This window comes from Cherax quadricarinatus, unplaced genomic scaffold (assembly GCF_038502225.1).
Source record: "Cherax quadricarinatus isolate ZL_2023a unplaced genomic scaffold, ASM3850222v1 Contig222, whole genome shotgun sequence".
Lineage (NCBI taxonomy): Eukaryota > Metazoa > Arthropoda > Malacostraca > Decapoda > Parastacidae > Cherax > Cherax quadricarinatus.
Window position 1 is genome coordinate 101,343 of NW_027195248.1, and position 144,179 is coordinate 245,521.

General features: G+C 42.0%; 1 protein-coding gene across 2 annotated transcripts; it reads right to left on the reverse strand.

Moving 5' to 3' along the window:
- Positions 1-41,814: 41,814 nt before the first annotated feature.
- On the reverse strand, positions 41,815-110,761 carry CarT (Carcinine transporter). 2 transcript variants are annotated; one of them, XM_070080202.1, is made up of 12 exons: positions 109,462-110,761; positions 84,004-84,225; positions 83,569-83,718; positions 82,170-82,273; positions 81,813-81,967; positions 81,456-81,624; positions 78,228-78,354; positions 77,777-77,901; positions 62,494-62,708; positions 48,347-48,528; positions 47,274-47,452; positions 41,815-46,818 (listed from the first exon to the last, which is right to left on the reverse strand). In XM_070080202.1, exons 1-12 carry the CDS (start codon positions 109,666-109,668, stop codon positions 46,542-46,544), a joined length of 2,112 nt encoding a protein of 703 aa, XP_069936303.1. In that variant the 5' UTR covers positions 109,669-110,761; the 3' UTR covers positions 41,815-46,541. The 2 variants fall into 2 exon arrangements, with proteins under 2 accessions (XP_069936303.1, XP_069936304.1); XM_070080203.1 differs by lacking the exons at positions 77,777-77,901; positions 78,228-78,354.
- Positions 110,762-144,179: the final 33,418 nt, after the last annotated feature.

Consider the following 144,179-nt stretch of genomic DNA (forward strand, 5'->3'; position numbering starts at 1 on the left):
CACGAGAGATACAATCAGATCAGGGATCTAACTTCACTTCTAAGATCTTTCGAGAAGCATTATCCCACCTAGGAATAAAGTCTGTACTTTCAACCCGTTATCATCCATAGTCACAAGGTGCTCTAGAGAGATTTCATCAGACACTGAAGTCCATGATGAGAGCTTATTGTGAACATTTTTCTAGAGACTGAGATGAGGGTATACCTTTTCTTCTCTTCGCTATGAGAGAAAGTGAGCAAGAAAGTCTCGGATTTAGTCCATTTGAATTAATATTCGGACACCAAGTGCATGGTCCTCTCGCAGTGTTAAAAGACGCGTGGACAGGAAAATCAAATCCATCATTGAGCACATCACCTTCATTAATGCAGCAACATTTGACAGCCGCTAGAGAGCTAGCTTCGAAAAACCTAGTTTCAGCCCAAGCCAGAATGAAGCAACATTATGACAAGCGTGCTGTCTCTCGCTCTTTTAAAGCAGGGGATAAGGTGATGGCTCGGAAATTAGTACCAGGTCATGCTCTACAAGCCAGGTATGATGGTCCCCTGGAAGTAGTGAAAAGGCTTAGCGACGTAAATTATTTGGTACGTACGCCTGGGAAAAAGAAATCTAATCATGTGTACCATGTTAACTAGCTTAAGACATACTACGCTAGTCCTCTACCTACTACATCTATTCTTCCTAGGACAGAGGAAGAAAACGTCAGTCTACCTGACATCTCTAGAGGTATAGAGGTGCGTTTAGAAAATTCAGTGACTACAATCACTAGACGATTTTCTTAGTAATCTTGGGATTAATAAAGCTGGTGATATTAAAAACATGATTTTACTTTTCCCTGAATTGTTCAGTGATGTTCCTAAACGTTGTACTCTGGGTGTACATGACGTTGATGTACAGGGAGCGTCACCCATTAATCAATCACCATATAGGATGAGTCCAACGAAACATAAAGCATTGAGAGAAGAGGTTGATTTTCTGTTATCTCACGTACTTATTGAGCGCAGTAAAAGTCCATGGGCATCTCCATGTATTTTAGTGCCTAAACCTGACGGTAGTTTCAGGATGTGCACTGATTACAGGAAAGTGAACTCTGTCACCTTGCCTGATGGTTATCCTCTACCTCGCATTGACGACCTTATTGACCGTGTGTCAGGAGCCCATTTTGTCAGCCGTTTAGATCTCCTACGAGGCTATTATCAAGTCCTGCTTACTGAACGTGCTCAAGAAATATCTGCTTTTACTGTTCAAGATGGATTGTTTAACTACCTCGTCACCCCCTTCGGCCTGTGCAACGCGGCTTCTTCATTCCAATGTATAATGAACGAATTGACCCACAACTTAGGAGTAGAAACCTACCTTGACGACTTAGTGGTGTACAGTGACGAGTGGGAACAGCACTTGACGCATCTCAGAGCATTGTTTGAGAGACTGGCGCACTACAGCTTCACTGTTAACTTAGCTAAATGTAGTTGTGGTCAAGCCAAGATTGCCTATCTAGGCTTTTGTATCGGCCAAGGCGAGATTGCTCCTATTGAGGCTAAGGTTCGTGCAATTTCTGAATTTCCAGTGCCACAGGATAGGAAGGGAGTACAGAGATTCCTGGGTATGGCAGGATATTATCGCAGGTTCTGTCCAAACTTTTCTCAGATTGCAGCTCCTCTTACTGAGCTTACTAGTAGCAAAGTTTAGTGCATCTGGACTAGAGATTGTTCAGACTCGTTCAAAAGGTTGAAGCACTTGCTATCCTCTGCTCCTGTGTTGAAAAGTCCTAATTTCAATCTTCCCTTCTTTTTTACATATAGATGCGAGTGGCTATGCAGTGGGTGCTGTGCTGCTCCAACAGTCAACATCCACTGACATTCTCCTTCCTGTATGTTACTATTCATCTAAGCTTAAATGACACCAGAAAAATTATGCCACTATTGAGAAAGAGGCTCTAGCTCTTGTGGTGTCCTTTGAACATTTTGACGTGTATTTGGGCACTTCCCCATTTAAAATTAACGTAATTTCATGCCCAAATACCTTTTGTTACTTGCTATGTCAAATTCAGCAGAGTAACTTAATCCCTCCAGCCCATATTAACTATATATACTCATGTCTAATTAATCTATTTATATATTCACAGTAGTGATATGTGTGTGGGAGGAGACAGAAGCTGAGTGATGAGTTTGTAGTGTGGTGTGGGCGATGTACTGCGTGACGGAACACTGTCCTGCCGCAGACCCCCCCCCCCCTCACTACACACCTTAAGCTGTTTCATACTCAGATGTCCATACTGCATAGCATTCCACAACCACTACTTAAGAGTGAAATGCTGTCTCCTGTCTATCTCACAAGACTATTTTTCATATGCAGTCTTCACTACTATGATCGAGCCTCAACGTGCCATGCTTGTCTACGTTATCCTGTCTCTACACTGATGTACATAACCACGAGTATGCAGAGATACGATACTGTGTACTGCCCTAGTACTAGGGGCATATCTTAGTGATATAGACACTGAAATTATAGAAGTGCTTGGCACAAGAGTGACTCTCATTATTTTTTATATTAAATTGTGTTAGTAAAGTAACCTGAGTAATCAGTAATAATGTGAAAGACATTAATGCAACTCCTAGTGCGACCGTTTGTCGTGTTGGGGGGAGGGGTTGCAACCCCTGAATGGGTTGCAATGTATATTATGTATATATGTTACATGTATATTACCTTTTCATATAATTTTATATTGCTTATATTTGCGATAATAGCTAAATCGTGAATATATTGCTATATATTATTATTTGACTTAGTTAAATTTTGTTAGGTAGGATGTAACATATGTGCTCAGTTCAAGTCTTGATTGTCTAACTGCTGTAATTATCGCTTGTGGCTCGTTACTCTGCCGGCTTCTCGTTGTTGCTGAGTAGCAACTGTCCATGGAGCTATCACGTGATCGAGGGGGGGGGTGTTCTCGCCTCACCTGAAGTATTCAGTCTGGTCTAGACTCGCTTGGTGGTTGGACGTATTCCTGACAAGTGCCTAAATCTCCCTCATTGGCCCTTGTTGGAAGATCGTCTCTGTCTCATTCTTGTAGGTTCTGTAGAACTCTGTACACAGAACACTGTCTAGACTTAGTGATTTTCGACGTTGTACTGAGGTTGTGTGTCGCTTAGACACTCTGAGCAACTCAGGTCCTGAGCTGTAGCTTCTGACCTAATTTGTATTGATATCTGTGTATTGTCACAATCGGGGATTTTCTTATGCTGAACTTAGATTCAGTAGTATGGGAGTTTTGTGACTTATGTGGAGGATCTGCTGATGGTCCCTACTTAGTGTCGTTATATTATCTCCTTGTTCCTGATTCTGTGTCGCCTACACCTAGACAACTTAATAAATTTATTAAATTTTAATTTCTCTAGTTAGTAGCCTACCAGTTGTAATCCTGAAGCACTAATAATTCATACTGAATTCTAATGGATAATTGGACAAGGATACTGACTAATTGTTACGAAAACCCAGTAACAGGCTGGTTGCTAGAAGGGCAGTCCTTTCTAGTATTCACTGGAGATCTCTAAGCTTTTAGAATCGCGTTTTTTGTAACAGAAATGTTCACCTAAAATTTCACCGAGGTCTCTGCAGACACCCCATGGAGTATAAAAATCATACCTAATGACGTAGCTAACAAGGAATCTGGCAGAATGATGGCCAGATTCCCTGTCAACATGTGTACATGAGTGAGGTGGATGTGACATCACCAGTCTATAAAAAAACTGGTTAAGTGACCATTCCTATGAAATTAAGAAGACCAATTATCCACGTCTTGAGAAAACTTGTACAACTTGCTGCTCAGCTGTACATGCTATTCGAATAGCCACTTGATGTAGTCAACATTTAATACAGCAACCTTTCATTTTGCATCTGCCTGGTAATTTTCCATGATCTCGACATGCCTAGGGTACCAAAGGAATTCCCTGCCCTTGTACCTGAAGAGTAGACTGGCCAACAGTGGTAGTAGTAATAATACAGTACAAAACAATTGTTCTATCATATTGTACTACTACTACTACTACTACAACTTATATTACTACCACCACTAGTATTGCACCTCACTCTAAGCCTATATATACCCTCTGTGTCCATGTACTGTTTGTAACGGCTTGACAAAGCTCCTGAAGAGCGAAACGTTGCCACAATAAAAGTCACATTAGTTGCACTTGTGTGATGATCTACTGTGCTAGAGCTAGAAGTGTGCTTAGAGTCACTGTAAACAGTGAACAGTCCCACAGCAGCCAAGTGTTCAGAACGAGAGAAAAAAGAAGAACAGCAGTGAGCGCTGAGAACTGTTGTTAACTGAGCACTATACGAGTCCCTGACGAGTAGCATCACAAGACCTACACTTCTCTCGCTCTCTAGCCCTCCTGATCTCGGCCCATACACTGAATCTGGCTAAGAGAAAGAAGTTAAGGTTATTCTCTGGGCCATGCTTTTAGGTCTTCCAGTCTTCTGCAGGCAAAGATTAATCTCAGGAAGGCGTTCGTAGAGGGGTGGTGAGACTACCCCAACTCTTCGCCAACGGTAACATCCAGACCAGAGAGTAGGTCTCATTCATACGCAGAAGGGTACAGGGAGGCTGTGAATGTCCAGCTGGTACCTCTCATCAAACCCAACAACAAAGATAGTAGTGTAATTCATGTTGCCATGTTTCTGCTGTAGTCTAAAATAACTCAAGCCCAGCATAGGTCCTGAGCCATCGTAGAGATCTCCGCCTGGAAGTTTCAAATGTACTAATGTACAGTAGAACATATAACTAATGAACCGAGGAGGAAGGGGTGGTATGGAAGAAAAAGAAGAGGAGAGAGAGAGAGAGAGAGAGAGAGAGAGAGAGAGAGAGAGAGAGAGAGAGAGACAGATAGACAGACAGACAGACAGACAGACAGACAAAGAGAGAGACAGATTCAGAGAGAGAGAAAGGGGAAGGGAGAAAAAGGAAGAAAGGAGAAAATAAAAAAGAGAGAAGAAAAGGGGAAAGGATAAAGAGGAGGGAAGTGGAAGAGAGACAAACAAGGAGAGATGAAAGGATGCTTATTATTAAACAAATAATATTAGATTAATCAGCAGTTTGAAGGAAAAGATAAAAGGAGGGAAAGAATAAGAGGAGAGAGGGAGGAGAGAAAGAGATAAAGGCAAAAAGGAAGGGGATACAAAGGGAAGAGGAAAAGGGAGAGAGAAGACGACAGGGACAGAGGGAGGTGTAGGAGGGAGAGTGGAAGGCAGAGTCGAGAGGGACCTGGAGAAGCAGAGAGAGACGAGGAAGGAGAAAGGAAAATACGTGTAAGATTCAGCAAAAGAAATGAAAGGAAATATAGAAATTTACAGAGCACTGTTCGGATTGTAATTACACACAAAAATTGGTAACATCAGCAGGGTGCTGCTACCTTGCTCCATGTAATAATGATATAGTGGGAACAAAAGCTAGTTGTTTATCTGTCGTATTCCATTGTTGCCTGGAATTTTTTGTGCTGCATAATTATTCTCCCTGAATTGTAGCCTTACGGTGTCTAAGACTGATAATTTAGTGGGTACCACTGTCTCACCCTTGATGAACTTATGGATGAAAAATTAGACATATGTGCAACATGTGACTATCTTTATTTTTTGACGTTTCGCCATCCAGTGGCATTATGAATACAAATTCAAAGACATAATTGGAGGACAGAACTACATACAAAAGCTGGGGTAATCAGTCCCTCAGCCTTGGAAATGGTGAAGAGCATCGTAGTCTTGAAAAGTCTGAAACACAGGCATGAAGACTGGTGCTTATATACTGGCATCAGGTGAGGAACGTGTAACAGACTAAGACATTGTCTCTGGTAGGAGGGACTTCCCAGTGTAAGTAGGTTATACCCGAGGGACGGGGTAGTTGCGAAGGTTGTGGAAATGTCTTCTATACCAAGACTTCATGATGCTGCAGTGTTTGACAAGTTGTACATGTATGATATACAATACCGACAAGATAATGACATTAGACACATGTGCAGACATATGTTGCACATGTTTCTAATTCTTCATGTTGTCGGTACTGTATACTTTACATGTACAGAAACTTACGGAAATGACAATGGTTGCCAAGGATGCCACCGATCACTGTTAAATTCGTAAATGCAATAATAAGCTCGCATATTTAGCATTGTAATTAAATAAGTTTATTATTTCATGTTATTCAGGTGAAAGACATCAAGCTTTATGATCCAGTTATGATTTGATTAGCTAATATACGAGAATGCAAAGATGGCTACCAGTTTAATTCCTCTTATTGTGTTTGAATTTAATCAGACGAAGTTATTAAAGTGCTTCTGTATTTTAATTTGTTTTGAAGACAGTAACACAAGTTTTTCTTGATTTCAGAGTTTTTTTCAAGTGCAGTATTTCATAAGAAAATGTGATTACATCTGGAGCGTTTCCCATCAGAACTGTCATTGTTGTCAGTCAGCACCCAGGAGACATTATTGTTGTCAGTCAACACCCAGGAGACAACAGTATTGTCAGTCAACACCCAGGAGACAACACTGTTGTCAGTCATCACCCAGGAGACAACATTGTTGTCAGTCAACACCCAGGAGACAACATTATTGTTGTCAGTCAACATCCAGAAGACAACAGTGTTGTCAGGTAACACCCAGGAGACAACATCGTTGTCAGTCATCACTCAGGAGACAACATTGTTGTCAGTCAACACCCAGGAGACAACAATATTGTCAGGCAACACCCAGGAGACAACATCGTTGTCAGTCAACACACAGGAGACAACAATATTGTCAGGCAACACCCAGGAGACAATGATACCCAAGAGTTGCACATGTGTCTAATTTATCAACGTGTCGGTTCTGTGAACCATTCATCTACAACCCAGGAGACAACATCGTTGTCAGTCATCACTCAGGAGACAACATTGTTGTCAGTCAACACCGAAGCAACAACATTCATGAGGAACTACAAAAGCGATTGGATAAAAATGAAACCATTGCCGTTACCTGGAGGTTACCTGGAGGTTATTCCGGGGATCAACGCCCCCGCGGCCCGGTCCATGACCAGGCCTCCCGATGGATCAGGGCCTGATCAACAAGACTATTACTGCTGGCCGCACGCAGTCCAACGTACAAGCCACAGCCCGGCTGATCCGGCACTGACTTTAGGTATCTGTCCAGCTCTCTCTTGAAGGCAGCCAGGGGTTTATTGGCAATTCCCCTAACGTTTGATGGGAGGGTGTTGAACAGTCTTGGTCCCCGGTCACTTATGGTGTTTTCCCTTAGTGTACCAATGGCGCTCCTACTTTTTATTGGGGGCATTTTGCATCGCCTGCCCAGTCTTTTACTTTCGTAGGGAGTGATTTCTGTGTGCAGATTTGGGACCATTCCTTCCAAGATTTTCCAAGTGTAGATTATGATATATCTCTCCCTCCTGCGTTCCAACGAGTACAAGTCAAGTGCTTCCAAACGTTCCCAGTAGTTAAGGTGCTTGACAGAACTTATACGTGCAGTAAAGGATCTCTGTACACTCTCTAGATCTGCGATTTCACCTGCTTTGAATGGAGATGTTAATGTACAGCAGTATTCCAGTCTTGAGAGAACAAGTGATTTGAAAAGGATCATCACTGGTTTGGCATCTCTCGCTTTGAACGTTCTCATTATCCATCCTATCATTTTCTTTGCACGTGCGATCGTGGCACTGTTGTGATCCTTGAAAGTGAGATCCTCAGACATTACTACTCCCAGGTCCCTTACATTATTTTTCCGCTCTATTGTATGGCCAGAGTCTGTAGTATACTCTGTTCTAGTTATTATCTCCTCCAGTTTTCCATAACGGAGTAGTTGGAATTTGTCCTCATTGAACATCATATTGTTTACCGTTGCCCAATGGAAAACTTTGTTTATATCTTCTTGGAGGTTAACCGCGTCCTCAGCAGATGACAGCCTCATGCAGATCCTAGTATCATCTGCACAGGATGATACGGTGCTGTGATGTATATCTCTGTCTATGTCTGATATGAGGATAAGGAATAAGATGGGGGCGAGTACTGTGCCTTGTGCAACAGAGCTCTTCACTATGGCAGCCTCCGATTTAACTCTGTTGACCACTACTCTTTGTGTTCGATTTGTTAGGAAGTTGAAGATCCATCTCCCCACTTTCCCAGTTATTCCTTTAGCACGTATTTTATGGGTTATTATGCCATGATCGCTTTTGTCAAATGCTTTTGCAAAGTTTGTGTGTATTACATCTGCATTCTGATTTCCTTCCAGTGCATCCAAGGCCAAATCATAGTGATCCAGTAGTTGTCAGAGGCAGGAGCGACCTGCCCTGAACCCATGTTGCCCTGGATTGTGCAGATTTTGGGAATCCAGGTGATTTTGAATCCTGCTTCTTAGCACTCTTTCAAAGATTTTTATGATGTGGGACGTCAGAGCTATTGGTCTATAGTTCTTAGCTAATGCTTTGCTGCCACCTTTATGGAGTGGGGATATAAAAATATGTGTTTTCTTACGCACATCACAACATACATACAAAGCCAGACCAGGGGGGGGGGTAATCAAAAAGTGAAGTTTCACCGCTAAAAACTGAGCAAGGGTTAAAGGTTGCATCTCTGAGAATGTAACTATTCACATGAAGAGAGGCATCATAGATCCACTATGACACAGAGTATAGGCTAGGTGGACAAAGACTACAGACCTCACTCAGGGAGAAAGATCTTGGGGTGATCATAACACCGAGCACGTCACCGGAGGCACACATCAACCAAGTAACTGTTGCAGCATACGGGCGCCTGGCAAACCTGAGAATAGCGTTCCGATACCTTAATAAGGAATCGTTCAAGACACTGTACACTGTGTATGTTAGGCCCATACTGGAGTATGCAGCACTAGTCTGGTACCCACAACTGGTCAAGCACGTCAAGAAGTTAGAGAAAGTACAAAGGTTTGCAACAAGGCTAGTCCCAGAGCTCAGGGGAATGTCGTACGAGGAAAGGTTGAGGGAAATCGGACTGACGACACTGGAGGACAGAAAGGTCAGGGGAGACATGATAACGACATACAAGATATTGCGGGGAATAGACAAGGTGGACAGAGATAGGATGTTCCAGAGAGGGGACGCAGAAACAAGGGGTCCCAACTGGAAGCTGAAGACTCAAACGAGTCACAGGGACGTTAGGAAGTATTTCTTCAGTCATAGAGTCGTCAGGAAGTGGAATAGCCTAGCAAGTGAAGTAGTGGAGGCAGGAACCATACATAGTTTTAAGAAGAGGTATGACAAAGCTCAGGAAGCAGAGAGGGAGAGGACCTAGTAGCGATCAGTGAAGAGGCGGGGCCAGGAGCTGAGTATCAACCCCTGCAACCACAATTAGGTGAGTACACAACTGACGGGCAGGCCATCAGTGTATGCCGTAGACCACCCAACTCTTTATGTAAACAATGTTTCCGGACGTAAATGCCCAGGAAAGGGGTAAACTAAGATGATACTCTAGATGTGAGTAAAGGGCATAATACGCATAACTGTAAAGCAAATTGGTCAGAGAGATTCCATCAACCTCCGTCTGAGAAGGGCCGTTCTTACCATGCACGAGGGAGAAAAGAAAGTAAATGCAGATCCTGATGAACAGTTTGAGCCAAGACTAATATCCAGAACTCTCTTGATGCTAATATGAAGAATATAATGCGCTATGAACTTCCACTAGTTCCGAACTACTAAGTCGAAATCATTATTGAAGAAAATTTCAAGTAGAGGAAGTCAACCTGAACAAGCTGGGCAACCTGATGCTATTGTCTTAAACGGATGTTTCATTCTTTGCACAGTTCAGTGAGTAATTAAAGGCAGTGTAAAATAGCCAATAGCATTCTTTTTATATATGTTTTCAGGGAAATGTAACAGCACTAGAGTTTACGTAATCTTTGACTGTACCAAGAGTACAGAATTAAAAGTGGTAGCAGACGTGATCGTGTGGCTCCTAAATAGCATCATCAGTAGGTTATGCTAACTGTTAGGAAAAACAGGAGATAGTTAATTTATATGGTACGTGATGAATTTCTGACTAGAGTGTAATAGCCAAACAAACCTAGTAGTCTAGTGCTTGATGAATAAACACGTGTGCCACACCTGAGTATCTTTACCGGAAACTCGTCAGTTCAAATAGTTGCTACACTTGCTAAACAAACAGATAACATCACAACTGCTATGATACAGTGGTATGTTACTGTGACATAGGTAAAACTGAGCTGTGAAGGCTTTTGAAGAAGCAAACAAGCTGAAACGGTCTAAGAGACTTCTCAGCAAACATGAGAAATGTTCGTGAATCAACAGCTTCACTGTAGCTTTCTATGGTCAGAAGCGTAACGCTGCAAAAATAACGTCGGATATCCACCATGGTATTTAATTCTCAAAGACAGGTCCAAAAATGTGCATTTTCTGCCAACACATGAAACTATGTCTCCGACTGAAGATATTCATTGAGAACGCAAAGGGGGCACCATTTATCAGGCTTTCGTATGTAGGGATGCTATAGATGAGGAACATCCAAACATAGATTCACTGTAAATTGGGTGAGAGAAGAACGAGATTACCAAGCCTCTCTGTGATGTCACTATGTCTCAAGATCCTCCGGTTGCACCACTAAAGGTCCTGAAATTGATCCACTGGAGCTGCAGCGGTCATCAGCGCTGCTTATTTGTTAATTGTGGATGTGCAGCTGCTCATCTCTCTTGCTCTTTATTTTGCAGATGCGGAGTGTATATACATAGTAAGAAGTTTGGCTAATGTCCTCTGAATCTGATCTAAAATAAAGGCATGTTTTACGAAACTAGATAGGTTAATTAGTTTATCTTGCTTTCATGACGTAATGCAAAGGACACATGGAAGGTGAATGTGTTTTAAATGAATGGAACCACAATTTTAAATACAGTAATTATCATGCATGTTTAAAGGTGATCATCATGGATATCAGATTGATATGGACGGACTCCTCCTACCAGCATGACAATATAAATACGATGTAAATGGTTTAGAAAACCGACGAGTTGAAGAATGAGACATTTGAGCAACATTTAGAAATCTTTATTCTGGAAGCGTTTCGCCGGCCAGTGGACTGATTACCTCTAACTCCTCATCTTCTACCGTTCTTCTCTGTATTGGACTGAAGAAGCCACTGGCTGGTAAAACGTTTTCACAATAAAAATTCCCAGATGTTACACAACTGCTCCATTCTTTATCATAAAAGTACAGCAGGTGACTTCCTTTACCTAAGAACATGTTAGCATAATTTTTTTTGAAAAATACACTGTATTCACGATGATCTATAGTACATTTTTTTAAGGATTCATGGACGATTGGCGACCACCTTGGCAACCATCTTCTATTTCTCAAATTCCTCAAGAGTAAGAGAGTGGCACCAGCTGGATTATCATTCTTGATACCTTAAAGGTCCACCATCATTAGCTAAGAACAATTATGCACCACAGGTAGACAATGGTAAGAGCCGACAAGTGAGAATAAAGATGTTGGTAGCAGAGAATTCTCTTAAAACAATGTTTTTCCCGAGTACCAAACTACTTGATAAGTTTAGACACATGTGCAACATCTGGATATCTTTATTGTAGACGTTTCGCCATCCAGTGGCTTTATCAATACAGATTCTAGGACATAATTAGAAGACAGTAGAACTATATACAAAAGATGAGGTAATCAGTCCCTCAGCCTTGGAGTTAGTGTTCACAGCATCGTGGTGGTGGAGAATCTGGAGCAAAGGCAAGAAGACTGGCGGTTATATAGGCGTCAGTGGATAAGTACGTGTAGCAGACGAGGGCATAGTCACTGGTAGGCGGGATTCCCCAGTGGAAGTTGGTCCTTCCCAAAGGCATGGGTTAGTTGTAGAAGCCGTGAAGAAGGTCTTGTAGATGTCCTCTGAACCAAGATTCCATGATGTTGCAGTGTCTGACAAGTTGTACAAGAAAGGTATAAAATACCGACAATATAAAAGTTTAGACACATGTGCAACATCTGGATGGCGAAACGTCTACAATAAAGATATCCAGATGTTGCACATGTGTCTTAACTTTCACATTGTCGGTATTTTATACCTTTCTTGCACTACTTGATAAGGTCCAGTCTTAGGCAAAACGTTTATTGAAAGGATCCTCTGCTACTAGTGTCTTTATTCTCGCTTATGCTCCATATAATTCAAGGTTCATCTATCTTTTCACTGGAGTATTACACAGAATGGGTGGAAGAAGCATAAAGGGAAAGAGTGTGGAGAAATTTTCTCCAGGAGGGGGGTATCAGCCCCCTTCAGCCCCTTTCAGCCCTTTCAGCCCTGAGGGGCCCAGCCCTCTCAGAAGGAGCAAGCATCTTGTTTACTGCTACAGCAAGTAATTGATAGCAGATGCAGTATGAGTATGGGACGTGGTCAAGCGACCGCTGCTCCTTGCAGTCCAGTGTTGCAGAGTGTATTTTAATAAGAGACAGTACATCTCTTACTTTAGCAGGACAATTAAGGAAAATCCTGCTCTCACTTTATTACCATAGTAAAGATAGTGGACATTGTTGTCTATGCTTAAGACAGCAAGATTTAAACATTCTGCTTTGCTTCATCGAGGAAGTGGCAAGGAAGCAAAAAGTACTAGGTCAGCTTTTTTTTGTGCTGGGGGCAGTGACGGCGTGGGGCGTTGTGGCGTCTTCGGATTACTTTTGACTCTACTGAGAGTGACACTGACGCCAGGATAACCAACAAAGAACGATCTGTGCGTTAGTGTGAACAAAGTATCTCATAAAACACAATAAACACTTAAGAGAAGTGTGATCAGCTTCTTTAGTGATAAGATTGTGAACAATAAAGACAAATCTTGTGGAACATAGTGTACCAGTGTGCGTATTCCTAGACTATGGAAGACGTGGACATCCAAGGACACTTCAGCTTCTATCAAGTCACCGATATCTGTCGAAGGTGTGAAGAACACCATAGCTCACGCTACAAGAGAAAGGTAGGTTACGAATTTCTTGTAGTACGGGGGACTGCGCAGTTCTTGAGTCGCAAGGAGTTTGTAATCAACCTATAGTCGGCAGTAAGGTGCGGACTTTTGAGTCCAAACAAGTATGTAATTTGTCAGCCATCAGTGAATGAAATATGCTGACATAACACCCCTAGGGGTAATTTATAATCTTACAAATTATAACTCTTTACAGCCCGTTGAGAGATGACTTCGACAGCTTCTCAAGACCTCGTCTGCAGGGGCGGCTGTGCAGGCGATGAGCTGTCTTTCTAAGTTATGTACAAACTCTTTAAACTTAGCTGGTAATGCCATTTCTCAACAAAGAGGAAGGAATGAGGAAAGGGAGATATGCAAGGAGAGATGGAAAGCAGGAGGGCGGGAGAGAGGCACAGAAGGAGGAAAGAGGGAAGAGAGGGAAGGAGAACAAGAGGTTTATGGGTGTCACATATGAGTCTGCCTATCTCCCCACCTTCCTCTTCCTCCCTGCTTCCCTCTCTTTTCCTCTCCCTATAACCTAGAAAAGAAAGTTAAGAACCAATATTAAGATGAACTTACTCTCGGTCTCTAATGTTGACCTTTAATGACCTTGTTTACTGGCCTCCGTGGCCCACGGTAGTAGTTGAATCTCGTTAGGCTCTCGCTAACTCACTGGACTAGCCCACTTGGTGAGCATAGTGACCATTCCCGTGATCTAGTCTAGGGATTTTCAACAACACCGCGTACTTGTCGGGAGGGTTACTGTTATTGCTTCTGCTATTGTTAGTATTATTGGTAGTTTTGTTAATATTATTATTACTATTATTATTGCTATTGTTATTATTATTATTATTATTATTATTATTATTATTATTATTATTATTATTATTATTATTATTATTATTATTGTTGTTGTCGGTGTTGTTATTTTCATTATTGTTGTTGCCCTCCTTTCTTCCCTCGGCCTATTTTTCATTTTCTCTTTTTTTTATGTATCCTATTATTTTCTTCTTCCTCCTCCTTATCATTCTTTTCCATCTCTCTTATCTTCTCCTGTCAACGCCAGAGTAGTAATTAAACCAACTTCAAACAACCATAGCCTATTATATAAATAACAAAAAGGCACTTTCACGTATCAAGATAAATTTTCAAATTTGAAAGCCTCTTTATTTTCGAATGAGACGTATGACAGCCTTTTATTATATAATTTTCTTGTTTGTTATTACATATACTTTAACCTAGCTTTATGTAACTTAACCTAATCTAGTGCAACTAACCTAACCTAATCTAATGCAACCTAACCTAACCTGACCTAATATAAGCTAAATTAACTTCACGTAACTTGAAAAAAAAGAGATAGTATCAGAAGAAAAAGGGAAATGTTTAGGAACTTTCGTTGGATGTCATGTGAAAATGAGGAGAGGTTGCACATGCTGTCTTACTGTGTTCACTTTGTAATTATCTGTATGTAGATACAGGAAGAGATCTTTGCTCATAACATCCCCGTCTTCAGTGATTAATCTGTCAGATCTTTTAATTTTTTTAAATTTTCCAGTGGTTGTAGAATTTACTTGAGAAATATAGAGATAGATAGTACAATAACCTATGTGACATGTCAGGATATCTTATTAATAAAAATAAGATACCAGATATACGAAGCAAATTTCCTAAATTTCCTAAATTTGCTTGTAACAGATAAGTGAACTGTAAAAATAAATCCAAATGTGCACCTGTTAACCCTTTTAGGTCCTAGTTCCTGGGCCTTTTGTGTATCCATATGTTCTTGTGCTACTGTCCACAGGATGGATATTGGGTGCACAATAAACTAGCCACTTCGGTGGCAAAATCTAAATATAGAATTTACTGGCTTCATTTTTTATCCCACTGGAGCAGTGTAAAACTGATAAATTAGCAAGAACTCATTTAAAATTAAGTCGTTTCTGAAATTTTCTCTTATACGTTTAAAGATACATTTTTTTCATTAATGTTAAAGTAAAAATTTTTAATTTTGCACCAAAAGAATCTTAGAAAACTTACCTAACCTTATTATTACAAAAGCAATTTATTTTACCCTAACCCAACTAAATATATTTTAAATTTGTTTACAATAATTTAATACTAAACAAACACAGTGAAAAATATTTTTTTCGTTAGGTTCGGAATGATTTTGGCGAAATTATTGCATACACAAATTTTCGCTTGTCCTATATGGCAAGATGAGCGTTGCTATTTAAGCCAAGATCGCAAGTTCTGTCTATTCGGCACGACATATATATATATATATATATATATATATATATATATATATATATATATATATATATATATATATATATATATATATATATATATATATATATATATATATATATATATATATATATATATATATATATATATATATATATATATATATATATATATATATATATATATATATATATATATATATATATATATATATATATATATATATATATATATATATATATATATATATATATATATATATATATATATATGCAAAACAACCACTGTGAATGAATAGAGAATTTCCAAGCGCTTTCGTGACTACTCACATTATCAAGGAATAATGAAAGTAAAGCATAAAAGGAAGGTATTTAAAGAGTCTAGCCCACACCTCACTATCAGATCCCACAATAAAGAAACACCTGACGTGCGACTCATATGAAAGGGAACACTGCAGCAGGCCCGCCGGCCCAACTGCACAGGTCCTTCACACAACCCACCAACAAACTATTCTACCCAAGAAATAAGAATTTTAAAAATTATTATTTGTCCAATGTATTATTAAATTCTTCCCAAATTCTATTAATTATAAATGGATCTAATTTATATAAACCAAAGGAAATATTCATATTATTGTCAAAACTACTTTTTATGAAACAAGATTCAATTATATTCCTGTCGACCATGGACTTGCTTGATACTACTTTCTCAACTTTTTGAAAATCAATTGGATGGTTATAATCTCTTACATGAATAAATAGAGCATTGGAATTTTGTCCAGTTCTAATGCTATATTTATGTTGTTTTAATTTTAGTTCGAGATTTTTACCAGTTTGACCGTAATAAACTTTATCGCAAATTTTACAAGGAATCTTATAGACACATCCATCAGCATTTTGGGGGTGAATTCTTTATCAAAAGTTTTTTTTTACTGTATCAAGATTTTTGAATACAACTTTAATATTAAAAGTCTTAAGAAGAGAAGGCATATCAACCAAGTTTTCATGGTAAGGGAGAACCAACATAATTTTAGTTGAATAAGGCTGGTTGTCCTTTTTTGGATTGTAAAAAGTATTTCTAGCAACTTTAAAAGATTTATCAATTACATTTCTTGGGTAGTTCAAATCATTAGCTATTTCATAAATTTTGGATATTTCCTCATCTATGAACTCAGGACTACAAATTCGTAAAACTCTCAAAAACATTGATTCGAAGAATAATAGTGGACATAGGAACAGTTATTTGTAGGTTTTCTGTAAATTTTAAATTTGAATTCATTATTACCCTTAATAATTAAAACATCTAGAAAAGGCAATGAGTTATTTTCTTCAAATTCAACAGTAAAGTTTATAGAATGGGCTAGGCTATTTAATTTGCCAAGGAAATGGTGTATATCTACATTTTTGGGCATAAGACACAAAATATCATCAACATATCTGAACCATTTAGCTCTATTAGGGAGGATTGTGTTAAGCAGCCTTGTTTCAAAAAAATCCATGTATAGGTTACTAAGAACAGGTGAAAGAGGATTTCCCATTGCCATACCAAACTTCTGAGTGTAAAACTTATCATTAAATACAAATTTTGCATCAACAATGCAAAGTTTAATAAGTTTAATGATTGTAGGAACTGGCAATGGTAAATCATAGTTAACGAGTTCTTCAGATAAGAAACTTAATAAATCATCAACAGGAACTTTCGTAAACAAGGAAGTAACATCAAAACTAACCATGTTAAAATCATTTAAGTCAGTCAAGGAGCTTAATTTATCAACTAAATCTATGTTGTTTTTAACATTAAAGTTAGAAATTTTTGCCAACAATAGGGCTCAAAATATCAACAAGCCATTTGGTTAATTTATATGAAACTGATCCTATGGAGCTAATAATTGGTCTGACTGGATTCCCTGGTTTGTGTGTTTTTATTAGTCCATACATGTAAGGTAAAGATGGATTAGTGCAAGTAAATTGTTTGACTAATTCATCTTTGCCTTTCAGTAGAAGTTTTATTGTTTTATTGAAATTGCTGTTAACGGTTTTTAGGGGATTTTTTCTAAGTTTAGAATAGGTTTCAGTATCATCTAAGAGATTATTCATTTTTTCTTGGTAATCATTTTCTTTCATAATTACTATTGCATTTATTTTGTCTGCTTTGGTTGTTTTGCATATTCTGAAATCACCTGTTTACTGTGATCTTATTGCATATATATATATATATATATATATATATATATATATATATATATATATATATATATATATATATATATATATATATATATATATATATATATATATATATATATATATATATATATATATATATATATATATATATATGTGTGTGTGTGTGTGTGTGTGTGTGTCGTGCCGAATATGTAAAACTGGCCAATTAGCAAGAACTCATTTAAAATTAAGTCCTTTCTAAAATTTTCTCTTATATGTTTAAAGATATATTTTTTTCATTAATGTTAATGTAAAAAAATTTAATTTTGCTTCAGTAGAATCTTAGAAAACTTACCTAACCTTATTATAACAAGAACAATTTATTTCAGTCTAACCCAACTAAATATATTTTAGATTTGTTTACAATAATTTAATACTAAACAAACACAGTGAAATATATTTTTTTCGTTAGGTTTAGAATGATTTTGGCGACATTATTGCATACACAAATTTTCAATTGTCGTATATGGTAAGATGAGCGTTGCTATTTAAGCCAAGATCGCAAGTTCTGCCTATTCGGCACGACATATATATATATATATATATATATATATATATATATATATATATATATATATATATATATATATATATATATATATATATATATATATATATATATATATATATATATATATATATATATATATATATATATATATATATATATATATATATATATATATATATATATATATATATATATATGTGTGTGTGTGTGTGTGTGTGTGTGTCGTGCCGAATATGTAAAACTGGCCAATTAGCAAGAACTCATTTAAAATTAAGTCCTTTCTAAAATTTTCTCTTATATGTTTAAAGATATATTTTTTTCATTAATGTTAATGTAAAAAAATTTAATTTTGCTTCAGTAGAATCTTAGAAAACTTACCTAACCTTATTATAACAAGAACAATTTATTTCAGTCTAACCCAACTAAATATATTTTAGATTTGTTTACAATAATTTAATACTAAACAAACACAGTGAAATATATTTTTTTCGTTAGGTTTAGAATGATTTTGGCGACATTATTGCATACACAAATTTTCAATTGTCGTATATGGTAAGATGAGCGTTGCTATTTAAGCCAAGATCGCAAGTTCTGCCTATTCGGCACGACATATATATATATATATATATATATATATATATATATATATATATATATCTATATAATAAATAAATATATATATATATATATATATATATTATACATATAATATATATATATATATATATATATAAATAGGATGGGGTCCACCTCTGGTGTAAATTGTGGGACCCATAGCCTCGGAGAAGTGGATAAAAAGGCTTCAAGGAAAAATATTTGGATTTCTTCCTGAAGCCGTTTGAATATTCCACTTCCCCTACCACCCCATCTTTTGATATATATTTTTTTTTTACTAATAGGAATATTTTATTACATAATATGGTACAGAAGATTTAAGAGATACATTGTTGATATAAAGGTGGCATATACGGTACATGTTGTTACGTGTGTATCACTGATTATAAGGCGAAAATCTCATCCAGCTCCTCAGAGCTGGGGCGTGTGCCCAAAATACAGCAGGCATTACCCCTTTGAACAGCCGCACTGAGCCGCTGGAACAGAAAACTAGCTGCCCTGGGATCCCTAGTTACCCTGATGAGTCTTTTTCCCAGCTCCTTAAGGAATTTAGATGCACTCTTTCCCCATGAGCCAAGGGTCTCTGAGCCTATGGGAACAAACATATAATGATGGGCAAGTTCTCCATATTTTCTAGACTTTTGGGACTCCCTGAAGCTGGCAGCTGCCCCTCCTTCCTCCCTGGTGTATTGGAGATTGGTATCAGCCAAGGTAGATGCACATGTATAGTCCCACACCACCTGCTTCCCATCTGTCCAGGCTTGAAGGGTGATACCATCTGGACGCTTCTGGCTGCCATCAGATCTGCATAGTTGGGGTGGCTCCCTTACTGCTGGGCATCCAGCTGTTGTGAGGCTCCTCTTGATAATGTTATTAACCTCCTCATGTCTTGCAATCTTTCCTTCGGATTTACGGCACACAAGACCATGGTACCCGAATCGGTCTGCTGCTTCACTGCCACAAATACACCTATGTTCGGCGAGAATAGGGGCGGTAAGTCGAAGGGCAACACCGATGCGGATGGTCTGTGGGTCGAGACGTGTGCTAAGGCTGGAGTTGGGAACAGCCAACAGAAAGTCCCCAGCATAAGGGGCTGTCACTGCCAGGAGGCGGGCTCTATCCTTCCCTGACACACTCTGAAGCATTGTTGAGGCAATATTTTCCACTATTGGACCATCCCAGTGCGATTGTTTGTAGTTGTTGGGGGGAGCAGGTCTGGCTCCAGAGCCCGTTAGATTATCCCAGATCATTGCTCCGTCAATGAATTTTTGGTCCTGGACTCCTATCTTGTCCCTAAGATGTTCAGGGAGAATCGCTGCTACAAGCTCTCTGGATGCAATACACGAGGACAGAAAAGCAGGTAACGCAATCTGTGATGACTTGCGGACACCAATGCCTCCTAGTCTGACTGGAAGTTTAGCTTGGTTCCACTGCCCGTCTTCTAGAGTAAGGTTAAGTACTTTCGTAAAAATCTGCCTCAGAATACTGTCATATTCGTGCAGTATAGGGTTATCATATGAAGGTGCACATCTTAGGAAATATGTCAACCTGGGCAGACTCAAGCACTTTGTGAGAAGGTACAAGGCATCGTGGGTGTCCAGATTGCCTATTCGTTGTTCCATTCTCCTTAACTCTTCCAATTTCTTCCTGAGAATTGTGTCAATGGCATTGGTTCCCAGAGGTGCTCCTAGCAAGACACTATTTGTGGGGGCAATGACTGCTGCTCCTGGTAGTTTTGATTTCACTGCATTTATCACTTGTTGACTGACTGAGATGATTTCACATTTGGATGGATTCAGGATGAGACCCATTTCCTGTCCCCGTGTCATTACCTGTGTAAGGTCATGTAGGAGGGACTCTTTTGTACCTGCTAGTGAGCCATCATCTAGGAACCAGATGTTTAGCTCGCTGGTCAGTCTGACTGTGATTTCCCTAACTGCTATACAGAAGAGAAATGGTGCAAGAGGATCTCCTTGTTGGACACCCTCCACGCTAGATAACAGGGATATCTTGCTACTCCAACTTACACTTTGGTCACACTTCACAGACATGCACATGCATATATATATACATACATCTAGGTTTTTCTCCTTTTTCTACATAGCTCTTGTTCTTCTTTATTTCTTCTATTGTCCATGGGGTAGTGGAAAAAAATCTTTCCTCCGTAAGCCATGCGTGTCGTATGAGGCGACTAAAATGCCGGGAGCAATGGGCTAGTAACCCCTTCTCCTGTAGACATTTACTAAAGAAGAGAAGAAGAAAAACTTTACAAAACTGGGATGCTTAAATGTGCGTGGATGTAGTGCAGATGACAAGAAACAGATGATTGCTGATGTTATGAATGAAAAGAAGTTGGATGTCCTGGCCCTAAGCGAAACAAAGCTGAAGGGGGTAGGGGAGTTTCGGTGGGGGGAAATAAATGGGATTAAATCTGGAGTATCTGAGAGAGTTAGAGCAAAGGAAGGGGTAGCAGTAATGTTGAATGATCAGTTATGGAAGGAGAAAAGAGAATATGAATGAGTAAATGCAAGAATTATGTGGATTAAAGTAAAGGTTGGATGCGAGAAGTGGGTCATAATAAGCGTGTATGCACCTGGAGAAGAGAGGAATGCAGAGGAGAGAGAGAGATTTTGGGAGATGTTAAGTGAATGTATAGGAGCCTTTGAACCAAGTGAGAGAGTAATTGTGGTAGGGGACCTGAATGCTAAAGTAGGAGAAACTTTTAGAGAGGGTGTGGTAGGTAAGTTTGGGGTGCCAGGTGTAAATGGTAATGGGAGCCCTTTGATTGAACTTTGTATAGAAAGGGGTTTAGTTATAGGTAATACATATTTTAAGAAAAAGAGGATAAATAAGTATACAAGATATGATGTAGGTCGAAATAACAGTAGTTTGTTGGATTATGTATTGGTAGATAAAAGACTGCTGAGTAGACTTCAGGATGTACATGTTTATAGAGGGGCTACAGATATATCAGATCACTTTCTAGTTGTAGCTACACTGAGAGTAAAAGGTAGATGGGATACAAGGAGAATAGAAGCATCAGGGAAGAGAGAGGTGAAGGTTTATAAACTAAAAGAGGAGGCAGTTAGGGAAAGATATAAACAGCTATTGGAGGATAGATGGGCTAATGAGAGCATAGGCAATGGGGTCGAAGAGGTATGGGGTAGGTTTAGAAATGTAGTGTTAGAGTGTTCAGCAGAAGTTTGTGGTTACAGGAAAGTGGGTGCGGGAGGGAAGAGGAGCGATTGGTGGAATGATGATGTAAAGAGAGTAGTAAGGGAGAAAAAGTTAGCACATGAGAAGTTTTTACAAAGTAGAAGTGATGCAAGGAGGGAAGAGTATATGGAGAAAAAGAGAGAGGTTAAGAGAGTGGTGAAGCAATGTAAAAAGAGAGCAAATGAGAGAGTGGGTGAGATGTTATCAACAAATTTTGTTGAAAATAAGAAAAAGTTTTGGAGTGAGATTAACAAGTTAAGGAAGCCTAGAGAACAAATGGATTTGTCAGTTAAAAATAGGAGAGGAGAGTTATTAAATGGAGAGTTAGAGGTATTGGGAAGATGGAGGGAATATTTTGAGGAATTGTTAAATGTTGATGAAGATAGGGAAGCTGTGATTTCGTGTATAGGGCAAGGAGGAATAACATCTTGTAGGAGTGAGGAAGAGCCAGTTGTGAGTGTGGGGGAAGTTCGTGAGGCAGTAGGTAAAATGAAAGGGGGTAAGGCAGCCGGGATTGATGGGATAAAGATAGAAATGTTAAAAGCAGGTGGGGATATAGTTTTGGAGTGGTTGGTGCAATTATTTAATAAATGTATGGAAGAGGGTAAGGTACCTAGGGATTGGCAGAGAGCATGCATAGTTCCTTTGTATAAAGGCAAAGGGGACAAAAGAGAGTGCAAAAATTATAGGGGGATAAGTCTGTTGAGTATACCTGGTAAAGTGTATGGTAGAGTTATTATTGAAAGAATTAAAAGTAAGACTGAGAATAGGATAGCAGATGAACAAGGAGGCTTTAGGAAAGGTAGGGGGTGTGTGGACCAGGTGTTTACAGTGAAACATATAAGTGAACAGTATTTAGATAAGGCTAAAGAGGTCTTTGTGGCATTTATGGATTTGGAAAAGGCGTATGACAGGGTGGATAGGGGGGCAATGTGGCAGATGTTGCAGGTGTATGGTGTAGGAGGTAGGTTACTGAAAGCAGTGAAGAGTTTTTACGAGGATAGTGAGGCTCAAGTTAGAGTACATAGGAAAGAGGGAAATTATTTCCCAGTAAAAGTAGGCCTTAGACAAGGATGTGTGATGTCACCGTGGTTGTTTAATATATTTATAGATGGGGTTGTAAGAGAAGTAAATGCGAGGGTCTTGACAAGAGGCGTGGAGTTAAAAGATAAAGAATCACACATAAAGTGGGAGTTGTCACAGTTGCTCTTTGCTGATGACACTGTGCTCTTGGGAGATTCTGAAGAGAAGTTGCAGAGATTGGTGGATGAATTTGATAGGGTGTGCAAAAGAAGAAAATTAAAAGTGAATACAGGAAAGAGTAAGGTTATGAGGATAACAAAAATATTAGGTGATGAAAGATTGGATATCAGATTGGAGGGAGAGAGTATGGAGGAAGTGAATGTATTCAGATATTTGGGAGTGGACGTGTCAGCGGATGGGTGTATGAAGGATGAGGTGAATCATAGAATTGATGAGGAGAAAAGGGTGAGTGGTGCACTTAGGAGTCTGTGGAGACAAAGAACTTTGTCCTTGGAGGCAAAGAGGGGAATGTATGAGAGTATAGTTTTACCAACACTCTTATATGGGTGTGAAGCATGGGTGATGAATGTTGCAGCGAGGAGAAGGCTGGAGGCAGTGGAGATGTCATGTCTGAGGGCAATGTGTGGTGTGAATATAATGCAGAGAATTCGTAGTTTGGAAGTTAGGAGGAGGTGCGGGATTACCAAAACTGTTGTCCAGAGGGCTGAGGAAGGGTTGTTGAGGTGGTTCGGACATGTAGAGAGAATGGAGCGAAACAGAATGACTTCAAGAGTGTATCAGTCTGTAGTGGAAGGAAGGCGGGGTAGGGGTCGGCCTAGGAAAGGTTGGAGGGAGGGGGTAAAGGAGGTTTTGTGTGCGAGGGGCTTGGACTTCCAGCAGGCGTGCGTGAGCGTGTTTGATAGGAGTGAATGGAGACAAATGGTTTTTAATACTTGACGTGCTGTTGGAGTGTGAGCAAAGTAACATTTATGAAGGGGTTCAGGGAAACCGGCAGGCCGGACTTGAGTCCTGGAGATGGGAAGTACAGTGCCTGCACTCTGAAGGAGGGGTGTTAATGTTGCAGTTTAAAAACTGTAGTGTAAAGCACCCTTCTGGCAAGACAGTGATGGAGTGAATGATGGTGAAAGTTTTTCTTTTTCGGGCCACCCTGCCTTGGTGGGAATCGGCCAGTGTGATAATATATATATATATATATATATATATATATATATATATATATATATATATATATATATATATATATATATATATATATATATATATATATATATATATATATATATATATATATATATATATATAACTACAGTTAGGTAATCATAAGATCGGCTCTCCCTGTCGGTGCCTCCCGAGCCAGTGCACCTAAATACAACCCTATCTCTCTCATCGCTCTCTCTCTCTCTCTCTCTCTCTCTCTCTCTCTCTCTCTCACTCTCTCTCTCTCTCTCTCTCTCTCTCTCTCTCTCTCTCTCTCTCTCTCTCTCTGTCTCTCTGTCTCTCTCTCAACACCGTAAGGACATATTTAATGCATAATTTTTCTCCTCTCACATTATAGCGCCTCCGCCGCCTGCTCCACAGACTCCATGACTCATCCTCCAACCCTTCCGACTTTCATCTGGATCCTCCACCACTTTCTTCCCTAGTTTTGCCCACTCTCCTCCCCTCAGTTGATCATAGAATAACATCCCGACTCTCCTCTTTCATCAGCTCTTACGAAGAATCTTAGAGTATCCATAAGTTCCCTCCAAGGGCCTTAAATTCTCTCTCCAAGGTCCCCAGACCCTCCTTCCATCACCCTCCTCAAAGGTCCACAGACACTCCCTCTCCACCGGTCACCTCATGATCCTAAAACCCTCCATCTATCGCCAGCCAAGGACTTCTCTCTCCTCCCCTCATTCCTAACACCTTCCATGCCCCCATCGTCTCCCCACCTCTTTTTCTTCGTCTTGGGTGGCTCTACTGATATTTTTCTGAGTGTCTTAACGCTTAGAGAAAGCTGGCGGTAAATAGCGACAGGAGAAGTATAAGGTAAGGGAATGGGAGCAAGCTTGATTAGTTACGAGGCAATAGGGAGCAGTCATGTCTTCTAAACTAGGACATGCTAACGGATTCTTAGAGAAACGCTAGTGTGAAGGAAATGATATATTGTCGACTGGTATGAAAATAAACACAAAAGTTGCAGAACAAACGACTCTGACAACGTTTCTCTCTGGATAAAACTTCAGTATGTCTTGACTTGATAAAACTCAGCACAGAAAAAAATGTTGACCTAATAAAATCATGGCCTGTAGTCTGTTCATATACAGGTGTAAGGATTGTTGAGTTTTAATACCAGCTGCCTTGCGTAGGCCAACACGCCTTCCACAGTATAATTACGACTCTTCGACTGAATAGGTCGGATAGACGTATTGCTTAAACTAAAGTCAACCAAACTACCTTATTTAGGTAATGGGCAGGTTTGACTTTACTAGGTCAAGGGGTCGTCTACACAACTGAACCTTCTTCTTCTTATTATGACCAGAGCTTTGGTAAGATGGGTAAGGAAGAAGGATGGGTAAGGATAGAAATATTGGAAAAGGGTGGGAGGGGGGAGAGAGGTAGGATATAAAAGGTAAGTGGCCCAACCACTTTGGTGTAATTTAAAAAGTGTATGTGAGATAATAAGATATTCTTGAAGGGGTATAATACTAACCCATCAGAGTCACATAGATATAACAGATATATAAGTACATGACTCTGAATTGGTAGTAAATATACAAGTTGCAATTGCCTTTTTTTTTTTTGCGATTGCACAACGGATATTTAAGCGACAATGAAGGCAATAATTTCCTGGCCAGTTTATAAAGAATTACTTGACAATGGCTTCTTACAGGTGGTGTCCCGCCATAGTAAATATAGCATAATTTTTACAGTAGATTGTTATATAAGATGTCTCCCTAATTGGGGGCGATGATTTTCTCAGTAAACATAGAAGGGTTCTGGTGTTACCCAATCTTCTTCATCAGGGAGGTTGCTCAATATCATGGGTCGAGGGTAATCATCTTTATAGATAAAACGACAGACCCTCTGTGGGAGAGTCATTCTTTGAGTCCTGGGAGGAGGAGTATTGATATTGATTGGTGTGAACCACAATGGTGTGAACCACCCTGGTGTGAACCACCTTGGTATGAACCACCCTGGTGTGAGCCACCCTGGTATGAACCAACCTGGTGTGAACCACCCTGGTGCGAACCACTCTGGTATGAACCACCCTGGAAAAGTTTTCTGCAATAATTGAAATATGTAAGAAACATACCCACTCTGCTAACAGGGAAGTGCTTATAATATTGTGTAATTCAATTGCAATTAAGGCTTCTTGAAACACTGTGGAGATCCTGTGCAAGTGCCAGGGGATGCACTTCGTGTAGAATGTAGAAAACAAATGAATAAAAAAATGATCTCAGTTGTTTTTTCAGTGAATAGCGAATTGATTTGACGATATTATTTGTATATAAATGCATTTTCATGCTGAAGTATGCCCAGTTCTCATATTAAATTTATGTTTCTATGTTATTAAACTGCAAATGTTTAGAGAATATTTGCTTTTCCGTTTTTGAGTTAGGTATACGAAGCCCGTGAGTTGCGTATTCTGTTGTAATAAATTCAGTTTTGGTAGAGAGTAGAGAGTCTGGTAGAATTCCTACAATTTATGATACAGATGACATTGAGAACCAGAACTTACCAGAAATCAGGCGGTTAATATAGCCTATTTTGCTTAGTTGCATCAAAGGCTTAGGCCTTCCTACTCGGGTTATTCTATTATTATTTTTCAACAGACAGGTGGTGGCAGCAAAAATTTTATTAGTAATTGAGGTAATATACCTGGAGTTTACCTGGAGAGAGTTCCGGGGGTCAACGCCCCCGCGGCCCGGTCTGTGACCAGGCCTCCTGGTGGATCAGAGCCTGATCAACCAGGCTGTTGCTGCTGGCTGCACGCAAACCAACGTACGAGCCACAGCCCGGCTGGTCAGGAACCGACTTTAGGTGCTTGTCCAGTGCCAGCTTGAAGACTGCCAGGGGTCTGTTGGTAATCCCCCTTATGTATGCTGGGAGGCAGTTGAACAGTCTCGGGCCCCTGACACTTATTGTATGGTCTCTTAACGTGCTAGTGACACCCCTGTTTTTCATTGGGGGGATGTTGCATCGTCTGCCAAGTCTTTTGCTTTCGTAGTGAGTGATTTTCTTGTGCAAGTTCGGTACTAGTCCCTCTAGGATTTTCCAGGTGTATATAATCATGTATCTGTCCCGCCTGCGTTCCAGGGAATACAGGTTCAGGAACCTCAAGCGCTCCCAGTAATTGAGATGTCTTATCTCCGTTATGCGCGCCGTGAAGGTTCTCTGTACATTTTCTAGGTCAGCAATTTCACCTGCCTTGAAAGGTGCTGTTAGTGTGCAGCAATATTCCAGCCTAGATAGAACAAGTGACCTGAAGAGTGTCATCATGGGCTTGGCCTCCCTAGTTTTGAAGGTTCTCATTATCCATCCTGTCATTTTTCTAGCAGATGCGATTGATACAATGTTATGGTCCTTGAAGATGAGATCCTCCGACATGATCACTCCCAGGTCTTTGATGTTGGTGTTTCGCTCTATTTTGTGGCCAGAATTTGTTTTGTACTCTGATGAAGATTTAATTTCCTCGTGTTTACCATATCTGAGTAATTGAAATTTCTCATCGTTGAACTTCATATTGTTTTCTGCAGCCCACTGAAAGATTCGGTTGATGTCCGCCTGGAGCCTTGCAGTGTCTGCAATGGAAGACACTGTCATGCAGATTCGGGTGTCATCTGCAAAGGAAGACACGGTGCTGTGGCTTACATCCTTGTCTATGTCGGATATGAGGATGAGGAACAAGCTGGGAGCGAGTACTGTGCCTTGTGGAACAGAGCTTTTCACCGTAGCTGCCTCGGACTTTACTCTGTTGACGACTACTCTCTGTGTTCTGTTAGTGAGGAAATTATAGATCCATCGACCGACTTTTCCTGTTATTCCTTTAGCACGCATTTTGTGCGCTATTACGCCATGGTCACACTTGTCGAAGGCTTTTGCAAAGTCTGTATATATTACATCTGCATTCTTTTTATCTTCTAGTGCATTTAGGACCTTGTCGTAGTGATCCAATAGTTGAGACAGACAGGAGCGACCTGTTCTAAACCCATGTTGCCCTGGGTTGTGTAACTAATGGGTTTCTAGATGGGTGGTGATCTTGCTTCTTAGGACCCTTTCAAAGATTTTTATGATATGGGATGTTAGTGCTATCGGTCTGTAGTTCTTTGCTGTTGCTTTACTGCCCCCTTTGTGGAGTGGGGCTATGTCTGTTGTTTTTAGTAACTGAGGGACGACCCCCGTGTCCATGCTCCCTCTTCATAGGATGGAAAAGGCTCGTGATAGGGGCTTCTTGGAGTTCTTGATGAACTGCAAGATAAGATTTCGTCCGGATTTTTAGCCCCGCAGGGTTAGCCACCCAGGATAACCCAAAAAAAATCAGTGCGTCATCGAGGACTGTCTGTCTTATTTCCATTGTGGTCCTCAATCTTGTCCCCCAGGATGCGACCCACACCCGTCGACTAACACTCAGGTACCTACTTGCTGCTAGGTGAACAGGACGACAGGTGTAAGGAAACGCTTCGAAATATTTCTATCCTGCCGGGAATCGAATCCGGGCCCTCGTGTGAAGCGAGAGCTTCACACAAGGAGGCCACGGAGTCACCCAGGTAATTACCTCCTTGGCTCTCTAGTTCACCCCTGTGGGAATCTAGTCACTATGGCTTCAAATGATGGCCTCTCAGCCTCAGGCGTCAACTTCATTTCACAACAAAGCCAACAACCACTGCATCAACGCCAGCAACCAACACAGAAAACCTAACTACCAACGCAGCAATGCCAACAATGGGCTAAACAACGGTAACAACAAACGCAGCAACGCTAGCAACCAACGCAGACACGCCAACAGCCAATGAATCAACGCCAGCAACCAGTGCAGCAACGGCCATCTACCAACAAGGATGTAAGCCACAGCACCGTGTCTTCCTTTGCAGATGACACCCGAATTTGCATGACTGTCCTCCACTGAAGACACTGCAAGACTCCAGGAGGATATCAACCAAATCTTGAGAAATGATGAGAAATTTCAATTACTCCGATATGGAAAACATGAGGAAATTAAAACTATACCGGAGTATAAAACAAATTCCAACCACATAATAGAGCGAAAAACTAATGTAAAAGACCTGGGAGTGATAATGTCAGATGATCTCATTTTCAACGACCACAACATTGTATCAACCGCATCTACTAGAAAAATGACAGGATGGATAATGAGAACCTTTAAAACTAGGGATGCCAAGCCCATGATGACACTCTTCAGGTCTCTTGTTCTATCTAGGCTGGAATATTGCTGCACACAAAAAGCACCTTTCAAGCCAGGTGAAATTGTGACCTAGAAAGTGTGCGGAGAACCTCCACGGCACACATAACTGCGATAAAGCACATCAATTACTGGGTACGCCTAAAGTTCCTCAACCTGTACCCCCTGTCATGTAGGCGGGAGAGATACATGATTATATACACTTGGAAAATCCTAGAAGGATTAGTACCAAACTTGCACACGAAAATCACTCCATGTGAAAGCAAAAGACTCAGCAGACGATGCAACATCCCCCAATGAAAAGCAGGGGTGTCACTAGCACGATAAGAGACAACACAATAAGTGTGAGGGACCCAAGACTCTTCAACTGCCTCCCGGCATACGTAAGGGGGATTACCAATAGACCCCTGGCTGTCTTCAAAAAGGCGCTGGACAGGCACCTAAAGTCAGTACCTGACCAGCCGGGCTGTGGTTCGTACATCAGCCTGCGTGCGGACAGCAGTAACAGCCTGGTTGATCAGACCCTGATTCACCACGAGGCCTGGTCACACACCAGGCCGCGAGAGCGTTGACCCCTGAAACCCTCTCCAGGTATACTCCAGGTAACGCAGCAACGCCAGCAACCCCTGCATCAGGCTAATTGACATCCTCCCCCTTCCAGGGAGGTCCTGATACTAGCGAGAGGTTCTTGATCCTAGGAATTGGAGCTACCCTCCCCTCACTTTCCTTGAATCATACTTCATTACCTTCCATTCAGATTTTCCCCAGGCTTTGACTGACACCTACGGATTTAGTGCTTACTCATGACCATACTATCACCAGCGATATTTTATTAATATTAGTTTAATACTTGTGACGGTAATGTTAATGTCCTGCTAATATCTGTGACGGTAATACTTATATCAGGCTAATATTAATATCCAGGTAACATTCTTAACGGGCAATATTAATATCCGGCTAATGTTTGTGACGATAATATTCATATCCGGCTAAGATTAATATCCAACTAATGTTTGTGACTACAATGTTAATAACCAGCGCACGCAAAAATAAAAAAAGACTTTCGTAATTTAATTAGTGGCCATCTGGCAAGGACAGCTGGCGAGGACAGCTGGCGAGGACAGCTGGCGAGGACAGCTGGCGAAGACAGCTGGCGAAGACAGTTGGCGAAGGACAGTTGGCGAGCCTTGGTAGTGCTACACTCGTTACATTTTTCAGAAATAAAAATAAGTCTGTATCACTAAACCTCGTCGAGGAAGGAGCGCTGCTATGATAATAGCATGATAATAGTATGATAATAATAATAATTGTAATAATTTTAATAATAATAATAATGGTTGGTCCTGATGTGATGATTGTGTTCACACTTTAATTAGTATACAGACCTGACTTTGTGAGGCTGTTGTTTGGGTATAGAGAAGAAGGGAGTAGACCACAGCATCCTACTCCACAAACTTGACCACTATGGTATAAGAGGCCATGCGCTTGCATATTTTAAATCCTACCTTTCTAATAGGTATCAGTATATCACCATTAAAGACACAGCCTCATCAATACGGCCACTTGATACTGGAGTTCTGCAGGGAAGTGTCCTTGGACCCCTGCACTTCCTCATTTACATCAATGATCTTCCAAACATATCCCAACGCCTGAAACCCATTCTCTTTGCTGACGACACGACTTATGTCATCTCCCACCCTAATCTTGCCACCCTCAACACCATTGTTAACGAGGAGCTGCTCAAAATATCGACTTGGATGACAGCCAATAAGCTTACACTTAACACTGGCAAAACCTACTATATTATGTTTGGTAGCAGAGCAGGTGTTGTGCAACTTAACACTAAGATCGACAACACTGTAATTGCCAGACATAATGAGGGCAAATTCCTTGGCCTATACCTTGACAACAACCTAAATTTCAGCACCCATATCCAACACATAAAAAATGTATCCAAAACGGTGGGGATCCTCTCTAAGATACAATACTACGTACCGCAAACTGCCCTTCTCACACTATACCATTCACTTATATATCCATACCTCACCTATGCTATCTGTGCTTGGGGTTCAGCTGCAGCAACACACCTAAAGCCAATAATAACCCAACAAAAAGCCGCAGTAAGAATAATCACTAAATCCCATCCCTGGCAACACCCCCTCCCCCACCCTTCATAGATCTAAACTTACTCCCTGTTCAGAACATGCACACTTACTACTGTGCAATCTATATCTACAGGACCTTAAATTCCAATATTAACCTTGACCTAAAACGCTTTCTTGATAGTTGTGACAGGATCCACAGGCATAACACCAGACACAAACATCTCTATGACATTCCCCGTGTTCGACTAAACCTTTATAAAAATTCAATGTATTTCAAAGGACCTAAAATCTGGAACACCCTACCTGAAAACTCTAGAACTGCAGACACATTCATCACTTTCAAAACTACAGATAGAAAACATCTTATCTCCCTGATCCATCCCGACAACTAACTACATGATAACCACCTGGTGGTTCAAAATTACACTCACTCACCCACTGACTATAAACCCAGAAATACTAATCTTAATCTTAAAATAATAAATCCTAACTAGTCATAAGTTTGCCTATGATACTCAAATATAGACACTTTGTATTGTGCCAAAACAAAAGCATTCACATTGCTAAACTCACAAATTATGATGTAGTCACTTAGCCTTAATACTATAATCTGTAAGGATTTAATGTTAAGAATTAATCTAAGTCTGCTCGAAATGCCTAGCCATGCTAGGTGTCCTAGTGGCCCCCTCTGTAATTAGTGTTTTATAACATGTAAACCACAAAATACCCAAAACCTGTAAACCCCACATTGTAACCCTTATAGAGAATAAACTTGAACTGAACTGAATTGAATTGAGAGATGGGAGAGAGGAGAGAAAGAGAGAGAGAGAGAGAGAGAGAGAGAGAGAGAGAGAGAGAGAGAGAGAGAGAGAGAGAGAGAGAGAGAGAAACAGACAGACAGACAGACAGACAGACAGACAGACAGACAGACAGAGACAGAGACAGAGACAGAGAGAAAATACCCAGGATGACTCGAGTATGAAACACATTCGTACAGCATAATGATGTCAACGAGATAAAGTCAGTTGATCAAATGAAAATGCTGGCCCACAGATGGCTCCAACTTCATCCTGTTCCCTACTTGTATGTCTCATAACAATAAAAATGCTTTCAAATGAGCTGATGTAGGTAACAGCTCTTAGCTTGCCAATAAAGTTAGGAATCCTTAACCTGTAAATAACTTGTCAATAAAGCTAGGGATCCTTAACCTTGTCAAAGCTTGTGTAAAAAAAAAAATAGAAAAACTGGGAAAATTGATAAACTGTAGAATACCACACTGGACCAATACCTTGGCATCCAGCTCACGCTAGACGTTTTGATCCAAGGCAGCCAGCTTATAAGCAGGTGGCTTACAGCTTTTCATCTCATCCCCTGCATGCATCGACTGACTAGAGATTTTTACAATGCTTAGAATTCGCAAGAACAGGCGAAATATTCACAACACTGATCTCTGGCCGAAGGAGACTCGAACCTACGAACCTTGGAACAAGGTACGCAATGCTTTACCGACCGTACCACACTGGACCAATACCTTGGCGTCCAGCTTACGCTAGACGTTTTGATCCAAGGTAGCATCTGCCACATTGCTCTCCTATCCATCCTCTCATACGCCTTTTCCAAATCCATAACTGCCACAAAAACCTTTTTATCCTTATCTAAATAGTGTTCGCCTATATGTTTCACTGTAAACACTTGGTCTACGCCTCCTTGTTCATCTGATATCCTACTCTCCATGGTTTAGAAAAACATGTAAGCAAACACTAGGACATATTTATTAGAAAACGTTTCGGCCCTGAGACCTTGTTCTCTTGTTCACAGTGGTATACAGAAGAGCATCACTGAATGTACATCACTTGGACCATGTGGTGGATGGGTTACAACAGCAGACCTCACCGGGTTCCGCTCCTATCAGCTGAGAGCAGGAAACTGAGGCTATAGCGGATACAGAATCATCAAAATTCAGTCGTTGTAGATTGGAAAAGCTTCGCCTGTTTTGACGAGTCGCGATTTCTGCTGCGATATGCAGAATTTAACGTAAACTTTTGGATGTAGTGGAACGAGAGATTAGCAGAAAGAATGTACAGTCTACAAATTTGCATTAACTTGGTGATGCTATCATGTCAACATGGACCAGAATCTCTAAGGAATGCTTCCAGCTCCTCGTTGAATCTATGTAACGAAGAACTCAGGCTGTTCTGAGGGCAGAAGGGACCCTACCCAGTACTGGAAAGGTGTATCTTATGTAGTGGCCACCGACTGCATGTATTAATGTTATGTTGTAATATAAGTATGTACGTACGTATGTAAGTATGTAAGTACGTATTAAGGTATGTATGCATGCATATATGTAAGTACGTATGTATGTATGCATGCACGTATATATAGATGTGTGAATGTATGTATATATGTACTTTTGTATGTATGTATAAATAAAGCTTGCAATAATATTTTTGTGTATTGAAATATCATAGGTATTAGTATAGCTGTGGATACCAGCCTCATTACGTCTCATGCAATCAGTTGGGTTAATTGGGCTTAAAGGCTATCGCCTACACGAGGGCCATTAAGGCTGCATATCACCTGTGCACCTCCAGTTAAGAATACTTTAATGCAATCCCTACCCCTCAAAAAAAAATGGAATTGAAGTAAGCTCTCAGAGTATATACACAGAGACAAATACATCCCAGACCTACATATATCCTGTCGATTTGCAATCGAGTGATCATAAACCTAGCTAACTAAACAGGCTTCACCTAGTGGAAACTCCTTAACGAGTAAACCAGGGGAGGAAGTCAACAGGGACTCCGGCATTACTAGGAATTCCCAGCCAGACACTGACGACGAGAACTGCTGAGGTTAGCGAGACGAGGAAAAGAAAGGAAAAGGGTTTCGAACCTGCATAATATTATAACTACATCCCACTTTCAAGCTTATGGAAAATTTTGTTATATGTATATATGTGTGAATGTATGCATGTATGTATGTATGTATGTATGTATGTATGTATGTATGGGCGCCTAGCCGAAGCTAGACTATGTTTCCCCATACCCCGGGGCACCTTGCTTCGTGGTAAAGTACTGTGGACTCTGATACAGAGTTTACAGGCTCGAGTCCTGCTGTGGTCGTAGAGACAATGTATATACATATACATTATATATATATATATACATATGTATATATATATATATATATATATATATATATATATATATATATATATATATATATATATATATATATATATATATATATATATATATATACAAGTGCAAAAATTATAGGGGGATAAGTCTGTTGAGTATACCTGGTAAAGTGTATGGTAGAGTTATTATTGAAAGAATTAAGAGTAAGACTGAGAATAGGATAGCAGATGAACAAGGAGGCTTTAGGAAAGGTACGGGATGTATGGACCAGGTGTTTACAGTGAAACATATAAGTGAACAGTATTTAGATAAGGCTAAAGAGGTCTTTGTGGCAGTGTGATAAAAAAAATATATATATATATACACTGAGAGTAAAAGGTAGATGGGATACAAGGAGAATAGAAGCATCAGGGAAGAGAGAGGTGAAGGTTTATAAACTAAAAGAGGAGGCAGTTAGGGAAAGATATAAACAGCTATTGGAGGATAGATGGGCTAATGAGAGCATAGGCAATGGGGTCGAAGAGGTATGGGGTAGGTTTAAAAATGTAGTGTTAGTGTTTTCAGCAGAAGTTTGTGGTTACAGGAAAGCGGGTGCGGGAGGAAAGAGGAGCGATTGGTGGAATGATGATGTAAAGAGAGTAGTAAGGGAGAAAAAGTTAGCATATGAGAAGTTTTTACAAAGTAGAAGTGATGCAAGGAGGGAAGAGTATATGGAGAAAAAGAGAGAGGTTAAGAGAGTGGTGAAGCAATGTAAAAAGAGAGCAAATGAGAGAGTGGGTGAGATGTTATCAACAAATTTTGTTGAAAATAAGAAAAAGTTTTGGAGTGAGATTAACAAGTTAAAGAAGCCTAGAGAACAAATGGATTTATCAGTTAAAAATAGGAGAGGAGAGTTATTAAATGGAGAGTTAGAGGTATTGGGAAGATGGAGGGAATATTTTGAGGAATTGTTAAATGTTGATGAAGATAGGGAAGCTGTGATTTCGTGTATAGGGCAAGGATGAATAACATCTTGTAGGAGTGAAGAAGAGCCAGTTGTGAGTGTGGGGGAAGTTCGTGAGGCAGTAGGTAAAATGAAAGGGGGTAAGGCAGCCGGGATTGATGGGATAAAGATAGAAATGTTAAAAGCAGGTGAGGATATAGTTTTGGAGTGGTTAGTGCAATTATTTAATAAATGTATAGAAGAGGGTAAGGTACCTAGATATTGGCAGAGAGCATGCATAGTTCCTTTGTATAAAGGCAAAGGGGACAAAAGAGAGTGCAAAATTTATAGGGGGATAAGTCTGTTGAGTATACCTGGTAAAGTGTATGGTAGAGTTATTATTGAAAGAATTAAAAGTAAGACTGAGAATAGGATAGCAGATGAACAAGGAGGCTTTAGGAAAGGTAGGGGGTGTGTGGACCAGGTGTTTACAGTGAAACATATAAGTGAACAGTATTTAGATAAGGCTAAAGAGGTCTTTGTGGCAGTGTGATAAAAAAAATATATATATATATACACTGAGAGTAAAAGGTAAATGGGATACAAGGAGAATAGAAGCATCAGGGAAGAGAGAGGTGAAGGTTTATAAACTAAAAGAGGAGGCAGTTAGGGAAAGATATAAACAGCTATTGGAGGATAGATGGGCTAATGAGAGCATAGGCAATGGGGTCGAAGAGGTATGGGGTAGGTTTAAAAATGTAGTGTTAGTGTTTTCAGCAGAAGTTTGTGGTTACAGGAAAGTGGGTGCGGGAGGGAAGAGGAGCGATTGGTGGAATGATGATGTAAAGAGAGTAGTAAGGGAGAAAAAGTTAGCATATGAGAAGTTTTTACAAAGTAGAAGTGATGCAAGGAGGGAAGAGTATATGGAGAAAAAGAGAGAGGTTAAGAGAGTGGTGAAGCAATGTAAAAAGAGAGCAAATGAGAGAGTGGGTGAGATGTTATCAACAAATTTTGTTGAAAATAAGAAAAAGTTTTGGAGTGAGATTAACAAGTTAAGGAAGCCTAGAGAACAAATGGATTTATCAGTTAAAAATAGGAGAGGAGAGTTATTAAATGGAGAGTTAGAGGTATTGGGAAGATGGAGGGAATATTTTGAGGAATTGTTAAATGTTGATGAAGATAGGGAAGCTGTGATTTCGTGTATAGGGCAAGGATGAATAACATCTTGTAGGAGTGAGGAAGAGCCAGTTGTGAGTGTGGGGGAAGTTCGTGAGGCAGTAGGTAAAATGAAAGGGGGTAAGGCAGCCGGGATTGATGGGATAAAGATAGAAATGTTAAAAGCAGGTGGGGATATAGTTTTGGAGTGGTTAGTGCAATTATTTAATAAATGTATGGAAGAGGGTAAGGTACCTAGGGATTGGCAGAGAGCATGCATAGTTCCTTTGTATAAAGGCAAAGGGTACAAAAGAGAGTGCAAAAATTATAGGGGGATAAGTCTGTTGAGTATACCTGGTAAAGTGTATGGTAGAGTTATTATTGAAAGAATTAAAAGTAAGACTGAGAATAGGATAGCAGATGAACAAGGAGGCTTTAGGAAAGGTAGGGGGTGTGTGGACCAGGTGTTTACAGTGAAACATATAAGTGAACGGTATTTAGATAAGGCTAAAGAGGTCTTTGTGGCATTTATGGATTTGGAAAAGGCGTATGACAGGGTGGATAGGGGGGCAATGTGGCAGATGTTGCAGGTGTATGGTGTAGGAGGTAGGTTACTGAAAGCAGTGAAGAGTTTTTACGAGGATAGTGAGGCTCAAGTTAGAGTACATAGGAAAGAGGGAAATTATTTCCCAGTAAAAGTAGGCCTTAGACAGGGATGTGTGATGTCACCGTGGTTGTTTAATATATTTATAGATGGGGTTGTAAGAGAAGTAAATGCGAGGGTCTTGACAAGAGGGGTGGAGTTAAAAGATAAGGAATCACACATAAAGTGGGAGTTGTCACAGTTGCTCTTTGCTGATGACACTGTGCTCTTGGAAGATTCTGAAGAGAAGTTGCAGAGATTGGTGGATGAATTTGGTATGGTGTGCAAAAGAAGAAAACTAAAAGTGAATACAGGAAAGAGTAAGGTTATGAGGATAACAAAAATATTAGGTGATGAAAGATTGGATATCAGATTGGAGGGAGAGAGTATAGAGGAAGTGAATGTATTCAGATATTTGGGAGTGGACGTGTCAGCGGATGGGTCTATGAAGGATGAGGTGAATCATAGAATTGATGAGGGGAAAAGGGTGAGTGGTGCACTTAGGAGTCTGTGGAGACAAAGAACTTTATCCTTGGAGGCAAAGAGGGGAATGTATGAGAGTATAGTTTTACCAACACTCTTATAATGGTGTGAAGCATGGGTGATGAATGTTGCAGCGAGGAGAAGGCTGGAGGCAGTGGAGATGTCATGTCTGAGGGCAATGTGTGGTGTGAATATAATGCAGAGAATTCGTAGTTCGGAAGTTAGGAGGAGGTGCGGGATTAAAAAAACTGTTGTCCAGAGGGCTGAGGAAGGGTTGTTGAGGTGGTTCGGACATGTAGAGAGAATGGAGCGAAACAGAATGACTTCAAGAGTGTATCAGTCTGTAGTGGAAGGAAGGCGGGGTAGGGGTCGGCCTAGAAAAGGTTGGAGGGAGGGGGTAAAGGAGGTTTTGTGTGCGAGGGGCTTGGACTTCCAGCAGGCGTGCGTGAGCGTGTTTGATAGGAGTGAATGGAGACGAATGGTTTTTAATACTTGACGTGCTGTTGGAGTGTGAGCAAAGTAACATTTATGAAGGGGTTCAGGGAAACCGGCAGGCCGGACTTGAGCCCTGGAGATGGGAAGTACAGTGCCTGCACTCTGAAGGAGGGGTGTTAATGTTGCAGTTTAAAAACTGTAGTGTAAAGCACCCTTCTGGCAAGACAGTGATGGAGTGAATGATGGTGAAAGTTTTTCTTTTTCGGGCCACCCTGCCTTGGTGGGCCACCCTGCCCTGGTGGGCCACCCTGCCCTGGTGGGCCACCCTGCCCTGGTGGGCCACCCTGCCCTGGTGGGCCACCCTGCCCTGGTGGGCCACCCTGCCCTGGTGGGCCACCCTGCCCTGGTGGGAATCGGCCAGTGTGTTAATAATAATATATATATATATATATATATATATATATATATATATATATATATATATATATATATATATATATATATATATATATATATAGTGGGTGGTAGTCAAGGCTTCATTGGCAGCACTGCAGAGTGGTGATAAAATTTGCACTGCAGTGGTAATTAAAGTTTCCCTGTCAGCACTGCAGAGTGGTAATTAAAGTTTCCCTGTCAGCACTGCAGTGGTAATTAAAGTTTCCCTGTCAGTAATGCAGAGTGGTAATTAAAGTTTCCCTGTCAGCACTGCAGTGGTAATTAAAGTTTCCCTGTCAGCACTGCAGTGGTAATTAAAGTTTCCCTGTCAGCACTGCAGTGGTAATTAAAGTTTCCCTGTCAGTAATGCAGAGTGGTAATTAAAGTTTCCCTGTCAGCACTGCAGAGTGGTAATTAAAGTTTCCCTGTCAGCACTGCAGTGGTAATTAAAGTTTCCCTGTCAGCACTCCAGAGTGGTAATTAAAGTTTCCCTGTCAGCACTGCAGTGGTAATTAAAGTTTCCCTGTCAGTAATGCAGAGTGGTAATTAAAGTTTCCCTGTCAGCACTGCAGTGGTAATTAAAGTTTCCCTGTCAGCACTGCAGTGGTAATTAAAGTTTCCCTGTCAGCACTCCAGAGTGGTAATTAAAGTTTCCCTGTCAGCACTGCAGTGGTAATTAAAGTTTCCCTGTCAGCACTCCAGAGTGGTAATTAAAGTTTCCCTGTCAGCACTCCAGAGTGGTAATTAAAGTTTCCCTGTCAGCACTGCAGAGTGGTAATTAAAGTTTCCCTGTCAGCACTGCAGTGGTAATTAAAGTTTCCCTGTCAGCACTCCAGAGTGGTAATTAAAGTTTCCCTGTCAGCACTCCAGAGTGGTAATTAAAGTTTCCCTGTCAGCACTGCAGTGGTAATTAAAGTTTCCCTGTCAGCACTGCAGAGTGGTAATTAAAGTTTCCCTGTCAGCACTGCAGAGTGGTAATTAAAGTTTCCCTGTCAGCAATGCAGGGTGGTAATTAAAGTTTCCCTGTCAGCAATGCAGGGTGGTAATTAAAGTTTCCCTGTCAGCAATGCAGAGTGGTAATTAAAGTTTCCCTGTCAGCACTCCAGAGTGGTAATTAAAGTTTCCCTGTCAGCACTGCAGTGGTAATTAAAGTTTCCCTGTCAGCACTGCAGAGTGGTAATTAAAGTTTCCCTGTCAGCACTGCAGTGGTAATTAAAGTTTCCCTGTCAGCACTGCAGTGGTAATTAAAGTTTCCCTGTCAGCAATGCAGGGTGGTAATTAAAGTTTCCCTGTCAGCAATGCAGGGTGGTAATTAAAGTTTCCCTGTCAGCAATGCAGAGTGGTAATTAAAGTTTCCCTGTCAGCACTCCAGAGTGGTAATTAAAGTTTCCCTGTCAGCACTGCAGTGGTAATTAAAGTTTCCCTGTCAGCACTGCAGAGTGGTAATTAAAGTTTCCCTGTCAGCACTGCAGTGGTAATTAAAGTTTCCCTGTCAGCACTGCAGAGTGGTAATTAAAGTTTCCCTGTCAGCACTGCAGTGGTAATTAAAGTTTCCCTGTCAGCACTGCAGTGGTAATTAAAGTTTCCCTGTCAGCAATGCAGGGTGGTAATTAAAGTTTCCCTGTCAGCAATGCATGGTGGTAATTAAAGTTTCCCTGTCAGCACTCCAGAGTGGTAATTAAAGTTTCCCTGTCAGCACTGCAGTGGTAATTAAAGTTTCCCTGTCAGCACTGCAGAGTGGTAATTAAAGTTTCCCTGTCAGCACTGCAGTGGTAATTAAAGTTTCCCTGTCAGCAATGCAGGGTGGTAATTAAAGTTTCCCTGTCAGCAATGCAGGGTGGTAATTAAAGTTTCCCTGTCAGCACTGCAGAGTGGTAATTAAAGTTTCCCTGTCAGCACTGCAGTGGTAATTAAAGTTTCCCTGTCAGCAATGCAGGGTGGTAATTAAAGTTTCCCTGTCAGCACTGCAGAGTGGTAATTAAAGTTTCCCTGTCAGCACTGCAGTGGTAATTAAAGTTTCCCTGTCAGCAATGCAGGGTGGTAATTAAAGTTTCCCTGTCAGCAATGCAGGGTGGTAATTAAAGTTTCCCTGTCAGCACTGCAGAGTGGTAATTAAAGTTTCCCTGTCAGCACTGCAGTGGTAATTAAAGTTTCCCTGTCAGCACTGCAGTGGTAATTAAAGTTTCCCTGTCAGCACTGCAGTGGTAATTAAAGTTTCCCTGTCAGCAATGCAGGGTGGTAATTAAAGTTTCCCTGTCAGCACTGCAGGGTGGTAATTAAAGTTTCCCTGTCAGCACTGCAGAGTGGTAATTAAAGTTTCCCTGTCAGCACTGCAGTGGTAATTAAAGTTTCCCTGTCAGCACTGCAGTGGTAATTAAAGTTTCCCTGTCAGCACTGCAGTGGTAATTAAAGTTTCCCTGACAGCACTGCAGTGGTAATTAAAGTTTCCCTGACAGCAATGCAGAGTAGTAATTAAAGTTTCAGCGTCAGCACTGCAGAGTAGTAATTAAAGTTTCAGTGTCAGCACTGCAGGGTGGCAATTAAAGTTTCAGTGTCAGCACTGCAGGGTGGCAATTAAAGTTTCAGTGTCAGCACTGCAGGGTGGCAATTAAAGTTTCAGTGTCAGCACTGCAGGGTGGCAATTAAAGTTTCAGTGTCAGCACTGCAGGGTGGCAATTAAAGTTTCAGTGTCAGCACTGCAGAGTAGTAATTAAAGTTTCAGTGTCAGCACTGCAAAGTAGTAATTAAAGTTTCAGTGTCAGCACTGCAAAGTAGTAATTAAAGTTTCAGTGTCAGCACTGCAGAGTAGTAATTAAAGTTTCAGCGTCAGCACTGCAGAGCAGTAATTAAAGTTTCAGCGTCAGCACTGCAGAGTAGTAATTAAAGTTTCAGCGTCAGCACTGCAGAGCAGTAATTAAAGTTTCAGCGTCAGCACTGCAGAGTAGTAATTAAAGTTTCAGCGTCAGCACTGCAGAGCAGTAATTAAAGTTTCAGCGTCAGCACTGCAGAGTAGTAATTAAAGTTTCAGCGTCAGCACTGCAGAGCAGTAATTAAAGTTTCAGCGTCAGCACTGCAGAGTAGTAATTAAAGTTTCAGTGTCAGCACTCACTCATTATACACACTATTATAAAATTAGGGAAAACATTCAGGATAGACTGACTAAACAATCTTATTTATTTTGAAATAACAACCACCTTGGGCACAGCTGGAGGGAATTTTGAAGGATATTATAAATGAAATTACCTGTTCATTATATAAAACAATATAATTACAGATACAGAAGTGTAAATACATTCTGGCCAGTGCTAGAAAACAATCCACGTTGAGAAGATAGTATGTCTAAAGATAAGAGTGCTTTGTTTTGTACAGTAAAAGTTATTTTAAAAGCCATGGAGAGAGAGAGAGAGAGAGAGAGAGAGAGAGAGAGAGAGAGAGAGAGAGAGAGAGAGAGAGAGAGAGAGAGAGAGAGAGAGAGAGAGAGAGAGAGAGAGAGAGAATCTTCATCTAAATATTAAGCAAAAAAAGTTGCAAGCACGTCTAACATTTCCAAAGACACTCCACTGGTAAATTTGTAAACTCGGTTGCTTTTAGACTACGATAGACGTACACGTCCTGTGACAAGTTCAAAAGTCAGAAAATTTACTTAATACTGTAATACAAAGATTTCATAAAGTAAAATAGCTTCTGATTCCAGTAAATTTTAGTTTAAATATAGCTTATATACTATTTTCTGAAGACGGGATATGCATTACTCCTTGCAAATTAACATTTGCAAGGAGTAATGCACTTGATCAGCATCTCTTTTTTCAGAGTTCTCATAGATGAATATATATATAGCATACATCACCATAGGTTACCTAAACACATCCCTCCTCGCTAATCAAAGGACTGGATCAACCATCAAGACATCAGCTATGACAAATTTACCTTAACCAAAACAATGCATCTCTAGTGATCTGAATAAGAAAAAGAAGGACTTGCATCTCTGAGGACTCTTAGTATAATGTCAGGAGGGACTGCAGTGAAGCACCAAGATCACTATGCCTGGAGACGAGGACGCTACAATGAGAATGGAGGATGAGACACTTGTGCAACATTTGAGAATCTTTATTGCGGAAACTTTCTCGCCATCCAATGGTTTCTTCAGTCCTATAGGCATGACTCGCTTACACTAGTGGATTCATCTACTGGTGACTCCGCCTTCTGCTACTTCAACTCATTTGACTGCAGTATATTAGCCACTTCTCCGAGCACATGCTGTACATTTCTCAAGAGTAATGGACTGAACATATCGACTTTAGGCTGAGAGGCTAATCACCTGAAACTCCTTCTCTTCTTCCATCGTTTTACTCTGTATTGGATTGAAGAAGCCACTGGTTGGAGATAGTTTCCACAATAATGATTCTCAAATGTTGCACAAGTGTCTCATTCTTCAACTTATCGGTTTTCTAAACTATTTACAACATACACTGAGAATAACGAATCTGGAGAAGCCGATCAGGTCTTCTGTTTACAGCATTTGAAATTTGTATAAATTTGAGGTTTGGCACCAAAGGAAAGGAAATGAGAGGATGACGTTAAATCTCACACAGCCATTATCAGATTATTAAAGCCACTTATCTTGAGGCCAGAAGTGGTAGAACCACCTATCATCTCGTGAAAAGAAAACGTGAGACAATGAAGTTACTTGTGCTCTCTCATTTTTCAGAATATTGTTCGGTGATGCCAGCTCCGTTCAAGACAAAAAAGATATCAGAGTTGAAATAGATGCGTTACAATATATACATGGGAAACACTTGAAGGTCTAGTTCAGAAACTACAAACTACCATGACATACTGGAGTGAAATATGTGGGAAGAAATGTAAAATAGGAGTAGTGAAAAGCAACGGCGCTGTGTACATTAAAGAGAACATTGTGTTAAAACTATTCTACCTTCTACCAGCAGATATCAGAAATACTACCGGAACAAATATAGAAGTTTCCAAGAGAAAATCAAGATTACTACCGTCCCCTAAGGTTAGATCAGCTCTAATAGAAATAAAATAATTTAAAAATGTCGTCACAGTCAAGAAAATGATGGGGTGGATAACGGCAGCTTTCCAAATTAGGAAAATAGTGCCAGTGGTGACGTTATTCAGATTGCTTGTGCTCTCTCGATTGGAATATTGTTCAGTGTTGACAGTTCTCTTCAGGGCGGGAAAGATATCAGAGCTGGAACAGGTGACGAGATCATTTACATCAGGCATAGAGACAATAAAGCATCTAAAATTATTGGGAATACCTCAGAGTCCTAAATATATACTCGCTGAAGTGGAGGAGAGTGAGATACATGATAATATATACGTATGTGGAAAGTATCTGAGGGGCTAGTCCCAAATATGCACAATGCCAAAACAACATACCGTATGAGAGATATGGGATAAAATGTACAATGAGACACAGTAAGAGAATTTTGTATCAACATCCGTGACCTCCAGACTATTCAACTTCTTACCAATAGCACTACAGGGACAAGTGTCGATGTCTACAAGAGGAAATTGGCCAAGTACCTCCACCAAGGGCGGAATCAACCAGACTGTGATGAATGTGGGCTAACAGGCCGCCAGCAGCAACTGCCTGGTCGACCAGGCAAGCATAAGACAAACTTGGCCGAGGGCCGGGCTCCGTGAGTAGGAAAACTCTCGAGGCTCAAGGGTAAAGGTAGATTTCGAATAGCAGTCAGCATTTGTCTTCTCTTGTCACATTCTGCAGCTCTGCTAACGTGATGTAAGAAGCTACACTACAGAAGCGTCACACTCTCAATCACACCATCTGGTGGACCAAGTCACCTATGCCATAAAAGCCGTGCTATTTTAGCCACACCATAGAAACCATATTACAGTAGCCACACTTCAAAAACCCTACGACAGTAACCATACCACAATAACCACACCACGGTAACCACACCACTTCAACCACACCACAGTAACCACACGACAGTAACGACACCACAATAACCACACCACAGTAACCGCATCACAATAACCACACCACAGTAACCACACCACTTCAATCACACCACAGTAACCACATCGCACCAATTCAACCACACCACAGTAAGCACACCACTTCAACCACACCACAGCAACCACACCACTTCAACCACACCACTTCAACCACACCTCAATAACCACCCCATATTAACCACACCACAATAATCACACCACAGTAACCACACCACAATAACCACACCACAGTAACCACACCACTTCAACCACACCACAGTAACCACACCACACCACTTCAACCACACCACACCACTTCAACCACACCACAGTAACCACACCACACCACTTCAACCACACCACAGTAACCACACCACACCACTTCAACCACACCACACCACTTCAACCACACCACAGTAACCACACCACACCACTTCAACCACACCACAGTAACCACACCACAGTAACCACACCACTTCAACCACACCAGAGTAACAGCACCACAGTAACCACGCCACTTAACCACACCACAATAACCACACCACAATAACCACACCATAGTAACCACACCACAGTAACCACACCACAATAACCACACCACAATAACCACACCACAATAACCACACCATTTCAACCACACCACAATAACCACACAACAGTAACCACACCACAATAACCACACCATTTCAACCACACCACAATAAACACACCATTTCAACCACACCACAATAACCACACCACAGTAACCACACCACAGTAACCACACCACAGTAACCACACCACAGTAACCACACCACAGTAACCACACCACAGTAACCACACCACAGTAACCACACCACAATAACCACACCACAGTAACCACACCACAATAACCACACCACAATAACCACACCACAGTAACCACACCACAGTAACCACACCACAGTAACCACACCATTTCAATCATACCACAATAACCACATCACAGTAGCAACACCACAGTAACCACACCACTTCAACCCCACCACAGTGACCACACCACTTAACCATACCACAATAACCACACCACAGTAACCACACCATAGTAACCACACCACAGTAACCACACCACAGTAACCACACCACAATAACCACACCATTTCAACCACACCACAATAACCACACCATTTCAATCATACCAAAATAATCATACCACTTCAACCACATCCCAATTTGTAATTTAACATAGTTCACAGTTTCATAAAAGCATTAAATTTTACTCTCTCTAAACACTTTCTATGGCCCGAGCTGTTAAGTAATTGCTACACATTGACACTCACTAGTGTATTGTGAATGTTCTACATTCATGCACCCAATCTCGGCTGTAGGGCCGCCCTCACAAGGGACGAAGGTCTTAGAAGTGTGAGAGGTGTGTTGAGGTACCTGGGAAGTGTTTTCTGAGTGTGTGAGGAACTCAGGGGTGTGCAGGTACCTGGGAAGTGTTTTCTGAGTATGTGAGGCACTCAGGGGTGTGCAGGTACCTGGGAGATGTTTTCTGAGTGTGTGAGGCACTCAGGGGTGTGCAGGTACCTGGGAAGTGTTTTCTGAGTATGTGAGGCACTCAGGGGTGTGCAGGTACCTGGGAGATGTTTTCTGAGTGTGTGAGGCACTCAGGGGTGTGCAGGTACCTGGGAAGTGTTTTCTGAGTATGTGAGGCACTCAGGGGTGTTCAGGTACCTGGGAAGTGTTTTCAGAGTTTGTGAGGCACTCAGGGGTGTGCAGGTACCTGGGAAGTGTTTTCTGAGTGTGTGAGGCACTCAGGGGTGTGCAGGTACCTGGGATATGTTTTCTGGGTGTGTGAGCAAGGCAGTTAGGGATGTGTAATATCTGGTAGCGTATGAGGCCTCGCAGAATACATGCGCACCTACTACATCTACACCTACCCACTATACCCACCTGCAGCCACCTGCTACACCTGCACCCACCCACTGCACCCATCTACAGCCACCCGCTACACCTACACCCACCCACTACACCCAGAAGGTCATTTTCATGGCTCCTGCAGAGTCAGTGATGATGGGGGTGTCCATGACGCTGCTTTGCCGCATCAAGGACCGGGTTCTGGAGCCCAACCTCCGCAGGGGGGTGGCCTCGCTGACTCCGTCCCCTCCACAACCACCACCAATGGTCCGCCCACCGCCCAGCACACCTCCAGAGGATCGCCCACCCCCCAGGCTCTCCACACTGATTATCTCCTCCACCTCTCTGTCGTCTTCGAAGTCATTGGTCAGGTCGTAATTCTTCTTCCTGTTGGATGAGGAAGATGGTAGTGAGAGTGGTGATAAATGAGAGAGAAAGGGAAAGAGAGAGAGAGAGAGAGAGAGAGAGAGAGAGAGAGAGAGAGAGAGAGAGAGAGAGAGAGAGAGAGAGAGAGAGAGAGAGAGAGAGAGAGAGAGAGAGAGAGAGAGAGAGAGAGAGAGAGAGAGAGAGAGAGACAGACAGACAGACAGACAGACAGACAGACAGACAGACAGAGAGAGGAGGGTGGAGGGGAGACTTCAACATGGCCGGCATGTAATTGACAACTCGCAAAACTAATCAACTCATCGTAAAATTTAGATCAGCGATCAACATGCGTTGTTGAGCTCATATTGCCTACTCTCTCTCTCTCTCTCTCTCTCTTTCTCGCGCGCGCGCGCGGGGCACATGCACACATAACACAGGAACTAAAAAAAATAAATAAAAAAGAAGCCTCGTCTTACTTCTGAGGGACACAAGCCCAACAGTCCCTCCAAGTGAAGTCCTGACCGAAGCTCTCGCCCTCTGCCATGCTGTTAGGCAGCTTCTGCTGCAGCGTCTCCGGCAGGCGGAAGGTCAGCATCCCTCCGATGGTAGACACCAGTCCCATGATCACCAACGGCATCACCAGCATCTCCGTTCCCTGGAGGAGGGGAAAGGAAGAGCAGGGTTAGGTGACACGAGGTAGCGGTGGAAGGCAGGGTGGAGGTAGAGGTAGCAGGGAGCAGGGAGCATGGAGGTTGTGGTGGAGGGGAGAGTGGAGGAAGCGATAATAAGGGTAGCTGTAGGTAATTAATGAAGGGGGGAGAGGTTTTAAAAATCAATAAAAGTGTATACATCAATAGTTACGTAGTCACATAGTGGGAACGTAAGTTAGCTGTTTCCCAGTCATATTACAACACACAGAAGAGGGTTTTATATATCAAATGATATAATCTCTCAGCTTAAGCTGGGATACCTCAGCAGGGCGATGAGGATATCGTCATGTATATTGTATACCAATAAGGGTTCAGCAGCTACCCGTAGCTTCAAAGCGTTCCTTCCAGCAGAGCTGGAGTTATTATTACTTGGGAATTATCATCTTTCAGGATAACCTGCCTCACATACAGGAGAAATGATTCTTAGAAAGATATCTTCGTCACAGAGAGAGCCTTAAAAAACGGCAAAATTAACTAACACTATAAAGTACTTTTTTATACCGATAAATATATACACATAGATGCAGAAGAATAACTTCATTGTTGAAATAATCTCGCCATAACCAGACATGAAAACATAAATTAGACACTCGTGCAACACCTGGGTAACTGAAAAATAGTATGGAGATACCGTCAAGATGTGAAAAAAGACATTTATGTACAGTTCAGAACATTTATTAGAGGAAGCGTTTCGACTGACGAAACCACTAGTGGAGAAACGTTTCCTTTAATAAAATGTCCTGAACTGTACATAAGTATCTTATTCCCACACCTGGGTAACTTTATTACGAATAACGCAAACTTCTAATGTTAACTACCGAAGGTCATATTCAACTCACAAGATAGTTAATGAAAGGTATGATCACTAGGCCCAGACCGCCGACGTACGCCGAGAAGCCGATGCCGACTCCCCGCACCTCCGTTGGGTAGAGTTCGGCAGCGAAAGGGTAGATAATGAGGAAAGCGGCTGACTCGGTGAACTTAGCTACCAAGTAGAGTATCAGAGTGGCCGGCGAATCTCCTGTAAGATGGTCAAAGGGCTATCAGTATATATATATATATATATATATATTGTCCATGGGGAAGTGGAAAAGAATCTTTTCTCCGTAAGCCATGCGTGTCGTATGAGGCGACTAAAATGCCGGGAGCAATGGGCTAGTAACCCCTTCTCCTGTAGACTTTTACTAAAAAAGAGAAGAAGAAAAACTTTATAAAACTGGGGTGCTTAAATGTGCGTGGATGTAGTGCGGATGACAAGAAACAAATGATTGCTGATGTTATGAATGAAAAGAAGTTGGATGTCCTGGCCCTAAGCGAAACAAAGCTGAAGGGGGTAGGGGAGTTTCAGTGGGGGGAAATAAATGGGATTAAATCTGGAGTATCTGAGAGAGTTAGAGCAAAGGAAGGGGTAGCAGTAATGTTGAATGATCAGTTATGGAAGGAGAAAAGAGAATATGAATGTGTAAATTCAAGAATTATGTGGATTAAAGTAAAGGTTGGATGCGAGAAGTGGGTCATAATAAGCGTGTATGCACCTGGAGAAGAGAGGAATGCAGAGGAGAGAGAGAGATTTTGGGAGATGTTAAGTGAATGTATAGGAGCCTTTGAACCAAGTGAGAGAGTAATTGTGGTAGGGGACCTGAATGCTAAAGTAGGAGAAACTTTTAGAGAGGGTGTGGTAGGTAAGTTTGGGGTGCCAGGTGTAAATGATAATGGGAGCCCTTTGATTGAACTTTGTATAGAAAGGGGTTTGGTTATAGGTAATACAAATTTTAAGAAAAAGAGGATAAATAAGTATACAAGATATGATGTAGGGCGAAATGACAGTAGTTTGTTGGATTATGTATTGGTAGATAAAAGACTGTTGAGTAGACTTCAGGATGTACATGTTTATAGAGGGGCCACAGATATATCAGATCACTTTCTAGTTGTATCTACACTGAGAGTAAAAGGTAGATGGGATACAAGGAGAATAGAAGCATCAGGGAAGAGAGAGGTGAAGGTTTATAAACTAAAAGAGGAGGCAGTTAGGGTAAGATATAAACAGCTATTGGAGGATAGATGGGCTAATGAGAGCATAGGCAATGGGGTCGAAGAGGCATGGGGTAGGTTTAAAAATGTAGTGTTAGAGTGTTCAGCAGAAGTTTGTGGTTACAGGAAAGTGGGTGCGGGAGGGAAGAGGAGCGATTGGTGGAATGATGATGTGAAGAGAGTAGTAAGAGAGAAAAAGTTAGCATATGAGAAGTTTTTACAAAGTAGATGTGATGCAAGGAGGGAAGAGTATATGGAGAAAAAGAGAGAGGTTAAGAGAGTGGTGAAGCAATGTAAAAAGAGAGCAAATGAGAGAGTGGGTGAGATGTTATCAACAAATTTTGTTGAAAATAAGAAAAAGTTTTGGAGTGAGATTAACAAGTTAAGAAAGCCTAGAGAACAAATGGATTTGTCAGTTAAAAATAGGAGAGGAGAGTTATTAAATGGAGAGTTAGAGGTATTGGGAAGATGGAGGGAATATTTTGAGGAATTGTTAAATGTTGATGAAGATAGGGAAGCTGTGATTTCGAGTATAGGGCAAGGAGGAACAACATCTTGTAGGAGTGAGGAAGAGCCAGTTGTGAGTGTGGGGGAAGTTCGTGAGGCAGTAGGTAAAATGAAAGGAGGTAAGGCAGCCAGAATTGATGGGATAAAGATAGAAATGTTAAAAGCAGGTGGGGATATAGTTTTGGAGTGGTTGGTGCAATTATTTAATAAATGTATGGAAGAGGGTAAGGTACCTAGGGATTGGCAGAGAGCATGCATAGTTCCTTTGTATAAAGGCAAAGGGGATAAAGGAGAGTGCAAAAATTATAGGGGGATAAGTCTGTTGAGTATACCTGGCAAAGTGTATGGTAGAGTTATTATTGAAAGAATTAAGAGTAAGACGGAGAATAGGATAGAAGATGAACAAGGAGGCTTTAGGAAAGGTAGGGGGTGTGTGGACCAGGTGTTTATAGTGAAACATATAAGTGAACAGTATTTAGACAAGGCTAAAGAGGTCTTTGTGGCATTTATGGATTTGGAAAAGGCGTATGACAGGGTGGATAGGGGGGCAATGTGGCAGATGTTGCAGGTGTATGGTGTAGGAGTTAGGTTACTGAAAGCAGTGAAGAGTTTTTACGAGGATAGAGAGGCTCAAGTTAGAGTATGTAGGAAAGAGGGAAATTATTTCCCAGTAAAAGTAGGTCTTAGACAAGGATGTGTGATGTCACCGTGATTGTTTAATATATTTATAGATGGAGTTGTAAGAGAAGTAAATGCGAGGGTCTTGGCAAGAGGCGTGGAGTTAAAAGATAAAGAATCACACATAAAGTGGGAGTTGTCACATTTGCTCTTTGCTGATGACACTGTGCTCTTGGGAGATTCTGAAGAGAAGTTGCAGAGATTGGTGGATGAATTTGGTAGGGTGTGCAAAAGAAGAAAATTGAAAGTGAATACAGGAAAGAGTAAGGTTATGAGGATAACAAAAAGATTAGGTGATGAAAGATTGGATATCAGATTGGAGGGAGAGAGTATGGAGGAGGTGAATGTATTCAGATATTTGGGAGTGGACGTGTCAGCGGATGGGTCTATGAAAGATGAGGTGAATCATAGAACTGATGAGGGGAAAAGGGTGAGTGGTGCACTTAGGAGTCTGTGGAGACAAAGAACTTTGTCCTTGGAGGCAAAGAGGGGAATGAATGAGAGTATAGTTTTACCAACGCTCTTATATGGGTGTGAAGCATGGGTGATGAATGTTGCAGCGAGGAGAAGGCTGGAGGCAGTGGAGATGTCATGTCTGAGAGCAATGTGTGGTGTGAATATAATGCAGAGAATTCGTAGTTTGGAAGTTAGGAGGAGGTGCGGGATTACCAAAACTGTTGTCCAGAGGGCTGAGGAAGGGTTGTTGAGGTGGTTCGGACATGTGGAGAGAATGGAGCGAAACAGAATAACTTCAAGAGTGTATCAGTCTGTAGTGGAAGGAAGGCTGGGTAGGGGTCGGCCTAGGAAAGGTTGGAGGGAGGGGGTAAAGGAGGTTTTGTGTGCGAGGGGCTTGGACTTCCAGCAGGCATGCGTGAGCGTGTTTGATAGGAGTGAATGGAGACAAATGGTTTTTAATACTTGACGTGCTGTTGGAGTGTGAGCAAAGTAACATTTATGAAGGGGTTCAGGGAAACCGGCAGGCCGGACTTGAGTCCTGGAGATGGGAAGTACAGTGCCTGCACTCTGAAGGAGGGGTGTTAATGTTGCAGTTTAAAAACTGTAGTGTAAAGCACCCTTCTGGCAAGACAGTGATGGAGTGAATGATGGTGAAAGTTTTTCTTTTTCGGGCCACCCTGCCTTGGTGGGAATCGGCTAGTGTGATAATAATATAATAATATATATATATATATATATATATATATATATATATATATATATATATATATATATATATATATATATATATATATATATATATATATATATATATATATATATATATATATATATATATATATATATATATATATACATATATGCAATAAGATCACAGTAAACAGGTGATTTCAGAATATGCAAAACAACCACTCTGAAAAAATAGAGAAATTCCAAGCGCTTTCGTGACTACTCACATTATCAAGGAACTATGAAAGTTAAGCATCCAAGGATGCTATATAAGGGGTCTGGCCAACACCTCACTATCAGATCCCACAACGGTTAAACACCTGACGCGCGCCGACCCAACTTGGATTGGTCCTTTGCACAATTCACCCACAAACTATTCTACCCAAGAAAATTTAAAAATTATTATTTGTCCAGTGTATTATTAAATTCTTCCCAAATTCTATTAATTATAAATGGATCTAATTTATATAAACCAAAGGAAATATTCATATTATTGTCAAAACTGTTTTTTATGAAACAAGATTCAATTATATTCCTGTCGACCATGGACTTGCTTGATACTACTTTCTCACCTTTTTGAAAATCAATTGGATGGTTAAAATCTCTTACATGAATAAATAGAGCATTGGAATCTTGTCCAGTTCTAATGCTATATTTATGTTGTTTTAATCTTAGTTCGAGATTTTTACCAGTTTGACCGTAATAAACTTTATCGCAAATTTTACAAGGAATCTTATAGACACATCCATCAGCATTTTGGGGTGAATTCTTTATCAAAAGTTTTTTTACTGTATCAAGATTTTTGAATACAACTTTAATATTAAAAGTCTTAAGAAGAGAAGGCATATCAACCAAGTTTTCATGGTAAGGGAGAACCAACATATTTTTAGTTGAATAAGGCTGGTTGTCCCTTTTTGGATTGTAAAAAGTATTTCTAGCAACTTTAAAAGATTTATCAATTACATTTCTTGGGTATTTTAAATCATTACCTATTTCATAAATTTTGGATATTTCCTCATCTATGAACTCAGGAATACAAATTCGTAAAGCTCTCAAAAATATTTATGAGAAAACAGACAGTTTGACTCTATCTTGATGCGAGGAATAATAGTGGACATAGGAACAGTTATTTGTAGGTTTTCTGTAAATTTTAAATTTGAATTCATTATTACCCTTAATAATTAAAACATCTAGAAAAGGCAATGAGTTATTTTCTTCAAACTCAACAGTAAAGTTTATAGAATGGGCAAAGTTCAATAAGTTTAATGACTGTAGGAACTGGCAATGGTAAATCATAGTTAACGAGTTCTTCAGATAAGAAACTTAATAAATCATCAACAGGAACTTTCGTAAACAAGGAAGTAACATCAAAACTAACCATGTTAAAATCATTTAAGTCAGTCAAGGAGCTTAATTTATCAACCAAGTCTATGTTGTTTTTAACATTAAAGTTAGAAATTTTGCCAACAATAGGGCTCAAAATATCAACAAGCCATCTGGATAATTTATATGAAACTGACCCTATGGAGCTAATAATTGGTCTGACTGGATTCCCTGGTTTGTGTGTTTTTATTAGTCCATACATGTAAGGTAAAGATGGATTAGTGGATGTAAATTGTTTGACTAATTCATCTTTGCCTTTCAGTAGAAGTTTTATTGTTTTATTGAAATTGCTGTTAACGGTTTCTAGGGGATTTTTCCTAAGTTTAGAATAGGTTTCAGTATCATCTAAGAGATTATTCATTTTTCTTGGTAATCATTTTCTTTCATAATTACTATTGCATTTATTTTGTCTGCTTTAGGAAGGCACAAATTTTTATTGTTATTAAGTGTATCATAAGACTTAAAGAATCTTTGAGGGCAATTGGGAATGTTTGGTTTTAACATAGAGGTATATACCATTCCTTTACTAATATTAATTTCAATAGAGGGTAAATCAGAAAATTTTTCAAAGTTACAAAAGGCTTTTGCAATTTCAACATTATTAAGTTTTCAACATTATTAAGTTTTTTGAAGTTGCAAAACTTAGGCCAAAACCTAGAGCAGCAGTTGTATGTTTGTCTAAAATTTCATCTGATAAGTTAATTACAAAATTGTTATTAGCATGCTTTGTCCAATCACTATTTTCAATTAAATTGTCTTATTTTCTATGTAGTTTGCTCTTGAGTTCATTACAAATTCTTCTGAGTTTATTATAGCAATGATCCAACATACTGTGTTTCCATTCTGATGGAATGGCCTGATTAAAAGAGTATTTTTTGTTTCTCAATATTTTGAATGCTTCCTTCTCCTGTATTTGAGTTATTTCAATATGTTTCTGAAGAATAATTCTCATAAAATCATCAAAAGGACGATCTCTCATGTCAAGGATGATATTGGGTAAAAGAGACTTGGGCAGAATTTGTTCATTTAAACAATTTTTTATAAAATTAAGTCGAATTTTTAACATGTGGGACTTGATCAGTGCAGAAGAAAACTGTGAAACAAAAGATATATGATTAGGAAAGCTTATCGAGAACATTCTGAAGAGTCGCGTGGTATCCATTAATCCAATAAAATCACAGTAAACAGGTGATTTCAAAATATGCAAAACAACCACTCTGAAAGAATAGAGAAATTCCAAGCGCTTTCGTGACTACTCACATTATCAAGGAACTATGAAAGTAAAGCATCCAAGGAAGCTATGTAAGGGGTCTGGCCAACACCTCACTATCAGATCCCACAACGGTTAAACACCTGACGCGCGCCGACCCAACTTGGATAGGTCCTTTGCACAACTCACCCACAAACTATTCTACCCAAGAAAATTTAAAAATTATTATTTGTCCAGTGTATTATTAAATTCTTCCCAAATTCTAATAATTATAAATGGATCTAATTTATATAAACCAAAGGAAATATTCATATTATTGTCAAAACTGCTTTTTATGAAACAAGATTCAATTATATTCCTGTCGACCATGGACTTCCTTGATACTACTTTCTCAACTTTTTGAAAATCAATTGGATGGTTAAAATTTACATCCACTAATCCATCTTTACCTTATATGTATGGACTAATAAAAACACACACTAATCCATCTTTACCTTATATGTATGGACTAATAAAAACACACAAACCAGGGAATCCAGTCAGACCAATTATTAAATGCTCCATAGGGTCAGTTTCATATAAATTATCCAAATGGCTTGATGATATTTTGAGCCCTATTGTTGGCAAAATTTCTAACTTTAATGTTAAAAACAACATAGACTTGGTTGATAAATTAAGCTCCTTGACTGACTTAAATGATTTTAACATGGTTAGTTTTGATGTTACTTCCTTGTTTACGAAAGTTCCTGTTGATGATTTATTAAGTTTCTTATCTGAAGAACTCGTTAACTATGATTTTCCATTGCCAGTTCCTACTATCATTAAACTTATTAAACTTTGCATTGTTGATGCAAAATTTGTATTTAATGATAAGTTTTACACTCAGAAGTTTGGTATGGCAATGGGAAATCCTCTTTCACCTGTTCTTAGTAACCTATACATGGAATTTTTTTGAAACAAGGTTGCTTAACACAATCCTCCCTAATAGAGCTAAATGGTTCAGATATGTTGATGATATTTTGTGTCTTATGCCCAAAAATGTAGATATACACCATTTCCTTGGAAAATTAAATAGCTTAGCCCATTCTATAAACTTTACTGTTGAGTTTGAAGAAAATAACTCATTGCCTTTTCTAGATGTTTTAATTATTAAGGGTAATAATGAATTCAAATTTAAAATTTACAGAAAACCTACAAATAACTGTTCCTATGTCCACTATTATTCCTCGCATCAAGGTAGAGTCAAACTGTCTGTTTTCTCATCAATGTTTTTGAGAGCTTTACGAATTTGTATTCCTGAGTTCATAGATGAGGAAATATCCAAAATTTATGAAATAGGTAATGATTTAAAATACCCAAGAAATGTAATTGATAAATCTTTTAAAGTTGCTAGAAATACTTTTTACAATCCAAAAAGGGACAACCAGCCTTATTCAACTAAAAATATGTTGGTTCTCCCTTACCATGAAAACTTGGTTGATATGCCTTCTCTTCTTAAGACTTTTAATATTAAAGTTGTATTCAAAAATCTTGATACAGTAAAAAACTTTTGATAAAGAATTCCCCCCAAAATGCTGATGGATGTGTCTATAAGATTCCTTGTAAAATTTGCGATAAAGTTTATTAAGGTCAAACTGTTAAAAATCTCGAACTAAGATTAAAACAACATAAATATAGCATTAGAACTGGACAAGATTCCAATGCTCTATTTATTCATGTAAGAGATTTTAACCATCCAATTGATTTTCAAAAAGTTGAGGAAGTAGTATCAAGCAAGTCCATGGTCGACAGGAATATAATTGAATCTTGTTTCATAAAAAGCAGTTTTGACAATAATATGAATATTTCTTTTGGTTTATATAAATTAGATCCATTTATAATTAATAGAATTTGGGAAGAATTTAATAATACACTGGACAAATAATAATTTTTAAATTTTCTTGGGTAGAATAGTTTGTGGGTGAGTTGTGCAAAGGACCTATCCAGTTGGGTCGGCACGCGTCAGGTGTTTAACCGTTGTGGGATCTGATAGTGAGGTGTTGGCCAGACCCCTTATATAGCTTCCTTGGATGCTTTACTTTCATAGTTCCTTGATAATGTGAGTAGTCACGAAAGCGCTTGGAATTTCTCTATTCTTTCAGAGTGGTTGTTTTGCATATATATATATATATATATATATGTATATATATATACATATATATATATATATATACATACATATATATATATATATATATATACATATATATATATACATACATATATATGCATTTTTTTTTTTTTTTTTCAACAAGTCGGTCGTCTCCCACCGAGGCAGGGTGACCCAAAAAAAGAAAGAAAATCCCTAAAAAGAAAATACTTTCATCATCATTCAACACTTTCACCACACTCACACATTATCACTGCTTTTGCAGAGGTGCTCAGAATTCAACAGCTTAGAAGCATGTACGTATAAAGATACACAACATATCCCTCCAAACTGCCAATATCCCAAACCCCTCCTTTAAAGTGCAGGCATTGTACTTCCCATTTCCAGTACTCAAGTCCGACTATATGAAAATAACCGGTTTCCCTGAATCCCTTCACTAAATATTACCCTGCTCACACTTCAACAGATCGTCAGGTCCCAAGTATCATTCGTCTCCATTCACTCCTATCTAACACGCTCATGCACGCTTGCTGGAAGTCCAAGCCCCTCGCCCACAAAACCTCCTTTACCCCCTCTTTCCAACCCTTTCGAGGACGACCCCTACCCCTCTTTCCTTCCCCTATAGATTTATATGCTTTCCATGTCATTCTACTTTGATCCATTCTCTCTAAATGACCAAACCACCTCAACAACCCCTCTTCTGCCCTCTGACTAATGCTTTTATTAACTCCACACCTTCTCCTAATTTCCACACTCCGAATTTTCTGCATAATATTTACACCACACATTGCCCTTAGACAGGACATCTCCACTGCCTCCAACCGTCTCCTCGCTGCTGCATTTACCACCCAAGCTTCACATCCATATAAGAGTGTTGGTACTACTATTCTTTCATACATTCCCTTCTTTGCCTCCATAGATAACGTTTTTTGACTCCACATATACTCAATGCACCACTCACCTTTTTTCCCTCATCAATTCTATGATTAACCTCATCCTTCATAAATCCATCCGCCGACACTTCAACTCCCAAGTATCTGAAAACATTCACTTCTTCCATTCTCCTCCTCCCCAATTTAATATCCAATTTTTCTTTATCTAAATCATTTGATATCCTCATCACCTTACTCTTTTCTATGTTCGCTTTCAACTTTCTACCTTTACACACATTCTCAAACTCATCCACTAACCTTTGCAATTTTTCTTTAGAATCTCCCATAAGCACAGTATCATCAGCTAAAAGTAACTGTGTCAATTCCCATTTTGAATTTGATTCCCCATAATTTAATCCCACCCCTCTCCCGAGCACCCTAGCATTTACTTCTTTTACAACCCCATCTATGAATATATTAAACAACCATGGTGACATTACACATTCCTGTCTAAGACCTACTTTTACCGGGAAGTATTCTCCCTCTCTTCTACATACCCTAACCTGAGCCTCACTATCCTCATAAAAGCTCTTTACAGCATTTAGTATCCACTCATATGCCTTTTCTAAATCCATAAATGCAATAAAAACTTCCCTACCTTTATCTAAATACTGTTCACATATATGCTTCAATGTAAACACTTGATCTACACATCCCCTACCCACTCTGAAGCCTCCTTGCTCATCCGCAATTCTACATTCTGTCTTACCTCTAATTCTTTCAATTATAACCCTACCGTATACTTTTCCTGGTATACTCAGTAAACTTATTCCTCTATAATTTTTACAATCTCTTTTGTCCCCTTTCCCTTTATATAAAGGGACTATACATGCTCTCCGCCAATCCCTAGGTACCTTCCCCTCTTTCATACATTTATTAAACAAAAGTACCAACCACTCCAACACAATCTCCCCCCCCCCTGCTTTTAACATTTCTGTCATGATCCCATCAGTTCCAGCTACTTTACCCCCTTTCATTCTACGTAATGCCTCACGTACTTCCACCACACTTACATTCTGCTCTTCTTCACTCCTAAAAGATGGTATACCTCCCTGGCCAGTGCATGAAATTACTGCCTCCCTTTCTTCCTCAACATTTAAAAGTTCCTCAAAATATTCTCGCCAACTACCTAATACCTCCCTCTCCCCATCTACTAACTCCCCTACTCTGTTTTTAACTGACAAATCCATACTTTCCCTAGGCTTTCTTAACTTGTTTAACTCACTCCAAAATTTTTTCTTATTTTCATTAAAATTTCTTGACAGTGCCTCTCCCACTCTTTCGTCTGCTCTCCTTTTGCACTCTCTCACCACTCTCTTCACCTTTCTTTTACTCTCCATATACTCTGCTCTTCTTATAACACTTCTGCTTTGTAAAAACCTCTCGTAAGCTACCTTTTCTCTTTTATCACACCCTTTACTTCATCATTCCACCAATCACTCCTCTTTCCTCCTGGCCCCACCCTCCTATGACCACAAACTTCTGGCCCACATTCTAATACTGCATTTTTAAAACTATTCCAACCCTCTTCAACCCCCCCACTACTCATCTTTGCACTAGCCCACCTTTCTGTCAATAGTCGCTTATATCTCGCCCGAACTTCCTCCTCCCTTAGTTTATACACTTTCACCTCCCTCTTACTTGTTGTTGTCACCTTCCTCTTTTCCCATCTACCTCTTACTCTAATTGTAGCTACAACTAAATATTGATCCGATATATCAGTTGCCCCTCTATAAACATGTACATCCTGGAGCCTACCCATCAACCTTTTATCCACTAATACATAATCTAACAAACTACTTTCATTACGTGCTACATCATACCTTGTATATTTATTTATCCTCTTTTTCATAAAATATGTATTACTTATTACCAAATTTCTTTCTACACATAGCTCAATTAAAGGCTCCCCATTTACATTTACCCCTGGCACCCCAAATTTACCTACTACTCCCTCCATAACATTTTTATCCACTTTAGCATTGAAATCCCCAACCACCATTACTCTCACACTTGATTCAAAACTCCCCACGCATTCACTCAACATTTCCCAGAATCTCTCTCTCTCTCCTCTACACTTCTCTCTTCTCCAGGTGCATACACGCTTACTATAACGCACTTTTCACATCCAATCTTTATTTTACTCCACATAATCCTTGAATTTATACATTTGTAGTCCCTCTTTTCGTGCCATAGCTTATCCTTCAACATTATTGCTACTCCTTCTTTAGCTCTAACTCTATTTGAAACCCCTGACCTAATCCCATTTATTCCTCTCCATTGAAACTCTCCCACCCTCTTCTGCTTTGTTTCACTTAAAGCCAGGACATCCAGTTTCTTCTCATTCATAACATCCACAATCATCTCTTTCTTATCATTTGCACAACATCCACGCACATTCAGACTTCCCACTTTGACAATTTTCTTCTTCTTATTCTTTTTAGTAATCTTTACAGGAAAAGGGGTTACTAGCCCATTGTTCCCGGCATTTTAGTTGACTTTTACAACACGCATGGCTTACGGAGGAAAGATTCTTATTCCACTTCCCCATGGATATAAAAGGAAAAGTAATAAGACCAAGAACTATTAAGATAAAATAAAAGAAAACTCAGATGAGTGTGTATAAATAAACGTGTACATGTATGTGTAGTGTGACCTAAGTGTAAGTGGAAGTAGCAAGACATGCCTGTAATCTTGCATATTTATGAGACAGACAAAAGACACCAGCAATCCTACCATCACGTAAAACATGTATATATATATATATATATATATATATATATATATATATATATATATATATATATATATATATATATATATATATATATATATATGTGTGTGTGTGTGTGTGTGTGTGTATGTGTGTGTGTGTGTGTGTGTGTGCTCATCTATTTGTACTCATCTACTTGTGGTTGCAGGGGTCGAGTCACAGAGCCCTGCCCCTCCGCTGGTCGCTAATAGGTCCACTCTCTCCTTGCTCTATGAGCTCCATCATATCTCTTCCCAAAGCCATGTATGGATCCTGCCTCCACTACATCACTCTCCAGAATGTTCCACCTCCCGATAACTCCACGACTGAAGGAATACTTCTTAACATCCCTGTAACTTATCTGAGTCTTAAACCTCCAGTTGCGACCCCTTGTTGGTGTCCCATACTTGAAACATCCCGTCCCCAGCCACCCTGTCAACTCCTCTCAGTATTTTATATGACGTTATCACGTCCTCCCTATCTCTCCCGCCCTCCAGTGTCATCAGGTAGACTTCCCTTAACCTCTCCTCGCAGGACACCTACCCTAGCTCCGGGAGCAGTCTTGTTGCAAACCTCTGTACTCTCCCCAATTTCTTGACGTGCCCGACCAGTTGTGGGTTCCATACAGGTGCTGCATACTCCAACATGGGCCTGACGTACAATGATGCACAGTCTCGAAAGATTCCCCATTAAGGTGTCGAAACGCCAATCATAGGTCTGCCAGGCGAACCTACGCTGCAACAGTTACTTGGTTGATGCGCGTCTCACAACTTAATTTTTTTTGGACCGTTCTAACAAAAGTCCTCAAGCTTTTGTTAGAAATAGAATAGAAACAGTGCTTGATGACTTTTTTTATGAAAGCCTTTTCAGAAGACAGGACATTCAGTGAATTAGCTATGGATTAGCTAGGAATTCAGTGAAGTAGATATAAAATAATAAGAACATAAGAAAGAAGGAACACTGCAACAGGCCTACTGACCCATGCGGAGCAGGTCCATGACCCCCTCCCCGGATTAGCCCAATGACTCATCCCCCCGGATTAGCCCAATGACCCACCCAGTCTGGTCACCTCCACACAAGGATGGAGCGCTGCACCAGGACCCAGCAGCACAAGCTAGTCAGGTCCAACTCACACCCACCCACACCCACTCGTGTATTTATCTAACCTATTTTTAAAACTACACAACGTTTTAGCCTCAATAACTGTACTCGGGAGTTTGTTCCACTCATCCACGACTCTATTACCAAACCAGTGCTTTCCTATATCCTTCCTGAATCTGAATTTTTCCAACTTGAAACCATTGCTGCGAGTCCTGTCTTGGCTGGAAATTTTCAGCACGCTATTTACATCCCCTTTATTGCCATCATGGTGGTCTCAGAGTGAGTGTTGTTCGTACTGCGGGGCAAAGCTGGACACATATGGGCTGCTAGGTAGTGTAAGATGGGAAGAGGAAATGTTGTGATATTAACATATAAATGAACTTTATGTACAGTTAATGTTGCTGAAACTTCTGATAGCTCTAAATGGCTTCTTCCCTTGCCCGGAATCGAACCCAGACCCCTCAGCGTGTGAAGCAATAGCTTTGCCCACCAGGCCACGAGCGACGAGGATCATTACCGCTGGATGTCACCTTATTAATAGGGATTATAGTAAATACTCAGCATATATACCCTGATACATACACCTCTCGGTGTACCTGAGTGTTTTTCCGACTGTTATGTGTAGTATCCATTCCTGAGGAAGTGGATCGTATAAAGGACTCACAATGGAAATGAGTCACACTGGATACGTTTCATGAGTTATTCTAGCTTACTAATCCGTATGGGTTAATCGTATAAATTATTTTTCTCCTTGAAAAAATCCTCCATAAATTTCCTGACTAGGACTTATCTCATGTGATTGACTAGTGGGTTCATCACTCGCGTATCTACATTATCCGCATGCTCAAAGAAATAAAGCATTATCATTATTCAAGGTAATTTACACTATGTATGGCACTTGTACTTATGTGTGCCTGTACCTAAAGAAATTTACTTATCAAATACTTTTACAACTTTAGTTCTTTTCTGCAGTATATAAAATGTAGTTTACATGTTTACATATTGTTAAGCACAGAGGAAAGATACTAGTATGCGGTGCATTTTGTCTTCTCCCTCACCTTCAGGAACGAGAACAGTGCAGACAGAGAATATGCCACCAATGATCATGCCCACTCCTAGAATCCAGCGGCGGCCCCAGCGATCCATCACGATCCAACAGAGAAGATAAGAGGGCACCTCAACGGCGCTAGAGAGGAAGAATGAGAGGTACTCATTGTGGCCCAGGGCAGGCCCGTAATAACTCAGTCCCACGTACACTGTTTCGTTGGCGAACCTTAACAGAAAACGGAGAATTAAGGTAAGTAAGTAAGTTTATTCAGATATACACAAACACCGTTACATAGATTATCATCCATGGTAGCATATGTGTAAAGAACCCAGGATAACCCAAAAATGTCAGACAGAGTGACTTATTTCCATTGGGGTCCTTTTAATACCTTATTATTATTGTACTATAAAGGAGATAATATTTTGTTATGCTATAAAGGAGATATAATAGGGCTTGTTTAATTAATGTATTCTAGATTTAATAATTATTTAGAGGATATGATAAGCCATAGTGACTTTACAGGGTTATCCTGGGTTACTATTCATTTGGGTTAATGATCTAAATAAATTCTTCTGCTTCTGGTAATGCTGCTGTTTATGCTTCTCCTCCTCCTCATTTCTCTTTCCCCTTCTCTATGGAAGCAGTATTAATTTAATAATACATATCTTAACGTCTCTACCAAGAAGCTCACCACCAAGTTTGTACTGAAAAGAGTCTTTGACAGATGGTAATTAATCAGTTCCCTGATAAACTGAATCACTGTCTACAAGGAATGTATCAGAATATTACCTCAAGAATGGCCAGCTCCATGAAAACCTTTAAATTCATCTGGCGGAATATCAGAAATGCTAGAGAAAGTCGACACCATGAGAGATTACAGTGTAAGGTGTTGGGATCAGAAAGATAATTATTTCCTATGTTATTTTGTGCATGTCGATCGTCTTTTGTTTGGTGTTGTTATTGGGAACTGGTGAAAACAGTGTTGTTTGTTACTTTGGCTTTTATTACCGTCCACAACCATAACATGGAGTACATTATGTGTCTGGGGATTTACTTTGACTTGGTGTAGGTGTTGTTTGCCTTTACTTGTGTTTAGTGTACTGGACTCATATTTCTGAACTCCCTGACGTGGATTATGTCTGAGGAAGAGGTTTCCTTCCTCATATTAAGGAGTAAGTGGACTGGTGTTTGCCCAGCCTTGTGGACTCGACTGAATGGACTTATGCTCTGACTGCTATGATGGTGTCTCTACACTGTAGTTTATGGAAAATCTTTACTAGATGGTATCTGACAAACACACATGCAGGGCCAGGAGCTCTGAATTGACCTCTGCAACGAATGCACGTTGTGCACTGTCGTACTTGTGTGGGGCTTAAGATTACTTAAAATGTTTGGAATGTTTTATGTGATTAGTCCCGTGATGGAGTTAGAATAATTGTCATTTGCGGTTTTATCAACTAACATTTGGCAAATGAGACACAGACTTGTGTGCAGGTATGATTTAAATTATACATAAGTATAATTATCAGAGTACATATAAAATATTCAATAACTTTAAAACACTTGAAATTTTGTTAAGTTTCCAGACATAATAGAGAGATGAGCTGACAGAGAATGTAAAGCAACTGGGTGTGGCATGCCATATTTGAAAGACCACTCACCATATAGCAAGTTTTGGTCCTAATTTGAAATCACCGAATTAGTGGAACGCCATAAGGTGAGGCCCTACTACACCTGTATACTAGCACCCCTCTGCACCTGTACACCTGTACACTATTCAGATGTCAGCTTGTATCCTCGTAATAATTTATTCTAGACTTTATTAATAATAATTAGGCCTATTTTATTTCTATTGGTCATGAGATCCTGATTGAATAAGAGACACCTGGCTGTCGTGAAGAAGGCACTGGACAGGTACCTAAAGTCAGTACATGACCAGCCAGGCTATGGCTCCAACATCAGTCTATGTGCAGCCAGCAGTAACAGCCTGCTTGATCAGGCCCTAATCCACCATGAGGCCTGATCATAGACCAGACCATGGAGGCGTTGACCCCCGAAACCCCCTCTAGGTATACCCAGAAGCTAAAAATGACATAGTGTTTTGCACTGAATAACTTATTTTCTTATCTTGCAGAAATTATTGACTACAATGTTACCAACACCAGAGGAGAAGCACAAGATTCAAGAAGCCACCATTTGCAACCCCGTACCTTCCTCTGGGGTCGGCAGAACAGTTTCTTATGATGCTGTCGTCCATATCTGAACTTCCTGCCAGATTAAAACTCTGGATCTTTAAGCTAGACTATGAGAATATGGAGAAGGAAATAAACAGGGTAATTTTTCTCCATTCCATCAGAATTTGCTTTGACATTTATCTGATGACTGACATTGTTGCTCTCTGAAACTTCCACCTTTACTGCAGAATTTTTTAACTGCATTTCCCCATATTCCCCTTCCCATTCTGTTCGTGTCCCTCCCCTTAATATTGCAATTTTTTTATAATGTTCCTGTAATTAGTGTAATAATAATAATAATGATGATATAAGTGTTCACATAGCAGAGTGTAAATGTGTAGTGTTGATGTGACTTTTTTTTTAGAAAATGTCAAGTCACAAAAAGAGCCAACATTCGAGGGTAGCCGGGGATAATGGCGTAATGTGTGCTGTTCTAATGACTGGTGTAAATTGAATCATAACTAATCGTAGCTAATAGGAATAATATCAGAGTAAGTTGGGTTTTGGAAAATGAGTTAATATAGAGAGCATCTGGAATAATACCGATGTATACTATATATTTCAGATTAAGGCAGATAATAATAGAAAACTGAGACGCGGTGCTGACAAGATCAAGAACCGTCTATCGCGTGGAAATTAATAGTTTTCGTCTCCCAGTGAGTTTTAATTCTCACTATTTATTGGCCAATGTTAATTGTCTACCGTTAGGGAGGCGTTACGATGCAAAGCCTATGGAATAACTGGGTAAGTATTAATTTTTAGGAATATGTTGTAATAATTATAGCCTTTAATGATAATTTTAAACAGTCTACACATAATTTGCCAGTGTTACTAGCTTAATTTTTTCTAGTAATTATTCAGGAACCGCAAAAGTTTTGAGTGTGAGTTTTGGGAAGCTGAGAAGGTGGGTGTCGAAGGAGGGACTTTGATGCGACCAACTGTTCCTAAAGTCCCACTTGTCTCGAGGTACATCAACATCAGTAAGTGTATTCAGATTTTTGATGTGCCACAGTTCTGCTCAATTATGTGTGAGTTAATTCAGGATTTTAGCAGAGATCTTCTCAGGAGGCAGCTCAGATGAAAATTCACACACACACCAGCTATTAAATCTCTGCACCAAATTCACCTTAAACAAACAAATATTATAGCCTACAAGACTAGAAAATACGCTGGACTTCATCTTCGCTAACAACGACGATCTAATACGTAATATAACCGTATCAAAGACAATACACTCAGATCACAACATAATAGACATGTATGCACAGGGCTCCTGACCAGCAAAATGTGATCAGTCATTACCTGGAGTTTACCTGGAGAGGGTTTCGGGGGTCAACGCCCCCACGGCCCGGTCTGAGACCAGGCCTCATGGTGGATCAGGGTCTGATCACTTATCGAAAGCTTTAGCAAAGTCTGTGAATACTACATCTGTATTTCGTTTATCCTCTACAGCATCCAGGACCTTGTCATAGTGGTCCAGTAGCTGGGACAGGCAGGAGTGACCTGCTCTAAACCCGTGTTGCCCTGGGTTGTGTAACTGATGGGTATCTAGGTGGTTGGCTATCTTGCTTTTTAGAACCCTCTCAAAGATTTTTATGATATGAGACGTTAGTGCTATCGGTCTGTAGTTCTTTGCATTTGCTTTACTGCCACCTTTGTGGAGTGGGGCTATGTCTGTTGTTTGGGATGTGAGGGATGACCCCTGTGCCCAGTTCTTGATGAACACGGAGTTCCACGAGTCTGGGCCTGGGGCAGAGTGCATGGGCATGTCATTTATTGCCTCTTCAAAATCTTGTGGAGTTATGATAATATCCGAGAGTTTTGAGATGACCATATTTTGGGTTTCGTTCATAAAGAATTCATTTCGATTGTCGACCCTTAGAGTGGGCAGTGGATCGCTGAACAATGAGTCATATTGGGACTTTAGTATCTCACTCATTTCTTGGCTATCATCTGTGTATGTCCCATCCTGCCTAAGCAGGGGCCCAATACTGGATGTTGATTTTCCCTTAGATTTGGCTTAAGAGAAGAAGTATTTTTTTTTCAGTTTCCTTTATGGCTTTTAGTTCTTCCTGTGATTCTTGTCTCCTATAAGATTCCTTCAGCTTAAGTTCGATATTTGCAATTTCATTGACTAGTGCTTCTTCCATATTTCAAATATATTGACCCCACTCAGCAGTTCTGTGACTCTTCGCCTTCCTCTGTATCGGGAACGTCTCTTTCTAGTTTACATCATCTCTTTTTTTTCTTAATGGAATGTGTCTTGAGCAGATCTCAAGAACCATAGAATTCATTTTTTCAAGGCAGATGTTCAGGTCGTGTTGTTTAGGATATCTTCCCAGCTTGTGTCATTTAGGACATGGTTTACTTGATCCCATTGTATGTTTTTGTTATTGAAATTGAATTTCGTGAAGAGACCTTCACCGAGACCATTTTAGGTGTCTCAGGTTGAAATCTCCTAGTAGTAAGATGTTTGGGGCAGGAGTTGGGAGATTTTCCAGACAGTGGTCAATTTTCTCAAGCTGCTCCTGGAATTCCTGGGAAGTTGCATCTGGAGGCTTGTATACTACCACAATGACAAGGTTTTGGTTTTCGATCTTTACTGCCAAAACTTCGACTACATCATTTAAAGTGTTTAGTAGTTCTGTGCAAATGAGCAACTCTGTGACATACAGGTCAACAACCCCTTGTTGCCTGTTTAGTTTGTCGCATCGGAATAGGTTATAACCTGGGATCCATATATCGTTGTCATAGTGATCCTTTATGTGGGTCTCTGTGAATGCTGCAGACATTGCATTTGACTCCGTGAGCAGTCCCTTGATGCAAGAAATTTTGTTGTTTTTTGACGGCTTTAGACCCTGTATGTTTGCAAAGACAAATGTCGTATTGGTAGAATTTAGGGGGGGGGGGTTTATTTGCTGGCTCTAATATTTGTTACACAAATAACCCGCACATAAAAGAGAGAAGCTTACGACGACGTTTCGGTCCGACTTGAACCATTGACAAAGTCACACTAACCAGAAGTGGAGCAGGACGGCTATATATAGGCAGGAAGAGGTGGTGATAGTAGTAGTAGTACAAGAATGGTATATAATACCGACAAGATGAAATTAAGACACATGCGCAACACCCGGGCATCCCTATCGTAGTCACCGCACATGTGTCTTAATTTCATCAGTAGTTGTAGTAGTAGTAGTAGTAGTGGTAGTGGTAGAAGTGAGAAATATGGAGGACGAGCCAGTCAAATACAAAGGAAGGAGAGCACTGCAAGAGAGCTAGGTGCCCACTGAGGGAGAGCAATCGCACAGAGGTGCGTGAAAGGGGAAGTGGTGAAATAAATGAAGAAGGAACAGAAACACGAGACAGAAGAGAGAAAGACAACCCAGAGGAGAAAAGGAAAGAGGAAAGGGGAAGAGGGAGAAGAAGAAAAAGAAAAAGAAAAAAATGAGGAGTTAGGTTAAGTCACGGGTGTTCTGAAGTTTGGAGCATTTTACAATGTAGTGGGAGAGGAAGGCATCTACAGAGACGAAGCCAGGGCTAAGGTTCATACAAGGAAAGTTGTGTATTAGAGAGGATTCAACTAGACGGCGACTGTTCGAGTTGGAAGTAGGGAAGACAGTTTTAGCAGAAGACCAGTCAATGTTCTTCCCTCTTTTAAACCCCTCTTTCGATCTTATGAGGCTGCTCTTGTTGCTACCAGGCGTCGTAAGAATCAGCTTCGCTTCCTACGTGACTGTCTTGCTGAACAAGTTCTGCCCCCTTCCTTCTCCCACTTCCTGAAAACCAACCCACTGGGCACTCCCTTTCCTGATCATGCCCGTCTCCTACTTCAACAGCTCATTCTTTCTACTAAATCACAGGTTGAAGATGCCTTCTTTACTTTCCGTCAGTGTCAACGTGCTCTCTTTGCGGCTCTACCACAAGATCTCTGTAACCTTCTCTCTACCATTGCCTTTGACACTGCTCGCCTGAATACGCAAATTCATTCTTCCAAACTACAGAATAAACTTCAACGTCTCATCTCAGCTAGCCCTTGGTCTGAATTCTCCCTCACTGACTGTGTTACTAACCTGTCTTCTGTCTCACTCTCTCAGTATGAGCTTGAACTTCTTGGTTTTGGCCTTTCCTTTGCCACTTCACCTGCCCCTCGCGCTGGTATTTCCCTGATTAGCTCTTTTGATTCCTTTCATCAATCTTGCTCCCGTAATCTTCCTGATTTGTCCACTTTTCGTGGCGCTCTCCTTCCTGCTCTTGTTAGCCTGTTTTCTAAGAATCACCACCTTCCACGCCGTTACCAACTTGCCCTTTCTTCTCTTAAATCCAACACTAACATTGTCATACTATCTTCTGACAAAGGTAATTCGGTAGTTATCCTTGATCGCGAGGATTACCTCCGTAAAGCTGATGTTTTGCTCTCTGACTCACGTACCTACACTCCTCTCGTTTCCAACCCTCTTGATCGCATCAAGAGAACTTTCAACAAAAAACTAAGGACTCTCTCCGACCTCTGTCCTCCTGACTTTGACCTTGTTCAACGGTTTAGTGTCATCTGTCCCTCTCTTCCCTATTTCTATGGCCTTCCCAAAACTCATAAACCTGATATTCCTCTTCGTCCTATCATATCCTCTAGAGGTTCTCTCTTATTCTCTTGCTTCTTGGCTGGCCAAAACCCTCACTCCTTTTCTTGGTACTTTTTCTCCTGCCCACCTCCGTCACTCTCAAGACTTCATTGAACAGGTTTGCTCTCTCCCAACCTGTAAGATGCTTAGTCTTGACGTTGAGTCCCTCTTCACCAATGTCCCTCTTGATGATGTCCTTGATTTCCTTAAAGAGAATGCCCATGAAGGGTTTCTTCATCTCCCTATACCTACTGATGTCTTTCTTGATCTTATCCGCCTCTGTGTGGACTCTAACTCCTTTTCCTTCCAAGGGAAATATTATTCTCAAACCTTCGGTGTCGCTATGGGCTCTCCTCTCTCTCCTGTCCTTGCTAATCTTTACATGGAATACTTCGAGACTGTTCTTCTTCCTACCCTCGATGTGCAACCTTCACTCTGGCTCCACTACGTGGATGATATCTTTGCTCTGTGGCCTCATGACTCCAGTCTCTTCCAACCTTTTCTTGAAGCTCTTAATAATCTTGCCCATTCCATTAAGTTTAAAGCTGAATGGGAGTCTAATTCCTTGCTTCCTTTCCTTGATGTCCATGTCCACCGCTCAGATACAGGTTTTTCCTTTTCCGTTTACCGAAAACCTATGCACAGTGGCATGTACATTCACTACTTTTCCTATCATGCTTCCCCTGTCAAGAAAAGTGTTCTTATCTCCCTCTTTCTCCGTGCCCTCCGCATCTGTGATCCTCAGTTCCTTCCAGCAGAAATTTCCACTCTTCATAATTCGTTTTCCCGTCTTGGCTACCCTTCCCATTTCATAGACTCTGCCCTCTCACGTGCTAAACGCAATTTCTTCTCTCCCAAACTCTCTACTCCTGGGAACTCTTCTATCCTCTGCCTTCCCTACATTTCCGGTCTTTCTAATCTCAACAATTCTCTCCATCCCTTAGACATCAAGCTTACCTTCCGCCAGACTAACACTCTTCGCACTAATCTTGTTCATACCTCTCCTCCCTCTACAGATGTTCCTGGTGTCTACTCTATTTCTTGCTCCTCCTGTCCTCTTCAATACTTCGGAGAAACTGGTCGATCTCTTTCTGACAGACTTAAGGAGCACAAAAATAGTGTTAGGCTTGCCGACACTAACAATGCTCTTTTCTGTCACGTCAGAGATCATAGCCATCCTTTTGACTGGTCTTCTGCTAAAACTGTCTTTCCTACTTCCAACTCGAACAGTCGCCGTCTAGTTGAATCCTCTCTAATACACAACTTTCCTTGTATGAACCTTAGCCCTGGCTTCGTCTCTGTAGATGCCTTCCTCTCCCACTACATTGTAAAATGCTCCAAACTTCAGAACACCCGTGACTTAACCTGACTCCTCATTTTTTCTTTTTCTTTTTCTTCTTCTCCCTCTTCCCCTTTCCTCTTTACTTTTCTCCTCTGGGTTGTCTTTCTCTCGTCTGTCTCGTGTTTCTGTTCCTTCATTTATTTCACCACTTCCCCTTTCACGCACCTCTGTGCGCTTGCTCTCCCTCAGTGGGCACCTAGCTCTCTTGCAGTGCTCCCCTTCCTTTGTATTTGACTGGCTCGTCCTCCTTATTTCCCACTTCTACCACTACCACTACTACTACATCTACTACTACTACAACTACTGATGAAATTAAGACACATGTGCGGCGTCTGGTTGTCTTTGTTGTGGACGTTTCGCCATCCAGTGACTGGCTGGATGGCGAAACGTCTACGATAGGAATGCCCGGGTGTTGCACATGTGTCTTAATTTCATCTTGTCGGTATTATATACCATTCTTGTACTACTACTACTACCACCACCTCTTCCTGCCTATATATAGCCGTCCTGCTCCACTTCTTACTCACGATGCAAACCAGCCAGTGGAACAACCAATGAGTCGTCCAAACTAGCACTTGCAGCTGTCGTTAGTGGCAGGCTGCAAGTCAAATGTAATGCGATTTTATCGCTCAAAGAGGCCTTTGTTGTCGTCTGTACAGACGACACAGAGGCTGAGAAACTACTTACCACTACTGCTACTACCACTCTACGAGACCAGGGATTTCTTGTCTTGACTTCCCCAGCACTGAGGGCCAGGAGAACTGTGTTCCTCAAGCGACTCGACAACCTTATCACTGTACAGGCCACTGAAGAAATCAAGTCATCTATCGAAGCAAAGAACCCTTGGGCCAAGGTGGACTTCATTACTAAAATACCCAATGCTTCATCCATGCTGAAGGTCACCTTCAGTGACGTCAACATGGCAGCCAGAGCTCTCGCTGAGGGCCTGGCTATTCACTACTTCCACATCAACCCAGCCTTCATCGAAGCAGAGAAATTCCAACATATCTCACAGTGCTATAATTGTTACTCATACTTACACACCACAAATGATTGTCCTACCAAGGACAAAAAGTTCTGCTCCACCTGTGGCCGTGAGGGTCATTACTTCAAGAATTGCACTACTGCTTCACCACCTAAATGCTTGAACTGCAAGAATGACCACCATACTCTTGCTGCCAGGTGCCCTACCAGAAGAGACATACTCAAGAAACAACAACAACAAACGAAACCCAACCCACAAGCAACCACATATTCTACTACCACCAAGCTTCAAGCAGACACTACCAAGATACTACATGCCACGCAAGCTGCTCCCACCACTTCCCTGCCAGCACCTACTGCCGACTCCACCAAGATTCTTTATTGCATTATGTATGCTCATGTACAGAATGCAGCTGAGCCTGGTTCCTTTAACACCACCATCAATGAACTTTTCAAACTAAATAATATGCCTGGCCTCACATTCCCTGCATCACCACCTTCCACTGAGATCCTAAAATCTACTGCAAATATTACCATCATCACCGCTGCTCCACCGCTGTCACAACCTCCACTAGACACAGAGATGGACCAATCAGAGACCACTGAGACGTCGGCAAACTCCACCAATGAGAGTCCACTACCGCTTGCATCCACTGCTAGAGAAACTGACCAGTCGGATATCTCGCCTTCACCAGTTCAGCCACCAGCCAAGAAAGCAAAGACACAAGAAACTGCGGATGCACCTCACTGTGCCACTGCCACTGACACTGCTGCACCACAACAAGTCCGATACCTGAAGGGTGTATACTTTTACACAACCAAGCAGTATAAGAACACAATGCTGTCTTCAGAAATCCATCAGCACCTCCAGGACGGAACAGTCAAGTATACCTACGACCAAACTGCTACATACACCACTGCAGACATGACCAGACTACTCACTGCCAACACCCAACACCTTGTGGACGTCGAGTACACCTCAAAGAGGAAATTCAGGATGCTTCAGAATGGGGACCTTGAAGACGGTACCCTCCTCTAGCACGACTATCCATGACCATTCACCATGAAGATAAGTTACCCAGCACTTTGCTGTCCGCTAAAGCTGGGGTGTGGCTCCAATCGACCCTGTAACTGCTGCCTCTACCCGACTGCGCTTCTCTCCGGGGAAGTCAGCGCAAGATAGAAGAAGACGACACCCTCCAACCGGAGGGCCAAGAAAGAAGATGATCGTCACCCCCCACCCGGGGGGCCACTGCCGGGTCACCATCTGGAGAAGACCTGGGCCGGAAGTACCAGCGAATCAACATGAATGAATAAAAATGAACAATGTCTTGCCCTTCTAGGGCAGGGTTGGTGCCAGAGCCCGAGTTTGTAGCTCACAAAATGAGGGGGGTACTTGTGCCTCCTCCCATGGGAGATTTAGGTCTCAGACACTCCCTAGACAGGGAGCCAGTGCCAGCCCACCACTTGGAAGGGCCCGGGCCGGGAGAATACCAGCAAATCTTTAACAACAACAACACTTCTGGTTAAGCCTCTCTTCGACCCCGCCGGGGTGTAGAATTTATATTCTACAAACGTCACATCCTTTTCACAATGCTGTCGAATCGTGTGAAAATCAAGCCTGTGAATGGTGCAATAAATGACTCCTCGAAGTTAGCTTCAGCTACCGTCGTTAAGACCCGCCTGCAGGTCAAATTTACGGCAATCCACTCTCTGAAGGACTCCTTCATTGTCGTCTGCACAGACGACACGGAAGCATCAAAACTAATGGACGACTCTTCAATCAGGACCTTACAAACACAACAATTCACTCTATCCCCGTCTCCATTCTTGAAGTCGAAACGTTCGGTCTTTGTGAAAAGACTGGACAATATGGTCACCTCTCTCTCTACTGAAGCACTGAAGACATCTATTGAGGAACAAAACACCTGGGCCTCGGTAGACAGCATCTCCAAGATCCCCAACGCCTCATCTATGCTAAAGATTACATTCTCAGACATCTCCATGGCTGCCCAAGCTCTCTCTGACTGTCTGGCCATCTCATATTACCACATTCACCCTAGTCATATAGAACAAGAACGTTTCACATACATCTCTCACTGCTGGACCTGCTACTCCTATAAACACACCACCAAGGACTGCCCTGTCAAGGATAAGAAGTTTTGTTCAAAATGTGGGAATGATGGACACGATTTCAGATCCTGCACCATTGCTACAGCACCAACATGTCTTAACTGCAAGGGTAATCATCATACCCTTGCAGCTAAGTGCCCACTCAGGAAAGAAATCCTATTGAAGAAAACTAAAGTTCTAAAGAACACCTCCAATTCACCGACATACGCTGCAATAACCAAACCACAAACTGTCACCACCAAGACTCTACACGCTAATCTACAGGCACCATCGCCCAGCAACTCCCTCTCTCCACTCCCCGACGGTGCTTCCTCCAAGGTGCTGTACTGCATGGTGTATGCACACCTTGCAAACGCAGCCAAACCCCGGCACTTTCAACACCACTATTAACGAACTATTCCGTCTGAACAACATGCCTGCCTTCAATTTTCCGGACTCCACACCTTCAGCAGACATCCTCAAGATCCTTCCCAACGTCCTGAACTTTACTGCACCTGCAGACCTGTCTCCTGCCCAAGCAACTGCTCCTGTAACTTCTATAACCACTTCCACCGCTGACAACGTTGATCATGCTGCCTCAACCACCGTCTCCCACCTCTCCCAGCCTGCTGTTACACGACCATTACACCTCTCCACTGTTCCTGTCGACCCTCAGTCACCTGCTACCACCATTGTAGATTCTCCCAATGTATCCACTCCAGAAGAGGAAGATAACGACGACTCCAGTAAACCCTCATGGGAAAACCTTACCTTCTACACTTCTCCTTCAAATACTGACACCATGACCTGTACTGAACTCTACAAAAGCCTCGGTGCTGGAACAGTCAAGAATGCATGTGAATCACCACTTCACTTCACACTCACCCAAGTTCTTGAGTTCATCAAGCCTCTACGTTTCACCTTCAGTAACAAGGCTAAACTATACCACCTGTCTAGGAGCAGCTTCAAAATGTTCGAAAATGGTTCCATTGCTAACTTGCCTCCTCAGTTACTCCTATAATTCCCATATGTGTTCTACCCTCTGATGTGACCTAGCCTGCTGCCAGCTACTCAAGATTCAAGACTTCAACTACCACAAGTTCGATGCAACAGTCCCTGCTCTTCCTGTTCTCAAGTCTGCCCCACGATCGCCTTAGCTGCTGGGTTAAGCTCTGGCTGCATTTCTCTGACTAAGAACACTCCTCTCCAGAGCTATTCTTCGTCTGTCCCGTCTTCCCCGCTCATCCCATTGGGATCTTACCTGAACTTATTTGCTTTTCTTTGCTTACTTCTTGTTAGTGTGACTTTGTCAATGGTCCAAGTCGGACCAAAACGTCGTCGTAAGCTTCTCTGTTTTATGTGCGGGTTATTTGTGTATCGTTCCAGTCACGGTATTGTGCCTTTTTTTTGTTATTTAGTTACTAATATTTGCTGTTCTGGGGAAGAGGCCAATGTCCGTGCCTGTGCTCCAGAAATGTTTTCAGGTGGTGTAGGACTATTGCCATTTCTCGCCAGTCTTTTTTTCCTTCTGGCCCTTAAAAACCTCTGCCCTTGGAAGAGCTAAAAACCATAAAAGAAATTAAAAAAAAAATACTTCTTCTCTTATGCCAAATCTAAGGAAAAAATAACATCTAGTATTGGGCCCTTATATAGACGAGATGGGACATACACAGATGACATCTAAGAAATGTGTGAGATACTAAAGTCCCAGTACGACTCAGTGTTTGGCGAGCCGCTACCCAGACATAGGGTCGACAATCCAAATGAATTCTTTATGAACGAGACTCAAAATTTGGTCATCTCAAAAATCTCAGATATTATCCTCACACCACAAGACTTTGAAAAGGCAATAAATGAAATGCCCATGCACTCTGTCCCAGGCCCAGACTCATGAAACTCCGTGTTCATCAAAAACTGCAACAATCCCCTGTCAGGTGCCTTCAACATTCTATGGAGAGGGAGCATGGTCACGGGGGTCGTCCCACACTCACTAAAATCAACAGACATAGCCCCACTCTACGAAGGTGGCAGTAAAGCAATTGCAAAGAACTACAGACCGATAGCACTAACATCCCATATCATAAAAATCATTGAAAGGGATCTAAGAAGCAAGATCGCCAACCACCTAGATACCCATCAGCTACACAACCCAGGGCAATATGGGTTTAGAGCAGATCGCTCTTGCTTGTGCCAGCTACTGGACCACTATGACAAGGTCTTGGATGCTGTAGAGGATAAACAAAATACAGATGTAGTATACACAGACTTTGCAAAAGCTTTCGACAAATGTGACCATGATGTAATAGCACACAAAATTCGTGATAAAGGAATAACGGGAAAAGTTCGTAGATGGATCTATAACTTCCTGGCAAATAGAACACAATGAGTGATAATAAACAGAGTACAGTCTGAGGTAGCTACGGTGAAAAGCTCTGTTCCACAAGGCACAGTACTCGCTCCCATTCTATTCCTCATCCTCATATTTGACATAGACAGAGATGTAAGCCATAGCTCCGTGTCTTCCTTTGCGGATGACACCCGAATTGCCATGACAGTGACCTCCATCGAAGACTCCGCAAGACTCCAGGCGGACATCATCCAAATCTTCAAATGGGCCACTCAAAACAATATGAAGTTCAATGAAGAGAAATTTCTACTACTCAGATATAGAAAAATTGAGGAAATTAAAACTGTATCAGGGTATACAAAAAATTCTAAGCATACAGTAGAGCGAGAAAGTAATGTGAAGGACCTGGGAGTGATAATGTCAGAGGATCTCGCCTTCAAAGACAACAACAATGGATCCACCGCATCTGCTAGGAAAATGATATGATGGATAACAAGAACCTTCAGAACTAGGGACGCCTGGCCCATGATAATTCTCTTCAAATCGCTTGCTCTCTCTAAGCTGGAATACTGCTGTACACTAACTGCCCCCTTCAAGGCAGGCGAAATTGCTGACCTGGAGAGTGTACAAAGAACTTTCACGGCACACATAAGTACGATAAGGCACCTAAATTACTGGGAACTGTTGAAGTCTCTTGATTTATATTCCCTGGAACGCAGGAGAGAGAGATACATGATAATATACACTTGGAAAATCCTAGAGAGATTAGTACCAAACTTGCACACGAAAATCACTCCCTATGAAAGCAAAAGACTCGGCAGGAGATGCAATATTCCCCCGATGAAAAGCAGAGCACCACGAGTACACTGAGAGGCAACACAATAAGTGTCTGGGGCCCAAGACTGTTCATCTTCCTCCCAGCATACATAGGATGGATTATCAATAGACCCCTGGTTGTCTTCAAGAAGGCACTGGACAGGTACCTAAAGTCAGTACCTGACCAGCCGGACTGTGGTTCGTACGTCAGTTTGCGTGCGGCCAGCAGTAAGAGCCTTGTTGATCAGACCCTGATCCACCAAGAGGCCTGATCTCAGACCGAGCCGCGGGGGCGTTGACCCCCGAAACCCTCTCCAGGTATAATTCAACGCATAATATCTCACAAATATTTGTCATTCACACTCTACATAAATTTGTACTTGATGTCATTATTTAGTAAAGATTGATGCATTTTTCACTTGCTATATTACCAACTTCCTAGAATACTGCATAGACGTAAGATTTTTGGTTTAAAACTCTGAGATGGTTTGCCTAAACCGGCCCTGCTTTGGAAGAGGCAGTCATGTCTCTCACAGGTAAAACTTAAAATGTAAATATGTAATCAAATGTATTCCTGCTAATCCTTTTAGGGCTTAGTTCCTAAATCTTTTGAGCATCCATATTTACTTGCTCAACTGTCCATAGAATGTGTAAGAGGGTGCACAATAAGCTAGCTGTATCGGCGGAAAATCTAAACTCTTCTACGAGTTAAGTTTCAATTACTAGATGTCAGAGAAAACGGAATGAAAATGGCTCTCTACGAGAAGCTTTCCTTTTTTAAGTTTCTTTTCTTTGTCCGTAGAGAAGTTTATTCTGTTGGTCGATGATATGGGACTCACCAGATTATAGTGATGAGGATGGCTTTGAGGCGCAGGTTAGGTGTGTAACACATGCTGAAGAACCCAGTGCTGGTCTGCTTGCTGGCGGAGCTGGTGCTCAGCGCCTGCTGGGCTAACATGCGGTTCTGAGGCACGGAAGAGGAAGAAAAGAGGGAAGTTAATGATGAAGTGCGTTAAGGAATGCAACCACAATCTGCACCGCTGCTACCGAAATCTGCACCATTACCACCATGATCTGTTCCACCACTGCCACTGCTTCCCACAACACCATCACAGCAACCTGTGCAACTCCACTACCACCACCACCACCTGCACCACTATAACCATAACTAACTGTACCACCATCACAATCACCAATGCTAGCAACACTCTTGCCACTACAACCACCACTACTTGCCCCACCACCATCACTGCTGTTGCTTACATCATTACATCCACCACAATCTCATACCTGCAACTTCTGCATGAACTCATCAGGGAGCTCCGTCTTGTTCACCTTTGCCATCTTGACAAGGATCATCTTAGCTTCTTCAAGACGTTCCTTAGAGAGGAGCCAGCGTGGAGACTCCGGTAAGAACCTGCAGGAAGTACGGTTGCTGCTAACGCCGAGTTGAACGGGGCCATATAATAATACACAAATAACCTGCACATAGGAGAGAGGAGCTTACGACGACGTTTCGTTCCGACTTGGACCATTTACAAAGTCACACAGAAAGTAGAGAAGGAGCCAGTATATATAGGGCAGCTGGTAGGGATGGGACAAGAGAAGTGGGAAGACTAGTAGTAGTGGTGGTAGTGGTAAAGCAGATAGTGGAAGTAGTAGTAGAAGTAGTAGTGGCAGGGTTAAGGCTGGTAGTGGAAGTAGTAGTAGTGGTAATATAAAGTAGGGAGAGTGGTTGGTGGGATAAGAATAAAAAGGGAGAGTGAAGGGTGAAGGGAGGCAAAAGTGAAGGTAGGGGCCAAAAGTAGTAGGAAAGAAAGTAGTAGTAGTTGGGTCAGTTAAAGGCCAAGAAAGAGGAGCACTGCAAGGGGTAAAGGCAAAAACACGGGGAAAGAGGGATGAAGGACAGAACACCCAAGGCAGAAGGAAACCCAAAACAAGAAAAATGAAAATTGGGAAAGGAGAAGAGGTAGAGAGAGGAGGAGGAAAAGAATCTGGTTAAGTCAAGTGTGTTCTGAAGTTTGGAGCATTGGACAATGTAATGGGAAAGGAAGGCCTCTACAGAGACAAGCCAGGACTAACATTCATACAAGGAAAGTTGTGTATAAGGGATTACTCAGTAAGATGGCGACTGAGAAAGCTAGAAGTAGGGTAGACAGTTTTACCAGATGACCAGTCAATAGGATATCTGTGATCTCTAACATAACAGAAAAGAGCATTATTGTTGTCGGCAAGCCTAACACTACTCTTTCTGACAGACTCCTTGAGTCTGTCAGAAAGAGAACGGCCAGTTTCTCCAAAGTACTAAAGAGGAGAAGAGGAGCATGAAATAGAGTAGAAACCAGGAGTAGCTATAGGGGGAAAAGGGGTACGAACTAGTCTACTGCGAAGGGTATCATTTTGGCGAAAAGTTTGATGTCTAAGGAACGGAGAGAGTTGTTGAAATTAGAAAGAATGGAAATAGGGAAGGCATAGAACGGGAAATTTCACAGGAGTAGAGAGTCTGGGGAGAGAAGAGAGTCCGTTTAGCACGTGAGAGGGAAGAGTTTATGAAATGGGAAGGGTAGCCAAGACGAGAGAACGAATTACTGTTAGAGAAAACTCAGTAAATTGGGCTTATGGTAGTTCAGACCCCGAAGGACTGTTACAGTGTGTCGCCACCCGCATTGCCATCAAGCGGGCCGCTGTACAACACCAGATTTCTTTGGATCCGAGCTTTTTGGTTTCTACTTCTGGTAGTATTACCCTTTCCTGGTTTGAGCAGGAGTTTGGGAAATCACTTCACCTCTACTCTTCTCCTGTTCAGGTAAGGTGATCTACCAGGAATATTGTTTCATTTATTTTGCATTTAACCTGGTTACCAGTAATGACATTGGAATACAATTACCACCCTTTGTCTTTCTTCAGTGTTATACTTAATAACCATCTTGTAACCAGTGCTTTTTTTCATTATCATCTCTGCTGCTGGTGTGGTCATCCACAGTAGGCGCTCGGTATCTTGGAGCTAGAACCCTGGTGATGGAACATAGTGGAACACAGCCACCCTCATCTCTTCTTTATGATCTAGAGTGAGATACAGCAAACCAGGAATGACAGGAGTTTCACCATCTCCTTAATTCCATGCTTCCACCGCCTACCCAGGATAGCAAACATTGTACCTTCAGTACATCTTAAGATCTCCTGGAGTTAGAAAAGTCTCCTGTCTTAAACCTCACTGGAACAAACGGCAGCCAACTTTTTTTTTTTGTTATTTAAATACTTTTTTTAATTTTCCATTATTATTTTTTCTCGAAGTTATTAGTTATTTTTCCATACTTCTAATCAGGCGGAGGGTGTTTCCCTGAAAATTACGAAGAGAGGAAGTTTCTAATTCAAGGAACTGAGGGTCACAAATACGGAGAGGATGAAGAAAGAAATAAGAACACTTTCCTTGACAGAGGGAGCATGATATATAAAAGTAGTGAATGTACATGCCCCTGAGCACTGGCTTGTGATACACGAGAAAAAAAAACAAAGCCTGCATCCGAGAGGTGGACATGTACATCAAGGAAAGGAAGCAAAGAAATTGATTCCCAATTTCATCCTTGATGGCTGTATGACCCTTTAGATTTAGCGCTTAGTTACAATTATGATAATTTAAATTTGATGGCAAGAGCTAGCTTATGGGCATCGAGAAATGGTTGGAAAAGACTAGTTATGAGGCCAAAGAGCAAAGATGCCATCTACATAGGGGAGCCAGAGGGAGGGGCGCACACCAATAGTAGGAAGAACAGTTTAGAAGTATTCCATATAAAGGGGTTATCTGTGTATTGTTTCAGTCACGGTATTGTGCCTTTTTGTTCATAAAACAATAACCATCGTGTTTGAGGGTCATGTGTTGCTTGATTATTATGCAGAGAATTAGGAGCGTGGAGATTAGGTGTTGGTTTACCAAAAGTTTAATTCCGAGGACTGAGGATGGGGTGTTTAGGAGGTTTGAGCATTTAGAGAGGATAGACCAAAACTGGATGAGTAGAAGGATGTGAACCTGGGGTGGAGCAAAGGATAGGGGTCATCCCAAGAAGGGTTGAAGGCAAGGGGGTAAAAGGAGGCTTTGAGTGTTAGGTTCCTAAAAATCCGACAGGCTTGTGTGAGAGCGTAGATCGGAGTGGAGGACAGTGGTTTACGTGACTTGATGAGAACAAGTTAACATTTATGAAAGGATTCTTGGGAAAAACTGCTAGCCGGACTGGAGTTCTCCAGGTGGAAAATACAGGACCTACACTCTGAAGTTTGGAAGGCCATCTGAACTATGTCGGCCCGCTTCTGGCAAGATTGAATGAGTGATGGTAAAAGTTTTTCCTCTTTTATATTGGGGTCAGTCTGCCTCGGTGGGAGACTGATGGTGTGTTAAATATTATTATTACCACTGCTACTCTTATTGATGATAATCATTACAAGCAGATAACCTCTAAATAGATTTAATGGTATGTTATGATTCAATGATCAGTGTGTGTGTCTCTAAGTCACGACACTCACCACCAGTAGACGACGTAGGTGAAGAAGGGAAGAGAAGTGACGAGGCAAAGATGCACCCAATTCCTGAAGAAGTAAGCCAGCACTGTCAGGAGCAGCATTCCTCCCACGTAGGAGAGACAGGTCATCACCGTCACGAAGCTCCGATAGCTAGGACCCACCAACTCCAAGGCTGAGAGAGAGAGAAGAGCTGGTTACTGAAGATGCGGAAGGCTGGTAATAACAGTGTATTTCCGAAACTGAGTTTTTTCTTTTTTTAAGAACAGCTTAAATCAATGTGAAGTAATTATTATCCACTGCTACTCAATCTTTCCACTCGTTCACTACTCCTCCACCCATCTATCCTCTGCCTCTACTCACAGATGATGAAGGGAATCTGGTAGATGGCAGGTACGGTGAGCCCGACTAGGAAGCGACAAGCGGTCCACGACCAAAAGTCCGGAGCGAAGGCTGTGGCCAGACCGAAGACCTGTTCTACCGCCAAGCACACCAGGAAGGACACTCGCCTTCCCAACCTGCCAAGATGGGAGTCATGGTAGTAGTAAGCTAATATGGGAGTCATGTTAGTGGTAGGTTAACACGGGAAGTTAAGATAATATCACCATTCCCTCTAACATTTAAGTCTCTATTGCAATTTCTTTCCTCTTAACCCTCTCCCAATGCACTTTCCTTTCTGTCCCTTCTTGCCTCTCCTCCTTGTTTCTCTATCACTCTCACCTGTCAGAAATGGTGCCGAAGACGTAGACGCCAATAATTCCTCCAACGTTGAGCAGAGAGAGACCGATGGTCGGGTAGATAGCTCTGTCGCACACCAGGTCGTACTGTGGGTGCGTACACAGACAAGCTGTATCACAGAGGAAGGGAATGTAGTGGAGGAAGTTGTGTGGGCAGAAAAGCTGTTGAGAAAGTCGTGACTGTAGTGTTGGTTGTGGCGATGTTAGGCGTACTGGTAGTGCAACAGCGGTACCAATGATAACTCAAAGTAGTGTTCATGTTACCAGTGGTAATGCAGCCTCTGCAGAAAAGCTAATGATCGTTATCATTATTGATATTTTTTTTACCACACAATGGCCGTCTCCCACCGAGGCAGGGTGACCCGAAAAAGAAACGAAAGCTTTTCTTCTTTTTATATTTAGTAATTTATACAGGCGAAGAGGTTACAGACCTTTGCTCCCGGCATTTTAGTCACCTCTTACGACACACATGGCTTACAGAGGAAGGATTCTTCTCCACTTACCCGCTGCTCCACATGGAGAATTATTATTATCATCATCTCTCTCTCCTCTTACATAAAAGTCTGGAATACAACAGAGACCATGTTCGTGTTTCACCTCATAAGAACAATACAATGTGTATAGGAAATATTAAATTTTTTAAATAAGTAAAATCGCGTCCAGCAACCTAAATAAATTTTCAATTTTGCTTTAAGGTAAGATGAAGTCCTATTTATCCAAAATTATTGTTTTGACGTGAAGAAGCTTCTAAATATTAAATTAATAGTATTATTATTAATATATTTTAAATCAAACTTGCACTTTAAACAACATAGGATATGCATACCGAAAGGTTTATTTCTCTTAGTGTATATGTATTGAGAGTTTACTTTCCCCTATTTCAGGGATTAATGTATTCTTGTCTTGTGGTGAGAAAGATTGAGTGTGGCCTAGTGACCCTAGTGTAGTCAATAGCCTATGAACCTACAAACCAGCTATATAAGCTGCCTATAAGAGGGACGACTGAACTAAATTTATTAAACATTTTGTTACAAGAAAAACTTGCTGTTTCGCAATATTTTCACCTGAGGAGAAATACTTTAATAGCGGTTTTAGTATATTTACGCGAAATGAGTCATTCAGCCCAAGGAGAGGCTCGATCCTCCGCCCGCCAGGCAAGACATCCTACTCTCACATTATGCTTCCACTCACTGTGTTCATAATTGGTCACCGTAGCGGTCCTCTTACATATATTAATAAAACGTTCCCGAGGAAACGTTATGCCCAAATGGGTCATACAGCTCTTGGGAAAATGGGCTGTAATGAGGTTTGGCCCAAGAATGGGGAGTGTAGCTCCGATCACTTGTATCACTAACCCTTTACAAACATCACGTGGGACTCACATCAATGACGATGGAGGAGGAGACGACCGAGGTGTTATAGTGCCAGCCGCTCCTGCAAGGCACCACGGGCCAGGAGGGGTCAGGTACCAGATTCTCCGTAGTGTAGTTTTCCACCAGGTACTGAGTGCACTGACTGAACTCATCCTCCTCCTTGTAGCGGTCAGAAACAAAGTCAGAGTTAGATATTGAGGATTTAGTTATCGTGAAGGGTGTAACATTATGGAAGACTGATGATCGTGGAATCATCCGTATCTGCTTTCAGTTTACTAAGTGATTTAGTCTTTCAGCATTTTCCTAACCTTGGCTATATAAATATCTTTAACCCCCCTTCCCTAACACACTCATTCCCCATTTCCCTTTCGACTTCCGTCCAAACATACCTCCAATCCTTCCTGCATTCCTTCCTTCCTCCATCTATCCCTGGATGGTACTCACCTTGGGTATAGAGAGGCTTCTGGCTGCCGAAGCGGAGAGTCCAGCCGCCTCTAGTTCTGGCACCTGGCACCAATGACGGGGTGTGGCACTCATGAACAGTTGATTGAAGGCGTGGAAGCCACACGGGATGCACGCTGGCAGGCAGATGAAGAAGATGAGCAGTTTCTGGTACCGACCAAACTCTCCGACATGTGGCAAGAGGTCGTCGAAATCCATGGATTTCTGGTGTGGGCGAGAGAGTAGGGTCAGGGGGATGGAGAATGCTGAGTAGAGCTGATAGCTTTACAATTCAGAGTCCTGTGATCAACAAGTCATTCAACTTTTGCCAGTAAAGAACATAAAAAATACATAATACATATCCACAAGGTAAATTCGCCATTAAAAGTACATGATAAAATAATACTCTCACACTAGATTAAATTACTCTTTGTTAACTTAAAATCTCATCAGATGGTTAAAATTTAAAAAAAAAACTCTAAAACTTTCTCAACAGGTAGAACAAATTTGTGAGAGGAAGGAAAGTTTCCCTGATAGTATCATACATATTGGAATAGTGTGTATCACAGTGGTACAGTACTATATAGATAAGATACCATAATAAATGTTATGGTGAAAATTAAGACGGATCCTACCACGCAGGTCAGCTCGTATTAATAATCTTTTTAAATTTGCTAGTGTACCTGACATATAGTCTAGTGATACCACTGAGTAAAAGTTTCTATTGATATACGAAAATGTGCACAATCATGAGGAACTACGAAAAATGTACAATTCTGAAGAAATACGATAAGCAGTGTAGAGTTGTACATGAATGATATACAGTACCGACAAGATGAAAGTTAGACACATGTGCTACATCTGGGTATCTTTATTGTAGACGTTTCGCCATCCAGTGGCCTGATCAACCAGGCTATTACTGTTGGCTGCACGCAACCCGACGTACGAACCACAGCCCGGCTGATCAGGTACTGACTTTGGGTACCTGTCTACCACCTTCTTGAAGACAGCCAGGGGACTATTGGTAATCCCCCTTATGTATGCTGGGAAGCAGTTGAACAGTCTTGGGCCCCTGGCACTTACTGTGTTGTCTCTTATCGTGCTAGTGGCGCCCCTGCTTTTCATTGGGTTCATTCACTGAGTTCATTTTATACAGTTTGTGTTTAATATAAAGAGAAGCACTGATCTATGTCCATGGAAGTGCATGACAATAAATTCAACAAGTTCATAAGCAGAACCAGGTACTTATGGGGTAACCGTTCAATACCACCACCAACGAACTCTTCAGGCTAAACAGCATGCCCAGCTTTACATTCCCTGAATCTCCACCTTCTACAGACATAATCAAATCCACCTCAAATATTGTTAATGTTTCCACAGCTCCACCACCACCACCACCGCCTCCATGTGACGAGACTCCTCCAAATCCCACCAATTAGAGGCCACCACCACCACTGTAATGAACCAATCAGCTACCTCGCCTCGTCTGCCCCAGCTACCTGCCAAGAGAGCTAAAACACTACCACCTGGTGAAGAACTCCCCACTGCCTCGGCTCACTCAATCACTCCTTCAACTGTTACCACTGCCAGCCCTCCTGTGGCTGCCTCAGCCTTGATAATGATCCTGAATACGCTGCTTGGCCTGCTTTCAGGTTCTACACAACTGACCAATACAATGACGAAATGATTGCCCGAGAAATTCACCATCGACTCCAGGACGGGACTCTTTAAGTTTACCTGCGACTCGAATTCTATCTACACCACTGAAGAAATTATTCAACTCGTCAAAAAGCGTATAGCAAAAACCAATACCCAGACTGAAGTGGATTACCTCTCAAGAAAGAAATTCAGATACCTACAGAACGGTTCAATCCACTAGCAAGCTTTGCACCTACAAATCACCGTGAAGCTGAGTTCCCAACACTCAGGCCACAGCCTAAAGCTGGGGTGTGGCTCCATTGGACCCGGTAATGGCTATTTTCTCGGCCTTTCCCGACACCGCCTGCTGCTGTGCAGCCTCATGAGCCTTCCTCGCATCGCCAGCTGCTGCACAGCTGGCATACTCATCAAGACACTCCCATGACTGGGAGCTAAGTCTGGGTCACCATCTGGAAAAGACCCGGGTTGGCAAATGTACCGGCGAATCTACAACAACAACAATCCACCGGCTACAAAGGCACCTCTTGTACTGCCAAAGAAGCGAGGAAAACATTTCAAGGAGGGCAACCCACATCGGAACATACAAAGGCATTCGAAGACTCATTCGAATAGTATAGGGTTTGTCTCCCTCCATTATAAAGACCGTAGCTAAGACAGAGTTACCAGGAAAAAATGACACTAATAGTAGAGAAAACCCTGCTACCAGTGTCTTGTTTCCCGCTCGTCGAGTTTTGCCATTGTCTACCTACTTTTCATGAGAGTCTGCGTAACTAGCAGAGAGCTGGAGAGCAACCATAAGACCCAAGAAATGACTCATACTCTTCGGTGTTTGCTTGACCCTAGTCAAATACAAGTAACAGTATGTACCATAAATACCACTCCACTCATCTGATGCCACTGAAAAATCACAATTTGCCGTTGGAAGTAATCGAAAAATGGATCACAATTAATACGCACACACACGCAAGAAGGGGCCAGGAGCTGTGAATCGACCTCTGCAACTACACATAGGAGAGTACATACACTGGTGAGAAGTGAAAGCTTTCTTGCTCCTGTGGGTGTATGATATACTCCTTTGTTCCTAAAATAATGTTTGAAATGCAACATTTTAAAATTATGAATAATTTAAAAATGCCAGACAATTTATCCCGAGTAAGCCTATTTATTATTTATCAAGTAGGAAAAAAAGAACATTTCACACCTCCATGGAAGATGTGTTTATTTAATATCACATACCTTTATGCCACTCCCATGCAGCTAATCACTAGTGATCCCTTCCTTAAATCACTTGTAAAAGCAACTGCTCAAGAAGAATTTTTTTGCCTAACTGGTAGTAATAATTTATCACAAGTTACATACAGTGATGGATCTAGGTAGGAGTCTATTGGCAGGGCTGCATCTGCTCTTGCTGTCACCTCGCTAGTTAAGAACGATAGGAATTATGCTGAGTTAGGCATGAGAATTTACACCTGGGCGTCTACACTGGAAACTGAATTGTTTACCATCCTAATGGTGCTAAAGCTAGCTTATGACATCAAGTCTGTGATTATTAGTGATTTTATGTCATTACTGAAGGCTCTTGACTCACATAATGATTCGAACATGTTCATTGGAGAAGCCACGTATACTCGTAGATACTCAAAAATCTGGGAAAATGGAATAAATGTCCAGTTGTTATGGATTCCATCACACATTGGATTGCTCCTTCATAGTAAAGTTGATATGTTAGCCAAGAGAAATATCCTAAAGGAAAATGTAGAATATAACTGGTGTATCTGTGTTTACCATTAGGGAGAAGTAAATAATGAAACTGAATGTTATAGGATTGCAGTTAGATAACATGAACGTATATAAGTACGTTCATGGAGCAACTTACAGTGTGTACAGACTGACTGAAGTTGTAATGGCCAGGCCTAGGCTTGGTTACAAGTACTTTTGGCAGTTTGGCACATACACAGATGATGATCAATCCAAATGCAAAGTATATAGCCAGCCGTAGTATGTTTATTCAGGTATACACAAATACAGTTACATAGTTTATCATACATAGCGGCATATGTGTAGAGAAACCAGGATAACCCAGAAAAGTCAGACAAAGTGACTTATTTCCATTGGGGTCCTTTTGATACCTTATTATTATTATACTATAAAGGAGATATACTAGGAATGAGGTAAAATGAGTTATTTATATTTACATGTGTTACCAGGAGTTTACCTGGAGAGGGTCTCAGGGGTCAACGCCCCCGCGGCCCGGTCTGAGAGTAGGCCTCATGGTGGAGCAGGGTCTGATCAACCAGGCTGTTACTGCTGGCCACACGCAAACTGACGTACGAACCACAGCCCGGTTGGTCAGGTACTGACTTTAGGTGCCCCTCCAGTGCCTTCTTGAAGACAGCCACCAAGGGTATATTGGTAATCCCCCTTATGTATGCTGGGAGGCAATTGAACAGTCTTGGGCACCGGACACTTACTGTGTTGTCTCTCACTGTACTCGTGGCGCCCCTGCTTTTCATCGGGGGAATGTTGCATCTCCTGACGAATCTTTTGCTTTCATAGGGAGTGATTTTCTTGTGCAGGTTTGGTACCAATCCCTCCAGGACCTTCCGAGTGTATATTATCATGTATTTCTCTCGCCTGCGTTCGAGGGAATACAGATCACGGACCTTCAACCGTTCCCAGTAGCTTAGGTGCCTTATCGTACTTATGTGTGCCATGAAAGTTCTTTGTACACTCTCCAGGTCTACAGTGTCGCCAGCCTTGAAGGGGACAGTTAGTGTACAGCAATATTCCAGCCTAGAGAGCACAAGCGATTTGAAGAGAATCATCATGGGCTTGGCATCCCTAGTTTTGAAGGTTCTTATTATCCATCATATCATTTTCCTAGCGGATGAGGTAGATACATTGTCGTGGGCTTTGAAGGCGAGATCCTCTGACTTTATCACTTCCAGGTCCTTCACATTACTTTTCCGCTCTATTATAATGTTATAATTTGTTGTATACCCTGACACATTTTTAATTTCTTCAAGTTTCCCATATCTGAGTAGTTGAAATTTCTCCTCGTTGAACTTCATATTGTTTTGAGTGGCCTATTCCAAGATTTGGTTGATGTCCGCTTGGAGTCTCGCGGTGTCTTCGATGGAGGTCACTGCCATGGTAATCCGGGTGTCATCCGCAAAAGAAGACACGGAGCAAGGCTAACATCTCTATGTCAGAAATGAGGATGAGGAATAGAATGGGAGCAAGTACTGTGCCTTGTGGAACAGAGCTTTTCACCGTGGCTGCCTGGGACTTTACTCTGTTTACTAATACTCTTTGTGTTCTATTTGTCAGGAAGTTCTAGATCCATCTACCAACTTTTCCCGTTATTCCTTTATCACGCATTTTGTGTTCTGTTACACCATAGTTACACTTGTCGAAAGCTTTTGCAAAGTCTGTGTATACTACATCTGTATTTTGTTTATCCTCTACAGCATCCAGGACCTTGTCATAGTCGCCAGAAACTTACCACACAGGTCAGCTGTTTTAAATAATCTTCCTGGCTACATCACATATAATCTAGTGATACCAGTGAATAGGAGAATACAGTGTTATAGTAGCAACTAACCAGTAATATAATGGTACTTAGTGGAGTGGAGTGACTTTCATTAGTTTTTTCTCTTTCTTGAAATACCAGACGTATACAGTGAAATTCATATAACCTGTAGTTATCAGCGGTCGCAATATACACAACGAGAAGCAAATATTACTGCAAAAAGAAGCGTCTTTCCACCAATAATTCCACCAGTCAACTATAGTGATAATATAGCATTTGTTGTGGTGGAGACGGAAAAACCTAGAAAAGCTAGATACAGTGATCTATAAACAAGGGTTGAGACCTCGACCGTTCGTCATTGTAGGAGCTGCCAGCAATCACGGGGTCTTCAACACGCAAGTTATACTTTTGTATCAATCAAATCACATATTACTCAGTTAAATAATTTCCAGTAGTTCTTTCATGTGATAGCCAAATCACCGACCAGTATGTTTTAAATAAGTGACCCACTGATCAGATCCGACTGGGTCCGAACCCTTGACTGGTTTCGAATCCTTGACCAGTTTCAAACGGATTCGTTGGACAATAAAAGCAGACTGTAAACAGATGGGGTTTTAGGCGCCCTTATCAAACACAAACAAATATAAAACAGGAACGTACACTGGTAAGCTGTCCTAATATACAAGTACAGTTAGAAATAGAAATACAAATAGCTAGAGCTGCACTTTAAGGAGGTTATTAATAGAGTATTCAAGAGGTTACTAGTAGAATTACAGTAAATCATCCATTCAAATCATTGTGAAGCTCGGTGTAGTCTGCAGTCAATCAAACAAACGTGCTTCCACATGGATAAATTGCCATTTTTGTGGAAATTGGTGTCACGCCCCTTGTGCAGATATCCAAGAACTATCTACAAGCAGTATTAAACCAGGGAAGTGTTTTTGGGTATGCCCAAATGAGATAAATCTGTGGACTAAAATCACATTAGTATTAAAAGAGGATAACATCAAAGCAGCCTTCATAGAAAACCTGGAAGCATTCTATAACAGATGGGAAAATAAAAAGTCTGGGCTGGATGGTATCGCCCTTGGTGCTGGCCAGGTAGTCAGAAACTGTAAGGCTGGAGGTGCTGCCCAGGTAGTCAGTAAATGTGGGGCTGATAATGCTGTCCTGGGAGACAGTAATGGTGGAGCTGGAGGTGCTGTCCTGGTAGGCAGTAATGGTGAAGCTAGAGGTGCTGCCCTGGGAGAAAGTAATGGTGAGGATGGAGGTGCTGTCCTGGGAGACAGTAATGGTGAAGCTGGAGGTGCTGTCCTGGGAGACAGTAATGGTGAGGATGGAGGTGCTGTCCTGGGAGACAGTAATGGTGAGGGTGGAGATGCTGTCCAGGTAGTCAGTAAATGTACGCAGGAAGGGATGCATATAAATGACCCCGAGGGAGACAGGAGCTGTAGTGAGGAAACAAGTGTAGTCAAAGACAAGATAAAACCAATATTACAAACTAGTAATAACACAGGAGATAGCAAACAAGGGGACTCCACTAGCATTAGCGAGGATACATTACCAAAAACAACTGGTGAGAGCCCCATCGTTAGTGCTAGTGAGGATAGGAAAGACACAAGTAAACATGCACCAACAGGGAATACAGTCACAGAAACCCAAGGCAAACGGAAACCAAGCCTGTGCACATACTATGCACTTGGTATCTGCAGGCATGGGAAATCTGGAAAAACAGATGGGACGTGCAACTTTGACCACCCTAGAAAATGCCGTGCCCATATGACAACAGGAAAATGCAAACTCCCTTCCTGTAAGCTTTTTCACCCTGAAATATGTCCCTCTTCAGTACAGGAAAGACTGTGCTATAACTTAAATTGCCAGGCACACCATCTAAAAAGGACAAAAAGATACAAAACATCCAGACCAAGGAAAAACCTAGGTGGCCACAGCCACTCAAGAGGGAGAGGTTTTTTAGTGCCAGGAAGAAAAAAAAACTGGCAAGAAATGGCAGAAATCGTACACCAAATCCAGTCATTCCTGGAGTGGAACCACAGTTGATGGCCTTCACTCCAAACCAACAGATACAGATACTAATGCCGAAAAAAAGTCCCCCCAGTACCACAAATACCACCAGTCTGATGACATTCTTTTTTGCAAATATACAGGGTCTAAAACCAGCAATGAACAACAAAATTCCTTTCATCCGTGGACTGCTTGCAGAGGCAAGTGCAATGTTCGCGGCTTTCACAGAGACCCACATGAAGGATCACTTGTACAACGAAATATGGATCTCAGGGTACAACCTATACAGATGCGACAGAGTGAACAGGCAAAAGGGGGGGGGGGTAGCCTGTATATCGCAGAGTCACTTGTTTGCACAGAACCGCTTAATGCCTCAAATGATGTAGTGGAAGTTTTAGCAGTAAAGATCGAGAACCAAAACCAAGTCATTGTCGTAGTCTACAAGCCTCAGGATGCAACGTCCCAGCAATTCCAGGAACAGCTGTTAAAAATTGACCACTGTCTGGAAAATCTGCCAGCTCCTGCCCCCAACATCTTGCTCCTTGGGGATTTCAACTTAAGGCACCTAAAATGGAGGAATATAGCAAATAATGTTGTTGCAGTGATAACTCCAGGAGGCAGCTCTTACGAGAATTCACACACACACGAGCTTTTAAATCTCTGCACAAAATTCAACTTAAACCAGCAAATAATAGAGCCTACTAGACTGGAGAATACACTAGACCTCATCTTCACTAACAATGATGATCTGATAAGAAATGTCACCATATCAAAAACAATATACTCAGATCACAACATAATCGAGGTTCAGACATGTATGCGCGGAGCTCCAGACCGACATAATGAGATTAGTCATGAGGGAGCCTTCACCAAATTCAACTTCAATAATAAGAACATAAAGTGGGACCAAGTAAACCAAGTCCTAACCGATATAAGCTGGGAAGATAGACTAAGCAACACAGACCCCAACTTATGCCTAGAACAGATTAACTCGGTGGCACTCGATGTATGCTCAAGGCTTATTCCTTTAAGAAAAAGGAGGAGTAGATGTAAAATAGAAAGAGACAGGCGCTCCCTTTACAGGCGACGAAAAAGAATAACAGAGCGGCTAAAAGAGGCCAATATATCTGAAATGCGTAGGGAGTCACTGGTCAGAGAAATAGCAAACATCGAACTTAAGCTAAAGGAATCTTATAGGAGTCAGGAATTGCGGGAAGAACTAAAAGCCATAAATGAAATCGAAAGAAACCCAAAGTATTTCTTTTCCTATGCCAAATCAAAGTCGAGAACAACGTCCAGTATTGGGCCCCTACTTAAACAAGATGGGTCCTACACAGATGACAGCAAGGAAATGAGTGAGCTACTCAGGTCCCAATATGACTCAGTTTTTAGCGAGCCGCTTACCAGACTGAGAGTCGAAGATCAAAATGAATTTTTTATGAGAGAGCCACAGAATTTGGTTAACACAAGCCTATCCGATGTTATCCTGACGCCAAATGACTTCGAACAGGCGATAAATGACATGCCCATGCACTCTGCCCCAGGGCCAGACTCATGGAACTCCGTGTTCATCAAGAACTGCAAGAAGCCCCTATCACGAGCTTTTACCATCCTATGGAGAGGGAGCATGGACACGGGGGTCGTCCCACAGCTACTAAAAACAACAGACATAGCCCCACTCCACAAAGGGGGCAGTAAAGCAATAGCAAAGAACTACAGACCGATAGCACTAACATCCCATATCATAAAAATCTTTGAAAGGGTCCTAAGAAGCAAGATTGCCACCCATCTAGAAACCCATCAATTACACAACCCAGGGCAACATGGGTTTAGAGCAGGTCGCTCCTGTCTGTCTCAACTATTGGATCACTACGATAAGGTCCTAGATGCACTAGAAGACAAAAAGAATGCAGATGTAATATATACAGACTTTGCAAAAGCCTTCGACAAGTGTGACCATGGCGTAATAGTGCACAAAATGCGTGCTAAAGGAATTACAGGAAAAGTTGGTAGATGGATTTATAATTTCCTCACAAACAGAACACAAAGAGTAGTAGTCAACAGAGTAAAATCCGAGGCAGCTACGGCGAAAAGCTCTGTTCCACAAGGCACAGTACTCGCTCCCATCTTGTTTCTCATCCTCATATCTGACATAGACAAAGATGTCAGCCACAGCACCGTGTCTTCCTTTGCAGATGACACCCGAATCTGCATGACAGTGTCCTCCATTGCAGACACTGCAAGGCTCCAGGCGGACATCAACCAAATCTTTCAGTGGGCTGCAGAAAACAATATGAAGTTCAACGATGAGAAATTTCAATTACTCCGATATGGTAAACACGAGGAAATTAAAACTTCATCAGAGTACAAAACAAATTCCGGCCACAAAATAGAGCGAAAAACCAACGTCAAAGACCTGGGAGTGATCATGTCGGAGGATCTCACCTTCAAGGACCATAACATTATATCAATCGCATCTGCTAGAAAAATGACAGGATGGATAATGAGAACCTTCAAAACTAGGGATGCCAAGCCCATGATGACACTCTTCAGGTCGCTTGTTCTATCTAGGCTGGAATATTGCTGCACACTAACAGCACCTTTCAAGGCAGGTGAAATTGCTGACCTAGAAAATGTACAGAGAACCTTCACGGCAGCATAACGGAGATAAAACACCTCAATTACTGGGAGCGCTTGAGGTTCCTGAACCTGTATTCCCTGGAACGCAGGCGGGAGAGATACATGATTATATACACCTGGAAAATCCTAGAGGGACTAGTACCGAACTTGCACACGAAAATCACTCACAACGAAAGCAAAAGACTTGGCAGACGATGCAACATCCCCCCAATGAAAAGCAGGGGTGTCACTAGCACGTTAAGAGACCATACAATAAGTGTCAGGGGCCCGAGACTGTTCAACTGCCTCCCAGCATACATAAGGGGGATTACCAATAGACCCCTGGCAGTCTTCAAGCTGGCACTGGACAAGCACCTAAAGTCGGTACCTGACCAGCCGGGCTGTGGCTCGTACGTTGGATTGCGTGCAGCCAGCAGTAACAGCCTGGTTGATCAGGCTCTGATTCACCAGGAGGCCTGGTCACAGACCGGGCCGCCCACACAGGGGGCGTTGACCCCCGGAACTCTCTCCAGGTAAACTCCAGGTAATCACATTATACTGCATTTGTGTTTATATTGCCAGGGTATCTAGGTGGTTGGCTATCTTGCTTCTTAGAACCCTCTCAAAGATTTTGATGATATGGGATGTTAGTGCTATCGGTCTGTAGTTCTTTGCTTTACTGCGACCTTTGTAGAGTCGGCTTCTACCCTTCAAACAGACCTGTTTGCCATACTCCTTGCACTCAAATGCGTCCATGTATCTAAGGTTGACACTTTAATTGTAACTGATTCTCTGTCATCCATAAATGCTCTCAACTCATTAAGTATAAATTGTGGCATGCTTGTGTCAGAAGCCAGACATAGGTATGGTAAGATTGTGGACAGTGGAGTCAGAGTGCACATGCTGTGGATTCCATCTCACATTGGTCTTCAGATGCATGATAAAACTGATAAATTGGCTAAGCTGTATGCTTTCAAAGAGGGAGTAGATTACAATCTTGGCTTGTCAGTTAGTAGTTTAAGAACAATAATACTAAAAGAACTTCAATTGAATTTTATTGACTCAAGTCAGTCCATCTATCATCATTCCATCATGCAGGAGGAGCCACATGTCTATGGTGCATCCAACAAAATAAGCAGACTCTTGGATGCCACTACCGCCCGGCTCCGGCTGGGTTACAAGTATCTTTGGCATGTTAAATCCCCACCACCAGATGTAGACCAAACGAAATGTAAACTTTGCCAGATGGACTATTGTCACACCTTGCGTCATTATGTACTGGAGTGCGATAAAATTAGTGAATTTAGAAACAACTCACTCAGAAATGTTCAAGAAATGGCAAAGTATTTTATCCACAGTGGTATATTACAGACCATTCTGGAGAAATACCCTGACTTTGCTAGCTGTAAATAATGCATTACCACGTGTGTGTGTGTGTGTGTGTGTGTGTGAGTGTGTGTGTGTGTGTGTGTGTGTGTGTGTGTGTGTGTGTGTGTGTGTGTGTGTGTGTGTGTGTGTGTACTCACCTAGTTGTACTCACCTAGTTGAGGTTGCGGGGGTCGAGTCCGAGCTCCTGGCCCCGCCTCTTCACTGATCGCTACTAGGTCACTCTCCCTGAACCGTGAGCTTTATCATACCTCTGCTTAAAGCTATGTATGGATCCTGCCTCCACTACATCGCTTCCCAAACTATTTCACTTACTGACTACTCTGTGGCTGAAGAAATACTTCCTAACATCCCTGTGATTCATCTGTGTCTTCAACTTCCAACTGTGTCCCCTTGTTACTGTGTCCAATCTCTGGAACATCCTGTCTTTGTCCACCTTGTCAATTCCTCTCAGTATTCTGTATGTCGTTATCATGTCCCCCCTATCTCTCCTGTCCTCCAGTGTCGTCAGGTTGATTTCCCTTAACCTCTCCTCGTAGGACATACCTCTTAGCTCTGGGACTAGTCTTGTTGCAAACCTTTGCACTTTCTCTAGTTTCTTTACGTGCTTGGCTAGGTGTGGGTTCCAAACTGGTGCCGCATACTCCAATATGGGCCTAACGTACACGGTGTGCAGGGTCCTGAACGATTCCTTATTAAGATGTCGAAATGCTGTTCTCAGGTTTGCTAGGCGCCCATATGCTGCAGCAGTTATTTGATTGATGTGCGCTTCAGGAGATGTGCCTGGTGTTATACTCACCCCAAGATCTTTTTCCTTGAGTGAGGTTTGTAGTCTCTGGCCCCCTAGACTGTACTCCGTCTGCGGTCTTCTTTGCCCATCCCCAATCTTCATGACTTTGCACTTGGTGGGATTGAACTCCAGGAGCCAATTGTTGGACCAGGTCTGCAGCCTGTCCAGATCCCTTTGTAGTTCTGCCTGGTCTTCGATCGAGTGAATTCTTCTCATCAACTTCACGTCATCTGCAAACAGGGACACCTCAGTGTCTATTCCTTCCGTCATGCCATTCACAAATACCAGAAACAGCACTGGTCCTAGGACTGACCCCTGTGGGACCCCGCTGGTCACAGGTGCCCACTCTGACACCTCGCCAAGTACCATGACTCGCTGCTGTCTTCCTGACAAGTATTCCCTGATCCATTGTAGTGCCTTCCCTGTTATCCCTGCTTGGTCCTCCAGTTTTTGCACCAATCTCTTGTGTGGAACTGTGTCAAACGCCTTCTTGCAGTCCAAGAATATGCAATCCACCCATCCCTCTCTCTCTTGTCTTACTGCTGTCACCATGTCATAGAACTCCAGTAGGTTTGTGACACAGGATTTCCCGTCCCTGAAACCATGTTGGCTGCTGTTGATGAGATCATTCCTTTCTAGGTGTTCCACCACTCTTCTCCTAATAATCTTCTCCATGATTTTGCATACTATACATGTCAGTGACACTGGTCTGTAGTTTAATGCTTCATGTCTGTCTCCTTTTTTAAAGATTGGGACTACATTTGCTGTCTTCCATGCCTCAGGCAATCTCCCTGTTTCGATAGATGTATTGAATATTGTTGTGTGTGTGTGTGTGTGTGTGTGTGTGTGTGTGTGTGGGTGTGCGTGCTTGTGTGTATGCATGTATTAGTACGCTCATGTGCATGTGTCTGTGCGTGCGCCCTCGTGTGTGCATGTGTGCGCGCGCGCGCTGGTGTGGGTGTATGACCAACTTAATATTTGTATTTATAACTCATTACAATTGTGACCAGGTGTGGACGTATCAGTGGCTCATTACTTTGTAATTTGTTCATGACTGTAACCATGTATAGGAGTGAGGCTGATTCATTATCTTTGTAACTTGCCATGATTGTGACCAGATCTACCTGGAGTTCATTACCTTTGTAACTAGTTCAGCTATCATAACTTTGGGGTCAAGTCCCTGGACCCATTATGTACCTTTGTAATCTTTTGACTACCGCCCACAGGATGGGTATGTGGTGACTACCGCCCACAGGATGGGTATGTGGTGACTACCGCCCACAGGATGAGGATGGGGTGCATAATAAAGATATTAAACTAACTAACTTTGTAGAGTGGGGCTGTGTCTGTTGTTTTTAGTGTGTGTGGGATGACCCCTGTGTCCATGCTCCCTCAATAAAATGCTGAAGGCACGCAATAGGGGCTTCTTGCAATTCTTGATGAACACGGAGTTCCACGAGTCTGGGCCTGGGGCAGAGTGCATGGGCATGTCATTAATTGCCTCTTCAAAGTCTTGTGGCGTTAGAATAATATCCGAGATTTTTAGGATGATCAAATTTTGGGTTTCGTTCATAAAGAATTCATTTGGATTGTCGACCCTTAGTCTGGGTAGTGACTCGCTGAGTCATATTGGGATTGTAGTATATATCGTCTGAGTATGTCCCATCAGGCACCTTTTGGGTCTCTTCTTGAACTGGTTCATGCTATGACTGACTTTGACATGTCCAGGCAATCTTTTCCATTCCTTTATTGCCAAAGAGTATGGCTTCCGTTTCCCCGAGGTGTAACGATAGTTTGTTGTCTACTAACCATGTGCTGCAGGACTCCAGTTCCAGTGTTATTACATTAGCTATATCTTGTGGGTCTTTACCTGACACTAACAGAGCACTGTCATCCGCATACAGTAGGAGTTTGCACTTGACACTGATGGGCATGTCGTTTACATAACATAGAAATAATAAGAGACCCAGAATACTACCTTGGGGAACTCCACATGCTATCGGCAGGGGTTCTGATTCTGCTTTGTTGATTTTGACATTTTGTTTCCTATTGCTAGATAGAACTTAAACCAGTCTATGGAACCTATGGCAATAGCTTGAAGCGTCTTACATAATATATTGTGGTTGACCCTATCGAATGCCTTTTGCGAGTCTAAGGTTACCATTCCTATAAAGTTCCTTATCAACATTTCAGTTCTCATATAATCCATCAGATTAATTAGGGAGGTGTCGGTTGAGTAAGATCTCCTAAAGCCTGATTGGTAACTATGAAGAATATTGTTGTCATTAAGATATTTTACTACTTGACAGTACACTGCCACTTTCTAGAATTTTGGATATTGCACTGAGTATACTAACAGGCCTATAGTTGTTGACATCAGACCTATTATTTTTCTTGAAGATAGGAGTAACTCTAGCTTCATTGAACCCCTCTGGTACGGTATTAGTGGTTATGGATAGATTTATTATGTGAGAAATGCGGATTGTCTATTCAGAGGCACCATCTTTAAGGAACTTAGACGGGATGTTATCTGGGCCGGTGCTCTTAGTTGGGTTTAACCTGCTTGGTTCTTTTTGCACGAAGTCATGAGATACACTTACTAGTTGAGAACTGTTTGGGATTACCCTTTTATTGGTATAGTATGTTTTAAACTTATCAGAGTCTGTGTTAAAGGTATTTGATGCAGCTGGTAGTTTACTTACTAGTGTTGATGCGACAGTTGTGTAGTATGAATTAAAAATTTTTGCCACTTTAGTTGCTTCATGCATACCTCGTTATCGATATTTAGTACTATGTTAGATCTATCTACAAGTTTATGGCTATACCCAACTGTTTTAGTTGTTGCCAGAGCTGTCTAGGGTTATTCTTGTATTCTTCGATTTTTGAGCAGCAGTGCCTTGCCGTTGCGCCTTTTATAAACCTCTGCACTCTGTTCCTCACCCTTTGGAATATCCTGTCTGTTTGCCTTAAATCTTTTTAGCAACTGGTCTCTGAATTTCATATTATCTAACATCTCAGTAGTCATCCAGGTTTTGGTTCTCCGTTTAATCCTCTCTTTAACTGGTGCAATATTATCAAGGATGGTAGTGAACATTGCTTTGAATTTTTCCCAGGCATCAGTTACATCCGTGCAACTTGTTATCACTGTCCAGTCACAATTGTCTTGCCTATTTACCAGTGTTTACTGTAGTTTCTAGTTGATCTCATTTTTATTGTCCTGTGTTGGCCTATCCGTTCCCTAATGATTTTCCTGGTACAGTAAATGATGAAATGATCACTAAAACCTGTGGTAATGACGCGTGACTTACTAATGTTCTCAGAGCAGTTACACAGTATGTGGTTGTTGTGATAGAAACACAGGCCTTATCTCTAGGCTTTATTGAACATAGAATCTTCATAGTACTTCTGCAACAACAAAATATAATGACTAGCACATCTAATAACGGCTTCTACAGGGATGGTGATGTCTTGCATATGTCAAGAGAAAAGTTATAACTACAGGCCACATATTTAAACTCACCATGTAATCTGCATCACTGATAAATGGATATAGTAGGAGAGAATCACACACCATGTGTTGGGGCCCATGACACACGCCAAACTGTTGTTGTTGTTAAGGGCCACGAGAGGTGGTGCAGTATTATCCTGCTGCTGCTCCCCACAGGACCAGTATCACTACAGTGGTCAATTAGGGTGGCTGAGAATTATGTGATCCGGGTTGATGTATTAATTAGTTGAACGTAACTATTTAAATCCAGTGTTTGCTTATACCTTTTACATAGCCCGTTATTTTGCTGTTGAAAACAGATATTGAAGTCTCTCGGTATTACTGTCTTGCAATTGTTATCAAGTCCGGACAAGACTCGAAAAGTCCTCTAAGAACTAGTCATGGGTGGGAGGGCGGTAACTAGTTCCTACTAAGATGAGTTTGGTCTTGGGAAGCAACACTTCAAACCATAGAATCTTCAGTTTTTGTCATTCAAATCAGGTCTTGGATTACAGGCTAAGTCATTTCTTATGTAGACACATACACCACCACCTTTTCTATTCCTGTCTAAGCGTTTTATATTGTAGTTAGTTTGTTTAATATGTTTATTATGCACCCCATACCCATCTTGTGGGCGGTAGTCAAAAGATTACAGAGGTACATAATGGGTCCAGGGACTGGGCCTCAAAGTTTTGATAGCTGAGCAAGTTACAGAGGTAATGAATTCACAATTTACAAAGATAATGAACTCACAATTTACAAAGGTAATGAACTCCAGGTAGGTCTAGTCACAATCATGACAAGTTACAAAGGTATTTACAGATTACAGAGGTACACAATGGGTCCAGGGACCGGGCCCCAAAGTTTTGAATATTGTAACCTTCTGTTTTGACCTCGTCGTCAGTCACCGTATCATCCAACCACTTACTGAGGAATAAAGAGATAGTATAATAACCAATGTGACATGTCAAGATATCTTATTAATAAAAATAAGATACCAGATATATTAAGCAAATTTCCTAAATTTGCTTTTAATGGGTAAGTGAACTGTAGATATAAGTAAGTAAGTAAGTAAGTAAGTGTAGTGATACTGGTCCTGTGGGGAGCAGCAGCAGGATAATACTGCACCACCTCTAGGGGCCCTTAACAACAACAACAGTTTGGCGTGTGTCATGGGCACCAACACATGGTGTGTGATTCTCTCCTACTTTATCCATTTATAAGCGATGCAGATTACATGGTGAGTTTAAATATGTGGCCTGTAGTTATAACTTTTCTCTTGACATATGCAAGACATCACCATCCCTGTAGAAGCCATTATTAGATGTACTAGTCATTATATTTTGTTGTTGCAGAAGTACTATGAAGATTCTATGTTCAATAAAGCCTAGAGATAAGGCCTGTGTTTCTATCACAACAATTTATTGAACATAGAATCTTGGGCTACCTGGTGGTGATCCTGCGCTAGACTACATCACAACATGGAGCGTTTACTGAAACCTGAGAGGCTAGACTGTGACCCCAGCTTATCAACGGCTGTTCAGGAATGGAAGCACTGGTTTAAGACTTTCGAAAACTTCTTGGGAGCCCTTCCTAAAGAAGATCTAGATAAACTAAGTCTGCTCATCAATTTTGTGTCACCTAAGATATATGAGGCTATTTCTGAGTGTAATACCTACGAAGATGCTATCAAAACCCTCAAGTCTCAGTATATTAAACCTACAAATGAAATCTTTGCACGCTATCGCCTTGCAACTCGCCGCCAGCAGATTGATGAGTCCTTAGAGGAATACTTTCAAGCACTGAAAATTTTAGGTAAGGACTGTCACTTCCAAGCAGTGACAGCTGCTCAGTATTGTGAAGAGTCCATCAGGGATGCTTTTATCAGTGGCCTGCAATCACCAATAATAAGGCAGCGTTTATTGGAGAATAAAACTCTCGACTTAGCCGCTGCCTTTGACCAGGCAAGAGCTCTAGATTCAGCCCAGAAGAATTCTGAAGTATACAGTACCACTCAGCCTTCTCGAGTGGTAAGTGCTGCAATTCCTGACCAAGACTCTTGCAATGAAGTTACTGGGGAACCTGCCTCAGTGACAGCAGCAGCAGGTACGGTGTGTTTCTTTTGTGGTTTTTCAAGACATCCACGTCCAAAGTGTCCTGCTCGTGAAGCAATGTGCCATGAATGCCACAAGAAAGGTCACTTTGCTAAAGTATGTCGTGCTAATGCATCAACAAGAGCTAGTGCCTCCACACATTCCAGTGATCATGCGACTCTAGCAACAGTGACTTCTGCGGCTACTCCAAATTCACTGTCAAAGGCAGTTGTAAAAGTATTCATCAAAGGAACAGAAGTAGATGGTCTTATTGATAGTGGCAGCTCAGAGAGTTTCATCAACCTTGACTTAGTTAAACGGCTCTCCTTGACTCTACATCACTCATCAGGTACCGTTTCCATGGCATCAACATCTCTCTCTATTCAGACCTTAGGGTTTTGTAAGGTAAATCTCAGAGTTAATGGAAAGGATTATCAAGATGTACATTTAGCTATTCTACCACAACTGTGCTCTGATGTTATCCTTGGTCAGGACTTTCAGAAGCTGCATGGTAGTGTCACCTTAACATATGGAGGTGAACTGCCTCCTCTTGTTGTCTGTGGACTTAGCACTTTAAGGGTAGACCCACCAAAGCTGTTTGCAAATCTTACCGCGGATTGCCATCCTATATCAGCTAAGTCACGCCGCTATTCTTATGAGGATCGGATGTTCATTGAGAAAGAAACTCAGAGGCTGCTGAAGGAGGGTATTATAGAACCGAGTGATTCCCCTTGGCGTGCACAGGTTGTTGTTGTTAAAGATGGTTATAGGAAACGGAGACTGGCTATCGATTACTCTGAGACAATCAACAAATTTACACTTCTTGATGGGTACCCTCTACCTCGAATTGACGATACAGTGAACAAAATTGCTCAGTACTATGTGTTTAGTACAATTGATCTGCAGAGTGCCTATCATCAAGTCCCTATAAGGAATGAAGATAAACCATACACAGCGTTTCAGGCTAGTGATGGCCTGTATCAGTTTACCAGAGTCCCTTTTGGAGTCACCAATGGGGTAGCCTGCTTCCAACGAATTATGGATTCACTCATTCAGGAAGAGCAACTCATGGGAACCTACGCGTATTTAGATAATGTTACCATTTGTGGCAAGACCCAGGAGGAACATGATGCAAACCTTGATAAGTTTTTGGAAGCCGCCAAGAAGAAAAATATCAGTTACAATGAGGAAAAGTGCACTTTTTCAACTAAAAGGCTTAGCATCCTTGGTTATGTAGTGGAAGGAGGTTCAATATTCCCAGACCCTGAACGACTACGACCTCTACGGGAACTTCCAATGCCTCAAGACAAAAAGTCACTCCGAAGAACTCTTGGTCTCTTTGCTTATTACTCACAATGGATCTACAACTATTCAAGTAAAGTCCGCCCATTGAGTGCTACCACATTTCCTGTGACAAAGGAAGCAGAAGCCGCTTTCCATACTCTCAAACAGGACATTGAAAACTCAGTAGTTCAAGCCATTGATGAGTCCCTACCATTCGAAGTGGAAACGGATGCATCTGACATTGCCATTGCTGCAGTCTTATCTCAGGCAGGACGACCAGTAGCCTTCTTTTCGAGAACTTTTCAAGGATCAGAGAAATGTTATGCTGCTGTAGAAAAGGAAGCCCAGGCCATCATAGAAGCAGTTCGCCACTGGAGGCATTATTTAACTGGTAGACATTTCACCATAAGGACTGACCAACGGTCCGTGATGTATATGTTCGACAAGAGGCACAAAAGTAGGATAAAGAATGACAAGATATTACGCTGGAGGATGGAACTATCGTGTTATGACTTTGATATTCTGTACCGACCGGGTCAAGAGAACATCTCACCTGATGCATTCTCTAGGTCCCACTGTGGAGCAGCATGTCATGATTTGCAATCACTCTCAGCTCTCCACAAGGCTTTGTGTCACCCAGGATTTACACGCCTGTACCATTTTGTCAAATCAAAGAACATGCCCTACTCAGTGGAAGATGTGCGACAAGTGATCAGAGCATGCAGAGTATGTGCAGAGTGCAAGCCAAACTTTCATCAGCCAGAGAAGACTCATCTCATAAAATCCACCCAGCCTTTCGAAAGATTGAATATAGATTTCAAAGGACCTCTACCAAGCACAAATCAGAATAGGTATTTCCTTAACATAGTAGATGAATATTCAAGGTTTCCCTTTGTATTCCCCTGTGCAAATATGGCTGCTTCAACTGTTATTAGTTGTCTTTCACAGTTGTTCTCTATTTTTGGTATGCCAGCTTATATCCATTCAGACAGGGGATCCTCGTTCATGAGTAACGAACTTCAGGAGTTTTTGGCTAGCAAAGGTATTGCCTGCAGCAGAACAACAAGCTACAACCCTCAAGGCAATGGTCAAGTGGAGCGGTTCAATGGTACTATATGGAAGGCAGTTACAATGACATTAAAGTCGCGCAATCTACCTGTTCAACACTGGCAAACTGTCCTACCTGATGCTCTTCACTCTATTAGATCACTGCTGTGCACAGCTACTAATGCAACCCCTCATGAAAGACTCCTCAACTATTCACGTCGTTCCTCTACGGGAGCCTCCGTGACCACTTGGTTATGTCATCCTGGACCCGTTCTCCTGAAGAGTCACCGTAGGATGAACAAGACGGATCCTTTAGTGGAAGAGGTAGAGCTCCTGCAAGCTAATCCACATTACGCCCACATTCGCTACCAAAATGGTGAAGAGACTACAGTATCTACAAGACATTTAGCCCCAGTTGAAATCCCTATTAGTGTGGAATCTCAAGATACACCAATAGATGTGAAAGATGCTTCGTTTTCTCCTGGAAAGCCCCTTGAGACTACCCCTATGGAAATAGAGGATTCTGCTCCAGCAGTTAATCAAACCCCGCTGGAAAATATCGAACCTGGTGAAGAGGCTCAAGGGCTACGAAGGTCGGGACGTGTACGTCGCCCACCTAACAGTTTGGGAGATTACTGTCTCTGATATTTTAGAAGGGGGAGATTGTAGTGATACTGGTCCTGTGGGGAGCAGCAGCAGGATAATACTGCACCACCTCTAGGGGCCCTTAACAACAACAACAGTTTGGTGTGTGTCATGGGCACCAACACATGGTGTGTGATTCTCTCCTACTTTATCCATTTATAAGCGATGCAGATTACATGGTAAGTTTAAATATGTGGCCTGTAGTTATAACTTTTCTCTTGACATATGCAAGACATAACCATCCCTGTAGAAGCCATTATTAGATGTACTAGTCATTATATTTTGTTGTTGCAGAAGTACTATGAAGATTCTATGTTCAATAAAGCCTAGAGATAAGGCCTGTGTTTCTATCACAACAGTAAGTTTATTCAGATATACACAAATACAGTTACATAGAATTATCATACATAGCAGCATATGTGTAGAGAACCTAGGATAACCCAAAAAAGTCAGACAGAGTGACTTATTTCCATTGGGGTCCTTTTACCTTATTATTATAATATAAAGGTTATAATATTTTCTTATTATTCTACAATGAAGATAACATCTTATTATCATACTAAAAAGACTATCTACTACACCAAGGTCATTAAGACTATCTACAATACGAGGGTCATTACTAGGAATATGGTAAAATTTACACGTATGTTAGCTAAAAAATAGAAAATCATTCCCCTCCCTTTCTGTAGCTACATTCATCAGACACCTTTTGGCACTCTTCTTGAACTGGTTCATGCTATGACTGGCTTTGACATGTGTGGGCAGTCTGTTCCATTCCTTTATTGCTGTACAATAAAAGGTGTTTGAAGCCTGTCCAATGACTGTGGGTACTACAAAGTTGTGCTCTCTCCCCCTAGTACTATGATTGCTTTGGTTCCCAACCTTGACAAAATTGACAGCAAGATATTCTGGACATTGTTTGTGAGCAATTTTATAAACATGATTTAGCTTCAGTGGTTTTACTCTGTCTTCAACATTCAGCATATCCAACTGCTGTAATTCATCCTGGCCTACATGTTCTCTTTGTCCCAGCCCCAGGATGAATCTTACGATTTTGTTCTGGGTGATTTGCAGTCTATCTTTCAGTTTTTTTGTCAAGGCAGAGTACCAAGAAGAGCAAGCGTAATCCATATGGCATTGTATAAGGGCTAGACATAGGGTCCTGCGAGCCTCAGTAGATAGACACTGTGCTTGTCTATACAGGAACTTCAGTCTGGCATTCGCTTTCTTTACTACACTGTTCCCTATCAATTCTCCTGACATGCATGGGTCAAAGGGGATTCCCAAATATTTTACTGATGAAACCAAAGTGATGGGCTCCCCATTACATTGAACATTAAAATTATTTACCCTTCTCAGTTTATGTTTCATGCCAAAGAGAATGGCTTCAGTTTTCCCTAGGTGTAATGATAGTTTGTTGTCTACTAACCATTTGCTGCAGGACTCCAGTTCCAGTGTTAAAACATTAGCAATATCTTGTGGGTCTTTACCTGACACTAACAGAGCACTGCCATCTGCTAGTGTATTCCTGTAAACGCTTTTGGGTCCAATTTCCTAGGCCTTTTGTGTATCCAAATGCTCTTGAGCTACTCTCCACAGTATGGATATGGGTTGCATAATAAACTAGCCACTTCGGTGGCAAAATCTTTTATTCTCTGAATTTTCTATCAAGCCATCTTATAGTTAGTCTGGCAATACCTATGAAGTGAAGCGTTTTCTATAATAGTTAAGAAGAGAGAATTGTTCGGAGTGACTTTATTTTTAAGATGTAAACATCTAAATAAAATACTTATGAGAGTATTTTATTACATCTTCAGAAAAATCCTGTGTTTAGTCATATTTAAGGCATGTAATTTATTTTTACTTCATTCCTTCAAATTTAATGCTCAATCAGCTGGAAAGCTATTGCAAAAAGATAAAAAATGGTTAACTTTGAGTTTTTATGACTCTGATCGCAGGTTTAGGTAGGTAGGTAAGGTATGTCAGGAAATAGCATCGACACCATGACCAGCCCTTCTAGGGTAGGGTAGGTGCCTGAGCCCGAGCTTGCAGCTCACAAGCCTGTCATTCCCATTAACCCCCTTGGGGCGGGGATGACAGACCACAGAGGCCCTACGAGCCCCGTGAGGGCGGGGAATGTGGCTAGGCCTGGGGACAGTTGGTCCCCAAGATGAGAGGGTACTTGTACCTCCTCTCATGGCAGACTTAGGTCTCAGACACTCCCTCGACAGGGAGCCAAGGCCGGGCCACCACTTGGAAAAGGCCCGGGCCGGGAGAATACCGGCGAAGCTTTAATAATAATAATAATAATCAGGAAACAAGACACGTGTTTCCTGACTCGGGTCTTAGTCAGATGATGACCCGCCTTTGGAGCTTTTGGTCATCTAACCGAGGCCTTCCGAAGGCTTACCGGTCCACCCCTTTAAAAATTATGATCAGTTTAGTATCTAGTGACCGCGGGTTCTACCCCACCCATGGTATGGTTTATTTTGCTTTCATCCCAATATCTGGAATATGAGTATTCTTGATAGATGGTGAACGGGTGACATACAGCCTTAATGATCTTTGTGTGTCGATATTTAGGACTGATTAACCAAACAATCGCGTTGATTGGAGTGGGATGAGTGTAGGAGCTGGATGGTGTGAGAGTAACTTATAAGAATTTTTTTTAAACAGATTAGTTTAACAGGTAAAGTGTTGTCATTTAAATGACCAGCTCTTTCTAATGTATACCACCACCACCCCTGAGATGCAAACCACACCAGTCGACTAACACCCAGGTATATACTTACTGCTAAGTCGACAGGGTCAGTAGATGTAAGATAAGATTATGTTCGGATTTTTAACCCGGAGGGTTAGCCCAGGATAACCTAATAAAGTCAGTGCGTCATCGATGGCTGTATCTTATTTCCAGTGGGATCTATTAATCTTCCCCCAGGATGCGACCCACACCAATCGACTAACACCAAGGCACCTACTTACTCTAGGAAAACAGGGACAGCAGGTGTAAGGTGACTAACACCCTTCAAAGACCACAACAATGTATCTATCTCATCTGCTAGAAAAATGGTAGGATGGATAATGAGAACCTTCAAAACTAGGGATGCCAAGTCCATGATGGTTTTCTTCAAATCGCTTGTGCTCTCTAGGCTGGAATATTGCTGTACACTAACTGCCCTCTTCAAGGCTGGCGACATTGCAGACCTGGAGAGTGTACAAAGAACTTTCATGGTATATATATGTACGATAAGGCACCTAAATTACTGGGAACGGTTGAATGTCCTTTATCTGTATTCCCTGGAACGCAGGCGAGAGAGATACATGATAATATACACTTGGAGATGCAACATTCCCCCAATGAAAAGCAGGGGCGCAACGATTACATTGAGAGACAACACAATAAGTGTCCGGGGTCCAAGACTGTTCAACTGCCTCCCAGCCTACATAAGGGGGATTACCAATAGACCCCTGGCTGTCTTTAAGGCACTGGACAGGCACCTAAAGTCAGTACCTGATCAACCGGGCTGTGGTTCGTACGTCAGCTTGCGTGCGGCCAGTAGTAACAGCCTGGTTGATCAAATCCTGCTCCACCATGAGGCCTGGTCTCAGACCGAGCCGCGGGGGCGTTGACCCTCGAAACCCTCTCCAGAGAGAGTCCAGATACAGGTAATTACAGTAGGTGTACGGAAACGTGCCCAGCGTTTCCATCCGTGACGTGGATCGAACCACGGACACTCAGTGAGTGGGCTGAGCACTCAGTGATGTAGGAGTAGCAGGGTCTGGAAGTGGACCTCTACACTCAAACATAGCTAAGTAACACTGGAAGTGGACCTCAACACTCGACACAGGAGTTATGTAGGAGTTTCCCTCAAATGCCTACTTCGTTTCAGGCACGGAGCCTGTAAACCATCCATTAAATAAGCCAATGAAATGTCATAATATTTTTGTAAGTAATACCAATAAATAATAGCAGTAATAATTTAAACGAATATATAGCTCACCGAGGGTAAAACAAATTAAATACTTCTATAGTCTTTGCCGCACCCAAGGCATGCAATTGTGGCCAATACCACATGTATGATATCGAGTTATAATCACATTCCAGCATAAACACTGTGAGCTCTCCGAAAAATTATTTCTATACAACATTTGGCAAATTGCAAATAAATAGTGCATATAACTTTGGCACCTGGCCAGCAGCTGAACCAGTCAGGGGAAAGACTTGAATAAAATAATTACGGTGAATTCGTTATCTGATCATTTATAGCACTGTGCCTCTGGTCGGTGTTTAGTTTAACAGTGTGCTGCTCAGAGAGTTGCACTAGTGTGTCCACATGTTTGCACAGGTTGTTGATAATCGAGTAATCTGACTTAGTGTGTCTCGTAGCTCGATTACTAGCGCACTCAGCTCACAGACTGAGGTCCAGGGGTAGATTCCCGGTACGGCTGGAAACAGGACGTTCTTCCTTAATGCAATTGCTGTCCATGTTCACCTAGCAGTAAAATAAGTACCTGGGTGTTAGTCGACTGGTGTGGGTCGCATCCTGAGTAGTATATCATTGATATCAGCTAGGTCTGTATACCTTGTACATATACTTGTAAAAGTAAAAATATTATCATTAATATTAGAAGCTTGCGCTGGTTGATGGTTGAATGATCTGACTTAGTGTATCCAGATGCCTGCATGGGATGATCAATTTATCTTCCTGTCTATTGTCTTTTGTTTTTTTATGCTATTTACTTATATTCACTATCAAATATTCTCAGTGTTTTTTATAATTTATTTTAAAAACGTGTGTGTGTGGTTGCATACTGATGTTCGGAGAGCTGAGTCTGTATTTGCATTATTTTATGTGTTTTCATGGTTTCAACCTGCTGCCGGCCACACCTCCCTCACCTCGCAGTGCTTGGAGTCACTGAGTTTCTTGAAGGCGTCCCTCCGTGCTCTGGTTCCTGGACTGCCACCAGCGGAACACGGCACAGAGCACTGATTGTCCTCAGACAAATCATTCATGATGCCGATGATGTCTTGCTTGTGCACCAGTGCCTCTTCTGGCTCCTCTATGATGTCACTGTGAGGGCACTGTCTGAGCTCCTGCTTCATGGTGACACTTTTCCCAGAGCCTCTCTCACTGGCTGCAGCCAAAGCAAAGCAAGGACGGGTCTTATATGAAAATGTGTGTGTGTGTGTCTGTGTGTGTACTTGCCTATTTTTTGTGGTTGCAGAGATCGAGACACAGCTCCTGGCCCCGTGTTTTTTGTGTGTACTGTGTGGTGTGTGTGTGTGTGTGTGTGTGTGTGTGTGTGTGTGTGTGTGTGTGTGTGTGTGTGTGTGTGTGTGTGTGTGTGTGTGTGTGAGTGTGTGTGTGTGTGTGTGTGTGTGTGTGTGTGTGTGTGTGTGTGTGTGTGTGTGTGTGTGTGTGTGTGTGTGTGTGTGTGTTTGAGCGTGCTTTTGAGTTGTGTAAACGTTCGTCTATAAGCACAATGAAGCTTCATAAATAGGAAAGAGCTGACTTCGGAGATTTAGTAGCAAAACCAGCGTTCTGAAAATTGTGGTCTTTTTAGTGTACTTTCAGAAGCTCATTGAACTTCACCTTTTTACACCTCACTTTGATACATTAAAACACTGCCTCTGATACCTGTCTGTTTGGACAAGACAGGTCAATTATGTGGAACTTGTTAATGCATTTTGTGTTACACAGTTCGTTACCTCAACGTAACATGTGTTCACTGTCTATGCGATTTTTTTTACAATAAGACAACATATACAAAAGGTGTAATTAAGTTCACATTGCAACACTTCGGAACTGAACAGTGGGGCACTGGTAGGCGTTAATGTCCATGGAATTCGTGCATGGGCGCTTATGGTGGTCCCTGACCGTCAATTAATACGAAAGCAATGCACGTTTCAAATACACTGGATAATCCTCTTCACCTCGTTGTAGTAGGTCAACAGGTAGGTAGTGTCTGTCGTGCGAGCCTCCACAAATCTTTGTGATGAATGACCCACATTTGCTTGGCGCTTTACAGGAAATGTATCACAGTAATTTACTGCCTTGAATTTAAAGTATTTGTCATCCACGAGGAGAATCGACCTCAAATGATTTTATCAAGTGATACACAGCAAAGAGGTGATGATTCGGGAGCTGTGTATGTGGTGAGGTGGTCTGGTTTCGACACACTGTCTGTCAACACCACTCTGGTCTGCTTGGTGTTGAAGAAGGAAGCACTATAAATGTTAAGTCCCTCCGTTCCCTGGGTAGAGAGGGGAAGGAGCGAACTAGGAACGGGGGAGAGGGGGTAGGAGAGGGGGTGTATTGCTTATATATATTTACCTGTATGTGGTTACATGCGTGGTGCTAGTTAATGGCCATGCCACTCAGGTTGCCGGTTGCCATATTTACTCACTCCTAGCCTCCTGGGATATGTCATACCTACTCTTAAAATTGTGTATGGAGTCTGGAATACTGCTGTACACTAACTGCCCCCTTCAAGGTAGGCGAAATTGTTGACCTGGAGAGTGTACAGAGTATTTTCACAGCACACATAAATACGATAAAGCACCTAAATTACTGGGAACGGTTGAATTCCCTTGATTTGTATTCCCTGGAACGCAGTGAGAAAGATACACGATTATATACACGGAAAATTCCAGAGGGATTATTACCAAATTTGCACACGAAAATCACTCCCTATGAAAGCAAAAGACTCGGCAGGAGATGCAACATTCTCTGGATGTCTTCAAGAAGGCACTGGACAGGCACCTAAAGTCAGTACCTGACCAGCCGGGCTGTGGTTCGGGTTGCATGAGGCTAACAGCCTGGTTGATCAGGCCCTCATCCACCATGAGGCCTGGTCACAGACCGGGCCGCGGGGTCGTTGACCCCCGAAACCCTCTCCAAGTTATATGTGTAGAGAACCTTCTTGAAAACAGTCAGGGATATATAGGTAATCTCCCTTATGTATACTGGAAGGCAGTTGAACAGTCTTGGGCATCGGACACTTATTGTGTCTCTCAATGTACTCGTGGCGCCCCTGCTTTTTATCGGGGGAATGTTGCACCTCCTGCCGTGTCTTTTGCTTTCATAGGGAGTGATTTTCGAGTGCAGGTTTCGTACCAGACCCTCCAGGACCTTGCAAGTGTATCATGCATCTCTCTCGCCTGCATTCCAAGGAATACAGATCAAGGACCTTCAACCGTTCCCAGTAATTTAAGTGCCTTATCGTACTTATGTGTGCCGTGAAAGTTCTTTGTACACTCTCCACGTCTGCAATGTCTCCAGCCTTGAAGAGGGCTGTTAGTGCACAGCAGTATTCCAGCCTAGGGGGAACAAGCGATTTGAAGAGAATCATCATGGGCTTCGCGTCTCTAGTTTTGAAGGTTCTCATTATCCGTCCTATCATTTTCCCAGCAGGTGAGTTAGATGCATTGTTGTGATCTTGGTAACAGTGATGGTGTAGTAGTAGTGAAAGTAACGGTGTAGTAGTGGTAATAGTGGTGGTGTAGTAGTTTACCTGGAGTTTACCTGGAGAGAGTTTCGGGGGTCAATGCCCCCGCGGCCCGGTCTGTGACCAGGCCTCCTGGTGGATCAGCGCCTGATCAACCAGGCTGTTGCTGCTGGCTGCACGCAAACCAACGTACGAGCCACAGCCCGGCTGATCAGGAACTGACTTTAGGTGCTTGTCCAGTGCCAGCTTGAAGACTGCCAGGGGTCTGTTGGTAATCCCCCTTATGTGTGCTGGGAGGCAGTTGAACAGTCTCGGGCCCCTGACACTTATTGTATGGTCTCTTAACGTGCTAGTGACACCCCTGCTTTTCATTGGGGGGATGTTGCATCGTCTGCCAAGTCTTTTGCTTTCGTAGTGAGTGATTTTCGTGTGCAAGTTCGGTACTAGTCCCTCTAGGATTTTCCAGGTGTATATAATCATGTATCTCTCCCTCCTGCGTTCCAGGGAATACAGGTTTAGAAACCTCAAGCGCTCCCAGTAATTGAGGTGTTTTATCTCCGTTATGCGCGCCGTGAAAGTTCTCTGTACATTTTCTAGGTCGGCAATTTCACCTGCCTTGAAAGGTGCTGTTAGAGTGCAGCAATATTCCAGCCTAGATAGAACAAGTGACCTGAAGAGTGTCATCATGGGCTTGGCCTCCCTAGTTTTGAAGGTTCTCATTATCCATCCTGTCATTTTTCTAGCAGATGCGATTGATACAATGTTATGGTCCTTGAAGGTGAGATCCTCCGACATAATCACTCCCAGGTCTTTGACGTTGGTGTTTCGCTCTATTTTGTGGCCAGAATTTGTTTTGTACTCTGATGAAGATTTAATTTCCTCATGTTTACCATATCTGAGTAATTGAAATTTCTCATCGTTGAACTTCATATTGTTTTCTGCAGCCCACTGAAAGATTTGGTTGATGTCCGCCTGGAGCCTTGCAGTGTCTGCAATGGAAGACACTTTCATGCAGATTCGGGTGTCATCTGCAAAGGAAGACACGGTGCTGTGGCTGACATCCTTGTCTATGTCGGATATGAGGATGAGGAACAAGATGGGAGCTAGTACTGTGCCTTGTGGAACGGAGCTTTTCACCGTAGCTGCCTCGGACTTTACTCTGTTGACGACTACTCTCTGTGTTCTGTTAGTGAGGAAATTATAGATCCATCGACCGACTTTTCCTGTTATTCCTTTAGCGCGCATTTTGTGCGCTATTACGCCATGGTCACACTTGTCGAAGGCTTTTGCAAAGTCTGTATATATTACATCTGCATTCTTTTTGTCTTCTAGTGCATTTAGGACCTTGTCGTAGTGATCCAGTAGTTGAGACAGACAGGAGCGACTTGTTCTAAACCCATGTTGCCCTGGGTTGTGTAACTGATGGGTTTCTAGATGGGTGGTGATCTTGCTTCTTAGGACCCTTTCAAAGATTTTTATGATATGGGATGTTAGTGCTATTGGTCTGTAGTTCTTTGCTGTTGCTTTACTGCCCCCTTTGTGGAGTGGGGCTATGTCTGTTGTTTTTAGTAACTGAGGGACGACCCCCGTGTCCATGCTCCCTCTCCATAGGATGGAAAAGGCTCGTGATAGGGGCTTCTTGCAGTTCTTGATGAACACAGAGTTCCATGAGTCTGGCCCTGGGGCAGAGTGCATGGGCATGTCATTTATCGCCTGTTCGAAGTCATTTGGCGTCAGGATAACATCGGATAGGCTTGTGTTAATCAAATTTTGTGGCTCTCTCATAAAAAATTCATTTTGATCTTCGACTCTCAGTCTGGTTAGCGGCTTGCTAAAAACTGAGTCATATTGGGACTTGAGTAGCTCACTCATTTCCTTGCTGTCATCTGTGTAGGACCCATCTTGTTTAAGTAGGGGCCCAATACTGGGCGTTGTTCTCGATTTTGATTTGGCATAGGAGAAGAAATACTTTGGGTTTCTTTCGATTTCATTTATAGCTTTTAGTTCTTCCCGCGATTCCTGACTCCTAAAGGATTCTTTTAGCTTAAGTTCGATGCTTGCTATTTCTCTGACCATTGTCTCCCTGCGCATTTCAGATATATTGACCTCTTTTAGCCGCTCTGTTATTCTTTTCCGTCGCCTGTAAAGGGAGCGCCTGTCTCTTTCTATTTTACATCTACTCCTCCTTTTTCTTAGAGGAATAAGCCTTGTGCATACATCGAGTGCCACCGAGTTAATCTGTTCTAGGCATAAGTTTGGGTCTGTGTTGCTTAGTATATCTTCCCAGCTTATATCGGTTAGGACTTGGTTTACTTGGTCCCACTTTATGTTTTTGTTATTGAAGTTGAATTTGGTGAATGCTCCCTCGTGACTAGTCTCATTTTGTCGGTCTGGGGCTCCTCGCATACATGTCTGAACCTCAATTATGTTGTGATCTGAGTATATTGTTTTTGATATGGTGACATTTCTTATCAGATCATCATTGTTAGTGAATATGAGGTCTAGTGTATTCTCCAGTCTAGTAGGCTCTATTATTTGCTGGTTTAAATTGAATTTTGTGCAGAGATTTAAAAGCTCGTGTGAGTGTGAGTTTTCATCAGAGCTGCCTCCTGGTGTTATTACTGCAACAATATTATTTGCTATATTCCTCCATTTTAGGTGCCTTAAGTTGAAATCCCCCAGGAGCAAGATGTTGGGTGCAGGAGCTGGAAGATTTTCCAGACAGTGGTCAATTTTTAACAGCTGTTCCTGGAATTGCTGGGATGTTGCATCCGGAGGCTTGTAGACTACCACAATGACTAGGTTTTGGTTCTCGACCTTTACTGCTAAAACTTCCACTACGTCATTTGAGGCATTAAGCAGTTCTGTGCAAACAAGTGACTCTGCAATGTACAGTGGTGATAGTGGTGGTGTAATAGTGATAGTGATGGTGTAGTAGTGGTGAAAGTGATGTTGTAGTAGTGGTGATAGTGGTGTAGTAGTGGTGATAGTGGTGGTGTAGTAGTGGTAGTAGTGATTGTGTAGTAGTGGTGATAGTGATTGTGTAGTAGTGGTGATAGTGGTGATGTAGTAGTGGTGATAGTGTAGTATTGGTGGTAGTGATGGTGTAGTAGTGGTGGTAGTGATTGTGTAGTAGTGGTGGTGTAGTAGTGGTGATAGTGATTGTGTAGTAGTGGTGATAGTGGTGGTGTAGTAGTGGTGGTAATGATGGTGTAGTAGTGGTGATAGTGGTGGTGTAGCAGTAGTGATAGTGGTGGTGTAGTAGTGGTAGTAGTGATGGTGTAGTAGTGGCAGTGATGTTGTAGTAGTGGTGATAGTGGTGGTGTAGTAGCGGTGGTAGTGATGGTGTATAAGTGGTGATAGTGGTGGTGTAGTAGTGGTGGTAGTGATGGTGTAGTAGTGGTGATAGTGGTGTAGTAGTGGTGATAGAGGTGGTGTAGTAGTGGTGGTAGTGATGGTGTAGTAGTGGTGGTAGTGGTGTAGTAGTGGTGGTAGTGATGGTGTAGTAGTGGTGGTAGTGGTGTAGTAGTGGTGGTAGTGATGGTGTACTGATGCCATCTAGTGGTGGTGGTCAGAGTTAGTTAGGTTATCAGTGATGGTGTTATAGTGAAGGTAAGGCCAGTGACCAACCTCAAGGTCACTAAAGGTCAGTTGAACTTCAGTGGTCGTATAGTGAGATGTGTTGCTCCTCCTCCTGCCGCCCCGCCGGCTTTACCGCTTCCTCAGTCTCATTATTATTATTATTATAATCAAGGGGGAAGAGCTAAACCCGGAGGATTATACAGCGCCTGGGGGGGGGGATGTGGAAGGCATTCAGGCTTAATTCGGGGAACTGGAGCACAGATCCAATTCCCTAAATCAAGAGCCCCTCACCAACATCAAGGAACCTTCCTTGAGGGGCTCAGTCTCATAGTACACCTAAATAACGCAAGTTGTCTATTGACGTGTTTGTAAGTACAACAGTAGAGTTGAGCTGCAGCTCCTGGTCCCCGCCACCAGTTTGGTTACTAAATTATTATTTCAAAATTCTTAATTTTCTTTGGGGCCTAATGTCTTGGGCGGGGGGGTGATTGACCTTAGTGGAAGACTTTGATGCGAGGAACTGGAGCTACTCCCTTTCCTCTGATCAAACAACAACAACTATCACATCATCAGGTTAATGTGTAAGAAATATTGATTAAAGAAAAAGATAGTTTTAATATGTTAAGCATTAATGGTTATTTCAGTCAGGTAATGTTTGTATGTAATGTTGATGGTTATAATATTCCAGGTGTGGTAATTGCTGCGCCTGACTGTGTCTGCTGCAACACTGACCAGTCTGAGGAGTGCTGTGCCTGCTGCAACAGTGATCAACACAGCAACAATGACCAGTGTGAGGAGAGCTGCGCCTGACTGTGCCTGTGTGTGTGGGTGTACTCACCTATTTGTACTCACCTATTTGTGGTTGCAGGGGTCGAGTCCTAGCTCCTGGCCCCGCCTCTTCACCGGTTGCTACTGGGCCCTCTCTCTCCCCGCTCCATGAGCTTTATCAAACCTCGTCTTAAAACTGTGTATGGTTCCTGCCTCCACTACGTCATTTTCTAGGCTATTCCACTGCCTTACAACTCTATGACTGAAGAAATACTTCCTACTATCTCTCTGACTCATTTGTGTCTTCAACTTCCAATCGTGGCCTCTTGTTTCTGTGTCCCCTCCCTGGAACATCCTGTCTTTGTCCACCTTGTCTATTCCACGCAGTATTTTATATGTCGTTATCATGTCTCCCCTGACCCTCCTGTCCTCCAGTGTCGTCAGGCCGATTTCCCTTAATCTTTCTTCATAGGACATTCCCCTTAGCTCTGGAACTAACCTTGTCGCAAACCTTTGTACTTTCTCTAGTTTCTTGACGTGCTTTATCAAGTGCGCGTTCCAAACAGGTGCTGCATACTCCAGTATGGGCCTGACATACACGGTGTACAGTGTCTTGAATGATTCCTTACTAAGGTATCGGAATGCTGTTCTCAGGTTTGCCAGGCGCCCATATGCTGCAGCAGTTATCTGATTGATGTGTGCTTCCGGAGACATGCTCGGTGTTATACTCACCCCAAGATCTTTCTCCTTGAGTGAGGTTTGCAGTCTTTGGCCACCTAGCCTATACTCTGTCTGTGGTCTTCTGTGCCCTTCCCCTATCTTCATGACTTTGCATTTGGCAGGATTAAATTCGAGAAGCCATTTGCTGGACCAGGTGTCCAGTCTGTCCAGGTCTCTTTGAAGTCCTGCCTGGTCTTCATCAGATTTAATTCTCCTCATTAACTTCACATCATCTGCAAACAGGGACACTTCTGAATCCAACCCTTCCGTCATGTCGTTCACATATACCAAAAATAGCACTGGTCCTAGGACCGACCCCTGTGGGACCCCGCTCGTCACAGGTGCCCACTGTGATACATCATTACGTACCATGACTCGTTGTTGCCTCCCTGTCAGGTATTCTCTGATCCATTGCAGTGCCCTTCCTGTTATATGCGCCTGATGCTCTAGCTTCTGCACTAATCTCTTGTGAGGAACTGTGTCAAAGGCCTTCTTGCAGTCCAAGAAGATGCAATCAACCCACCCCTCTCTCTCTTGTCTTACTTCTGTTATTTTATCGTAAAACTCCAGAAGGTTTGTGACACAGGATTTGCCTTCCGTGAATCCGTGCTGGTTGGCATTTATACTCCTGTTCCGTTCCAGGTGCTCCACCACTCTCCTCCTGACAATCTTCTCCATAATTTTGCATACTATACACGTCAATGACACAGGTCTATAGTTTAGTGCCTCTTTTCTGTCTCCTTTTTTAAAAATGGGAACTACATTTGCCGTCTTCCATACCTCAGGTAGTTGCCCAGTTTCCAGGGATGTGTTGAAGATTGTGGCAAGTGGCATGCACAACATATCTGCTCCCTCTCTAAGGACCCACGGGGAGATGATGTCCGGTCCCATTGCCTTTGAGGTATCGATGTCCCTTAGCAGTTTCTTCACCTCCTCCTCATCTGTATGTATGTCGTCCAACACTTGTTGGTGTATTCCTTGCTGGTGTCCCCATCTGGTCTGTCCCCCCAGAGTCCTTCCTGTCTCTACTGTAAATACTTCCTTAAATCTCGTGTTGAGCTCCTCACATACCTCTTGATCGTTTCTTGTGAGTTCTCCACCTTCTTTCCTCAGCCTTATCACCTGGTCCTTGACTGTTGTCTTCCTCCTAATGTGGCTATACAACAGTTTCGGGTCAGATTTGACTTTCGATGCTATGTCGTTTTCATACTGTCGCTGGGCCTCCCTCCTTATCTGTGCATACTCGTTTCTGGCTCTTCTACTAATCTCCTTGTTTTCCTGGGTCCTATGCCTCCTGTACCTTTTCCATTCTCTGTTGCACTTAGTTTTTGCCTCCCTACACCTTCGGGTAAACCAAGGACTCGTTTTGGTCTTCCTATTATTTCTGTTTCCCTTGGGAACAAACTTTCCTCTGCCTCCTTGCACTTTGTTGCCACATATTCCATCATCTCGTTTACTGATTTTCCTACCATTTCTCTGTCCCACCGAACCTCCTGCAGGAAGTTTCTCATACCTGTGTAGTCCCCCCTTTTATAGTTTGGCCTGTCCCCTTCAGTTCCTGTTACCTTCTCCACTTGTAACTCTACTATATAGTCAAAACTCAGCACCACATGATCGCTAGCTCCAAGGGGCCTCTCGTAAGTGATGTCCTCAATGTCCGAACTGCTCAGGGTGAACACAAGATCCAGTCTTGCTGGCTCATCCTCCCCTCTCTCTCTGGTTGTGTCCCTGACATGTTGATGCATGAGGTTTTCAAGTACCACATCCATCATCTTGGCTCTCCATGTTTCGGGACCCCCATGTGGCTCCAGGTTTTCCCAGTCGATCTCCCTGTGGTTGAAATCGCCCATTACCAGTAACTTTGCTCTGCTCGAGTGAGCTCTTCTTGCCACCTCAGCCAGTGTGTCCACCATCACCCTGTTGTTTTCTTCGTACTCCTCTCTTGGCCTCCTGGCCTCCTGTGTGTGGGCGCGCGCGTGTGTACTCACCTATTTGTACTCGCCTGTTTGTGGTTGCAGGGGTCGATTCATAGCTCCTGGCCCCGCCTCTTCACTGATTGCTACTGGGTCCTCTCTCTCTCCCTGCTCCATGAGCTTTATCAATTCTCGTCTTAAAACTATGTATGGTTCCCGCCTCCACTACATCACTTTCTAGGCTATTCCACTGCCTGACAAATCTGACTGAAGAAATACTTCCTAACATCCCTTTGACTCATCTGAGTCTTCAACTTCCAATTGTGACCCCTTGTTTCTGTGTCCCATCTCTGGAACATCTTATCTATGTCCACCTTGTCTATTCTGCGCAGTATTTTATATGTCGTTATCATGTCTCCCCGGACCCTCCTGTCCTCCAGTGTCGTCAGGCCAATTTCCCTTAACCTTTCTTCGTAGGACAGTCCCCTTAACTCTGGGACTAGTCTTGTTGCAAACCTTTGAACTTCCTCTAATTTCTTGACGTGCTTGACCAGGTGTGGATTCCAAACTGGTGCTGCATACTCCAGTATGGGCCTGACGTAAATGGTGTACAGTCTTGAACGATTCCTTACTGAGGTATCGGAACGCTATCCTTAGGTTTGCCAGACGCCCGTATGCTGCAGCAGTTATCTGATTGATGTGTGCCTCAGGAGATGTGCTTGGTGTTATACTCACGCCAAGGTCTTTATCCTTGAGTGAGGTTCGCAGTCTTTGGCCACCTAGACTATACTGTGTCTGCGGTCTTCTTTGCCCTTCCCCGATCTTCATGACTTTGCATTTGGCGGGATTAAATTCAAGGAGCCAGTTGCTGGACCAGGCTTGTAGCCTGTCCAGGTCGCTTTGTAGTCCTGCCTGATCCTCGACCGATTTAATTCTCTTCATTAACTTCACATCATCTGCAAACAAGGACACTTCTGAGTCTATCCCTTCCGTTATGTCATTCACATATACCAAATAGAGCACAGGTTCTAGGAATGACCCCTGTGGAACCCCGCTTGTCACAGGCGCCCACTCTGACACCTCGTCACGTACCGTGACTCGTTGTTGCCTCCCTGTCAGATATTCTCTGATCCATTGTAGTGCCTTTCCTGTTATGTGTGCCTGGTCCTCCAGCTTTTGCAGTAACCTCTTGTGAGGAACTGTGTCGAAGGCCTTCTTGCAGTCCAAGAAAATGCAGTCTATCCACCCCTCTCTTGTCTTCTGTCACCTTGTCACAAAACTCCAATAGGTTTTTGACAGGATTTTCTTCCCCTGAAACCGTGTTGGTTGTCGATTATACACTTCTTTCTTTCCAGGTGCTCCACCACTCTCCTGACGATCTTCTCCATGACTTTGCATACTATGCCTGTTAGTGACACAGGTCTGTAGTTTAATGCCTCGTGTCTGTCTCCTTTTTTAAAAATTGGAACTACATTTGCCATCTTCCATACCTCAGGGAGTTGCCCAGTGTCAATGGATGTGTTGAAGATCTTTGTTAGTGGGATGCACAGCATCTCTGCTCCCTCTCTAAGGACCCATGGAGAGATGTCTGGTCCCACTGCCTTTGAGGTATCAAGTTCACATAGCTTCTTCACCTCCTCCTCGGTTGTGTGTACCTTGTCCAGCACTTGTTGGTGTACCTCCCTGTTCTGATTTCCTGGAGTCCTGCCAGCTTCCACTGCAAATACTTCTTTAAATCGAATGTTGAGCTCCTCACATGCCTCTTGGTCATTTCTTGTTAACTCCCCATTATCCTTCCTCAGTCTGATTACCTGGTCCTTGACAGTTGTTTTCCTCCTTATATGGCTATACAACAGCTTCAGGTCAGGCTTGACTTTCGATGCTATGTCATTTTCGTATTGTCGCTGAGCCTCCCTTCTTATCTGTGCATATTCATTTCTGGCTCTTTGGCTGGTCTCTTTGGTTTCCTGGGTCCTTTGTCTTCTGTACCTTTTCCATTCTCTAGTACACCTAGTTTTTGCCTCCCTACACCTTTGGGTGAACCAAGGACTTGTTCTGGTCTTCCCACTATTTCTGTTTCTTTTGGGAACAAACCTCTCTTCTGCCTCCTTGCATTTTGTTGTCACATAATCCATCATTTCTTGTACTGGTTTTCCTGTCAGTTCTCTCTCCCACTGAACATCTTGCAGGAAGTTCCTCATGCCTGTGTAGTCCCCCCTTTGGTAGTTTGGTTTTTCCCATCCAATTCCTGCTACTCTCTCCACATGTAGCTCACTATGTAGTCAAAGGGTAGAACCACATGATCGCTAGCTCCTAGGGGCCTTTCATACATGATATCCTCGATGTCTGAACTACTCAAAGTGAATACAAGGTCCAGTCTTGCTGGATCGTCCTCGCCTCTCTCTCTGGTAGTGTTTTTAACATGATGCATAAGGTTTTCCAGTACCACATCCATCATCTTGGCTCTCCATGTTTCGGGACCCTCATGGGGCTCCAGGTTTTCCCAGTCAATCTCCTTGTGATTGAAATCACCCATGACTAGTAACCTTGCTCCCCCCATGTGAGCTCTTTTGGCCACCTCTGCTAGTGTGTCGACCATTGCTCTGTTGCTCTCATCATATTCTTCTCTTGGCCTCCTGCAGTTCTGTGGTGGGTTGTACATTACTGCAATTACCACCTTATGGCCCTCAGACTGAATTGTTCCTACTAAGTAGTCCCTTTCGCCTATGCCATCCATTCCTTTCACTTTCTCAAATCCCCACCTGTTTTTAATGAGCAGTGCTACTCCTCCTCCCCTCTCCTCCCTCTATCTTTCCTGAGGATTTGATATCCGGGTGGAAAGATTGCATCTGTTATCCTGGTGAACTTTGTTTCTGTGAGTGCTATTATGTCTGGGGATGTCTCCTTGATTCTTTCATGCTACTCCTCACACTTATTTGTTATCCCATCTGCATTTGTATACCACACCTTCAACTTCTTTTCTAAAACTGTGGTTTGGGGGGTACATTGGGGTTGGGGAAGTGGGAAACCTGATAAGGTTGCTGTGGGGGTGGAGTTTGTAATGAGGTGGGTGGGGGCACTGGATATGGCATGTGTGGTTTGGGTTAGAATGTTTGGTTGCATTGGGGTAGTCCTGGTTGGGGGGCTTCTGTAGGTGACTGTGAGGGAGGCTGTGTTTGATCTTCCTCCTGATTCTGGGTTCTCGTGTCCATCTCCATCCTCACCAATCTTTCCTCCTTTCATCTTTGTACCATCTCTGTTTCTGCCTTTCCTCCTGTGTTCTGCCGCAGTCGAGATACACCCTCTGGTACATTGGCATGTCCCTTAGTCTTCCTTTCTCCTGCAGGATCCTGTTCCAAGTTAATTCTGTCTTGAAAGCCACTTTCACTGGCTGGGCTCTCTTTCTTGCTAATGTCATCTTCTCCTATTGCCTTTATGATGCTTTTGATCACATTTTTTTCCCCTTGTCTTCTTGATTCGTAAGTTTCCCCTTCAACTTCCTGGAGCCCATAAACAAAGACTGACCTCTCCCTTTCATTCTCCCACTGCATATCCCTTTGTATCCCCTGAATTGATTTAGTTTCCTCCACTGCAACTTTCCTTTCTTCAGGTTCTTCACTATCTATTGTCCTTGGGCTCATTGGCCTGTCATTTTCCCTTTTCAGCTTTCCCTGGGCTCTGCTGTGGTCTGTTAGGGCCTCCACATATAGCTTAGTTCTTTCATTTTCTACAGTCCCCTTGATTGCTCCTGATGTGTTTTTCTCCTTTCCTCGGGCTTTACAATGGTCTGATAGGGCTTCTACATGCAGTTTCACCCCTTCATTCTCTAGAGTCCCCTTGTTCGTGACCGAGGTATCAGTCTCTGATGTCATTCCTAAATTGTTCTTTAGTTCTTTAGGCTGTTTCAGATTTTTCAGTTCTTCTAAACTCTGTATCCTAGCCTCTGCTGCTGTAACTTGCATCTCCCACTTCTTGCTTTCTGCATCTAACCTCTCTCCCATTCTCATGCTAAGTTCTTCCAGCTTCTTTCCCCCCATTCAAGTTCCTTTTTCATGAGCTCTGCTGCCCAATCTTCCTTTGCAGGTTCATCCTCCAATCCCTAGGCTTTCCTTCCTGCCCTCTGGCAACCCATTATTTGTTTATTTTGGTTGCCACAGAATGAAAAACTTGTGTAATTATGTGTGTTTTGTGGTGTGTTTGAGTGTGGGGGAAGGGAGGTAGAGGGGAAGCTGTAGTCAGTGGCTAAATGTGAGAGGGGTGAGGAGGGGGAATATGGGGAGTGGGGAGGAGGGAAAAACAAGGTGGGAGAATGGGAGATAGGGGGAAAGAGGGAGAGGTGGGGGTGAAGGAGGGTGTGTGTGTGTGTGTGTGTGTGTGTGTGTGTGTGTGTGTGTGTGTACTCACCTAGTTGAGGTTGCGGGGGTCGAGTCCGAGCTCCTGGCCCCGCCTCTTCACTGATCGCTACTAGGTCACTCTCCCTGAGCCGTGAGCTTTATCATACCTCTGCTTAAAGCTATGCATAGATCCTGCCTCCACTACATCGCTTCCCAAACTATTCCACTTACTGACTACTCTGTGGCTGAAGAAATACTTCCTAACATCCCTGTGATTCATCTGTGTCTTCAGCTTCCAACTGTGTCCCCTTGTTACTGTGTCCAATCTCTGGAACATCCTGTCTTTGTCCACCTTGTCAATTCCTCTCAGTATTTTGTATGTCGTTATCATGTCCCCCCTATCTCTCCTGTCCTCCAGTGTCGTCAGGTTGATTTCCCTTAACCTCTCCTCGTAGGACATACCTCTTAGCTCTGGGACTAGTCTTGTTGCAAACCTTTGCACTTTCTCTAGTTTCTTCACGTGCTTGGCTAGGTGTGGGTTCCAAACTGGTGCCGCATACTCCAATATGGGCCTAACGTACACGGTGTACAGGGTCCTGAATGATTCCTTATTAAGATGTCGGAATGCTGTTCTGAGGTTTGCTAGGCGCCCATATGCTGCAGCAGTTATTTGGTTGATGTGTGCTTCAGGAGATGTGCCTGGTGTTATACTCACCCCAAGATCTTTTTCCTTGAGTGAGGTTTGTAGTCTCTGACCCCCTAGACTGTACTCCGTCTGCGGCCTTCTTTGCCCTTCCCCAATCTTCATGACTTTGCACTTGGTGGGATTGAACTCCAGGAGCCAATTGCTGGACCAGGTCTGCAGCCTGTCCAGATCCCTTTGTAGTTCTGCCTGGTCTTCGATCGAGTGAATTCTTCTCATCAACTTCACGTCATCTGCAAACAGGGACACCTCAGAGTCTATTCCTTCCGTCATGTCGTTCACAAATACCAGAAACAGCACTGGTCCTAGGACTGACCCCTGTGGGACCCCGCTGGTCACAGGTGCCCACTTTGACACCTCGCCACGTACCATGACTCGCTGCTGTCTTCCTGACAAGTATTCCCTGATCCACTGTAGTGCCTTCCCTGTTATCCCTGCTTGGTCCTCCAGTTTTTGCACCAATCTCTTGTGTGGAACTGTGTCAAACGCCTTCTTGCAGTCCAAGAAAATGCAATCCACCCACCCCTCTCTCTCTTGTCTTACTGCTGTCACCATGTCATAGAACTCCAGTAGGTTTGTGACACAGGATTTCCCGTCCCTGAAACCATGTTGGCTGCTGTTGATGAGATCGTTCCTTTCTAGGTGTTCCACCACTCTTCTCCTGATAATCTTCTCCATGATTTTGCATACTATACATGTCAGTGACACTGGTCTGTAGTTTAATGCTTCATGTCTGTCTCCTTTTTTAAAGATTGGGACTACATTTGCTGTCTTCCATGCCTCAGGCAATCTCCCTGTTTCGATAGATGTATTGAATATTGTTGTTAGGGGTACACATAGCGCCTCTGCTCCCTCTCTCAATACCCATGGGGAGATGTTATCTGGCCCCATTGCCTTTGAGGTATCTAGCTCACTCAGAAGCCTCTTCACTTCTTCCTCGGTTGTGTGCACTGTGTCCAGCACTTGGTGGTGTGCCCCACCTCTCCGTCTTTCTGGAGTCCATTCTGTCTCCTCTGTGAACACTTCTTTGAATCTCTTGTTGAGTTCTTCACATACTTCACGGTCATTTCTTGTTGTCTCTCCTTCCTTCCTTCCTTAGCCTGATTACCTGGTCCTTGACTGTTGTTTTCCTCCTGATGTGGCTGTACAACAGTTTCGGGTCAGATTTGGCTTTCGCTGCTATGTCATTTTCATATTGTCTTTGGGCCTCCCTTCTTATCTGTGCATATTCGTTTCTGGCTCTACGACTGTTCTCCTTATTCTCCTGGGTCCTTTGCCTTCTATATTTCTTCCATTCCCTAGCACACTTGGTTTTTGCCTCCCTGCACCTTTGGGTAAACCATGGGCTCATCCTGGCTTTTTCATTATTCCTGTTACCCTTGGGTACAAACCTCTCCTCAGCCTCCTTGCATTTTGTTGCTACATATTCCATCATCTCATTAACTGGCTTCCCTGCCAGTTCTCTGTCCCACTGAACTCCGTTCAGGTAGTTCCTCATTCCTGTGTAGTCCCCTTTCTTGTAGTTTGGCTTCATTCGTCCTGGCCTTCCTGCTTCTCCCTCCACTTGTAGCTCTACTGTGTATTCGAAGCTTAAAACCACATGGTCACTGGCCCCAAGGGGTCTTTCATATGTGATGTCCTCGATATCTGCACTACTCAAGGTGAATACTAAGTCCAGCCTTGCTGGTTCATCCTCTCCTCTCTCTCTTGTAGTGTCCCTTACGTGTTGGCACATGAAGTTTTCCAGTACCACCTCCATCATCTTAGCCCTCCATGTATCTTGGCCCCCATGTGGGTCCAAGTTCTCCCAATCGATCTCCTTGTGGTTAAAGTCACCCATGATCAGGAGCTTTGCCCTGCATGCATGAGCTCTTCTGGCCACTCTAGCCAGTGTGTCAACCATCGCTCTATTGCTCTCGTCGTACTCTTGCCTTGGCCTCCTGCTGTCCTGTGGTGGGTTATACATCACTGCTATTACCACCTTGGGACCTCCAGAGTGAAGTGTTCCCGCTATGTAATCACTTTCTTCTCCGCTGTGTGTGTGTGTGTGTGTGTGTGTGTGTGTGTGTGTGTGTGTGCGTGCGTGCGTGCGTGCGTGCGTGCGTGCGTGTGTGTGTGTGTGCGAGTGCGTGCGTGCTTGTGTGTATGCATATATTTGTACGCTCATGTGCATATGTCTGTGCGTGCGCCCTCGTGTGTGTGTGTGCGCGCGCGCGCTCGTGTGTGTGTATGACCCACTTAATGTTTGTATTTATAACTCATTACAATTGTGACCAGGTGTGGACGTATCAGTGGCTCATTACTATGTAATTTGTTCATGACTGTAACCATGTATAGGAGTGAGGCTGATTCATTACCTTAGTAACCAGATCTACCTGGAGTTCATTACCTTTGTAACTAGTTCAGCTATCATACCTTTGGGGTTCAGTCCCTGGACCCATTATGTACCTTTGTAATCTTTTGACTACCGCCCACAGGATGGGTATGGGGTGCATAATAAAGATATTAAACTGACTGTGCCTGCTGCAGCAGTGATCGACACAGCAACATTGACCAGTCTGAGAGGTGGAGACAACCACACTAGTAAATGGTCTGACCCATAACATTTAGCGTTGTGGAGATGCGGCAATTGGAGACGTCGTCAGAGGTGGGCGGGGCCCACTTGTAAGGTATTTCCAGGTTATAATCCACTTTAGTTGGGTTATTGAAGCAGATAGTAATTGTATTAGGTGGGAGGGTGGTGGGAGAGTATAAGAAAAATTGTAAGGAATTGATATCAAAAGTAGCTTAGTGGGAAGTATTAGCTTATCTCCCGCCCAGAGATGAAATCTCTGGCCAGGAGATAATGAGGAATGTATTCTAAAGATTACCTTGAATGAGGTGGAGATAAAAATTTGAGAAATGGGTTGTAAAGCTTAGAACTGAAGACTGATAAGAGTTTAGGTAGCGTTAGTCTAATATCTTCATTATGTGGCCTATACCCATGCTGCAAGAGTGTAGGAAGCAGAGATGAAATGTGTGTGTGATATATCATGGTTCAGTTGGTAGAGGCCTCGACTGAAGAACTGGGATTCGATCCTGGGCACAAGTGGGCTTGTTCCCTTATATCCATTGGCACTGTTCACATAAAGAAGGAGCACTGCAGCAGGCCTACTGGTATGGGTCGCATCCTGGGGAGTACAAATATCCTAATGAAAATCAGAAAATGTCATAATGTCGTCCTGACTTAGAACATTAGGAGGAGCACTGCAGTAGGCCTGTTGGCCCATACTGGGCATACTTGATTGGGTAATTTTGTGTTAATCTACAGGGGTAATAATTACACGAAGATAGTTTAGTGTGATGAGGGTAATGGCAGAGGTCTTGATGCCGGGTGTAAGGAAAGCCTATTAAATCAGGCATATTCATTATTAAGACAAAAAAAAACAGCACTGAAGCAGGCCTATTCACCCATGCTAGGCAGGTCCAACTCTCAACGACTCATTTGTCTAATCTATTTTTAAAACTACACAATCAAAGTTCTAGCTTCACATGACGGGATAAATTTTCCTTAGGCAGAATATATTATAGACAAAAAATCAATAACAGTTCCTCAGAAATGTTGAATGTTTAATTAACCACAATTTCCTATTTTCAGTAGGGTTGTAGAGGACCTGGCCAAGTAATTGTATGCTTTGAAGTCCCAAAAATATTTTCAGTATCATAACCTTGTGGGTTTAGCGCTTACGACTCCAGAGTCTGTATTAGAGCGTCGGGGGGGGGGAGCATTTGTTTGGAAATTGGGTTATACAATATATATACATGTATATACAGAGACTTTGTAGGCTGATCGATCTTACCTAGACCCCCTTAATCTTACCTAGACCCATTGATCTTACCTAGACCCCTTGATCTTACCTAGACCCCTTGATCTTACCTAGACAGCTTGATCTTACCTAGACACCTTGATCTTACCTAGACACCTTGATCTTACCTAGACACCTTGATCTTACCTAGACACCTTGATCTTACCTAGACACCTTGATCTTACCTAGACACCTTGATCTTACCTAGACTCCTTTATCTTACCTTCCCCTCCCTTCATCCCCCCCTTGCGCTGACACTGCTCCATAAATTAGTAAGCCCCTATACCTGAAGTATGCTACATACTCCAGTTTCTACTATCAAAATAATTTATACATTTAGGTGGTGTTAAGTAGGATAGTTAAGGTATGGAACTGGAAAATCTGCTATATGCATTATAAATGCATATAGCAGGGGAGAGTAATTTTCCCCAAAGGCATAGGGTACGTGGAACTGTGGGCCTTATAACCCACCAACGGCCTTCAGAAGCTTTGTGGAATCTGTTTTTGCAAGTGGTTTGTGGGGATGGTGGGTTCCGGGTTTTGGGCAGTGGTTGCGGTGGATGTTCTATGTATTTTATGCCTTGGGCAAGTCTAATGTTGCTTTGTTTACTAACTTCACAAAACTGACAATTGAGGAGGAAACTTTAGACATTTATGTCTATCCTGGGTTGTTTTGAGACTACTGAGCCTTAGTTTTGATACTTTTTTCCTGGACCACATTTCTCTAACTTACATTGTTTTCACATTATAAATGGTGTACAATACCAAGTTGGTAAGAGACATTGTGACAGGTATCGTTGTTCATGAAATATTTCGCTTGTTGAGTAGGGTTTATCTGTCGACTACAGAGGTGACAACAGTCCTAGAGACTAAATTGGAGAGTTAATTTTGAGATCTACCCTCCAACCTTGATAGATAATCAGTCTCTTAGCCAGACATTTTATTTACTTTTAATTTCTTACCTAACATTGGCCAATAGGAATATTGGAGTTGCTTTTCCTGTCTTTTGTAAGCTCCTGTTGAACCTTATTATGAATATTAACTTGTAGCAATTTCCCCACTGTTTTTTTTTTTGTGCTGACACTGTTTCAGCTACTATTGTTTCTATTTCTACTATTATTAATGTTACTACTACCAGGACTTATGCTAGACTGACTACCAGCACTTCCATTATTGCCAGTACTAATGCCACTACCATTAGCATTATCTCTACCACCATTGGTATTACAGCAAATCTTACCAGTGCTACCTATATTACTATTGTTATTACTACTGCTTTTACTGCTACTGTCTATAGCACTACTACTGTTTTTTTTTTAATCTTGGTCGCCTGACGTCCTTGGTAATTTCACACTCCCCATCCCCCCCACCTTCCATGGTTTTTGCGACCTGTCTTGTGGTTTATTATACTTTTTAACCCTTGGTCTGACTTGACACTCGTCCAAGAGAAACCAAAAGGTCGTCTCGAATTGCTTCTCCATTGTTGGTTTCCATAAGTGTAGTGTAAGTAGTTTTATATATTTAGGTAGTTAGGTTAAGAAAAGAACTGGAGAATCTATATGCATTATGAATGCATATAGCAGGGGAGAGTAATCTCCCCCGAAGGCATAGGGTACGTAGAACTGTGGGCCTTGGAACCCATCAACGACCTTCATAAGCTGTGTGGAATATGTTATTGCACGTGGTTTCTGTGGGGATGTTGGTGGGTTTCGGGATTTGGGTAGTGGTTGTGGTGGGTATTCTACGTATTTTATGCCTTTGGCCAAACTGTTCAAAGTTAAATATTGATTCATTGAGTATTCATAATTTCATCATTTTGGAAAAATTAAGCGGCGTTCAGGTCCCTATGAATGTAAAAATATTAGCGTTCAGAATTACAGTTGGCTTGATACTTTCTAAGTAGTGAAGTCTAACGTTTCTGGCAGCAGACGTTAATGATGAAAATAATGAAAACCTCTGTGATCTGATCTGATGTGAAGTGTTAGTGCATGCATTTTCCCGACTAACATCTGATGCTGATGAGTATAGTTGGGGGGGGCGTGATTTAGATGGGCATTAGTGAGAATAGGATTATTAACCCTGCTGGGTTAGAAACCCAGAAAAATAGTGTGTGGAGAGTTGAATGCAGTGGTCCCCAGGTTGTGCCTAGGATGCCAGCCATAACTGGCAGGTAAGGCAGGTTATGAATTCAGGCTAGCATAGTGTGTGTTTGGTTGGAAATATAAATACATATGCAGTACAATGTGATGCTTTATTGACAACGTTTCGCCTACACAGTGGGCTTTATCAAGTCACAAACAGATCTACCCGGGTGAACAAACGAACAAGTTCTGATAAGATCCCAGTGAGATGACCTGGAGTTTACCTGGAGAGAGTTCCGGGGGTCAACGCCCCCGCGGCCCGGTCTGTGACCAGGCCTCCTGGTGGATCAGAGCCTGATCAATCAGGCTGTTGCTGCTGGCTGCACGCAAACCAACGTACGAGCCACAGCCCGGCTGGTCAGGAACCGACTTTAGGTGCTTGTCCAGTGCCAGCTTGAAGACTGCTAGGGGTCTGTTGGTAATCCCCCTTATGTATGCTGGGAGGCAGTTCAACAGTCTTGGGCCCCTGACACTTATTGTATGGTCTCTTAACGTGCTAGTGACACCCCTGCTTTTCATTGGGGGGATGTTGCATCGTCTGCCAAGTCTTTTGCTTTCGTAGTGAGTGATTTTCGTGTGCAAGTTCGGTACTAGTCCCTCTAGGATTTTCCAGGTGTATATAATCAAGTATCTCTCCCGCCTGCATTACAGGGAATACAGGTTTAGGAACCTCAAGCGCTCCCAGTAATTTAGGTGTTTTATCTCCGTTTGGCGCGCCGTGAAGGTTCTCTGTACATTTTCTAGGTCAGCAATTTCACCTGCCTTGAAAGGTGCTGTTAGTGTGCAGCAATATTCCAGCCTAGATAGAACAAGTGACCTGAAGACTGTCATCATGGGCTTGGCCTCCCTAGTTTTGAAGGTTCTCATTATCCATCCTGTTATTTTTCTAGCAGATGCGATTGATACAATGTTATGGTCCTTAAAGGTGAGATCCTCCAACATGATCACTCCCAGGTCTTTGACGTTGGTATTTCGCTCTATTTTGTGGCCACAATTTGTTTTGTACTCTGATGAAGATTTAATTTCCTCGTGTTTACCATATCTGAGTAATTGAAATTTCTCATCGTTGAACTTCATATTGTTTTCTGCAGCCCACTGAAAGATTTGGTTGATGTCTGCCTGGAGCCTTGCAGTGTCTGCAATGGAAGACACTGTCATGCAGATTCGGGTGTCATCTGCAAAGGAAGACACGGTGCTGTGGCTGACATCCTTGCCTATGTTGGATATGAGGATGAGGAACAAGATGGGAGCGAGTACTGTGCCTTGTGGAACAGAGCTTTTCACCGTAGCTGCCTCGGACTTTACTCTGTTGACGACTACTCTCTGTGTTCTGTTAGCAAGGAAATTATAGATCCATCGACCGACTTTTCCTGTTATTCCTTTAGCACGCATTTTGAGCGCTATTACGCCATGGTCACACTTGTCGAAGGCTTTTGCAAATTTTTTTTATTATTATCACACTGGCCGATTCCCACCAAGGCAGGGTGGCCCGAAAAAGAAAAACTTTCACCATCATTCACTCCATCACTGTCTTGCCAGAAGGGTGCTTTACACTACAGTTTTTAAACTGCAACATTAACACCCCTCCTTCAGAGTGCAGGCACTGTACTTCCCATCTCCAGGACTCAAGTCCGGCCTGCCGGTTTCCCTGAACCCCTTCATAAATGTTACTTTGCTAACACTCCAACAGCACGTCAAGTATTAAAAACCATTTGTCTCCATTCACTCCTATCAAACACGCTCACGCATACCTGCTGGAAGTCCAAGCCCCTCGCACACAAAACCTCCTTTACCCCCTCTCTCCAACCTTTCCTAGGCCGACCCCTACCCCGCCTTCCTTCCACTACAGACTGATACACTCTTGAAGTCATTCTGTTTCGCTCCATTCTCTCTACATGTCCGAACCACCTCAACAACCCTTCCTCAGCCCTCTGGACAACAGTTTTGGTAATCCCGCACCTCCTCCTAACTTCCAAACTACGAATTCTCTGCATTATATTCACACCACACATTGCCCTCAGACATGACATCTCCACTGCCTCCAGCCTTCTCCTCGCTGCAACATTCATCACCCATGCTTCACACCCATATAAGAGCGTTGGTAAAACTATACTCTCATACATTCCTCTCTTTGCCTCCAAGGACAAAGTTCTTTGTCTCCACAGACTCCTAAGTGCACCACTCACTCTTTTTCCCTCATCAATTCTATGATTCACCTCATCTTTCATAGACCCATCTGCTGACACGTCCACTCCCAAATATCTGAATACATTCACCTCCTCCATACTCTCTCCCTCCAAGCTGATATTCAATCTTTCATCACCTAATCTTTTTGTTATCCTCATAACCTTACTCTTTCCTGTATTCACCTTTAATTTTCTTCTTTTGCACACCCTACCAAATTCATCCATCAATCTCTGCAACTTCTCTTCAGAATCTCCCAAGAGCACAGTGTCATCAGCAAAGAGCAGCTGTGACAATTCCCACTTTGTGTGTGATTCTTTATCTTTTAACTCCACGCCTCTTGTCAAGACCCTCGCATTTACTTCTCTTACAACCCCATCTATAAATATATTAAACAACCACGGTGACATCACACATCCTTGTCTAAGGCCTACTTTTACTGGGAAAATAATTTCCCTCTTTCCTACATACTCTAACTTGAGCCTCACTATCCTCGTAAAAACTCTTCACTGCTTTCAGTAACCTACCTCCTACACCATACACTTGCAACATCTGCCACATTGCCCCCCTATCCACCCTGTCATACGCCTTTTCCAAATCCATAAATGCCACAAAGACCTCTTTAGCCTTATCTAAATACTGTTCACTTATATGTTTCACTGTAAACACCTGGTCCACACACCCCCTACCTTTCCTAAAGCCTCCTTGTTCATCTGCTATCCTATTCTCCGTCTTACTCTTAATTCTTTCAGTAATAACCCTACCATACACTTTACCAGGTATACTCAGCAGACTTATCCCCCTATAATTTTTGCACTCTCTTTTATCCCCTTTGCCTTTATACAAAGGAACTATGCATGCTCTCTGCCAATCCCTAGGTACCTTACCCTCTTCCATACATTTATTAAATAATTGCACCAACCACTCCAAAACTATTTCCCCACCTGCTTTTAACATTTCTATCTTTATCCCATCAATCCCGGCTGCCTTACCCCCTTTCATTTTACCTACTGCCTCACGAACTTCCCCCACACTCACAACTGGCTCTTCCTCACTCCTACAAGATGTTATTCCTCCTTGTCCTATACACGAAATCACAGCTTCCCTATCTTCATCAACATTTAATAATTCCTGAAAATATTCCCTCCATCTTCCCAATACCTCTAACTCTCCATTTAATAACTCTCCTCTCCTATTTGTTCTCTAGGCTTTCTTAACTTGTTAATCTCACTCCAAAACTTTTTCTTATTTTCAACAAAATTTGTTGATAACATCTCACCCACTCTCTCATTTGCTCTCTTTTTACATTGCTTCACCACTCTCTTAACCTCTCTCTTTTTCTCCATATACTCTTCTCTCCTCGCATCACTTCTACTTTGTAAAAACTTCTCATATGCTAACTTTTTCTCCCTTACTACTCTCTTTACATCATCATTCCACCAATCGCTCCTCTTCCCTCCCGCACCCACTTTCCTGTAACCACAAACTTCTGCTGAACACTCTAAAACTACATTTTTAAACCTACCCCATACCTCTTCGACCCCATTGCCTATGCTCTCATTAGCCCATCTATCCTCCAATAGCTGTTTATATCTTACCCTAACTGCCTCCTCTTTTAGTTTATAAACCTTCACCTCTCTCTTCCCTGATGCTTCTATTCTCCTTGTATCCCATCTACCTTTTACTCTCAGTGTAGCTACAACTAGAAAGTGCTCTGATATATCTGTGGCCCCTCTATAAACATGTACATCCTGAAGTCTACTCAACAGTCTTTTATCTACCAATACATAATCCAACAAACTACTGTCATTTCGCCCTACATCATATCTTGTATACTTATTTATCCTCTTTTTCTTAAAATATGTATTACCTATAACTAAACCCCTTTCTATACAAAGTTCAATCAAAGAGCTCCCATTATCATTTACACCTGGCACCCCAAACTTACCTACCACACCCTCTCTAAAAGTTTCTCCTACTTTAGCATTCAGGTCCCCTACCACAATTACTCTCTCACTTGGTTCAAAGGCTCCTATACATTCACTTAACATCTCCCAAAATCTCTCTCTCTCCTCTGCATTCCTCTCTTCTCCAGGTGCATACACGCTTATTATGACCCACTTCTCGCATCCAACCTTTACTTTAATCCACATAATTCTTGAATTTACACATTCATATTCTCTTTTCTCCTTCCATAACTGATCATTTAACATTACTGCTACCCCTTCCTTTGCTCTAACTCTCTCAGATACTCCAGATTTAATCCCATTTATTTCCCCCCACTGAAACTCTCCTACCCCCTTCAGCTTTGTTTCGCTTAGGGCCAGGACATCCAACTTCTTTTCATTCATAACATCAGCAATCATCTGTTTCTTGTCATCCGCACTACATCCACGCACATTTAAGCATCCCAGTTTTATAAAGTTTTTCTTCTTCTCTTTTTTAGTAAGTGTCTACAGGAGAAGAGGTTACTAGCCCATTGCTCCCGGCATTTTAGTCGCCTCATACGACACGCATGGCTTACGGAGGAAAGATTCTTTTCCACTTCCCCATGGACAATAGAAGAAATAAAGAAGAACAAGAGCTATTTAGAAAAAGGAGAAAAACCTAGATGTATGTATATATATATGCATGTGCGTGTCTGTGAAGTGTGACCAAAGTGTAAGTAGGAGTAGCAAGATATCCCTGTTATCTAGCGTGTTTATGAGACAGAAAAAGAAACCAGCAATCCTACCATCATGCAAAACAGTTACAGGTTTCTGCTTCACAGTCATCTGGCAGGACGGTAGTACTTCCCTGGGTGGTTGCTGTCTACCAACCTACTACCTATATATTACATCTGCATTCTTTTTGTCTTCTAGTGCATTTAGGACCTTGTCATAGTGATCCAATAGTTGAGACAGACAGGAGCGACCTGTTCTAAACCCATGTTGCCCTGGGTTGTGTAACTGATGGGTTTCTAGATGGGTGGCAATCTTGCTTCTTAGGACCCTTTCAAAGATTTTTATGATATGGGATGTTAGTGCTATTGGTCTGTAGTTCTTTGCTGTTGCTTTACTGCCCCCTTTGTGGAGTGGGGCTATGTCTGTTGTTTTTAATAACTGTGGGACGACCCCGTGTCCATGCTCCCTCTCCATAGGATGGAAAAGGCTCGTGATAGGGGCTTCTTGCAATTCTTGATGAACACGGAGTTCCATGAGTCTGGCCCAGGGGCAGAGTACATGAGCATGTCATTTATCGCCTGTTCGAAGTCATTTGGCGTCAGGATAACATCGGATAGGCTTGTGTTAATCAGATTTTGTGGCTCTATCATAAATTCATTTTGATCTTCGACTCTCAGTCTGGTTAGCGGCTTGCTAAAAACTGAGTCATATTGGGACTTGAGTAGCTCACTCATTTCCTTGCTGTCATCTGTGTAGGACCCATCTTGTTTAAGTAGGGGCCCAATGCTGGACGTTGTTCTCGACTTTGATTTGGCATAGGAGAAGAAATACTTTGGGTTTCTTTCGATTTCATTTATGGCTTCCAGTTCTTTCCGCGATTCCTGACTTCTATAAGATTCCTTTAGCTTAAGTTCGATGCTTGCTATTTCTCTGACCAGTGTCTCCCTACGCATTTCAGATATATTGACCTCTTTTAGCCGCACTGTTATTCTTTTCCGTCGCCTGTAAAGGGAGCGCCTGTCTCTTTCTATTTTACATCTACTCCTCATTTTTCTTAGAGGAATAAGCCTTATGCATACATCGAGTGCCACCAAGTTAATCTGTTCTAGGCATAAGTTGGGGTCTGTGTTGCTTAGTATATCTTCCCAGCTTATATCGGTTAGGACTTGGTTTATTTGGTCCCACTTTGTTTTTGTTATTGAAGTTGAATTTGGTGAATGCTCCCTCGTGGCTAGTCTCATTATGTCGGTCTGGGGCTCCACGCATACATGTCTGAACCTCAATTATGTTGTGATCTGAGTATATTGTGTTTGATATGGTGACATTTCTTATCAGATCATCATTGTTAGTGAAGTTGAGGTCTAGTGTATTCTCCAGTCTAGAAGGCTCTATTATTTGCTGGTTTAAATTGAATTTTGTGCAGAGATTTAAAAGCTCGTGTGAGTGTGAGTTTTCATCAGAGCTGCCTCCTGGTGTTATTACTGCAACAATATTATTTGCTATATTCCTCCATTTTAGGTGCCTTAAGTTGAAATCCCCCAGGAGCAAGATGTTGGGTGCAGGAGCTGGAAGATTTTCCAGACAGTGGTCAATTTTTAACAGCTGTTCCTGGAATTGCTGGGATGTTGCATCCGGAGGCTTGTAGACTACCACAATGACTAGGTTTTGGTTCTCGACCTTTACTGCTAAAACTTCCACTACATCATTTGAGGCATTTAGCAGTTCTGTGCAAACAAGTGACTTTGCAATGTACAGGCCAACCCCCCCCCCCCCTTTTGCCTGTTCACTCTGTCACATCTGTATAGGTTGCAACCTGGGATCCATATTTCGTTGTCCAAGTGATCCTTTATGTGGGTCTCAGTGAAAGCCGCGAACATTGCCTTTGCCTCTGCAAGCAGTCCACGGATGAAAGGTATTTTGTTGTTTGTTGCTGGCTTTAGACCCTGTATATTTGCAAAGAAGAATGTCATCGGACTGGTGGTATTGTTGGTACTGGGGGGATATTTTTTTTCCGGCATTAGTATCTGTATCTGTTGGTTTGGAGTGGAGGCCATCGCCTGTGGTTCCACTCCAGGGATGACTGTATTTGGTGTGCGATTTCTGCCATTTCCTGCCAGTTTTTGTTCCTTCCTGGCACTAAAAAACCTCTCCCTCTTGAGTGGCTGTGGCTACCCAGGTTTTCCCATGGCCTGGATGTTTTGTATCTTTTTGTCCCCTTTAGATGGTGTGCCTGGCAATTTAAGTTATAGCACAGTCTTTCCTGTACTGAAGAGGTACACAGTTCAGGGTGAAAAAGCTTACAGGAAGGGAGTTTGCATTTTCCTGTTGTCATATGGGCATGGCATTTTCTAGGGTGGTCATAGTTGCACGTCCCGTCTGTTTTTCCAGATTTCCCATGCGTGCAGATACCAAGTGCATAGTATGTGCACAGGCTTGGTTTCCGTTTGCCTTGGGTTTCTGTGACTGTATTCCCTGTTGGTGCATGTTTCCCTGTCTTATTCCTATGTGTGTGTGTGTGGGTGTGTGTGAGGGTGTGTGTGTGGGTGTGTGTGAGGGTGTGTGTGTGTGGGTGTTGGTGTGTGTGTGTGTCGGTGTGTGTGTGTGGGTGTGCGTCCTTGTGTGTATGCATATATTTGTACGCTCGTGTGCACATGTCCGTGCGTGCGCCCTCGTGTGTGTATGTGCGCGCGCACGCTAGTGTGGGTGTATGATCCACTTAATATTTGTATTTATAACTCATTACAATTGTGACCAGGTGTGGACGTATCAGTGGTTCATTACTTTGTAATTTGTTCATGACTGTAACCATGTATAGGAGTGAAGCTGATTCATTACCTCTGTAACTTGCCATGATTAGTGACCAGATCTACCTGGAGTTCATTACCTTTGTAACTAGTTCAGCTATCATAACTTTGGGGTCCAGTCACTGGACCCATTATGTACCTTTGTAATCTTTTGACTACCGCCCACAGGATGGGTATGGGGTGCATAAAGATATTAAACTAAAGTGTATGTGTGTGTGTGTGTGTGTGTGTGTGTGTGTGTGTGTGTGTGTGTGTGTGTGTGTGTGTGTGTGTGTGTGTGTGTGTGTGGTGTGTGTGACTCAACAATCAATATTTGCACCAATAACTCATTACAGTTGTGACCGGGTGTGGAAGTGTGAATTGCTCATTACTCTATAATTTGTTCATGATTGTAGCCAAAGTATAAACGTAAGTAACCATTCTACAGAACTCATTACCTTTGTAACTTGTGAGCTCATTACCTTTGTACCTAGTTCAGCTATCAAAACTTTGGGGGCCCAGTCCCTGGACCCATTACGTACCTCTGTAATCTGTAAATACCTTTGTAACTTGTCATGATTGTGACCAGACTTACCTGGAGTTCATTACCTTTGTAAATTGTGAGTTCATTACCTTTGTAAATTGTGAGTTCATTACCTTTGTAAGTTGTGAGTTCATTACCTCTGTAACTTGCTCAGCTATCAAAACTTTGGAGTCCAGTCCCTGGACCAATTATGTACCTCTGTAATCTTTTGACTACCGCCCACAGGATGGGTATGGGGTGCATAATAAACATATTAAACTAACACCAACAATGGAGCTCCCACCAGTTGTTTTTGGTAATATATCCTCACTATTGCTAGTGGAGTCATCTTGTTTGCTATTTCCTGTGGTATTTCTAGTTTGCAATATTGGTTTTATCTTATCTTTGACTACACTTGTTTCCCTACTACGGCTCCTGTCCCCTATGAGGTCATTTATATGCATTCCTTCCTGTGTATAATTCCCGACTACCTGGACAAAATCTCCAGCTTCACCATTACTGTCTCCCAGGACAGCACCTCCAGCTTCCCCATTACTGTCTCCGAGGACAGCACCTCCAGCTTCACCATTACTGTCTCCCAGGACAGCACTATCAGCCCCACATTTACTGTAATTGGTCTTGAAGACGCCATATTAATAATAACACAATAATAAGCACTGAGGCGCGTTAAATGTGTATAAAACGTTAATATAGACATTTTGCTTAATCCATCTATGATTTTTTTTTCAAAATTATATATTAAACATGCTACATAACATATAAACATATAAATTAACAAATATGAGATGTTTTTCTGGTCGGCTTGACAGGGTGAACAGAAACCATTCGTGTCCAGGCTGGTAACAACAACAACAACAACAAAAACGTTTGTTTACATAACTCGTGAACCTTTTACACTCATTCTCTCGTTTATTCATTTAATCTTGTTTACTCACCTCTCACTCTACATTAAGACTACAGATATTTTAAGGTAAGTAATGAGTGGACACGATTATTATAGTGTAATAATATTATTATTAATATTAGTACATATGTATTATTGTAATAATAATAATTATTATTATTAGGGCACTGGAGCACAGATCCACTGTATAGCACTTTGTCTGGATTTTTTTGGGTTATCCTAGGCAATTTATACTATGTATGATAACTTTACTTACGTGTACCTGTGAGAGAGAGAGGGAGAGAGAGATAGAGAGATATATAGAGAGAGATATATAGAGAGAGAGATATAGAGAGAGATATATAGAGAGAGAGAGATAGAGAGAGGGATATAGAGAGAGATATATATATAGATATATATATATAGAGAGAGATAGATATAGAGAGAGAGAGATATAGAGATAGATAGATATAGAGATAGATATAGAGATAGATATAGAGATACAGAGATAGATATAGAGATAGAGATAGATATAGAGATACAGAGAGAGAGACAGTCACACTCAGTCAGCCAGTCAGCCAACCCCCCCCCCCGGATACGTATTACACATGTTCCAGAGTTCTTTCTCTTTACTTAGGGTATAGGTTATACTACATTCTGGCAGGATGACACTACCAGTGGTATTCTCCCATTCCACTGTGTCGACAATACATAGAGATAACAGTAACATATGATACTGTATGCGATGTAAAATTTACAATACAGTTCATTACCATGTATACATTATATACAGTACATAAATAATTAAAATATAGCAACAGAAGTAAATTATGGTAAAAAGAATGAAATAATGATTGTACATTACATTACAGTACAGGTCCGCCATCACAAATCCGGCAATCAGTTATTCGGTTCCTTCAGTTATTCGGCACTAATTTTGTCTAGCATAATTTCAAATTTCCAGGGTCGCCACACGAACCTGCTGGTACTGTTTGGTGGTGCTACTTGCTGCATAAGTCATTCCAATTTTTTTTTCTCCATTTATTGTTTTAACCTGCTTACTTTTAGCCCTAGCCATGGTTCCAATGAATAAAAGAAATGCTTCTCATTATGTAAAGCACGTACACAGTACATTATCCATTAAAGATAAGGTGGCTTTGAAGCCACTGTCGGTTGCTATGAGCTCAGTCTCGTGATGCAGGAGAATATGCTTTATTATTTATTTATTTATTTTATTTATTTATTTATTTATTTGAACATGATACAGAGAAGTACAAAAGAATACAGTTAAATGCAGCATGCCAAAGCCACTTGAATGCATAGCATTACGGGCAGGCTTAAAATTAACTTAAGATTAACTAAGCAATGAAGTATTCAGTGGTAAAACATTATTGTAAACAGATAACAATTAAGCACAAATGAGTATTACAAAAACAGGTCGTATGGTTGCTTGCATTGCTGTACAATCAGTATTTATTTATTTATTTATGGGCAGGCTTAAAATTAACTTAAGATTAACTAAGCAATGGTATATTCAGTGGTACAAAAATTATTGTAAAACAGATAACAATTTAGTACAGATGAGTATTACAAAGACAGGTCATATGGTCATTTAATGTGTTGCTGTGTAATCAGTAGAATGGAGTATTCTGTTAGGTAATGAAGTTAAATAGTAACAAAGTTTGATTGGGTCACAGGTTGACATTTATGAGATACAATAATGAGATACATATATGAGATACAATTTATGAGATACAATTATTCAGTATTTATTTAGTTGTGGGTGAGTAAGTGATTTTTGAGGAGACTTGAATTTATAAACAGACAGTGTTTCTTTTATATTCACAGGTAATGAATTCCAGATTTTAGGGCCTTTTATGTTCATTGAGTTCTTGCATAGCGTGAGATGGACACAAGGCACATCAAAGAGTGATCTGTGCCTTGTGTTATGGTCATGTGTTCTGTTAAGGTTGGTAAGGAGATGTTTGAGGGGAGGGTTTATGTCCGAGTTAAGTGTTCTATGTATGTAGTAGGTGCAGTAATAAGTATGGATGTTTTGAATTGTGAGTAGGTTTAGAGTTTTGAATATTGGTGGAGTGTGTTGTCTGTAGTGGGAATTTGTTATCATTCTGACTGCAGCCTTTTGTTGGGTGATTAGTGGTCTGAAATGGTTTATTGTTGTTGAGCCCCATGCACAAATTCCATAGGTGAGATAGGGGTAAATAAGTGAGTGATATAGGGCCAGGAGGGCTGACTGTGGAACATAGTACCATATCTTCGATAGTATGCCTACGGTCTTGGAAATTTTTTTGGAAATTTGTTGTATATGTGTTTGAAATTTGAGTCTATTATCAAGGTGGATTCCTAAAAATTTTCCCTCTGTGAGTTTTGTGATAGGTGATCCATTTATCATTATATTTAGAGACACATCTGTAGCTCTGTTACCAAACTGAATGTAGTAGGTTTTGTCAATTTTTAGAGTAAGCTTGTTGATCCTCATCCACACTACACTCATCAACACTACAGCTTATTTGCCTATCACAATTAATCTTATATGACATAAGAAACAATATAAATAACATAAAACATGTTAAATACTCCAGAATGAATAATATTTGGCATAATACTGAGCAGTTTGACAGAGGTATGAAGAGGATATGGTATACGAATACCATTCTCCTATCCCTGTCTGGGAAGTGGAAAATAAATGGGATTAAATCTGGAGTATCCGAGAGAGTTAGAGCTAAGGAAGGGGTAGCAGTAATGTTGAAGGATCAGTTATGGAAGGAGAAAAGAGAATATGAATGTGTAAATTCAAGGATTATGTGGATTAAAATAAAGGTTGGATGCGAAAAGTGGGTCATAATAAGCGTGTATGCACCTGGAGAAGAGAGGAATGTAGAGGAGAGAGAGAGATTTTGGGAGATGTTAAGCGAATGTATAGGAACCTTTGAACCAAGTGAGAGAGTAATTGTGGTAGGGGACCTGAATGCTAAAGTAGGAGAAACTTTTAGAGAGGGTGTGGTAGGTAAGTTTGGGGTGCCAGGTGTAAATGATAATGGGAGCCCTTTGATTGAACTTTGTATAGAAAGAGGTTTAGTTATAGGTAATACATATTTTAAGAGAAAGAGGATAAATAGGTATACAAGATATGATGTAGGGCAAAATGACAGTAGTTTGTTGGATTATGTATTGGTAGATAAAAGACTGTTGAGTAGACTTCAGGATGTACATGTTTATAGAGGGGCCACAGATATATCAGATCACTTTTTAGTTGTAGCTACACTGAGAGTAAAAGGTAGATGGGATACAAGGAGAATAGAAGCATCAGGGAAGAGAGAGGTGAAGGTTTATAAACTAAAAGAGGAGGCAGTTAAGGTAAGATATAAACAGCTATTGGAGGATAGATGGGCTAATGAGAGCATAGGCAATAGGGTCGAAGAGGTATGGGGTAGGTTTAAAAATGTAGTGTTTGAGTGTTCAGCAGAAGTTTGTGGTTACAGGAAAGTGGGTGCGGGAGGGAAGAGGAGCGATTGGTGGAATGATGATGTAAAGAGAGTAGTAAGGGAGAAAAAGTTAGCATATGAGAAGTTTTTACAAAGTAGAAGTGATGCAAGGAGGGAAGAGTATATGGAGAAAAAGAGAGAGGTTAAGAGAGTGGTGAAGCAATGTAAAAAGAGAGCAAATGAGAGAGTGGGTGAGATGTTATCAACAAATTTTGTTGAAAATAAGAAAAAGTTTTGGAGTGAGATTAACAAGTTAAGGAATCCTAGAGAACAAATTGATTTGTCAGTTAAAAATAGGAGAGGAGAGTTATTAAATGGAGAGTTAGAGGTATTTGGGAAGATGGAAGGAATATTTTGAGGAATTGTTAAATGTTGATGAAGATAGGGAAGCTGTGATTTCGTGTATAGGGCAAGGAGGAATAACATCTTGTAGGAGTGAGGAAGAGCCATTTGTGAGTGTGGGGGAAGTTCGTGAGGCAGTAGGTAAAATGAAAGGGGGGTAAGGCAGCCGGGATTGATGGGATAAAGATAGAAATGTTAAAAGCAGGTGGGGATATAGTTTTGGAGTGGTTGGTGCAATTATTTAATAAATGTATGGAAGAGGGTAAGGTACCTTGGGATTGGCAGAGAGCATGCATAGTTCCTTTGTATAAAGGCAAAGGGGACAAAAGAGAGTGCAAAAATTATAGGGGGATAAGTCTGTTGAGTATACCTGGTAAAGTGTATGGTAGAGTTATTATTGAAAAAATTAAGAGTAAGACGGAGAATAGGATAGCAGATGAACAAGGAGGCTTTAGGAAAGGTAGGGGGTGTGTGGACCAGGTGTTTACAGTGAAACATATAAGTGAACAGTATTTAGATAAGGCTAAAGAGGTTTTTGTGGCCTTTATGGATTTGGAAAAGACATGTGACAGGGTGGATAGGGGGGCAATGTGGCAGATGTTGCAGGTGTATGGTGTAGGAGGTAGGTTACTGAAAGCAGTGAAGAGTTTTTACGAGGATAGTGAGGCTCAAGTTAGAGTATGTAGGAAAGAGGGAGATTATTTCCCAGTAAAAGTAGGCCTTAGACAAGGATGTGTGATGTCACCATGGTTGTTTAATATATTTATAGATGGGGTTGTAAGAGAAGTAAATGCGAGGGTCTTGGCAAGATGCGTGGAGTTAAAAGATAAAGAATCACACATAAAGTGGGAGTTGTCACAGTTGCTCTTTGCTGATGACACTGTGCTCTTGGGAGATTCTGAAGAGAAGTTGCAGAGGTTGGTGGATGAATTTGGTAGGGTATGCAAAAGAAGAAAATTAAAAGTGAATTCAGGAAAGAGTAAGGTTATGAGGATAACGAAAAGATTAGGTGATGAAAGATTGGATATCAGATTGGAGGGAGAGAGTATGGAGGAGGTGAATGTATTCAGATATTTGGGAGTGGACGTGTCAGTGGATGGGTCTATGAAAGATGAGGTGAATCATAGAATTGATGAGGGGAAAAGGGTGAGCGGTGCACTTAGGAGTCTGTGGAGACAAAGAACTTTGTCCTTGGAGGCAAAGAGGGGAATGTATGAGAGTATAGTTTTACCAATGTTCTTATATGGGTGTGAAA

Excerpts from the sequence above, each read along its gene's own strand:
- CarT (XM_070080202.1), bottom strand. The coding sequence starts at position 109,668 with ATGAAGCAGGAGCTCAGACAGTGCCCTCACAGTGACATCATAGAGGAG. Across the intron at positions 81,625-81,812 it reads CCAGATTCCCTTCATCATCT|CCTTGGAGTTGGTGGGTCCT; the intron begins GTGAGTAGAGGC and ends TCTCTCTCTCAG. Across the intron at positions 77,902-78,227 it reads AGTTCATGCAGAAGTTGCAG|AACCGCATGTTAGCCCAGCA; the intron begins GTATGAGATTGT and ends TCCGTGCCTCAG.